Genomic DNA, 126,567 nt, shown 5'->3' on the forward strand with positions numbered 1-126,567 from the left:
GAGTAGGGCCAAGGCTGATTTGCATATAGCTGAGTCCAAACAAAGGTGGCATGTTGGGCAAAATAAGGATGGATTGGGATGCAGCCCAAGTAATTTCCAATGGCTGAGATTAATTCAAGCATTCCATCCATCACTTTTTTGTATATTTTGTGTTTCACCCTAAGTGGGATGGGTATGCCCAGACATGGGTAACATGAACACTGCCACTGGAACAAAGCTATACCCTGCTGTCCAGCCCATATCAATAGCAAAACCAGTCCTGGGTGTCCTGTGTTCTGGTTCAGGGAGCACCTGACTTGGCAGTTTTGGCTAGACTGCTCCCACTGGAGCGGGTTCAAGGTAATTTGCATATAGGTGGGGGCAAACTGAGATGCCATGGTGTACAAAATAACAATAACTTGGGATGCAGTCCCAAGAAATTGCCTGTGACTGAGATTAATTGAAGCATTCCATCCATTACTGTTCGTGTGCTTTAGTGGGAAATAGTAGTGCACCATCCCACGCCATGACCTTTGCATCTACCAGGCCGGTTCACTAGTGTGGTCCACAGGGAACAGAGGCGCCTAGAAGAGCTGGAGGTTCACTGAACAACGAAGATCCAATATTTTCTACCAGTCTAGAGGTAGGCTAGGTCAAAATCATTTAGACATGGAAGCAGGTCTTGGCTCTTTAACTTTTACAGATGAGCATTCTCCCTTCTTCCCAAGTAAAATATGAGTAGGACGGGATTATTGCTTCACAGATGCATGGAGATCACAAACTATATGGTAATAGGGATTCAGGACTGAGTTTGTATTAAACCAAGATGCACCTAGAACCACTGAGATGCAGTCAATTTTTCCAGCATGAGAAAAGTTGAGGTTCGGGATGTTTACAGGTTAGAGGCCAAAGGGACTTAATGGGCTATTCACTAATCTGAAGAACCGGAATAACCCACTTACTGGGTCTCGGCGGCGTGGAAACCGCCCAAATCTTCCATACCCTTCATACGTAGTAAAAGGAGACACAGGAGCCTTCGTCTGTAGGAGGAACCCAGATTTATTCAATAGCCCGGGCTATGGAACAGAGTCCCAAGCTAGTCAGAGACAAGACAGAGGAGGCTGCTGCTTCACTCTGCAGCTTACAAGCTTTTTATACTTTTTCATCCCAGTCTTTTGGCTCGTGGGTTCATTGTTTAATCAGGGCAGGGCTTGCAGTTGATAACCAGATCCAGACGATGTTTGTAGATAGTGACCTGGTCAAGGCTTGGTACACAAGTCATTGTTCACTCGGCTTTGATCAAGGCTCAGTCTTTTAGGTCTTTGTTCAATTGCCTTTATCAAAGCCTGGTCTTTCAAGTCATTGTTTAATCACCCTGATCAAGGGCTAGCAGTCAGACCATTGTCCAGATAACCTGATCACGGTGTCAAGGATATTTACCAGGCTGGGAGCAGGAGATGGAAAAAATCATCTACTCAGGGTGAGTTGAACTGCAAAGAACAGGGGGGGTTGGGTGTGCGACAGTTCCTGGGCAGAAATGCAGGCTGCAAGCTGGTTTTTGTTGTGTCAGTCAGAATTTTACTCAGGTATCAGCAGAAATGACCAGGTGGGTCGTGTGGAAGTGTTTGACACGAGATGGCAATGAAAAAGCAATGGAGTCCCCGGTACAAATTATGCCGATCAGAAGAACACTTTTCCTCAGACCCTCTTTTTGCCATTGAGTGGCAAATACTTTAAGAAATGTCAATGTTCATAAGGCCATCGGTTTCTTGTTGGAGCATCATCATCATATTGGTGTTGTGAATGTTAGAGGATGGAGGCTTGATGGTCTGGACACACATTGTACAGAGCACTGGCAGACACTGAAAGCACAAACAGCAGGAGACCAGGACAGTTACTCCCAAGGCAAGGAAGATGAGGATCTTCCACCCCCACTGGGAAAGGAGGCCCCAGATCCAGCCTGTGAGGGACCAGTTGCCTTCGTCCAGATGAATTTAAGAAGAAAGGTGATGCAGACGTTGGATGGCATCGTACACTGTAGGTGCATTGTCTGGGATGTACACACAGCAGCTGGAGCCGATCAATTTACACACACCACCACGATCAGCAAGGATGATGCCTAGGACCATTCTGTTCTGAAGCGTTATGAGGCGGTCCGCCTGTAGCTCTGCAGTGATGTTGGAGAGGGCACCAGCTGTTACTGTGATGGTGGCTTCAAGGACCCTGGTAAGTCCTGGTACAGCCCGACTGTTGGCCATGGAGCCCCAGAAAGGAAGGAAACCTTTAAAGACGTCCCCGGTTTCCTGGCCTGCTGTATCCTCGGCTGATATGACGCCCCTAGGTGAGCGGCACAGAGCACCCTTCATTGACAGGTGGTAACCTCCATGGGTGGAATACGTTGGTGGAAGGAGGAAGGCCAGATAGCAGGTACCAGACCAGTTACGGGGGAGCCAAGTGTAGGCGGCAGTGCCACAAATGAAATAGGTGTTTGGGGATGCCACCAGCTTCGGAGGAGATGTGATATTACACATACTGATACCAACTTTCTTAGTCCCTAGGCCATGAATGCAGACTCGGCCTTGCACATTTATGACATTCACAGTGTCTCGTTCATCAGGCTGTATCCTTCTTGTGCGGAATCTGAAAAATGTTTGTCGATTAGTTGAGTTGAATACTACCATCTCACCAAGTTCATCCGGGGATAGTTGCTGGTGGGGCAAAAAGGGGCATTGGCATGGCCGGATCTGTTCCGCCAGAAGTCATCTCGGAATGTTCCAAGGGCAGAATTGGCAGTACCATTGACAGTGTAGGCCTCCTGCATCAACATCCACCATGCAAGACAAGACCCAGAGAAGGAAAATGGGTAGGGAAAGAATGGGACAGGGTGTATCATGGAATGCGGCATCAGACCACACACCCAGCAGTTGGAAGTGTTCATGATCAGCTGGTGATGATGCTACATTTGGATGAAGGTGTTGTTGAAGAATTATGCACGGCGGGGTAACTCGTGGGCTGGTAACATGTAATACTGGTGTTCTGTAGGAGTTGGGGTAGGAGTTGGTGAGGTAACAGGATGGTAGATTAGTAACAGCCAGCCAAGGATAGACATGATGAGGGAGACAAACAGCATCACCACGGTGACCATGAAGCATTTACTATGTCGGAGGCTGACATCTTGTTTCTGGATTCGGGTGTTTTGGACAGCGGCCATTGTGCTAAGCCAGGGACCTCTAGTGGCTGTCTGTGATTGGTGGTTGCTTCACTGGGCGCAGGTGCCATGGGCCCTTATGGCTTACCCTAGTCTGACACACCAGCACTACTCTCCGCCGGGGAAGATCACAGCCTTACAGCCTATAGGTACTTGGCAAAGTCAAGGGCAAGCCTTCCCTCGGGGGCGCAAGTTGTATCGGTCGGAAGTAGGGACAGTATGGTCGGAAAACAATTGTTCTTGGTGCTGAGCAGAGTTAAGGGAGGGTTCCACCCTTCCTTTCAGTATGCTGTCACTCTCTGCTTCCGTAGACGTAGAATGCAGTCTGGCATTGCTGAATGGGACAAACGTCGGGACTGTTTTTGTTTCTGAGTCTCCTAATCCTTCCCTCACCCACTGATCATAGGGGGAGGGGCAGAGGCACATGGCTGTAGTGTGATGAATGCACCCAATTCTTCCGACCTTCTACTTTCACGGCTTTGCAGATGGCTAGTAACACCTGACGGGGTTGTGTCCAGCAGAGCTAGAGGCTCTTAGTCCGGATCACATCCTAGTCACCAGGTTGGATAACGTGTCCTGGGCCCTCGCTTTTGTCAGGTATGGCCTCATGCACCTGGTGATAAAGAGTACGAAAGGTATTAGTCAGACTGTACAGATAATCAGTTAAAGGTTATTCAACGTCAGACAGTTTCTTAGGCCGCGGGACAACCCATACATTGGCAGGCCTCCCGAACACAATTTCATGGGGAGACAGGCCGATTCTGGTGTGGGTCGTTGTTCTTGTGGACAGTAGGGCTAAGGGCAGAGCATCAACCCAAGTGACACCTGTCTCGGCTACTATTTTGGCCATTTTAATTTTTAGGATGCCATTGTACACCTCCACTAGACCTGCTGACTGAGGATGGTTAGCTGCATGAAATCTTTGCTTTATATCCAATGCTGTACAGACATATTCCATAATTTGGGCCGTAAAGTGTGTCCCATTGTCACTCCAGACCAAGCGGGGCAAACCGAATCGTGATTTTATTAGTAGTTTGGCGGTATTGATAGCGGTGCAGTCTTTGACAGGGTAGGCCTCCACCCATCGGCTGAAGGTACAGACCACCACTAGGACATACTTTAAATTGTTACATCGGTCCATCTGGATGTAATCCATTTGGAGGACTTCAAAAGGGAAGGTAGGAGGAGAGAATCCTCCCTTAGGAGTAACTGTGCCTTTTCCTGGGTTATACGTTAGGCAAATCATGCATGTTTTAACCAGTTTGTCAGCATATGCTGGTATCTTAGAGTTGTACCAGGGAGGTTCCAACAGTTTATATATCCCTTTTGCACTGATGTGAGCAGGACCATGGGCCATCGTAACTACTGGTGGCACGTGACTGTCAGTTAACATCCATTGTCTTTCCATAGTCGTACGGACCCAACAACCATCAATTCCCTCCTTTGCTAATTGCTCCTTCCACACCCTTAGTTCCTCAGGAGTAGTATGGGACTGAATATCAATCACACTCTGTACTGTGTTTTCAACCATGCCCTCGTCTCCCACCTACCTAGCGGGACCTCCTACATACATTCCTTCCCTCTTTCTAAGAGATGTTTGTCTGGCCGTCGGTCAGCCAGGGCATTGCCTTTCTCAACATCATCTGTAACTTTCTTATGGGCCTTACATTTTATAATGGCCACCTTTCTGGGGAGTGTCAGGGAGTCTAACAGTCGGTGAATTAGGGGGCCATGTTGAATTTTGGTCCCATGGGAAGTAAGGAAATTCCTTTCTTTCCACAACCTCCCGAAGTTGTGGGCCACCCGGAAGGAATATTGGCTGTCAGTATAAATATTTACCGTCATCCCTTTGCTTAACTCACAAGCTCTAGTGAGGGCCACTAATTCTGCTGCTTGAGCAGAGCACTGCAGAATCTGAGCTGTTTCTACTACTCGCCCTAATGTCGTGAGAGCGTAGGCAGCTGAGGTGTTACCATCTGGCCCTCTGAGACATGATCCGTCTACATACAGTGTCCCTTCTGGTTCTGCTTTCGGGGTGTCCTGCAAGTCAACCTGTCCCTTCGTCTCCTCCTCTGTCCTTAATATGCAGTCATTTGGGTCTAAGCGGGCATCCTGAGTATCCAGTGGGAGTAATGTGGCGGGGTTTAGTACAGTGCATCTTTTGATGTTGATGTGGCTGGCAAAGAGTGTCAGTTCATATCCTGTGAGTCGTGCGCTAGTGAGGTACTGTGTCTTGGTGTTATTAAGGAGGGTATCTACATAATGGGGGACCATCAGAGTCAGGAGGGAGTTCATGACGATCCCCACACTCTGACGGACCACGAGGGCGGCCGCAGCGGTCGCCCGTAGGCATCCTGGGAGAGCCCTTGCAACAGGATCTAAGGTGGCTGAAAAATAGGCACATGGTCGATGGTGACCTCCGAACATCTGGGTCAAGACAGCGCATGCACAGCCATCTGCCTCATGTACAAAAAGAAAAAATAGTTTGTTATAATCAGGAGTACCATGAAATGGAACAGTACACAGAGCCTTTTTTAAATCTTGGAAGGCCTGTGCATGCTCTCTAGTCCATGGAAAGGAACTGTCCGATATGTCTTTGGTGGTGAGGGCAAGGAGAGGTTTGACCATGGCCGAAAAATTGGAAATCCACTGTCTACAGTTTGATGTTAGGCCTATGAAGGCTTGCACCTGCTTCTGTGTTCGTGTGTCCATCATAGCATTGATAATGGCTACACGATCAGCGGTGAGCTGCCTTCCCTCCTTCGAGAGGAGATGACCTAAATAGGCCACCATCTCTTGACAAAACTGAAGCTTTTTCAAAGAGACTTTGTGATTATGGAGGGCAAGGTGGCGTAACAAACAGAGAGTAGCTTCTTTACATGCTGGGGCAGAATTTGCAGCAATGAGGAGGTCATCTACATACTGTAATAGTGTGGAATTATCAGGGAGTTCCAGGGAATCTAGTTGACTTTTTAGGGCTTGACTATAGATACTGGGGCTCTCGGTGAAACCTTGAGGGGCGCGGCAGAATCTAAAGCTCTGCCCACCAAGGGAGAAACCCAAAAAATGTCTGCTGTCAGGATGTATAGGAATGCTGAAAAAAGCATTCTTCAGGTCTATGACAGAGAAGTGTGTTGCATCAGAAGGGACCATCGTTAAGAGGGCTGTAATGTCAGGGACAACAGGATATTGGGAGATTGATATTTTGTTAAGGGCTCTAAGGTCAATTACAAATCTGTATATTTTAGGGGAGAGAGCATCTCCATTGGTCTTTTTAAGAACAGGAATAATGGGACTGTTACAGATATTGCCAAGTGTCTCCTCCACTATGCCCTTGTCCATTAATTCAGATATAATTGTTAAAAGGACCATTTCTCCTTCTGCGGGTAGTCGTTAGTGCCGGAGGCGGGGGAGAAGTGCACCTGACTGGATGCGTACCACATGAGGGGATATCTTGAGACACCCTACATCAGTGTCTGATGATGCCCCGTGGGAGGAAGGTAAAGACTGCAATTCTCGTGGGAGGGGACCAGACAGATACATATAAGATACATATAAGAAGCTGCAGTGGTAGGGATACACCTTGAGTACTACATGATATGGTAGCATTCAGAGCTTTCAGTAAATCCATGCCTAACAGGTTTTCACTGCAACCTGTAGTAAGGACCAAGGGAGCGTCAACATGTGCAGGGCCAATATCGAGAGGAAGGGGTTCAGAGACAGGGCTCGTCACAGGTGTTCCTGCAAAACCCACGGAACATTCCTATTGCCAGAAAGGGGTGCCTCTGGGACTGACAGACGTGCAATAGAAGACCTGGTGGCCCCAGTATCCAAAAGAAAATTCTGATTGTTCCGCACAACTGACATTTGAACATACGGGCCCCTTTGATCCACTGGAATTTGCACTCTGGTAATACCCCTTTCCTGGCTGTCATATGCTTGGTAGGACCCTGTCTCATCAACTTCATCATAACCATCATTATAATAAGTTCATGTTGCTTCGTACCCATCAAACCTATTGGCCGGGCGCTGCCGGATGGGGGCGTCATCTCTGGGCCTACGTTCTTTATCCTGTGGATGGGGCGGGCCATGGTCCCTAGTCGGCCTCCCCTCCCTGGGGGCATGAGGCCGAGTCTTCCCTGTTCGGATGTTTTCAGCTAACACAGGACACTCATCTATTAAATGGCCGTACCCCTTACAATAAGCACACTGATCTGTTTGGAGGGCTCCCGTACTTTGAGGGCTGGAGGGGGTAGACTGGCGAGCCCTCGGAGGGGGTTGGGGTTGAGGTCTGAAATTTCTGCAGGCATCGGGACCTCGGGGAAGGTAAGCCTGCTGCAGAAGTGCCATAGTCTTAAGATCCCTAACCTTCTTACTTTCCTTGTCTCTATCCTCATGCTCCCTATTCTCATGATATTGTGCCATAGCCAAGATACCAGTCATAGTTTGGGCAGACCACTTACTTTTAACTTTCTTGAGCCTGGCGGAGATCTAAAGAAGCAAGTTGCTGACAAACTTATCGACAAACACTGGGCCAGAACCTGGGGTCCGGGGATCCAAACCACTATGTCCCTTGAATTCTGTCACAAAACGGGTAAAGAAGTCAGCCACATTCTCATCTTTTCGCTGCCTACAGGCGTTTATTTTATCCCAGTTAATGACAGTTTCCGGCAAAAGTGTTTTCATAAACGTCATTATTTTACCGGGCAAAGTCAGGATGGCAGCTTCTGGTTTAGTCCCTCCTACCCTTGCTTCTTCCATAGCCTCTAGGTCAGCTTCTTCCATAGCCTCCCAATGCCGCTTCATGGTCAGTATGTCGAATTTTGTCCCAAATTTCAGTGGGGACAACTGTACCAACAAGTAAATCTATATCATCAAGAACGAGAGTCCCTGCAGATATAATCTGACCTAATTCTCTGTAAAAGGCAGCCGGATTCTTCCGGGGCTCTGGTAATTGTCCTTTTAACTGCATTACTTCTGACCTTTTCCAAGGAACATAAACCCAAAGCCTGCGCCAGTGTGCCTCAACAGCCCCTCGGCCACTATTTTGCGCATCGGTAAGTGCGTTAACAAAGACAGGGGCCGCCTCTCTCATTGGCATAGCTGTTTCTAGAGGGGTGTTGGGAAAAGCGGTCATATCACGATTAGCCATTAAAGCAGACATAGTGCCAAACATCCCCTCTCCCTGAACATCGCCTCTTTTTATTTGCGACCTAAGGTACATTAATCCGGTGGGTATCTGCATAAGCGCATTCTCAAATCTTTGCATGACCAGGGTACACATGTATTCAGCCCAGGTAGTCTGCTCCATAATCGTCCACTGGGAAAAGGTGGACCATATTTCTTTAAAGGCATAAATATTCCCGTTATTTATCCAACATTCACACTGTTGCCTCTGTAGGTCATTTTCTCGAAGGGACGAAAAGCTGACTGCAGAGCGCAAGGAGGCCAGTCGGGGGGAATTCAACAATTTATATAAATCCAGCTTAACTGTAGACCACGGGGAAGCAGGAAAAGGGCGTGTAGAGGTAAAGCCGCAGGGGTTGAGCGGATGTAGACTTGTTCTCATTCCCGCAGCGAGGACAGGGTTAGCGGGCGTGGTCTGTGTCATAGGAAAAATCGAGAGGGATGGTGTGATAGGGAGAGCAGTAAGAGGGGCAATGGGGGCAAGAATGGGCGGTGGCGGCGGGGTGTGAGGCGTCAGGGCAGGGTACATTGGGGCATATGCAGGAGGGTTTTCTAGCATGGAATCAAGCAAAGAATCACCTTCTTCTCCCCCTTCCATATGACCCTTTCCTTTCTCCTCACGAGCTGGATAACATTTTTGTACCCGAGCCCCATGCTCCCTATCGGCTATTTCTACTGACTTTATCATTTGGTTTTGTAAATTTTCTCTGGCATGGTCGGCCATTGACATACGTTTCTGTTCCTTTCTTGAGCCTTCTGCTTACTAGCTCTCTGCTCTATCTCTTTCCTCCAAAATCGGAGAGATTCAAACATAGATGGACGCGTTTTTCTTTTCATTAATTGTTCCTCTAAGTTTGCGAGAATTTGGAAATTAAAGGAGCCATAAAGTGGCCACTGTAATTCTGCATTACTTTGTTTTGTATATTTCACCCAGAATGAGGAAAACATTATGGAAGAAGGGCCATGTTTAACATACATCGTATGGCGAGGGGTCCCTTCTGGAGGAAGCGGACAAGCCGCCTCCAGCTGAGAGTCCTGCGTACACATACAACAAAATAATTTCTTGAACTTACTACTGACTGGCATGCTTAAAAACGGATAGCAGACACCAGCGGGTTTTAAAAACTCACCTCGCTTGCTTGGCTTTTGCAAAAGTCAATAACAGCAGAATTCATACAGAGCAGACACCAGCGGGTTCTTTAAAATTCACCTTGCTTGCTTGGCTTTGGCAAAAGTCAATAACAGCTTGGCTTTTGCGAAAGTCAATAACAGAATCATACAGACTTGGTGTGTGATCAGTCCACCCTTACCTTACTGGGGTAGTTCTCTTCTGCAGACGTAGGGCTGTGTCCTGCTCCAGAAAATATTTGCTAGGGGACTCCAGCGAGAAAGCGGTCAAGTGGCCCAGACCGGGTGTGGAGGAACAGCGGGTGAGTCGTTCGGCTTACTGGATTGCAAGAATCCCTCAGGTAGGGTACCTCCGTCGGAGTCTCTCCGTGTACCCCCTCACATCCATCGGGCCTGACCTTCGTGCTCGTGGAGTCCCTAATCGGGCGCCATTTGAAGAACCGGAATAACCCACTTACTGGGTGTCGGCGGTGGGGGAACCGCCCAAATCTTCCATACCCTTCATACATAGTTAAAGGAGACACATGAGCCTTCGTCTGCAGGAGGAACCCAGATTTATTCAATAGCCCGGGCTATGGAACAGAGTCCCAAGCTAGTCAGAGACAAGACAGAGGAGGCTACTGCTTCACTCTGCAGCTTACAAGCCTTTTATACTTTTTCATCCCAGTCTTTTGGCTGTTAGTTCATTGTTTAATCAGGGCAGTATTTGCAGTTGATAACCAGATCCAGACGAGGTTTGTAGATAGTGACCTGGTCAAGGCTTAGTACACAAATCATTGTTCACTCGGCTTTGATCAAGGCTCAGTCTTTTAGGTCATTGTTCAATTGCCTTGATCAAAGCCTGGTCTTTCAAGTCATTGTTTAATCACCCTGATCAAGGACCAGCAGTCAGACCATTGTCCAGATAACCTGATCACGGTGTCAAGGATGTTTACCAGGCTGGGAGCAGGAGATGGAAAAAATAATTACTCAGGGTGTGAGTGTCTCATGGCTTTCAGTTGAACTGCAAAGAACAGGGGGGTTTGGGTGTGCAACAGTTCCTGGGCAGAAATGCAGGCTGCAAGATGGTTTTTGTCATGTCAGTTAGAATTATCCTCAGGCATCAGCAGAAATGACCAGGAGGGTCGTGTGGAAGTGTTTCACACGAGATGGCAATGAAAAAGCAATGGAGTCCCGGTACAAATGATGCCGATCAGAAGAACACTTTTTACTCAGATCCAATCTGCACACATCTGTGCTCCTAAGCAACATCTGCTTATTGAAAACAAAATAGTAAGGGTTATTTCCTGTGACAATATTTTGGAGGTTCAATGCCTGGCTGGGCTACAGGTATTCAAGATAGAAGGAATTTACCTGCTGGCAGATATAGTGATAGACAACGACTGGATATCCAGTCTGGACATGCCAGATGCGTACCTGACAGTCGCAATTTATAAACCCATTCTTATATTTCTTCAATACCATTGGCAGGGACAGATTTGAGAGTTCAAAGTACACATTTTTTACATTTGGCCATTGTGCTTTACGAAACTACTAACACCGCTGGTGGCTCAGTTGAGAACAAGATAGTCTGAATGATTGTGTATTTCAATTAAATGATTATTATAGCCCAGGGAAGGAAGTACTGTGCTCACAACTACAGAACCTGTGAATCTCTTGGTGGGCCTGGGTGTTATGGATAACTGAATGAAGTACAACTTAACACCCTCAGGAAACATTGAGTACTTGAGATTCATGGTGGATTTAATGTTGGTGACCTTCAGCTACCAGCACACTGAAATGTCTTCCTTAATGAAAGACCTAGAACAATGGGATATCTTGGTGGCAATATTTCGCTAAACCTTCTGGGCAAGATTGTGAGCTTGTGTGGGGCATGGTTGGGCTCCATTCTTGGCTGACATGTCTTTTGAGAGCTCCTCCTGAATAAGCAACCTGACATTTTTCCCTCCAAGGACTGCAAATTCATTTTTATGAGAGGCTGCAACTGCAGTGCTTCCCCTATTGTGAGTAGGACCCAAATAGATTTATGGATGTGAGGCAAGATTGGAATTGGTGTACTAGAGAGGATAAGACTGTAAACAAGAGGGTCACCCAGACGTGCTCTATGGCCCTGTCTTCTGTTGCGGTGTGAGTCAGGTGCCTTGGTTTCCCTCATTTGAATGAAGCCTTGCGGGGGAGGTCAAATTGCAGGCTGGCATGTGGCAAGGATAAACAGAGCATAGGTATGCTGCGAGGCCCTGGGATATTTGTGCAAGGATGTGCGTCCTGTTCTGGGAGAGGGTGTGACCATGCTGATGGCGTCTTTTAGCCTGGTTACTACTCCGGAGGACAGAGAATATGCTGAGCGGTTCTAAAGGTTCGAACAGAGAGGGAAAAGAGAGACAAAGGCATTTTTGCTAGTGATACCATGGGCATAAAAACCATTTTAAAGTAAGAGATTTTCAGAAGGATGAAATAAACCTGACGTGACTAGACATGCGCCTATACATAAGGTATTGCGAGGAAGGTAATCTCTTGATACTGATGTGTAAAACCGAGGTTGGCATTTTAGATCTGGGTAAAAATTCTGCAGTTTTGGGTGGGCACATGAAAGAGTGAAGGGTCCAGTGGTGCAGGTAGAGCCACCAGATATTGAGACTGACAGTGAGCCTGAGAACAACCAGGACATCTGGACAATGGATAAATCAAGAGGTGACATCTTGTTGCAGCACTCTTCTCTCGAGAGCCTTGTGGTGCAGACCAACCCCAACAATTCTCCTACCACTCCCTCTTATAAGGAATCAAAGTGGGTACATTTGGTAAACTCCATCTCCTGGTAGATGAACACACAGGCCTGAAGTTCACTCACATGCAGTGCAGAGGTGAGGGCAATCAAAAACACAGTTTTAATGGTAAAAAAGCTGCAAAGGACAGCTGTGGAGTAGCTTGAATAAGAATAAACATTAAATAAGTAAGAGGTGGTTTAAGGTTCTATTGGGGCATAACAAACTGAGAAGGGGGAAACATGTGTTGTAGCTCTTTCAGATACATTATACCTGGTGATCTAAACAAGGATGGCTGATCATACAACTGTAACAAGGCCGAGAGGACCGAAAGATAACCTTTAATTGTGCCCAGAGCAAGGCCTTGCTGGGCTAAAGACAGAACAAATAATAAAACATCAGACAGACTGGACTAGAGAGGGGTCAATCTGGTGTATGCCACACCAAACCACAAATGTTTCCTAATGACAAGTGTATAGTTTTTTTTTTAATTTTTGTGTCCACATCTCCCCATAGACTCAGCAGTTTTGACAAGCCGCTTTATACTAACTGTGCACCCTCCGACTCGCTGCTTCCGTCTAGCCATCCACGGCCTTCCTCTTTATCCTGAGGACTGGGTGTAATCATTAGACTTATATGCCGCTCTCCAGATCTTAACCGTTAATCATATGTAGGCGTCTTCCCCACGATAACAAGGGGGACCAGATGTTTGTAGGCGATTCTTCATGCTCTAGACTCGCCATGCGCAGAGCGGATTTAATCCAACTTTCTCTGGTTGGGGGGCAGGGTCCCTCCATCTAATGCAGATCTCTCTTCTGGCCAAGACCACCAAGTAGAGAAGTAAACCCATCTGAGGCTGTAAATATGTTGTATTTTCCTGTTTATTCAGGCCAAAAAAAAACAAAGACGGATATACCACTATATGCATTTGTAAGATGTCCGCCAAGGATTCTTCCACCCCTTTCCAGAATCCTCCCAATTCTGCACAATCGAAAAACATATGTATATCGTCCACCTTGTTAATACAGCACCTTGGACATGCTGGTACTGAAGCGGAAGGGGCTACAAATTTGGCGATCTTAGCAGGGGTATAATATACCCTGTTTAGAACCAAAAAATGATTTTTTTTTGGCGTTGCAGGCTTAATGTATTTATACATTAACTTTACCGAGAGGTCAAAAAAGTGTTCTGAATCTTGGTGAAGTTGAGTATTGTTCCAGACGGCTGACTGCGAGGGAACCTCATGGTCTACTGCATCTAAGAGGCTGTTATACCAGAATGATACCTCTTTTTTCCTCGGTGAAACACTCTGAAATAACTGCTCTAGCTCCCAATTGTCTGCTGTCTCTCCTGCCTCAGCCTCAAACCATGATCTTAGCTGAAAATACTTAAATCGTGAGAATGTGGACCCAATCTTGTCTAAAAGTATTTCCCAAGGGAGAACCCCATCCGAATCTACAAGATCTGACCACTTCTCTAACCCTGCTCTTTTTTTCAGGATCGCCAGGGAGTCTCCCAAACAGGACAGGGTATCCGGTGAGTCCCAGATTGGTGCAAATGGTGAAAAATAGCCAACCCCCCCGGATACGCCTTAGTTTATACCATATCTGAAGTGCCGCTTTTAGCACCTTAAGGCGTACCTTCTTAAAAAATCTTGGAGCCCCAAACTTATATAGGAACCCCGCCTGCCCACTGCCGCCCTCCGCTAACACAAGTTCTCCTAGAATTCTGCCTCAAGAGGTTTCTAATGGAGTAGATAGAAGCATCTTTATCCCTTCAAATTGGAAAGCGAATAGGTATAGATTTATATCAGGGAGTGCCAAGCCACCTTTCAACAATTTCCTTGGTAGTTTTTTCCAAGATAACCTGGCACTTTTCTGCCCCCAGATGAAGCTGCCTATCTTTCCTTGAATTTTATTAATATTATCCTGCGGGAAAATAAGAGGGAGCACACTAAAAAGAAAAGTCAATTTAGGTAATACTGACATCTTTACGAGGTTGACCCTCCCATAGATCGATAAAGGGAGGTTTTTCCACCTGGTGAAGAGAAAATCTATATCTTTTTCGATTTTTTTTTAAATTGATCAAAGATATTTTGTTTAAATCCTTTACTATTTTTACCCCTAAATATCTAAACTCTTTACTTTCGGGACCGTAACTATTCATCAAATTCCAACACATAATCTCTGTCTTATCTGAACTGGCCATATATCCTGAGATCTCGCCAAACTCTTTAAAAACATTTTCTAGATAAGGAATATAGATATCGGGATCCATGGTGTAAATTATGGTATCATCTGCGTATAAAGCAATTTTACACACATAGTTTCCTGATTTAAAGGGCCTTACTGTATTGTCCTGCCTAATCGCCTGCGCCAGGGGCTCGATGTAGATGTTGAACAACATGGGAGACAGGGGACACCCCTGTCTAGTCCCTCTCTGGATTTTAAAGCTAGGGGTCAAAGAACCGTTTATTAAGATTTTTGCAGAGGCTCCGTTATAGCAGTTTTTTAAGGTCTGAATAAAAGTTTGATCCATGCCTTTGCCTTCCAACACCCCCCATAGATATTTCCAACAGACCCGTTCAAATGCCTTAGCGGCATCTAATGCCCCTACCACCAAAGGATCCCCTCTATTTTCTGCTAAGTAAATATTGGTAATTAGCAGTTGAATTTGCTCCTGAATGACTCTCCCGGGCATAAAACCCTTCTGAACGCAATTGATCAAGCTAGGTGTCAATTTGCCCAATCTCCCTGCTAATATGCTCATAAAGATCTTATAGTCCACATTCAGCAGGGAGATTGGGTGGTAAGAGTCTGGCAGTAGGGAATCCTTTCCCGGCTTTAGTAGTAACACTATCGTGGCCTCTTTCTAGGAGGTGGGGACCTTCCCTGTCGAGCTATATACCTTATTAAATAACGTATGAAGTACAGGCAAAAGCTCTTCCACCAGTTCCTTATAGATTTCACTAGGCAGGGCGTCCAGACCCACAGCTTTCTTGGTTTTTGCCCTCTTTATTTGTTCCTTAATATCCTTCACAGAGATAGGTGAATCTAAAAAATCCCTAGCTGTATCTGTAAGAGTAGGCAAAGTTTTACCCATCAACCATGATCTTATTGCCTAATTTTGGGGCGGTCAATATCTTCCTTATAAAGGTTCGCAAAACGAGATAGGAGACAATTTTGTATACTTGCGGGCTCACTATATTTAGTTCCTACACTGTCAATTAGCAATTCACTTATATTATTCTTGGCCCTATCAATCCTTGCCTTCCATGCCAATAAGGTACCTGCTCTCTCCCCGTATTCCAAAATTTCCATATTTCGAACCCTCTACTGTGCCTTGCATTTCTGATCTAGATAGGATCGTAGGTCTCTTCTTGCTTCCTCAAGTTTTTCCTCTGTACTCTGCAAGTCCCTTGCGTTATCTTGGCAAGTATTGCTCCTTTTTTCTTCCAAAGAAGAAATTCTTCCCTCCAAGGCCTGCAATTCTAAGAAATTACGCTTGTTCTTTATACTTATCAGGCTGCGTAGAGACCCCCTCAAATTCGCTTTATAGGTATCCCAAACAATCTTCTCCGAGGCAGACCCGAGATTATAAAGAAAAAACTCCAAGGTGGTATCTTTAATTGCCTGGAATAATCCAGTATCCAAAAGCGCTGACCTGTTTAAGGTCCATCTAACCTGTTGCAAGATTATCGTAGTAGAATATAAAAACACTAAGGGTGCATGATCAGACAGATGGCTTGGAGAGACAGATACATTAATTACATTCTCTATATTTTATCTATTTACTAAGACGTAGTCAATTCTGGAAGCATGGTGATTCTTCTTACAATAAAATGTAAATCCATCCGTGTCCCCCATCTTTGCTCTCCATAGGTCAACTAAATTGATGTTCGCTATGAAAATTTTCATATAGTGCAGTTATCCATCTGCCTGTTTGATCAGTCTGAGTTGATCTTATTATACACGTGATTCCCTTTTTTACAAAAATGGCAACTCCACGAGTACTCAATGTTTGTTGAGAATAACAGAAACATTGGAGCCAGGGTATTTTCAAAAAAACGGATTCAGACTCTGCCTTATTCAAATGCGTCTCCTGCAGCAAACATACATGCGCAGTTGACAACTCTAGGTACTTTAATATTAATCTTTGCCTCCTCGGACATCTCAGACCATTCAGATTCCAAGATATGAATTGAATATTTCGGCCCACCTTCATTTTGTTCTTGACTTTATGTATCTTATACGAGGCTTGTCTATAGGTTGAAGTTGTTCTTTAACCAATCTACTTATTCGAAAATCATGGAGTGAGGACGATTTTTTGTCTTTTTTTACTGCCACCCAGTGCCCCCTCCCTAAACCCCCCCTCCATCACCCTCCCCGTGACCCTCCTGTACCCCATCACCCTGAGGAAACCTCCCTTCCAATAGATCAATACCTATTCAGACACCACCTCGCAATTGGCTTTATCTTATAACAAAAGATTAAACCTCTACGATAGATCAATTAAAAATTTCATAATGGTTAATATCCCTTACATCCCCCTGTTTTTCATCCTGAATCTGACCTATGAGTGTATCTGCCTCCTTAGTTGTTCGAATCATGTGCATATGGTTATTCCACATGACTCGCAGTGTGGCTGGGAACCCTAATTGGGCTTTGCCCCTAGACTGTTTAGTTCTGTTAGTCTCTTCCCCAACTCCCACTGCCTTTCTGCTGTTATGTGTGAAATGTCGGACCTGATAGAAAAGGAAAATGCAGGTAAATCAGAAAAGGGAGATGGTATGGTGCCTACTTTTAACGCTGCTGATAGGATCTGCTCTTTGACTGAATAAGAATGAAAGTTCACCAAGATTTTCCGTGGCTTCTGAATTCCCAGGTTCCTTTTAAAGGGATCTCTATGTATCCTCTGGATTTCAATTTTTAAATCCACATTACGGAAGGCCTTGGAGACAGTCCTTTCCAGAAGTGAAATTAAAAACCCCTTTATATCTTCTCTCTCTATCGCTTCTGGTACATTAAAAAATGTTAAGTTATTCTTACACAAATGATTCTCAAGGCTTTCCAAATCGTCTTTAAGCTCTTTATTCTGTATAGCTAGTTTCTCCAGCTGGAAAGAGGTGGACTCTATTGAGCTCTTCATCCTCGGAATCTCCCCTCAATTATCTCCGTTCTCGCTGTAACCTCTGCAAGTTTCTCGGCTAAGATCTCACATGAAGACTTGATAGCGGCCTGGTTTGCCTCAGAGACTAAAAATCTGTTTGCCAATTTGGCCTGGTTTGCCTCTGAAACTGTAAATCTGTTCGCAATATCACCTTTCAAGGCAAGAAGAATGTCCACCAGAGAATGAGACAGTTGATCTTCACTACTTTCAATTTCACAGATCTGGGCCGTTCCCAACTTGTCCCCATTTCCATTAATTTCAGGGACGAAATCTAAAGCCTGAATAAGGGCTTGAACAGTGACAGGACCTGCTGTATCCATATCTGCCAACTTTTCTAGTTCTAATACCGAATATCTATTGGATAAAACAACAGTCGGATGGACCTCAGATTTATTATCCAGTATCTCGCTGAGGTCTGTGGATTCTGACTGTTCTGTCTGTTCTGCCGAGTTCGACATGATGACTCCCGGGAGACTCGGTTGTATATCCTGCCTGGTCTTAGACTCTTGACTCCTGCAGTTTTTGGAGTGGGCTTAGATTTTAAAGAGGCTCCCTGTGCCATCATGGGTGAAAAATTAGACAGACTTATTTTCCGGGATTCCTTCCACCACCAGAGACAGGGGAGGTGGGGATGATACTTTAGCAATAGACAAAGACATGACCTGGTAGAAGGTTTTCAGTGATGGAGTAATTTTAGGTTTAGAAAAGATGGGTTTTTTTACACACTCTTTCTCCTTTCCTCTCCGAGTCTTACATTTCGGTGGAGTAGCTTCTGACCCGCCCCCTCCCTGTTTACGCTGTTTCACAGTCAGTTTTATTTCCTCAACTGGTGGTGATATACCTTGTGGTAGGGAGGATTGAATAATCAATTTATTAGCTGAAAAATGTCCTACCCTTGCTCGCAGCGAATACCTATTTAATTGGGGTGAGACTTTCCCTCTTACACTTCAGTATCCTCCTCCATACAGTCTTCACGAGTCTAAATAATTGTCCCCAGCCGCCTCCCACTCAGATGCAGCCTCCGAGAGAACTCCTTGAATTGTACATGTATCTACAATTCTGTATGCTCGACGGTCCTCTCTAAACGCCCCACTCCAATTCCTAACTTCCCCTCCTACCTGCTCCTGAAACAATGCTCTCTCGCTTAGACCCAAGTGTATAGTTTTCATTGAGGAACACCTAGCTACAAAGATGACATCAAATACATCCGGGGTAAGGCAAAGGTGTTCAGCTGTCACCGCTCAATCTTGTTTCCGGTCCAGGGAAGACATGGCTTAGCAGTTCGGGCTGGACTGTTCCTATGAGGCACAGGGTCAGACTGATTTGCATATAGCCATGTCTGAACAGGGGTGGGCGAGTGAGCTAAAGAATGGTGATGGATTAAACCCAGATCAGTTGACTGGGGGTGAGTGTTTAATTTGCTCAAACGCTCCGTCCATCATACCCTTTTGTATCGCTTTGTTCGCCCTAAGTGTGGCAGGGTATGCACAGACGTGAGTCCCTTGCTCGCTTGGCCACTGGATTCAAGATAGCCTGGCTGATGTGGATTATGAATCCGAAACCGGTCCCAGGATGCTTGTTTCCGGTCCAGGGAAGACATGGCTTAGCAGTTCGGGCTGGACTGTTCCTATGAGGCACAGGGTCAGACTGATTTGCATATAGCCATGTCTGAACTGGGGTGGCCGAGTGAGCTAAAGAATGGTGATGGATTAAACCCAGATCAGTTGACTGGGGGTGAGTGTTTGATTTGCTCAAACGCTCCGTCCATCATCCCCTTTGCATCGCTTTGTTCGCCCTAAGTGTGGCAGGGTATGCTCAGACGTGAGTCCCTTGCTCACTTGGCCACTGGATTCAAGATAGCCTGGCTGATGAGGATTATGAATCCGAAACCGGTCCCAGGAAGCTTGTTTCCGGTCCAGGGAAGACATGGCTTAGCAGTTCGGGCTGGACTGTTCCTATGAGGCACAGGGTCAGACTGATTTGCATATAGCTATGCCTGAACTGGGGTGGCCGAGTGAGCTAAAGAATGGTGATGGATTAAACCCAGATCAGTTGACTAGGGGTGAGTGTTTGATTTGCTCAAACGCTCCGTCCATCATCCCCTTTTGTATCGCTTTGTTCGCCCTAGGTGTGGCAGGGTATGCTCAGACGTGAGTCCCTTGCTCACTTGGCCACTGGATTCAAGATAGCCTGGCTGATGAGGATTATGAATCCGAAACCGGTCCCAGGATGCTTGTTTCCGGTCCATGGAAGACATGGCTTAGCAGTTCGGGCTGGACTGTTCCTATGAGGCACAGGGTCAGACTGATTTGCATATAGCCATGTCTGAACTGGGGTGGCCGAGTGAGCTAAAGAATGGTGATGGATTAAACCCAGATCAGTTGACTGGGGGTGAGTGTTTGATTTGCTCAAACGCTCCGTCCATCATCCCCTTTTGTATCGCTTTGTTCGCCCTAAGTGTGGCAGGGTATGCTCAGACGTGAGTCCCTTGCTCACTTGGCCACTGGATTCAAGATAGCCTGGCTGATGAGGATTATGAATCCGAAACCGGTCCCAGGATGCTTGTTTCCGGTCCAGGGAAGACATGGCTTAGCAGTTCGGGCTGGACTGTTCCTATGAGGCACAGGGTCAGACTGATTTGCCTATAGCCATGTCTGAACTGGGGTGGCCGAGTGAGCTAAAGAATGGTGATGGATTAAACCCAGATCAGTTGACTGGGGGTGAGTGTTTGATTTGCTCAAACGCTCCGTCCATCATCCCCTTTTGTATCGCTTTGTTCGCCCTAAGTGTGGCAGGGTATGCTCAGACGTGAGTCCCTTGCTCACTTGGCCACTGGATTCAAGAGAGCCTGGCTGATGAGGATTATGAATCCGAAACCGGTCCCAGGATGCTTGTTTCCGGTCCAGGGAAGACATGGCTTAGCAGTTCAGGCTGGACTGTTCCTTTGAGGCACAGGGTCAGACTGATTTGCATATAGCCATGTCTGAACTGGGGTGGCCGAGTGAGCTAAAGAATGGTGATGGATTAAACCCAGATCAGTTGACTGGGGGTGAGTGTTTGATTTGCTCAAACGCTCCGTCCATCATCCCCTTTTGTATCGCTTTGTTCGCCCTAAGTGTGGCAGGGTATGCTCAGACGTGAGTCCCTTGCTCACTTGGCCACTGGATTCAAGATAGCCTGGCTGATGAGGATTATGAATCCGAAACCGGTCCCAGGATGCTTGTTTCCGGTCCAGGGAAGACATGGCTTAGCAGTTCGGGCTGGACTGTTCCTATGAGGCACAGGGTCAGACTGATTTGCATATAGCCATGTCTGAACTGGGGTGGCCGAGTGAGCTAAAGAATGGTGATGGATTAAACCCAGATCAGTTGACTGGGGGTGAGTGTTTGATTTGCTCAAACGCTCCGTCCATCATCCCCTTTTGTATCAGTTGTTTTTATCAGCAGGTTCTTTTAGAGGGGTAGCCTGATTGGAGGACATATACTCAAGCTCAGGAGTTCTGCTAACCAAACCCTCTGTGCCCAATCCGGAGCCACTAGGATGACTTTGGCCCGGACCTTCCTGATCTTCTTGATATCTGGGAAGGAGTGGTATCGGGGGAAAGGCATACAAGAGATCTAAGTTCCAATCGATACACAACTCGTCTCTAAATAAGAGATGCCTTGGAAACTCCAATGAGCAGAAGTGCTGATATTGCATGTTTTTGGTGGTGGCGAACAGACTGAGCCAAAGTTCTCCCTATTTGCAGAAGAGACCTCTGGGTGTAATTGCCACTCGTGATCCGCTAGAAGCTGACGGATTACGTTGCCCACCCTGGCATTCAATGATACTGCTAGGTATTTTTAATTTTTATTTAATGCGATTTTATATAGCGCAAACTTTACCCGAAGGTGTCAGAGCGCTTTACATAAGAACCAGTTGCAAAATATAAGGACTAAGGATTACATGCATTACATCAAAGATACAAACAGGAAAAATTGCAAATGTACAAGATGTAAAGTCACACAAAGAATAGGCTGGTGATTAGAGTTATCTCTATATACATAGGGAAGGGATACAAATGGATATACTCTAAGAGTCACATAGGAATGGTAGAGAGTACACCACCAGGACGATTCTTTGGTGGTTCAGCCATTCCCAGATGCGCTAGACCTACTGGCACAGGGTCTTTTGACCCGGTATCCTTGGTGCGGTTTGTCCCCTAACATTTTGCCTTAATTTCTCCTGTGTTGCTGACTTAATTTATGCTGGCCTTAGGACTCAGCACGCTTTACTACTGCTAACCAGTGCTAAACTGAATGTGCCATCTCCTTACACCCAATTGGCAAATTTAATTTACTTGTAAGTCCTTAGTAAGGTGGCACCACCTGTACCCAAGTTATGTAGATTAAATGATACTAGTTGGCCTGCAGCACTGGTTGCACCACCCACTTAAGTAGCACTTCAAACATGTCTCAGGTCTGCCATTGCAACCTGTGTGTGCAGTTGTAAACTGCCATGTTGACCTGGCAAAATAAACCTCCTTAATACACATATAGTACCCCTAGTGTAGGCCCTGGACATCCCAGAGTGCAGGGTTCAAGGTATTAAAAAAATTGCACATGTACTTTTAGGTTTACACGTCCTAGTAGTGAAAAACTCCTAAAGTCCTTTTCCCTAGTGCAAGACTTACTCCTCCCATAGGATAACATTGGAGTTACCTTGTTATATTTTCTAAGTGTAATTTCCAAATGGGACTAGGTACCTAGGTAATGTATGATATGTTTGGAATTGTAATGAAAAATCCTAACTTATGGTGAAGTCGGATTTTAAATTATAATTTTGAAGGATGGCAATGTCCTGTCTTTTGCCATTTGGTGTCTGCAGCCTGTCTCTGGGTCATATGACTGGGTGTATTATATGGGGCAGAAATATGGGGGCCCATGTGTAAGAATGCTTTTGCAATAAGTGAAAATACGTTTTTTAGGGCTTTATTGAGATTGCCAACAAATACCCCATTAATACCTGTATTGCTTGACTTAAATATGAAGCGCACCGATCACTATGCTATCCGCCGCCCGTTATCATTCTGGGTAAGACTTTGGTGTACACCCGAGTTAGATGACTATAAAAGTGGTCTCCAGGAAGTAATGAGAATAGACTGCAATTCCTCAAATGTTTGGTTAAAGCATGTACGTACATGGCTAAAGAGAATTGGTCTGACTCGGTTCTGGGAAGAACCATTAACATTGACCAAAGACTCGAAAAAACAATTAAAAACTGTATTTTGGTCATATATTTATAGTAGTATTGTCAATGATCAAACTGGTGGAACGTTGACAAATAGCTTCCTTGTATTTAAAGACACTCCTTGCTTTGAACAGTTTCTAGACGAGGTTCAACCACCTTTGGCTAAAACTTTATTCATGAAGTTAAGATATGGGAATTTGAAAATAAACCAGACTGTTGCCAGATGGACTAGTTCCTGTAAGGAAAAGACATCTGATGAATGCACCTTATGTCTGAGCAATACAAAAGAAGACGTTGCACATATCCTGTTCTTTTGTCATTTTTATGAGGCAGCACGGAAAAAGTGGATTATACCAGTATGTTGAACTTTGGGTGTACGCTCTTACAAGGATGCTGAAAGGATTCTCATGACTGATACTAGGCAGGTGATAGTGTTTGGTGTCAGCAGGTTTTTATTGACAATAAGCTTTTCACGAAGAAAAAAATGGGCTTCACCCTATAATGAAATCATTGCTGCAAGGACTCAACTAACTTAGAAATCAATGATGGAGTGCTCCGCTGAATCCCCTCAACACCCCAAGCAGGCAGGGGGGAAGGGGAAAGGGGGGCACTGTGCCAGCCTCACCTGAACGGCCCGATCCAGCCACCAAGACAGGTCTCTCAGCCACGTCCAGGCCAGGCCAAAGGACCCAGGGGCAGATCTCCGCACCCCCAAGCCGTCCAGGCCCTCCGCAATTACCAGGGCCCACCCTGGCCTGTTTCTTCCCCGGCCGGCAGGCCCGACACGTTGCACGCCCTCAGCCTCCTCCTGACGTCCCAGGCGCAAGTCCCGGCTCCACCACGAGGCACAGGCCTCACCTCCGACGCCCAGAGCCGACCATGGCCTCCCAATTGCCCCCCCCCCCGCAGGCCGATCGCTCCACCGAGTCCCCACTGCACTCCGAGCTAGCAGGGGGGGGGCACCTTCCCAGCACAGCGGCCCCTCTCAACCGCAAAGCACAGCACCAGCCACCAGTGGGGTTGCCCGTCTCACCTGATCGGCCCGAACCGGCCGCCGAGACAGGTCTCACAGCCACGTACCAGGCCATGCCAAAGGACAGGGGGCCACACCCCCATCCACAGTCCAGGTCCTCTGCAATCACCAGGGCCCCCCGGGGCTCGTTTCTTCCCTGGCCGGCCGGCCCGACACACTGCACGCCCTCAGTCACCTCCAGACATCCCGGGCGCGAGTCCCCGGCTCCACCACGAGGCGCAGGCCTCACTTCTGGCACGAATGGATCGTGTCTCTCAGTGCCCTGTAAAAAACTCTAAGGCCCCCTCAGGAGACAACAAACGTCCCCGGGTGCACAGAGCCGCCGCTCCCAAGTTAAAAGCAGCGGGGGAGTCAGGATAAATTCAGGATGATCGGTGGGCTGGACAGAGCTCACTCAGCACACGTCCGCCATGCTCGCTAGCCAAGCCACGCCCCCCAAGAGACATCTTTTTTTAACTAATTAACTGTAGACTTGTGAGATAGTGCTCTCTGAAAGATTGCATTGGACTTGCGCAGGACTCCTGTTCTTTTCTGGGTGCCATGGTTTTAGGTTACTTGTATTTTTTTTAGTCAAACATAGTTACCTGCCTTGTGTCCATAGCAGCTGAGAAACTAGGACAGATTTATCATAATTATCTTGATATATTGTTGTAATTTGCCTTGCACTTCTGCCCATTAAAGGTTATATGATGGAACCCTGCATGCATTTACCCTGCATGCCTTCATAACGCAGTCACTACCCCGACTGCGAGATTATCTCACATTGCTTTACCATGCAAATTATTACAACGACTTGCCCTAGGGGGTGTGGAGTTTGGAATAGTATAAATTACAATCCAACACCAGTCCACCAACGGGCCCGCTAAAGCAAGTTGTTGTAACGACTTGCGGGGTAAAGGAACGCGTGGTAACATTGCAGTCGGGTAGTGACTTCATTGTAAAGGCAGGTCACTGTTCGGACTGCGGGGTAAAAGATGTTTCCACCCATTAATTTGTTTTTTAACAATTTATTTGTTTCTAAACATAGACTAGAGCAATGGTTCCTAACATGTGGTCCGCAGACCCCTGGAGATTTGCGATGCTTATTAAGGGGTCCACAACTGTTTAGAAAATTAAATAATATTAGCAGATTAATATAATAAAAATACTGGGAAAAAAGTCAAATAGAAAACTGAAAGTTTTAAAATGCTCTATAAATGTGAAGAAATTCGAAATTGAAAACCAAAAAATTATGTTGGTGTCCTTATCTTGATTAGCTTGAGCGGCAAATGGTAGCCTCAATTGAAACAGCACTGGTATGCAATGACAAAAAGAAAGCATACACTAGGAACAGAAAAGACAAAGCGCTATACTAGAGACTAGCATATTGCATTGTCTTTCAGAAATAAAACAACATTTTGAAAAGCTCAAACCTTACCCTTAAAATTAAATTTTAATTTTTGTAAATGTGTTGCTTTAAGCCCTTACTGCAGGGTAACCCTCAAATTTCCCCTCAAACTTTGCACCTTATTCCTCCCCTTTTTGCTGAATTTGTTTTTGTTTGCTTCACTACTCTGGGAACGTTACCACTGCTAACCATTGCTAAAGTGCATGTGCTTTCTACTTAAAATATGGTGACAATGGCTTTTCCACAATTGGAATATTTAATTTACTTATAAGTCCATAGTAAAGTGCACTACACAGGGCCGGTAAATTTTATCAGTGTAATTTCTAATTACAGATCGAAACTTGGAGTTTGGTGTCTCTCGCCTCACAATTGAAAATCCCAACTTATGGTGACGTTGGATTTTGAATTGTAAGTCTGAAAATACCACTTTTATAAAGTTTTATTTCAAAGACAAGGAAAATCCAAGGATGTCAGTAGTATAGGTTGTACACTACTCGTCACCATGTATTTTTGACAGGTGGCCACGCCCCCTTGGCCACGCCCCTTTATAAAAACTTAGGGTAAGAAAAAAAAGTATATTAAATAAAAAAGTATATAAAAAAATGTATAAAACGATAAGTTAGGATTTGGGAATTAAGGCATATAAAATGATACGTCGATGAAAAAAAATTTATACAACGATAAGTTAGGATTTGTGCATCATGGCATATAAAATGATACGTCGATGAAATCAAAAGCGCATATAATGACCAAGCATGCTGAGGGGTTGCTAAGAAGTGGTTGTAGTGTGAAATACGAGTCTACAAACATACAGGGGGCGTGTCTAGCATGTTCACAGAGGATATAAGCCAGCATTCCGAGGACAGTGTGTTAAGAAACCCCAGCTTTTTTCCGACGAAGAAAACTTGAGCTTTAAGACAACTTTGAGAATGTCTTGCAGTAGCGTGGAAGCTGGACCCCTTGGAGAAACTATAACAGCGATGCTGAAGGAAGCCACAAACGCGGCAGATGACGCAGCAGAACTCGCCGATAGTGATAAGGAAAATTGCGCTCCAACAACGCCTGAGGATACTACGGCTGAGATGGCGTCTACGCTGCTGAATAAAAAGCCAGAGACAGGTATCGCGGAGACTTCTTAGCAACCCCCCAGCATGCTAGGCCATTTTATGCGCTTTTTATTTCATCGACGTATCATTTTATATGCCATGATGCACAAAACCTAACTTATCGTTTTATACATTTTTTTCATCGACGTATCATTTTATATGCCTTAATTCACAAATTTTAACTTATTGTTTTATACGTTTTTTTTTTAATATACGTTTTTTTTATATATTCTCCCCCCTAAGTTTTTTTAAGGGGGCATGGCCACCTGTCAAAAATACATGGTGACGAGTAGTGTATAACCTATACTACTGATGTCTAGGGAGCCAGGGTAGTTTAGGTTATAAGGAACACGGGTCTCAAAACATTAGACAAGGAAAACAATACTCTGGAAACACTAGGAATGTCGGGGAAATATCCAAACAATTGTTAAAAAAAAACAAAAAAACAGTAACACTGGCATTCTTGGCATATATAATGACCCGCTTATTTTGATTGGCCGGTGTGTTTGGGATTACTCTGTGCCATCAGACACGTCCCACCTCCCTGGTGTCCCTTATTGACTGTTCACCGTAGGATTTTGTTAAGATTGAGCCAGCCGGACTTGCATTCTGATTTCTGGTCCTTGGGCCACGTCCTGCTCCTGTGGTGTAATTCATTGAGAATTTCCCCACGCTCAACGACAGATACATTTATGGTTGTGTCCTCATAAATTCCCCTTCTGTGATGGCATTAGTGGATGGGATGACACTCAGATGTAGTGTCCCGGCGAGTTCTTGGTGCAGCCATTGGATCCATTCGTTCTTTAGCAATTTCTATGGTTCTTACGTTGATTAACTTGTTTTCATATTGGTTTATGTATTCAGGCAAATATTGCATTATCCTGATGATGATCCCTTATTTCTAGTGGATCGAAACCTCGTCAACATTATCACTCTGACCTGTGTGATTATGCAAAATAGACTATGGGGTGCAGTAGGGTTGTGTTTTACAAAGGTGTGACTTTGACCCTTTGTTTACTTTTTTGTCGCAAACTTTTTTGCCTGTATATTCCTTTAATACCTGTTCAGGGGTGCCCCGTAGGGGTACTTACTCCCACAAACCGATTTTACTTTCCTGTAATAATAAACAATTTGTTTAACAATTGATTGTCTATTGCCAGGGCATTATTTGTGTTCCCAGATTATTATTTTCCTTATCTAATGTTTAGGGACCCGTGTTCCTTATAACTTTTAGAAAGTTGCCATTGTCTTACTTTAACTATTCTGTGCCTCTCTCGGAATACATGTCTGAGGTAAGTGACGGCTGGGCTTTGTGCATTTCCCTCTAGCCAATCACATACAATTGGAGCTGGGGTGTGACACTCACATTTTGATGGCCCATCACCAGCCTGATGGGGCTTCCTGAGCTAGATTAAGAGGTAAGAGGTGACACTTGCACCTCAATAGGGCTGTACCTGTTCCCACACAAAGAGCTGCATACCCCTCTGTGGTGAGTCTGGAGCAAGGGCAGGAAATACAAGGACCTTGTGTACTTCAAAGGCCTCTTTAAAGTCTCGCCCACTTCAGAGGTACAACTGGGTATAAGTACTGGACCCCTGAAACCACCAATTCAGCACACTTCTGGATCTGAGGCCATTCTGCCAGGAAGGACTGCCACACTGCTGAACTGCACTGCTGTATTGGCCTGCTGCCTCATGCCTGGGAGTGAGAAGGAGTGGACCTCATTTCTATAATCCTGCAAGAACTTAAGTGACTCCAAGGGCTCGCTGGCTTGCCTCCTGTTTTGAAGTCTCAGGGCCATCAAAGACTTCCATCAACCCTGCTTCAGCAGCTGGACTCTGCCAACTGTGAGTCCTGCCCTGCCAAGAAGTGCCATTCCAGACGGGCCTTGAAGTGGATTCTGCAGTTGCTTTTCTGCAAGAATCGACAGTGACGTCTTTGCGCTGATCGGAACTGATGCAGTGCCCTTTGAGGCTAAAGCAGCGCGGTTTCAATGACATCACTGGGTGGCTCAACAGCGACGCAGAACCGGACAGTGAGGCTCGCCGTTGACATAGCGCCTACATCATAAGGGGTTTGACGACGACACAGGACCCAACTGCGAGGCTCGGCGATGATGCAGAGCCTGCATCGTAAGGAGTTCGATGAAGGCGCGGGACCTGACTGTGTGGTTCAACGAAGGCGCATCTACCCGGCTGTGTGGATTGGAACCTACAATTTGAGTCTTCGATGCTGATGCTTGCTCCAGCCAAGGTACTTTTTCAGCGGAACCTGATGGGTCCTGTAGCTGACCTGCCCTCCATTGCGGTAGGCCTGAACTTTAGATTTACCTTGATTAAGCGCGACCTCAAGTAACGCCTAGGCGCTATTTGCTTTTGAACACTTTTCCCAGGAGGAACAGGGTCAAGTCTGATTTTGATTTGGCTGGGTCCAAACTGGGGTGGCTTGGTGAGCAAAAGAACGATGGATTAAACCCAGATCTTTGTGACTGGGGGTGAATGTTTGCATTATTCAGCATTCCGTCCATCATTTGTTACGTTTGCTTTTCTCGCCTTAAGTGTGAAGGGTATGACCAGACATTGGTCCCGTGCTCACTGCGCCACTAGATTTAAGCTAGCCTGGCTGACGAAGGCTGATGCCCCGAAACCTGCCCTAGGATGATTGTTTCCGGTCTAGGAATGACTTGGCTTGGCAGTTCAGGCTGGACTGTTCCCATGAGGAACAGGGTCAAGACTGATTTGCATATGGCTGGGTCCCAAAACTGGGGTGGTGTGGTGAGCAAAAGAACAATTGATTAAACCCAGATCTTTGTGACTAGAGGTGAACGTTTGCATTGCTCAGCATTCCGTCCATCATTTGTTCCTTTTGCTTTTCACTGTTATTAGGGCTCATCAGTTGGGTATAGCTTGCTTCCAGTGGCACAGTGTGCATGGGACCCACGCTTAGACTTGGAGGGTTGGACTGCTTGAATTAAACTCAGCCACTGGTCGTTACTCTTCTAGTCCATCATTATTTCGCACACCATGCCAACTCAGTTTGGACCCAGCCATATGCACATCAGTCTAGACCGTGCTCCAACAGGAACAGTCCTGCCTGAACTGCCAAGCCAGGTACTCCATGAACCAGAACACAAGCAACCTAAGACTGGTTTTGTCTGTTGGGTATAGCTTGGCTCCAGTGGGACAGTGTGCATGAGACCCACGTCTAGGCATACCGGTCTAACTTATTGCATCTCATTGAAGTATGGAAAAAAGTGATGGCTAGAATACCTTAATTAATCTCAGCCACTTTCTAGTACATCATTATTTTGCACACTGTGCCCCCTCAATTAGGACCCAGCTATATAAAAATAATTATTGATCCTGTTCCAACAGGAACAAACCAACCTGAACTGCCAGGCCAGGTCCTCCCTGAACCGGAACAGAAGAAACCCAAGACCGGTTTTGCCCCAATGAGGATTCATCAGTTGAGTAAAGCTTGGTTCCACTTGCACAGTGTGCACAGGACGCACATCTGGGTGTAACTGTCCCACCCAGAGTGCTGCATAGAAATATACCAAAAAAATGATGGATGGAATCCTTGAATTAATCTCAGCCACTGGTAACTACTCTGGGTCACATCCTAGTCGACTGTTATTTTGAACACCATGCCACCTCAGTTTTCACCCAGCCATATGCAAATTAAGTCTTGGCCCTGTTCTAAAAGGAGCAGTTCAGCAAGAATTGGCAGGCCAGGTCCTCTCTGAACCTAAACACGAGCCTGGCTTTGCCCTTATTAGGGCTAATCAGTCCGAGATAGCTTTGTTCCAGTGGCAAAAACTCACGTCTGCGGTACAAAAGGGGGTGGTGATGGACGGAGCATCTGAACCAATCAAACACTCACACCCAGTCAAAAGATCTGGGTTTGATCCATCACCGTTCTTTAGCCCACTTTCCGAGGACCGGTTTCTGGCATTCCAGCCGTCTTCAGCCCGGCTTGCTTGAATCCAGTGGCACAGTGAGCAAGGGACTCACGTCTGAGCATACCCTGCCACACTTATGGCGGCCAAAGCGGTACAAAAGGGGGTGGTGATGGACGGAGCATCTGAACCAATCAAACACTCACACCCAGTCAAAAGATCTGGGTTTGATCCATCACCGTCCTTTAGCCCACTCTGCCACCCCAGTTCAGACATGGCTATATGCAAATCAGTCTGACCCTGTGCCTTATGGGAACAGTCCAGCCCGAACTGCCAAGCCATGTCTTCCCTGGACCGGAAACAAGCTTCTGAGGACCGGTTTCTGGCATTCCAGCCGTCTTCAGCCCGGCTTGCTTGAATCCAGTGGCAAAGTGAGCAAGGGACTCACGTCTGAGCATACCCTGCCACACTTATGGCGGCCAAAGCGGTACAAAAGGGGGTGGTGATGGACGGAGCATCTGAACCAATCAAACACTAACACCCAGTCAAAAGATCTGGGTTTGATCCATCACCGTTCTTTAGCCCACTCTGCCACCCCAGTTCAGACATGGCTATATGCAAATCAGTCTGACCCTGTGCCTTATGGGAACAGTCCAGCCCGAACTGCCAAGCCATGTCTTCCCTGGACCGGAAACAAGCTTCCGAGGACCGGTTTCTGGCATTCCAGCCGTCTTCAGCCCGGCTTGCTTGAATCCAGTGGCAAAGTGAGCAAGGGACTCACGTCTGAGCATACCCTGCTACACTTATGGCGGCCAAAGCGGTACAAAAGGGGGTGGTGATGGACGGAGCATCTGAACCAATCAAACACTCACACCCAGTCAAAAGATCTGGGTTTGATCCATCACCGTTCTTTAGCCCACTCTGCCACCCCAGTTCAGACATGGATATATGCAAATCAGTCTGACCCTGTGCCTTATGGGAACAGTCCAGCGCGAACTGCCAAGCCATGTCTTCCCTGGACCGGAAACAAGCTTCCGAGGACCGGTTTCTGGCATTCCAACCGTCTTCAGCCCGGCTTGCTTGAATCCAGTGGCAAAGTGAGCAAGGGACTCACGTCTGAGCATACCCTGCCACACTTATGGCGGCCAAAGCGGTACAAAAGGGGGTGGTGATGGACGGAGCATCCGATCCAATCAAACACTCACACCCAGTCAAAAGATCTGGGTTTGATCCATCACCGTTCTTTAGCCCACTCTGCCACCCCAGTTCAGACATATTTTTCTGCCCGGCTTGCTTGAATCCAGTGGCAAAGTGAGCAAGGGACTCATACCTGTCCCATTGAGGTGGCATGGTGTGGAAAATAACCTCAGAATGAGATGCGGCCCGAGTAATTACTAGTGACTAACATTAATTCAAGTATTTCATGTATCACGTTATATATACTTCCAAAACAATCATCAGCATTGCCATTACCAGTACGAACAATTCCTCTGATTACAGGGTCCAGTCATGTCATGAATGCTCTTTCTGAAGCTTCAACTGTTATGGAAAGGATACCTTCACCTTCATACATACATAAACAGAAAGGATCTGGGGTTGTCCTGCAGACAAACATTATTTGGATTTATCTCAAGAAATGTAATTAACTACATCAAGAGCAATGCCTGTCTAGTTTTTACCCTCAGAATTTAAGTTTGACCTTGTCTGATCAGGTCAAAAGAAACATCTGCACAAATGAGACGTTTAATACACTAAGGTCTCAATACAGCTTGATAACTCTGTAGGAAAGTCTAGTTGACAATGTGCAAATAATTTCTACTCAGTGCACACGTGTTTTGTTATTTTACAAATTGACTGTGTCGAGGAGAAATAACGAGAGCAACTGAAGTACAAAAGCATTATTAATGATTTCCGCATAAACACAGTAATAATTGTCATTATACTTTATTACAGGTTAAAAAATAAATCTCCTCCTTACTAGAAGAAATCATGTACAACTGCTAAACTGGAATTTACACCAGAGTTAGCATTGTTAGTCTATTTGAAACAGAGTAGACAACAATATTTTGAATAAAATCATGTTTGGTGATTATTACTGTGCGGCATTTCAACATTAATGTGCAGCATTTCAACAGTGACTCAACTAGTCGGACTCAGGGGACAATGGCTATTCTCTGGTGCTTCGAGTGGCATCGGGACATTGGGTTTGTGACTGGTTCAAGGGCAGTATTAACCCAGTTTTAGAAAAGCGGGGCACCTTGGCAGTCGTGTGCCTGCTCATCGGAAAAAAAACTTCGATTCACACACTCAGTTTACATGGAAAGCATAACTACAGAATGTTAGACGGCGGGGGAGATACATGTCATGTGTTATTCATCTGATGTGGTGCAGTGCTCGCCCTGGCAGTCTCGGCATCGCCGCGAGCAAGGCAAAAAAGAAACATGGAAGAAAATACTGCAATAAACCTTAATGGCCGTGACCACCACCCAGTCAGAGGAAAAAACATAGCCGTAAGATCCTGAGAGTGTCTTGAAAACGTCTGTGGCGAGGCTGAGCGTCTCGCGGTTGAGAAGCACAGACTGGAGGGGGGGGGGGGGCTGGTGAAGAGGGGAGGGGGCCGGGGGGCCTCCCGCGGAAGGGAAGGCAGCAGTGTGTGCAGAGCTCTGAGAGAGGGAAAGAAAAGAAAGAAATGCGGTTGTCATATTCACTTTCTAACCCTGGGGGCATACTGAAATCTCTCCTATTAAATCCAGAGGGAAATGTAAAACAGGATTTACTGGTTTCACACGCTGGCTGCTCGGCTAAAACCCATCATTACCATAACCGTCGGGAGAAGCGGAGGAGCGGCAGCGCACTCCGTGCCCTGGATTCGCCCCATGCATGCCCCGCGGGGAGCCAGCCGACCCCCGCCGACCGCCAGCCCGCAGAGACCCCGACCCTCACCCCGGCGCTGCTCGACACATCACCGGTAAGGCTGGGGGGCGGGGGTGACGCCGAGGGGTGCGTGCATGCTTGCGTGGCACACACCCGCCGCAGCTGCGGGGAATACGGACAGGTGGCAGGAGGCTGACCTCCTGCCTTGCCCGGTGCCCTCGGGAGGGGTGGCAGGAGGTCCGGCGGGGCCAGCCTCTCCTCAGGGGCGCTGGTGGTCTAAGGGGAGGAGGGGCGAAGATGAGGCTTCAAGTAGATCATCTCCCGTCCTCGGAGTAGACACCTTTCAACAAAACGGCTGCATTGCTGGGACCCCAGGGGAAAAGAAAACAAAACTGACCACAACAACTGGGGGAAGGGGGCGTCTGGATTCGATTTTACGCCCCTGCACTAACAGTTCAGACACATCACATATCTGTCGGGCGACACCTGGGTGGTGGGTCCGATGATTCTCATTTAATGTTTTTCTAAAATATAAATCCAGACCAATGCATGTTCCTGCCGGAGTGGACCGGCGGCTCCATCTCTCCATGTCAGAGGGAGCCCGTTCACAGCGTTCGCAGTTCGAGAGCTGCGTGGACGTGTGTGAACTCGAGATTCATTTTTGGGAGGCGGCACGTCCTCCACGCCCATCCATCCGTGCGCGGTGCCTGTCTGCTGGCCTGGCAGCCAGACTGCCGCTGCGTCTGCAGCCGCGCTCCTCCAGTCTGCCCTCTCCCCGGAGCAGCCGGCTGCGCACGGAGCGCTGCACAGGCTGCCTGCCTCTGTCTGGCACCGCACTCCCTCCCTGCAGCAGACACTTGTTGCAAGCTGCCTGCGCGCCTCCCTTTATTGGGAGCTAGAAATCACCAAAGCAGCGCGACTGATGACTGAAAAGGAGATTCCGAATTATCAAGTATTATCGGAGGTATGAAGAATTCCTTGTATGTTTGAGACTTTATTTGTAGCTTTCGTCCAGGAGGGATGCTTTTGGGCACCTAGCTTCTGCAAAAAATGGGTCTGGAAGTTTTGACGTATGCTGCCCGCGTGAGTCATGTCCGAGGAATCCCACATTTACAGATGATTCCCCTTAGAAGGAAACTTGGAAATGAGGTATTTTAGCTTCTCCATTAACTAAAGACAGCTGACTGACAGGGGTGTGAGCTCCTCGTGATACTGCGCAGTCTCGTTAGTAGACAGCGGCTTAAGGAAACTCAGTGTCTTCCTACCCGGCGTGAAGACATTGACAGGAGACATTAATTTATTAATGATGGACAGAAAGCGTCACAAACCTAACCTGCCACAAAAAATGCACATCTCGTGCACAAGGACACAGTCTTATTCCAGGGCAGTCTCAGAGGTCTGTAGTGATTTCTGTGACTTTGAGATACAGATCTTCCTTTTCAAACATTAGCTGTTGGTCCACAATCCACAAATATCACACATGTGGTTCTCGGGCCTCGAGATCTTCGGGACAGTGAATTGTAGGTTATGCTCTAAGTGGGTCAGGACCTGGCTACTATGTGCAGTGGAAAAGAAAAAGAGGGCATTGAACTAGGGCCCTATGGCACCCTCCAATACAGCCCTTGGGTGCCTGAAGTAAAAAGAATCTGTATCTTGCCCGACTCACACTACAGCATTGCAACATAGTGCTGCTACCTGAATTCACCTTTGTGACACTGGACACCAAATGTCACTTGGTGACACTGAACAGAGTGGATACTGTAGTTTACCACTTGTGTTTCAGGCCCTTAGGAAATATTTCAGTTCAATCCAATACCATATTATTGTCACATTTTTATATTTGACCAGTCAAGCGTTTTATTGTTTGTGGCCTATCATAACGGTGTAAGTTAAACTGATAAGTGAACCAGCAGAATTTTATTATGGCTTGTCCGGTAAAGCTCTATTTATGAATTTGCCAAGCATTGGGCCCTATTTCACATATATTAGTTTGCGTCCTGAATTAAAAAATCCATACAATTTGTTAATCCCAGTACTGATGTTAGCCATGTGTTTATGAACATCTACGGGTTTGGTGGGAAACAAAAATGGTAAAATATCCACAGTGCAGCTGGAATTACATATCACCTGTGGTTGTCCCCCACTTTGAAACCTTAAACCAAGTCTCTTCGCTGAAGACACTTCAAGGCCCGTTGCCATGGATTAGGACATGTTTATAAATACCTGGTCTACCCTATTTGAGCAAAACAACACTAGATTTCTACTCCATTACACAGCCTTTGCTAATTGTTGGGCACTGTTCCTGACTGACTGAAGGTAAGCTAATATTCCCAGCTTCAGTTCCTGATGTGATATAAGATAGTATATACAGGTAAACCAGGGCTATCGGGTGGCTGTGGGTGAGTGAACACAAATGCCTATCACACATTTGGTGGCTTACAGCTTCTAGGTGATTGCATGTCCAACTTCACGTAGAGAAAATACACGGTGATCCCTCAGAGGACTTTTGTGTATCGATAGTATCGACTTCTATGTCTTGCTATCTATCCTGCTCCCCACATCTTTTTTTTTAACCAAGCAATGAGAATGTCCTTGTAACACTTGTGATATAACCCATGAACGCAAGTCCTGTTTGAGACACTACCAACAAATGTTTTTGCAAACCCTGTGGCCCAGGAGCTGTTCGGCAACCTTCCAGCTCTGCCCTAACCACATTAATCTGCTCTTGAGCTATCCCCAGCAGGCTCGCCGGAGGAAGTGAAGCAGCTCTTTACTGCTCTGCAGGGCGAAGGAGGCGCCAGCAGTGCATTGTTACACATGCCAGGACTAGCTTGCTACTTGGCATTCTTCCTCGGTAGTGAACAATATCTGATTGTATTTCAGCATGCACAACCCGGGCCTGGTTTCACAGTGCTTCTTAAATGTCTGCCATGCAGCAAGCATGTGCTGAGTTATGACTGCCAGAATTCCATGCAGACAACACTCTATAAGCATGGCAGTGCAAGCATCCCTAAACGATAAACAGGGCATTATCACATCTGATTCGTTATGATGCTTCTGCAAAACCTTTAGTGTTATTCATGTTCCACGCAATCCTCTTGTGAACCACAGGGACACAGTTGAAAGATTTAGCACTCATATTAAAGCACAAAGAAACTACCAGAACTTTTAAACCCCATTTCTAATTTCTGCAACACATGTATTTAACCTGCCCACTATTTAAATAGATTACAGCTCAATACTTTAAATAATTTAATTTTTTCCATATTAACTGTTCTCTGAACCGTAATTCCGTGTGTCTTGTCATTTCCTACACTAAAATAAAGAGACAGTGAAAATTATACAGTTTGAAGGAAATGATGCTTGTTCAGATCTGAGCGGTCAAAACTTGGTGGACGGGATTTTATGCACATTGTATAAAAGCAACGACACCTTCAATGGATGCGTTGCAAAGCTAAACTGAAGTCAGTGGTGGGAGTAGCACTCTTGCAAGCAGAGCCCAAGGCCTTGTCTGATGCATTGGAGCACATGCGGGGTGGAGGGAAGTTGGAAGGTATTTTGGGTCGTATGGTAAACGTAGGCCTACAGCTTTAGAATGTCCTATCATGGATTGCTTTGATAGAGCGTGTCTCACTTCACTCTTTACCACTTCCTCCATGTGAAGAAGCAATACACTTCCTACACATGTCAGGCTGTATGAATAGCATTACAAACGTACAACAGCAGAGTATATATTTACAAGAAGAAAGCCCATGGATATTACATACTTAACAAAAGTCATAAACTCACAAGGAATAATAGTTGTGTACTGAGCACCTTTGAAATGTATTCATCATGGCCATTGAAGAGTTGGATGGCCCGCCCCTGGAATCCTTAGAGTTATCCTAATGTTCAATTTCATCTGTGATTTTCTGTCTCCTGGGTAGCCTATGTCTTTGCATCGTTCCAGCCAGTGAAACCTATAGTTACATTAATAGAGGCACATCCTAAGCTTAGAGATTAAACAAAAATAATAACATGTAAAAGTAAACGTCCGTGCAAGAGCTGTTGATTTCTAACAACAGTACTTTTTATGAAAAGTATTTATTTTGTCAGACAGGTAGAAGTATTTCTTGAATGCATGCACACGTAATAGAACAGGGGTGCTTTCCTTCTCTGTACGTTTGTCCACAGAAAAAATTAGATTCTCCTGACAAAGCAAGTTGATTATTTGTATGTATGTGTCTTTTGTATAATGCATAAAGTTTGGGATATCCAAGTACGTGCTACGTACAGACTGGAAAGCTGATATCAACTGTGTGCAGTGTGCTGTTGCTACTTCGATACCAGATTCCTAAATTATAGTAAATTTGTATCTATAAGTGATTGTAGTTGTTGGTGAGCTCCTGGTGGTATATGCTTGTTGAAGTAGGCACTGGTAAATCGAGGAAGGGGTGTCTGTCGTTTTTGTTTTTGAAATATGCATTTTTGTTTTTTCTAAACTTTGGATGGATTTTACTCCAAGTAAAGATGGAAGGGAATTTCAGAAACTGAGTTCAGCTACAGCAAATTTATATCCTCCTATCCTTGCTTTCTTGTTGGCTTTATTTCAATTTGATCTTGGGTTGCAGATGTTAGGTTGCATGTGGGGGCATGCACCTATATTTCAGCCAGTGGCTGTGTAGTATCTTGTGGATCATTAACTCAGTTTTGAACTTAATCCTTTTTTGGATTTTGAGCTCGTGCATTCTCCAAGGTGGGGTGAATCTGGAGAATATGAAGTTAATTTGGAAGGTCTAACTGCAGCATTTAGGCCTATTTTGTGCACAGGTGTTTATGGAGGCTGCAGTGGAGTACATTGTCACAACCAATTTTGCCATCGAACGGTTGTTTGTATGTCTGTGGTTCTCCCTTTGTCTTCGAGGAACCATGTATTTTCTTGAGGACCTTGAGATGAGCGTGGCTGCTTTGGGTGACCTGTTGTATTTGCTTTTCAGCTAGGAGCCGAATATGAATCAGAGACGTTTGTGCAGGTGGGGTTACTGAGAGAGCTGCCTACAGACATAGGGGAGTTAGCTGGTGACAGGTTGGAAATAGAGGAATTGGAGTCTGATGTACTACCCCTGTTCAAAACCCAGTGATGTGCAGTGCGCATACCGACTGGTTTGCAAATGTGAATGCAATTTGCTATGTGATCTATGCACTAATAGCTCGCATCGCAAATTGCCCATTCACAGGGGATCGCAAATCAACTTGCCCAATGACTAGTAATTAGGGAGATCACAATTTGCAACCATCAATTATTGGCTGTGAATGTTGGGTGAAGGGCTGCAAGGGACAGCTAACCTACATCCCTGCATTTCCATTCTCAAACATGAATCTTATTTTTAAAAGCAAACAAGGTCCTTTAAAAGGGCTGCTTTTTAAAGAAAAATGTGTTTCCTGGTGGGAACACATGAGGAGGATCAGGCAGTGGTCTTCTGGACCACTATCTTCACATCCGGAAAAGTGTGCCACGTGGACAGTTTCCCATTTGTGAATCAATCACCACCACAGCTGTTGGGGGTGGGGGATGTCGGTAATTGATCAATGGTTTGCGGATGCAATTGTGTTCCTAAACGATTGATGTATTCCATTACAAATCCCAGATGAAAGGGGGACTCCCAATTCAGACCCACTTCTATTTTCTATTTGTAACAGGTTTCAAAATACCTTTTACAACTTAGAAAGACTCTTCTGACTCACAAGAGGGCCTTTTGTACATTCTATAAAGGTGCTTTGCATCTCAAATGTTCTGTTTTTGTGAATCATAGGCTGTGTGACCACAAACCATCTTATTATATGGGGTCCTTAGAATCTCATGATAGGTTTCGGTTTTGTTAGTTGTTAGACCTGGTATCTTTGGCCAGTTTTTCCCGTCTTTTTGCATTTGACCTCTTGTTTTTGACTGTGTGCTGCCTTTTGTTTTTGCTGGTTTTAGAGCTCTGGGCACTTTACCACTGCTGATCGGGGCTAAGGTACAAGTGCTCCTTGTGTAAATTGTGATCATGATTGGTTAGCAATGGTAGGCATATTTGATTTAATAGTAAGTCTCTAGTAAAGTGCACTGTGTGTGCACAGGGCCTGTAAATCAAATGCTAGTAGTGGGCCTGCAGCACTGATTGTGCCACCCACATGAGTAGCCCTGTAAGTTTCAGGCCTGCCACTAAAGTATCTGCAAATGCAGTTTAAACTGCCATGTCGACCTGACAAGTGCACCCAATTGCCAGGCCCAAACCTTCCCTTTTACTACATGTAAGGCACCCCTAAGGTAATGCCACGGTAGCCCCATGGACAGGGTCTAGTGTATGTGAAAGGTAGAACATGTACTGGTGTGTTTTGCATGTCCTGATAGTGAAATACTGCCAATTTAGTTTTCCACTATGGCAAGGACTGTCTCAACCATAGGTTATCACTGAAGCTGCCTTGTAATAACTTACAAGTGTAACTTTTAATTGGAAAGAGGTAGATTTGGAGTTTGGGCGCCATGAGCTCAGAATTTAAAAACACATCTTTTAGTGAAGGTATTTTTTAATTGTATGTTTGAAAACACCACTTTTAGAAAGTAAAAGACACACAAATTATGGACAGAATGCAGACTAAATCAAACATTTACCTCCAGTCAAGAGATATGGGTTCAATCCATTGTTCTTTTGCTCACCATGCCACCCCAGTTTAGACCCAGCTATATGCAAATCAATCTTGATCCTGCTCCTCATGGGAACAGTCCAACCCGAACTACCAAGCCAGGTCCTCCCTGGACCACAAATAAGCATCCTCAGACTGGTTTAGGGGTATTACCCCATATCAGCCAGGCTAGCTTGAATATAGTGGCACAGTGAGCCAGAGACCCACGTCTGGGCATACATGGCACACTTAGGGCGAGAAAGCAAAAGAAACTCATGATGGACGGAATGCAGACCAAATCAAACATTCATGCTAAGTCAACAGATCTGGGTTCAATCCATTGTTCTTTTGCTCACCATGCCACCCCAGTTTAGACCCAGCTATATGCAAATCAATCTTGATCCTGCTCCTCATGGGAACAGTCCAACCCGAACTACCAAGCCAGGTCCTCCCTGGACTACAAATAAGCATCCTCGGACTGGTTTAGGGGCATTACCCCATATCAGCCAGGCTAGCTTGAATACAGTGGCGCAGTGAGCCAGAGACCCACGTCTGGGCATACACGGCACACTTAGGGCGAGAAAGCAAAAGAAACTCATGATGGACGGAATGCAGACCAAATCAAACATTCATCCTAAGTCAGCAGATCTGGGTTCAATCCATTGTTCTTTTGCTCACCATGCCAGCCTAGTTAAGACCCAGACATATGCAAATCTGTCTTGACCCTGCTCCTCATGGGAACAGAGCGATACAAAAGGGGATGATGGACGGAGCGTTTGAGCAAATCAAACACTCACCCCCAGTCAACTGATCTGGGTTTAATCCATCACCATTCTTTAGCCCACTCAGCCACCCCAGTTCAGACATGGCTATATACAAATCAGTCTGACCCTGTGCCTCATGGAAACAGTCCAGCCCGAACTGCCAAGCCATGTCTTCCCTGGACCGGAATCAAAGCTTCCCAGGACCGGTGTCTGGCGTTACAGCCGTCTTCAGCCGGGCTTGCTTGGCTCCAGTGGCAAAGTGAGCAAGGGACTCACGTCTGAGCCTACCCTGCCAACTTAGGGCGAACAAAGAAAAACCAAAGGTGGTGATGGACGGAGCGTTGACAATACAAACACTCACCCCCAGTCAACTGATCTGGGTTTAATCCATAACCGTTCTCATGGGAACAGTCCAGCCCGAACTGTCAAGCCATGTCTTCCCTGGACCGGAAACAAGCATCCTGGGACCGGTTTCGGACTCATAATCCTCATCAGCCAGGAACCGGTCCTGGGAAGCTTGATTCCGGTCCAGGGAAGACATGGCTTGGCAGTTCGGGCTGGACTGTTCCCATGAGGCACAGGGTCAGACTGATTTGCATATGGCCATGTCTGAACTGGGGTGGCGGAGTGAGCTAAAGAACGGTTATGGATTTAACCCAGATCAGTTGACTGGGGGTGAGTGTTTGTATTGTCAACGCTCCGTCCATCACCACCTTTAGTTTTTCCTCATGGGAACAGGTCATCCCGAACTGCCAAGCCAGGTCCTGCCTGGACCACAAACAAGCTTCCTGGGACCAGTTTCAGGGAATCACCCCTCATCAGCCAGGCTAGTTTGAATCCAGTAGCACAGTGAGCCTGGGGCCTATGTCTGGGCATACAGGGCGCACTTAGGGCGATAAAGCAAAAGACACACAAAAAGTGGGTATTTTCTTGCTTTAGCATTCTGTGCCTCTGCCTGCCTGTAAAATCCACGTCTAGTTTTGACTGACAGTTGGAACTGTTTTTGCATTCACTCTAGACAGTCACACAAAGAGAGCTGAGGTGTGTCCTGCATATCCTTATTGCCCATCACCAGGCTGATGGGCCTTCCTGAGCTAGAGTGGTGGGAGGAGTTGTCACTGACACCTGAATAGCGCTGTGCCTGGCCTCTCACCATGCTGTCTCCAACCCTGTATTGTGTCTGAAGCCAGGACAGGGCAGAGCAGACCTGTGTGTACTACAAAGACTATTCTTTGAAGTATGCCTACTTCAAAGGCCACATGGACCTATAACTCCAGACTCTAGAACACTTCTGGACTAAGAGGCGATTTTGCCAAGAAAAAGAGCGAGAGAAGCTGAAGGAGGGGAACTGTCACTCTGCTTGTTACTGTGTTGTACTGGCCAGCTTCTTTTGTCTTGGACAGTGAAAGGACTGGACTTTGCTTTCTTCTTCCTGCTTCCCAAGGTTCAACAATGGCTTTTGTGTGTTTGCCTCCTGTTGTAAGTCCCAGGGAGATCAAAGACTTCATCCACATCTTGTTGCCAGCACTGGGACTCTTTTGCTGTGATTCCTGCATTGCCAAGTGGTGTCAAAACAAGTCCTGGGCTTTTGAAACTGAGTAGTTGTGCTGTAACTTCAAGAAAAGCAACCCCAATGCCATCATCAGAGCTGCTGCCCGCACCGAAGCCGTGGTCACCCCTCGTGAAAAGCACAACATATCGACCGCAATTAAATTGTAGCCCCGACCTCAATGATGACGCCACTTCATGCTGTAATCATCACCGCTGCCTGCACCGTGGCCAAGAGCACGGCACATCGCCTCTGACATTGCATCCCTGGTGCACTGACAACAGCATAATCAACTCTATCTTCATCTCCGACTCCGCTACATGGACCGTGGCTGAGGGCACCGCTCGTGAAGAGCACGACACATCACCCCGTCTACCGTCGCAGCCCTGGTCTGCCGAAGACATCGCATCAGGACAGAAGCCTCACTGCTGCGTGCGCCAAAGACGTGGGTACTGCTCATGAACAACGCAACACATCAACCAAGACGACATCGCAGCCCTGGCCTGTCCGACGACAGCGCTCCTGAACTCAACATTGTGGAGATTGACCTGCAACACGTGTCATGGCAAGGCCTCAACGACTCCGGCCCGACCTTCGGAACCGATCACCGCCGATGCCAGTGCCGCCACATCTTCGGATTTCATTGCAAGGTCCCCAAGACCCCTTCATTTCAAAAGGTACTGTTTTGCAGGTCTTGCCGACACCACACCACTGAACTGTTGGATTTGTGTTGCTCACAAAGCCGCGATAGCCCCGGTTGGCGCTATCAACTTCAAGGAACTGTGTTTTTAATTTATTTTTGCAAAATAATATCTTTACTTTTGTATGTTGGATTTTTGTCGCTTTGGTCGTTTTATTCAGATAAAGATTAGTTTTTTTTTTTAACTGGTGTGGTGTCCATTTGTAGTGTTTTCACTGTGTTACTGTGTGTGTTTTATACAAATGCTCTACACATTGCCTCTGAGATAGGCCTGACTGCTCGTGTCAAGCTACCAAGGGGATGAGCAGGGGTTATCTTAGCTGTGTAATCCCCTTAATAGAAGGAAGGGTCCCTATTTTGACAGGGTGCAAGCCGCCAACTAGAGACCCCCATTTCTAACATCAGTGTTGAGTTCATAGTAGTTGGAATCCATTATTTATGTAATGATTGTGATATGTCTGTTTTGCTTATTTGAAGAAAATTGTTGTCTATAAGTGTTGACTCTGATCACAAGTCTGGCAAGGACAGCACAAAGCAGGATTTTGTTGATGTGATGACTTCAGGAGTTAATGCTGAGTCCAAGGGCACCAAACATGTTGGTGGCTTGTTGGAGGTAGCTTAGTCCTTCAATGATAAATGTAATAAGTTTGTTAAGCAGGTGCTCCAGTTTAGGTGTTTGTTGTCCCCTAGTGTTATTTATTTGATCTAGTCAACAGGATTTGATGGTCTTTTATGTTGAAGTAAGTTCATGCACAAACAGAGACTAGTAAAGCTGTTTGTCCTTCACGTCCATAAGGGCCTATTCGGCTAGTCAATTTGGTGGCGACAGTTGTTTCCAGGATTACCTACCTATTTTTCAGTGGTGACACGAACCATGTCTTGTTTTAGTGATATAGAGCGAGTGCAGGTGTCCAGGGATGGCACTGTTACAGTAGATGCCAACTGCCATTTACACTGGGTATTTGGTGCACAGGTATGGAGTGATGCTCAGGCGCCTGACGATGCATGTGATTTCTTCTGTGTTGTAATCACTGGAGGACAATGCATTGGTAGATATAGTTGGTGAATTAATCAAAATAGTGTTATCCGCTTGTGTGGTTAATCATCAAGTATTGCTGATAGATTCGTTTGTTATATAGATCTAATATTCTGTACTTTGTTAATAAGGTAGTTCTGAATTTTGCAGCACTGATCAGCTCTTGGGGCGGGAGTGTTTTACGGAGAATGTGAGGCATCTAATCCTTTGATGATCTTAAATAGTTGTTTGGGTAAGGTGTTAACTGCTAGACCATTGTTGTTGTTGGATTGCCATTTAATATTTTTGGCAAAGAATTAGTTGAATCGGTGTGATCAGTACATTTTTAGGACCAACGGAATTGTGGTTTACCGACAGTTTTGCTTACATTTTCTGTCTTGCTTGTACGATTTGAGAAATACTCGAGGGAACCTATTTAACAAAACAAAATGCCATAATCCACAAAATCTTCATGATGATGCTTGTAGGCATTGCAGGATTCATTTTGTAAACTGGGGCTGGAGAACTGACATCTCATGTGGGAACTGATATGGAGCCACGTGGGCAGTGAGGCATGACATTCAGGTTTGAGTGGTTCCGGATCATTTCTGGAAGGTGAGTATCTCTGTTACTTTTCAAACAGCGAGACTGTCATAGCTGTGTTTTCTCTGAAACATTTGAATCTCTGTGTTGACTGTTTTTCATACGCCTGACTTGCAGCGTAGCCACCGGTCATTGTCCTTGTTTGTGGCAGTTGACTTCAGAATGCTAGTGGTGATAATGCATGCAGTTAACCTAAGAGTGATGGTAGAAGCCGAGTCGAGGGTAGTTAGGTGGAAACACTTAGGAATTGTGGAGATTTCATTTGATTTAAGTTTACTTTTGTCCTCAATTGTGCAGTTTTGTGAAGTATCAATCATACACTCAGGGTGTCAGTGCCATGTGCAGAGTGCACTCAAGATACTCATCTATACTTAAAACCATAAAGCGTAAACAGCCTTTTCCAGTAATTTTACTGTTTCAGCACTGGCCAATTTACAAATAGAATGTTTTTGCAATGGTGCAAAATGGATGGGAGAAAGACAAGAGATATCCAGGGGAAGCAAGTGAGAGATCAGGTAGCCATCAATATTTGTGAGATGTATGCAGAAGTGGGAAAATGGATGCTCGAGCTAAGCTAACACTACATGGGGTGATGTGGGGAGAGCTCAGGAGCATTCAAAGAGGCATGCAGGGGAAATGCACATAAGGAGCTGGTAGCTAATTTGTCAGTGTGGGTTGGAAGGCACTAAGGGTACGGTGAGGAGTGAAGGAGTATCTTGAATGCTTATAGCATTTAAGCCATAAGCATGCAGAAAAGTGATGGAGAAAATGACCAATGTCATTTCAGGGGCCTGAAGGTGAGAGTCAGCTAGAAAGCTCACAAGCCTAACGAGGGACGTGTAACATTAGAATTTAGGGGAAGTCGAGCCAGTTTTAGGAGTGTAATCATTCACCATGTGGCAAGGAGAGAGGACAGTTGCAGTCCTGAGGATGGGAACCCTATGTTGGCATCACTACTGTCTTGTTTTCTTTAGGGACCAATTCACGGCGTGAACATTTATTCCCAGATAATTCTATACCCTTGCCCTTGATATACCTGGAAAAAAAGTATAAGCGCTTATGCCTCAACCAGAAATCTTCAGTCCTTCAGTACACACACTTGCTAACTACATCAAGATTAAGGTGTCCAACCTATGGTGGCACAGCCTTTTCGACACTGAAATGTCTCGCTTGTACTCACACACTTCTCTGTCTCCAGGCCCCCTTGTGAAAGCCATTTCCATAGCTCTTCTGTGTGTTTTTGTTGGTTTGTGCACTTGACTGTGTATAGGCAAACATCACTGCAAAACAATAAAGAATAAAATACCACTGTAAAAGACATGAACCTGAACTGGTATGTATACACAATTGTACAGAACAGTAAACCTAAACAAATGAACACATAAATACCAGCATGCAGATTACACACGACACAGCCAAGAAACCATATAGCAATATACATTAGCAGGCCTTATACAGCTAAATGTACATTGAAACCCTAGTGATGATTTTGATCTGAGGGTGGATTGTTGGACTTGCTTGTCTGACATTGATTCAGGTCTTTGCAGTTCGCAGGCCTGCACAGAAAGCTAGAATAGCTGCCGACTACATAGAGGCTAGAGCGGAAGGCTTTACCCCTTTTAGAAGCTACTTGGGTATTTACAAATGTGGAGACCGCTGAGTCTCTAGAAGGTGTCTTTTGTGACTTTTTTTAGACTAATACTTTGCTGCCTGTGTAAGTATCGGTTGTGCTGTATGCAAGCGGCCAGCCATTTTATGAGGAAGTAGTGCTTATACATTTTTGGCACATAGACACCAAACAATATTAAGAGTTTTACACATTCAAATTACTATGTCATTATAAACTTTATAAAGTTTCTCGTATGTTCAACAGTGCACAAAGTTTGTGAAGGTAGCGCTCGTGACATGCACTTGGCCATAATGTGTATTGATTGTCTTCTGGGAGCAAAGTGTAGTTCTTGGACATTTGCTCAACCCTTAGATGCCCTTTCAGTGTGCCTGCCTTTGCCAGTTTAAATCTGAAAGTTAAAGTGCTGAGCACGTTTTTTGAACACTTGAAGTCCTTGCTTCATTCCTTCGTGACAGAATTTCAAGCAACTTTAGAGAGAGCAGGAGAGAGAGGGTAGGAAAGGAGGAGGGAGAACTGCTGTCTTGGAGATGGTCATAGATTAAATCCAGGAGGACATGTACAGCTTGTGAGGGAGGAAAGGCATTCGAAGGGAAGAGAGAGGAGGGAAGAAGAGAAACAGAGAGGGTGAGTGCAGCAGAGAGAGAGCAGACTGAAGGAGTGAGAGGGCCGGAAGGATACAGGGGGCAGGAAGAGCATGAGGGAAAGCTAGACACGTGAATGCCCCTGAAGCGGCAGCTCCTGTTTAATATTCTGCTTGCTCTCCGTGTTGTGCTTGGCTCCTGCGGGACTGGAACTCACAGCTCGAAACTGGAGCCAATTTTCTGTCTTGATCTCACAATGTTTTGACTGGAGGCAGATCCATTTTAGTCCGACTTGGGGCCAGTGGAAACAACTCACACAGCCTCAGACTTGCAGAGGAGCCCTTCGCCGAAGTGGCTGTTCCGTTGATGAGGAGATGTTACGGAATGGAAAGCAGGACAGCGGTAAATGCGAGCTTTTGGGTATGGCGGCCAATTTACCTCAAAACTGTCTCTTAGGCAAGCTAGCCTCTGGCTTTTCTGAAAATAGATTTCTCTCTACTTGGCAGTGGGTATTTGTGATTGTGTGCGTGCCAATGTGTCCCTTGCTCTTGAGCAAGAACGAGCTGAAAATGTAAATGAAGTAAACCCGATTGCAGCACCCTCAGCGGAGTTTGACAATACGAGTAACCAGCGAATCCCAGGAGTTGTACGGTTAATGTATGTTTGGCCTGAATTGATAACAGCATTGCAAGTCAAATGTGCAGTCCTTCCTAAGAGACCTCTGACCCCTCTTTCCCCTTTTTTCGCAGGTTCGAGGCTGTAAGACATGACTCTGGTTCTGTCCATGAATAGGTTCTGTGACCCCATCGCCTCTGAAGGAGCCGTTGACGTCCCTGAGTACCAGAGCCTGTGGGAGTCCGAGTCTTACGGCAGAACAGGCGCCCCCGACGCGCTGCACGCGCAGCACGCTGACAGCAGAACATGCCACCCGTGCGCAGGTACGTGCCCTCTGCGCGCCCCCACGCCACGTACTTACGTGCCTGCGTCAAGCGCAAACCGCCGTCGCTGACTGTAGTAAATGCATTGACTTGCAAGAGTATTGATGATTCCGTGGAGAGAGAGAGGGAAATGTTGTTGTGGTAGCAGGGCTGGGCGAGGACTCGGCCTCTGGAATAACATATCTGGAGTACGTCTCGCAGCACGCTTGGCGTAAGCAGCTGCCATTCTGCGCACACACATGGATGGAGCTATTTAACATGACAAAAGAGCCGCACGGTGCCGCCTCCGCGCGGAGGGGCTGCGCTCCTGCTCCGGCATGGATTGTAATTCTGCACAGTTACAACCGAGAGGAAGCTTTTAAGCTACCGCAGACTCCGCGCCAAAGCCAGGCCCTGCTTTAGCGAGGCATTGTGCTGCCATAATAGGCGAGCAGGAAGCATTGGCTGCGCTCCACAGGGGCGAAAGCACGCTTACAACCGCCACATGCCGAGATAAACAGGGGTAGGCTTTCAGGAGCTGATGGCTCCATTTGTTTCCTATAGTCCAAAGTAAGTATGCATGCAATAGATTTCTTTGCTGTAAAAATAGTCTGGACCAATCAGTATGCGTACAGTTGGATTACGGAAGTAGTTAAAGCAATCAGCCGGATTAAGCCTATGTACAGGGCCAGTCCGCACCCCCTGATTTACCTGCGACCAGTCCTCCGACTGGTAAGGCCCTTGCGGACCCGGCTCCAGCGCTTCGAGACACCCGCCTCGCTTCTTCTCTCTTCCCCCCTTACGCCTTCATCTTTCACCTCTGTTTTACGGCTCTCATTCACCCTGTGTAACTCTGCTTTTGGTTCTTCTTCATACGCTTTGTGCCTCTGTGCTATCTGCATTTGCCTGGTTTTCATTCGCTTTTGTGACTCTGTTTTGTCTTCTTCTGTCCGTTTTTGTGCATCTGTTTTGTCTGCTTTAGCCCGTTCCTGTGCTTCAGTTTTTTTTCTGCTTTTGCAAATTTTTATTTTTTTGTGCCTGTTTTGTCTGCTTGATATTCATTCACTTTTGTGCCTCTATTTTGTCTGCTTTTGCCAGTTTTTTCTAGTATTTTGCCGGTTTTGTCTGCCTTTGCCCGTTCATGTGCCTTTGTTTTCTCTGCTCTTGCCCCTTTTACCGCTGTTTCTGTCCTGTCTCGTTCTTCCGTTCCTGCTTCCCTGCCTGTCGTGTTCTTCCTCGGCCCTGTCCACTGTTCTTCCTCCTCCTGGGCCTACTAAATGGCAGACGCAGCACGCACATGCCACTGGCATGTCGAAGGCGCACTGGAGGCAAGCCCATCTGCACCTATCCACACACTCTCGTAATGAAACTTGAGGCGGCCCCCCTGCAAGGTACTTGGAGGGGCCCTCTGGACTCAGTCAGGAACTCACCAGCCAGGTTACTGTGCTGATGAGGGTCCCCTGGAGCTAGGGCCCCCCCGCCCTGCAGGGGCAGCGGGGGTCTGTGTTACACCACGGCATCAACACCTTTCCGGCACCATTGTCAGAAAACCTGGGCCTCCTCTAATGCACCACTACCACGCTACAACGCTACATGCCCTCAACCAGGGCTGCTGCTCCTCACTCTGCTGCTGTGATGCACCGCACAACACAGAGGAAGTATTTATCTGCACCTCCTGTCGCTTGTTCTGTACCACACTACCCACTGTCCAACACATACTAAGAACACCAGCAACACCCAAATCCTCACCCTCTCAAACACCCTCTAACAAACACTCACACGCTTCCCGCACAGCAGTATTATAAATGTTCCTTAACACACGCCTGCTCAGAAAACATGCCAAAGAGATCTGGGGCCTGCTGGATGGCACCGCCTTAGACATCCTGTTCTTCACTAAAACATGGATAACCGTAACATCAACAACCAAATGTCACTGTGGCCGTCCTGCCAGATACAAGATCGTCAGCAAGACTCCCCAATGCAGACCTTCACAGAATTCGTAACCAACTACATGTAATATTTCAACTTTAAACTGCAAATCCCGGCCAACTCCTGCCTGGGCGGAGCCAAGGTCTACCGAGCCCCAACATCATAAGCATAAGCCTCACTGACTTTGTCGCCCCATTAGTCATCATCTGTATCACATACATCCTCCTAGAAGACCTCAATTTCCATTTAGAAGACAAGAGCGACCCCAACTCAGCCGCATTCCTTGTTAGCCTTGAGAACCTCAGGCTAACACATGCATCTAAGATCCCACCAACTATGTGGGACACATCCTGGACTCCGTCTTCACATCCTTCAACAACATCACGATTGAAACACCCATGCCCCTCACCTGGACACGCCAATGTCAGTTTCACAATCAGCATCCATCGCCTTAGAACAGTGGTTTCCAAACTTTTTTGATCTGTGGCTCCCTTCGACTAATTGGCAGCTGGCCGTGACTCCCCGCCATTTTTTTTACCGGTGGGCGGGTGGAGGGGGCGGGGGGTGTAAGCCTGACCTTCTTGAGTACTTCCTGTTGTCTTCCGAAAGTCAAGTAGGAGTAAAGTGAGTTGGGATGTTTTAGAATCTTTAAAGATGTCAGCTAGGTTGTTATTGTTTTCACTGTAGTAACAGAAATGAAAATTACATTTCAGCAATAAAAGAAGCGATTTAGAATAGCATGCACCTCTTTAATAAAGGCTTGGTCTTCAAAGGTACATCCACAGACTTAGAAAAGGACGGCTCTTCTGGAAAGGAGTACATTGGGAGGATAAAAAGAGGCTACACAAGAGGTAATAGTGGGGAGTGAGGATACCCAGAGAGGGTCGGGATCATGATGTGCCTATAATTTTCTTAATTAACAAAGCCCTAAAAAGAACCACTGGAAAACCTAAATGAAAAACATTAAGCTATATATTTGTCCGGCTCCACTGACACTGTCCTTACACAAGGGAAGGTTTCATACCAACACCATAAGCTGGTCCATGTTTACATTTTATTACTTGCACTTTTGAGGTTTAAAATACTATTTTTAAAGTTATACTAATGGACAGGGAAACTTGTATTAGTTTTATATTTAGTGAAGGAAGTTTATATGTATGCAATGCATATATGTTATTATACATACGTATCAATTAACAGGTTAAAAAAACAAAGGCATGATCTTCTATCCACAGAGCTGTAGAAAATTTCCCTTTACCTGCCAAAGGAGTTTACTTCATATTTTACTCCCCAAAAGAAGTGGGATTGATTAATTTTTAGTTTTCACACCATGTTGAAACAGAACACTGCTCATTATACCCCATCTGATTTCATGACATCACCTCAAGCGTCTGCCCAAACTTAGCAAGTTGGAATGCGAGGTTCAAATCAGCACACTCTGCCCGATAGGTGACGGGTCTGCAGCATCTTAACGTACATTGTGCAAGTTCGTTTTTCAGAAACCTTCCATTAACATGCACATTAGATTTCTTACCGTTAACAGCGTCATAACTTCAAAATTTAGGCGCACACACGCTGAAACTACGCAGTTAGGCACCAAGTAATCCCAATCAAATGCCATGCCGATCTTCTGCCCAACCTCCATTTTTTACCTGAACTAAATTTTACACCCGTACTGTTTACACGATCTTGTCAGTATTTAAAATCTATTTCAAGTAAAAAACGGTATGGCATTTGATTCATAGTAGTATCACCAGCATTATTTTTACAATTTATTTTACACTAAAAAGTCGAGCACGACGGAGCTTGTTAAAGAAATTGTGATAATAAGGCTCATGATTCCTTTAACGTGCTCCGTGGAGAGCGCTTTTTTACTGTAAAAATAATGCTGGTGATTCTACTATTAATCAAACGCCATGCAGATCTTCTGCCCAACCTCCCAGATTACGCAGCTGGCACGTATTGTGCACTGCGGCTGCAATGAGCTTCAGTTTCCCACATTGTGTCTGCGGCGCCCCTGGCTTCTCATGACGGCGCACAGTTTGGGAACCACTGCCTTAGAAGAGCCTCCATGACGAGTCTAGCATGCCGACACTGGAGTAGATTAGCTGAGGTGAATTGGACCTCCAACCTGCACAAGAACCAACCTGAGCACACAGCCACCTAGCATTCAACATTGACAACCTCAGCAAATGGATCACCGCCTGTGCCAACACCCTTGCCCCTTGCTAACACAGCCACATAGCAAAAACAAGAATCCAGACCAGCTAGCACACAGTGGATCTCAGAATGGGCAAAACATCTAAAACAGAAGTGAAGAACAAGCCAGGGGAAGATGGAAAAAGATGTACTCAGATCTGCCCTGAGCCGGTACCACCAACAAATCTTAGAAACCAGGAGGAAGGTTGTAGCCGAACACATCAACACCAGCTCCAACAGCATCTAAGAAATGTTTGCTATAGCCATGGATTTCACCACACCCATTGTAGTCGCCAGCAACATCAACTCAACTGCTGTGTGATGACCTCTTGGAAATCTTCTGCAGCAAGATCATAACCACATACACCAACTTCGTCCCACAACCAGGCCCCTTGAACCTTGCCAGATACATCCTTGTGCTGGACGAAGTCAACAAAAGAACCTCATGGGACACTATCAGCACAGAGGAAATCACAGAAAGCATGATGGACATATACTCCAGGGCATCACCAGACTCTTGCCCCCATCTTGCTGTCAACAACGGATCAAACCCATTGTTAAGGCACTCCAATCCTGACCACCTCTGTCAACACAGCCACACTTCCGTAATCCTGGAAACATGCATCCATCAACACTCTTGAAGAAGCCCTCAGTCGGTCTAGCCAAACCCGCCAACTACTAACCAATATCTTTAATTCTGTACCCAGCCAATGTCCTGGAGAAAGTCATTAACGGCCGCCTCTCTGACCAGTTCACCAACAACCAGCTTCTTGGTGCCACACAATCAGGCTTCAGACCTAACCACAGCACTGAGATCACCCTCATCACAGCAACAGATGACATGGGGAAACCCCTTGACACAGGATAAATTGCAGCACTCAACCTTCTAGACCTCTGTTCAGTCTTCAGCACCACCTCCCATCCTATTCTGCTCAGTTAACTCCACGACACAGTGATTCAAGGATGCGTCTTCCAGTGGATCCCCAGGTTTCCCACTGGAACTACCCAAACTGTCAGCATGCCACCATACTCCTCAGAAGCACAGAAACTCATTTGCATAGTCCTGCCGGTATCCTCTCTGTCTGACCTTCTTCATCATATTCCGGACCGCTCAAGCAGACCCCATCTGGGGTCACAACATCAACATCCTTACCTACGCAGACTACATTTAACTGATACTGTCCCTCTTGGCTAAAACACCCAGCACTAGAAGAAAGTTCACTGCGTGCATGACCGAAGTACCCACCTAGAAGAAGTCCAACTGCCCAATGGACAAGACTGTAGTGGTAATTTTTGGGAAGATCATATTGCCATGAGTTTTCACCTGTTGTCGGACAGATCTCGGACCTGCTTCCAGGCCCTGCACGTAAGCTAGAAACTTCTGAATCATTATAAATAACAAACTGGATGCGTCTGTTTAAGTTAATGCAGTTGCATCGTCGTATTTTTTAACCCTGAAGATGCTCAAGAAGATCTTCAAGTGGCTACCAAACAACACCAGGAGAACGGTCACCCAAGCTCTCATTACCAGTAGATTGGACTACAGGAACACCCTATACTCAAGAATAACCAACTTTCAAAAAAGACTCCAGACCAGTCAGAACACAGCAACCAGACTAGTTCTCAATCTCCCAAACCAGGACCACATCACACCTTACTTAAGGGAACTCCACTGTCTCTTGATACACAAGCAATCACCCTTCAAACTTCTCACCCACACGTACAAAGCACTTCATACCATAGCAGGACTTGGAAAAATCATAAAAATATTGTACTAGTCCTGCTAAACCTAATTATAATGATCTTGACCCATAAACTGGTTTAAAATTATGTGATCCTGGGCAAATATTTTAATTCGCTGTGCCGCCATAAACTTCTTTATCACATATGAGAGCACCTTCAAATGCATGCGTTCAGCATGTCTGCTGTAAAAAGAACACTTTTGTTTGATTTAATAGACTGAACTTTGGCTCCATATATAATGCAAATCTAGCCACATATAGGATCGGATACACCAGACCTCCGACTTGCCTCTCAGTTCATGAACCACATTATCTTCAGGGTGGGAGCAAGAATGTTTCTCAGATCATGTTTAAACACTATCACAGTTAATAAATGTATACCTGAAGGTAGCACACTTTTTTGCAATCAACAGATCTGTCATCAAAGTGGCCACAACATTTCCCACTGACGTGGATTTAGGGATAAAACTACATTGTGTATAGTGTTTGGAAATGGAGTTTCTGCGAATCTTTATTTGCACATCACCAAGTACAGTGTTCTGATTTGTTTTGTTCCTAATTAAATCTTTGTTTGCATCACAGATCTGAATTACAAAAAAAGTTATTTCGTAATTCCTGATATATTTAGAAATATGTGTACTATTCATTTACAAGCTGTTTAAATTGTTTGTGTTAGCTAAGAAGCAATTAGTAAAAAGACAAACTGACATTTCCGATGACTTGCAAGACAATTTTTAAAAAGTACATAAGAATGACACATTTGCAAAATGTCGGCCTGATATAGTATAAAACCTGAAAGTCATTGACAAACAATATACAAACCTCACTATAATTAGTACATATTTCAGTATGTTTATTATTACAGTTTTATATGTTGACAAGCTAAAGACCTATATTATTCTTGTTAAACAGGCATTATAAAACGTGATCACACTTATGGCTGTACTAAATGCCTGGGGTGGACAAGAATGTAATGGATTTATATTTTGATATTTACAGGCAATGGCTTATGATTTCTGCACAGTCTCTAGTGTGATGGCCTGTAGGTATTTGGTAAAAGGTGTCGCCCACTTGGCTGTGTACCCTTTTCCCTTTGGTTACTTTGAGCAGCTGCTTCGTATTGTGTTCCAACTTGAAGATGCATTATGTTTTTAACAGGAGCCATTTTTGTGAGTGTCCTAATGTGCCATTATTGATTGCCATTTTGGGTTAATCAGCAGTCTAGTTTTCCATATTTCATATGTGTGTGCCTGCTGCCGGCTGTTTAAGCACTCTTCCATCCCAGCTGTGCATCTTAATTGTAGATCAGCTTGTGTTTAATCAATTAAACATGAATGGGTTAGTGGCCTTTGTTTGATCATTGATTTCCTTACATTACCATACATTTGTACTATCTGTCCAGCAAGATTTTTGCATTCCGCCTAGTGTGACACCCCATATATGTTTGGTAAGAAGTGCTGCCAACTGGTGTATGTTTTTGTTTAGGGATTACATTTGACAGCTGCTTCGTGTTGTGTCCCAATTTAAAGTTGCATTGTGCTTTTCACTGAAGTAGTTGCAAGGGCACCCTAATGTGCCAATATAGACTGCCGTCTTGTGTCAGTCAGTGGTTTAGTTGTCCACAATTTGCAATGGAAGCCTGCCATTGGTTACTTAGGTGCTCCTGCATTGCAGCCATGCACCTGAATTTCAGACAACCCTGTGTTTTCATCAGTTTAAAGGCATTGGGATAGTGATGTTTGCTTGTTAATTGATTTCTTTGCATTTCCCTTCATTTGTTCAGTCTAGTAAATAGATAATTTGCATCCTATCTCTAGTGTGATGGCCCATAGTTTTTTCTTAAACGACGCCCAAGACTTTATCATCTGATTAGGGATCACTTTAAAGACACAAAATGTGTTGGGAAGAATGCTTGCAATTTGTCTAACTACTGGTAATCAGTCTGAGTAGCAATTCAACACATCATTAGTTTGCCCACATGCCACCTGATTTTGGTCCCAGCCACATGCACATCAGTCTCGACCCTGCTCCAACAGGAACAGTCCTGCCCGAACTGCCAGGCCAAGTCCTTCTTGCACCAGAACACGAGCAACCAGAGACCAGTTTTGCCCTAATTGGGGCTCGTCAATCAGATGTAGCTTGGTTTCAAAGGCACAGCGAGCACGGGACTCATGTCTGGGCATACCCTTGCCAGTTAGGGTGGTACATCAAGCACACAAAAGTTGATGGTAAGAATGCTTTCAATTTGTCTAACCACAGGCAATTATTCGGGTTACTTTAGACATCTGCTTCAAATTGTATATCCCAATTTAAAGTTGTGCTGTGTGTTTAATTGAAGCCATTTTTGGAGTGCCCAGATGTGCCATTATTGACTTGCACCATTGGTCTAGTTGTCCAAAATTCACAATTTATAGGCATGTGGTCAACTATTTAAGCACTCTTCCATTTCAGGCGCGCCTCTGATATGCCATAGGCAAGCCCTTCCTCACCAGTCCATGCTTAGGTGCCACCATCTGCTGACCAGGCTGCTCAAACATGCCAAGAATATTAGAACAAGCATAGAACGTACTCCCCAGAGTTCTTACTGTCTTTTAAATGTTTTTTTATTTTACGTAGTTTTATATAGCGCAAACTTGACCCGAATCTGGTATCAGAGCGCTTTGCATGGCACCAGTTGCGTTACATGAGGACACATTCATTTTTTGTAAGGGACGGGGAGATTAAGTGATTAGCCCAGAATCACAGGATGTTCAGCGTTGTTGCCGAGACTCAAACTCAGTTCCCCAGATTCTAGGACGACCGCCCTAGCCGTTAGATCAATTCCTCTCCCCAACTCCTCTTTGTTTCCCACCTCAGTATTACAGGCTCCAGCCACCATTAAAACCCATAAAGAGTCAGTACCCTTAACCACTCAAAGTGTGCCTCTGATAAAACATCTTTCAAACCCTCACATCAAAGCCATTTTATGTAATGAATGTTCAGCAATTAAACATAGACACAAAATTGCTGACCTTATTGACCTTCATCAACTTGACCTGCTGTTATTTATATAAACTAAACTCACTGAGAATAGTGCTGCTTTCTTGAATCCGGCAGATCCTAATTTTAAAAGCTTTAGAAAGGACAGCTCAAACAAAATCAGAGTCAGCGTAGCAATCCACTCAAATGACACATTGAAGATCAAAACACTTTCTCAACCTATGGTCGAATCTTCCTTAAAACCCCCCACAAATTTCAGCCACCCCAAATCTTAAGCTATTAAACCAGGAGTGCATTACGAAGACCAATTACGTTGTCGTTACTTTTACCTCAGCTGATCTAATTTATTTCCACAGAACCGCATTACAGGGGCGTTTCAAACCCAATAACAACATCCAAGATTGTATACTTTAAAAGGAAGTATATAGAAGACGAGGATTTCCATCCCCAGCTCAGCAACTCCGCTCAAAAAGTAGGTGTTCTATCTTTGATTTTTCTTGCTGCCTTTTTTTGTGAATTGTCATTGTGTGATATACGAAAGATGAGCCATTCATTACAAGAAAACCTTTCAATGAGTTAGTGAAGAGGGAAGTAGTTATTTAACACATTTAAAGTGTAACTGAATCCTTTCCCAAATTGCAGGCTTTTTTTTCAAAACTAGATGATCCTAAATTGATCTAAAGTTTATGCTACATACTAAGCCTCAATGGTGGTTTTTTATTGTCTCCTCTTTTAAGTCAAGCCCCAAAAATCAGAAGATTCACACCTCTCTGTTCAGACGAAAAACAAGGCTGTGCCTAATCTGGAATTCCCAGTGGTAAAGCTGCAGTTGAGAAACTTTAAAATCCGTTGCTGGGTGGGCCACTTTTTTTATTGAAGGTTAAGCTAGCGTTTTCTTTTTTTGCCATAAGTCTGACAGCTTGTGATCATTTGATGGAGTTAATTTTGCTCAATATAGAGAAATCAATAGCAATTTAGAATATTATTTTGGAATATTAGAATGGCAACTGTTCATTTCAGGATGGCAATTGTACGAAACTTGTATACCCCAATATCTTTAATAGAGTCATATCAGGAAAATCCAGGATCTCAGAGTGATTTATTGCAAGTAAAGTAAAGGGTGAACGCTGTGGAATTTTTTGTGCTCGTATTACCAAAGCTTTACACCCATGTACTCTTATCAGAAAACACCAGTTCTACTTTTAATAGGCAAGAATTTCGGCCAAAATGTGTTATAGGGTGGAAAAAGTAGAACATGATTTTGAGCTTTGGGAATTCAGACGTGTTTTGTTATGAAGTGGTTTGCTGTTTAAGCTCAGTGAAGTCATGTAATAACTCTCATCAACCTGGCCACACTTTTTTTCATTTCAGCATTATTATTTTTTTTAATTTCAAAGGATTTTATTAGAATTTTTTTTACATACACAGTACAGAGATAGTGAAGGCAATACTGGTTCTGTTATAGCGTCGTCCGTTGCAGTTAGTATACACTAGATATGATGGGACGTTTATATGTTGAGTATGCATAATCGGCCTATGACATTTGCAGCATTTAATGTTCTTATGCGTTGCCTTCGTGAGCAGGAAAAGAAAAGTGGGAGATGAGAGAAAAGTGGGAGAAAAGGGAAGAGGAAAGGGCGGACGTGGAGATTGGTATTTAATGTCAGCTTTAGCACTGGTTGAGGCATGATGTAGCATTAATGACCACAGAAACAGTCAGTAATGTTAGTTATTGTCCCTCTCCAGACGTGACGCTTCTTGCATTCCACTAGCGTTTTTTAATAGCTCGAATGTCAGTAATGCTATTAGCAAATGAATATGCTAGAATCTTGAACTCTTCTCTTTCCTGACTCTCCTAAAGGGCAATAGTTAGAGTTGTAGCTAAGGGTCTGTACCAGTGGTTGCTGCACCAAAGGAATCTGATTGACTTCCTAGGCTTAAATTCCACCCACTGTACAAAACGTTTCTTAAAGCAGTCCCAGGCTAAGCACTAATGGTGCATAGAAACCCCATTTTAATGCCAGATAGTTCTTACTGCCTCTTTGCACAATTTTCCAGAGATAAAGGTGTCTAAAAAACAGGTAAGAATACTTCTCCATGGCTTGAAATTCGAATAAAAAAGAAAATAAGTTATCTTGGGGAATTGAGGTTCTCGAGTAAGAGGAACTTGCAATCTGATGGCCCACCCTGTCCAACAACATGGTACAGGTTCAGTAAACCAGGTATTTATCTTGCATCCATTGGGATCTATGCAGTGCTTCATCTAGCACATGATCAAAGCTCTCACATTGCTTTTAATCTTCCTCAAAGGTCACAGACCATCCAGCCAGACCATCCTGTTTCATGGTGTAAAAAGTCAACATGAGTTCCACAGAGGTTACCTTTTACTTCACTGTAATAAAATGACTCACGGGTGCTTTCTAAGTGCCACCTCCTAATCTGTTGTCCTTTGCCAAGTGTAAAAGCAGCAATGTAAATGTCTTTTTTGTAGGATGCTTATCTGTCACCCACCCAAAGGTGGTATTCTTTGTCAATGGTTCTGTTCCTCACATCTTTCCGTGGTTTTAGGCATGCAAGGCTGAAACTCAGAAGAATATTCTATTACACTGGACCATTGGTTTTTGTATAATGTTCTCTTTATCACTTACACATCGCATTTTCACTGGCTGTCAATAGGGACAACATCTAAAGTCCTTGCTGGCAGATCTTTGATAATGCTGAAAGCCTCAGACCCTTTTGGCCATGATCAGGGGGGCTGAAACGTGTTGTCCTGATACACAAACAATTTAGTTTTACCCTCTATTATATGTTTAATCTTATCAGCTTGTGACGTAAATAAAGTTTGTGGTAAACCTCTAAGTAATTTTAACTGTTTTATCCTGCACACTCCTCACAGTTATAGGCTGAACCAATGGAATTATATGTCGGGGAGGACCAAATAGTTTGGCAGTGTTGACTAAATAATGCAGCAGGAAAAGGCCAATTATATTGCCTACTGCAGAACATTTTGAAGTACTGTTTACACTGTATGGACCGAGGTTTCGCCTCATTAATATCAATTTAACATCCACATACTTTAATCAGCAACTGAAACATGACCTGCCTCTGTATGACAAAACGCTTGCCACTGCAAGGCAACTTGGGTGACAGCGTGTTTGGTAACTTTCGATTTTTTGATTTAGAATTAAAATATATTTTTATTAAAGCCTGCAAATTATGCAGATGGATTATGTGGCAAGTGCATAAACCCATAAATAGGATAACTGCAGACTTGCATAGTTCTAGTTGCCCTTGTCATAGGATGAGTATAATCGTAGTGTGCCCACATTTACACCATCACTAATAGTAAGTACTATTAGTAGTTAGTGTATTCGGATTTGAGCCTGGCTCTTTATGAGGGTGCACACAGATCCCAGGGCCTTGAGGAAAGCTACAGCGCAGGGTCCCAAAGATTTTCTCAGGAGTCTTCCACTGCAACTGTCAGTGTCGACCTTGTCCTCTGTCTGTCCCTTTCTCTTTGACAGATCCTATGTCAGAGCCATTGCTTTTTAAAGGCATACCACTGAGCATCAGGTAAATTTCCGGAGCATTATAGAAATGCCGTGCATAAACTAGATATGACCATTTACTTCAGACGAGCAGTGCATGCCATCAGTGCAAAGATGCAGTGATCTTGAATTGCTCAGCCTTTGGTGTTAGTATAGTCCTCTTACTTGCGAGGTCTTGTTTTTTTGGATAGAGTTATAAATTTAAACTAGGCCACATCAATGCCAGACTAGCTAACTGATCCCACAATGCTTAAGGTTTCAGCAGGATGTGCTCTAGAGGTAAAGTACCGACTGGCACACCTTGGCTGAAATCATCAAGTGGTAGGAAAGCCAGCAGGGCTGGACTGGGAAGCCATACTAGCCCTTGCAATTTTCTCCAAACATTCCCTGGTGCAGCACTGCCTGGCGCCGGGAGGCTGGAAATGCTTGCTTGCTGGTTTTGTTACGGGGGGGCCGATATTGCAGCTCTACTGCAAAACCGCCCCCCAGTAACAAACCCGGCCCCCACCATTGCAAAACCAGCCCATGCCTCCTGGGGAAATGCCCAATGCCTGGTCCGGCCAGTCTGGCCCTGGAAGCCAATGGCACTACCTGCGTAGGAGTCTGGCTGTGCCTAAATGAAGCATTTGTGCCACTTGCCACCACTGCACATTCGCCTTGGTAGCAGTGCCATTTTGAAATAAACATATGTAGGTGTTTATTCCAGTACATATGTAGGTGTTTATTCCAGTTAGTAATGCTGTGAACAACAGGCAGACCTGCTTTTATCCACAATGGGCAATACCCGTACCTTATTAAAGCTCAGGTGGACTAAAATGAGGAAACAATGTTTAATTTCAGCCATGGATTTTTTCTGTTCGCCTATGCTCATAATGATCAGTTACTGACCTGGTGACACACCATCAAATACAATTGACACATCTGCAATATGTATTGTGGTCAGAGCAGTGAGCGAGACACTGATTTGCCTTGCCAGTTATTCCTAAAAAAAGAATCTTATTCCCTTAACGTGCAAAGAGAGGTTAAAGACCGTGCTAGAAATATCCACTCTCTAGGCTGTGTTCCAGATTGTTGAACTAACAGAAAATACAATGCTCAGATGGTACTATACATAGGCTTTCAAAAGCACACACGGCTAAATAAACAAAGGCGGACGTAGATGTGCAAATAACAGCCATTATGAATGCAAATAAACTTTGTTGCCTTTTGGGCATTCCAAGGTGTGGTCACCTGTAAGACGTGGCCAATGCTCTCACAACGTTTCAGTGTGTGAGTATTCACATAGTTTTTATAGGTAGTTTCCACCTAAAATACTCATGTTAAGGACATGAGTAAATACTTTTACATGGCGGGAAAGGTGCTAGAACACCTCTAAAATACCTAGGGTGAAAAGTGAAAAAAGGGTTTCTCGACTGGATTTTTTTGTTTTCCGCTTGCAGCAAAGGAAAAAAAACACTGTTTGGAAATATACACCAATTACATTTCCATATGAATAAGTATTTAAACATTTGAAAACTCCTAGAAAGCTGCAGTAGTTGCAATTTCCCTGGATTACTTTTAGAATTGTTTGTGATTCCATGAAAAATTGAAATTTTCTCAAATCACAGAATACCACACTGGAGCAAATCCTGACTTTAATTGCAAATCGGGCCAACAGACTCCTTCACAAGTGCCACCCGAAGTAGGGATCTGCGTTCTTCTGGGCTTATGCAGTGCACTCATTCTTAGGATTCAGTTAAAGGTCTCACAGTGTGGAGAATTTAAACCTTCTCTTTCTGCATTTTTTTATAGCAGTTCTACAAGTAGTGGCACCACAGAGTCTGAGAAGATCAAAATCACTCATATCGTTACTCTTCATGAAACCTGAGGTACCGTGCAATCATATGGTTTGGCTGTGGATGTGAAGTGGGGGAGAAAATCCCTTTTTTGGCTGGCCCTCCAGATAGGACTTAAGCCCGGCCTAGGCTGGACCTTGTACACTCACGTCCCATAAAGTGTCCAAGAGAATGGACTGGGAGACCATATTGAAGGCTACGGACAAGTCAAGAACAACCATGACTACCTAACCCGGATCGAGATTGACCTTGATGAATTAGCGACCTCCAGGAGAGCGGATTCCGTGCTGTAGGCCACATGAAAGTCCAACTGAGTGTCATGGAGCAGGTTATTGTTTTCCAAGAAACTGGAGAGTTTTCTGTTGACCCACTTCTCCAACATTTTGACGGCATCCGGCAGCAGGGAAATAGGCCTTAAGTTGCTATGCACATTAAGGTCTGTATTAGCTTTCTTCAGTAGAGGTAGAAGCATAGCCTGCTTCCAGCTCGGTGACACTTGTACTGCCTCCAATGAAGCTTTCATCAGCTTAGTAAAGATGGGGGTTGATCATTGGTGCAGCCATTTTCAAGATATCCGGGTAGACCCAGTTTTGCAGCTGGTAAATTGGGTGGCAGAGTCTTCATGCATGAGGGGATCTAAGTTGGATAGCAGTGGTCCATGATAGGTATTTCTGTCGGCGAAGGGGATTAGAGCCTTTTGAGGAGGAAATGTGACGTAGATCATTTGGATTTTATTATAGAAAAAGTTTCTTCGCACATTATGGCTGATGGAATCAGGTAGTTTGGGAAGCACTAGGGGACACAAAGAGTTCACCACTTTAAAGATTTTGAGGGGGTTATTGGTGTCGGCGCTGATAGAATATGAAATAAACTTTACGCGCCTTGCGTACTGGACTATGCAAATTATTTAGCACTTTTTTTTAGGTTGCTTTCGCTTCTGGGTTGTACAACTTCTTCCACTTGCTTCTAAGGAGTTGATCTCCTTTGGGATACTTCTTTTAAAGGAGCGATACAATCAAGGGCTGAAGACAGGCAGTTACAATGGCCAGATCAGGGTCCACTGCCCCTGAGAGTTTGAGCGGGGTTGTCTGTTGTGCCTCCAAGAACAATGATTCCGAGACTTGCCTCTAAGGCCTGGAGACTTTCTGCACAGGGAGCTGCTGTTTCTTAGGGCAGACCTTGACAATCTTAAAAGGCACTAGTAAGTGATCTGACCATGTTAATTGAAGGATTGGATCCATCTGAAAATTCAAGGAATGCAAGAATATAAGGTCGAGTGTGTGACTGGCTTTATGAGTTACCCTATCACATGTTAAGTAATGTTGAATCCCTCTGAAGCAGAGAGGAAGTGTTTAGCCAGAGAGCAGTTAAGATCATCAATGTGAAGGTTGAAGTCACCAAGTAACAGGATTTTGAGCGGAGAATGGAAAGTTGAAATATCAAGTCTGTTAGCAGATAAGTGATTCGGACATACAGTTGGGGGGGGGTCTATAAACTAGCAAAGGAGAAGTTAAGGTTATTACAAAAGAGAAGCCCTCAGTGGTCCCCATATTTTGGGGTTTAGATATAGTACTGATGGGAGTCTCTACACTATCACCACCCACGCCATGTGTATCCATTCTGTCTATGTGCTTGTTCGGAAGCCAACCAGAATGGAAAGAGCTATCTGGGGCAGAGAAGTCTTAGAGCCAAGTTTCTGTCAGGAAAAAAAATCACATGTATTTCCTGAAAGTAGTTTGCTAATTTTGAAGGAATGTTTGGGGAGCGACCGGCAATTGACTAGGGCAACTGAGAGCAAAGTTCCTTCCGGAATATTACTGAGATAGGAAGTCTCGGTTTGGGGTGCATTAAAATCAGGCACAAGAGGCTCAGTTAAAAAGCCACAGGAGGGACAGACCATTTTGGTAGCAGATCTTAGTAGAGCTTCTAAGTCAAATTTGTTGCTGCAACAGATCGGAGAAGGGGCTTAGTCATTGCGTGTAACTCATCTTTAGAGTAAGCAAACGAAGAAGACGGTTTGCTAGACTCCCCAACGGCGTGGCTGATGCTGGACACAATCTGAACGTGGACAGGCGCAGACAGGCTTGCCTTTTGCATACCTTCGGTGAGCCAGCACTGTGCCAGAAGCATGCCCGCTGCACACGTTCACTGTGTGTCCACGGCATATCCCACTTTTTAACTGATTAAGGAGCCTGAGATTCCAACCACTAGAGCGCGACCTGTAAAAAATGGTGCATCTGTGGTGGGATCGAGTAGAAGTACAATACACGCCCCCAAAACTGCACAAGCCCAACATTTAAGAAGAATAAAAGTTTATATAAATATAAACATGTAGACAAGACTAAACTGCAGATGTAATCTGCCAAAGCGGTGAGTTACATGGTCCAATTTGAATGTTTAAGCCCATGAACCGCTAAGCAGAAGTGCCAGCCAATTCAAAGTCCAAGCAGTTGGCCTTTAATGAACACTCAGGTTTGTGCACGTACCCCACATGCTCACCCCTGCCGATAATGAAAGTGGAACCACTTGATAGGGGCATCCTTCCTACCAGTCATCAACATTCATTGCTACCAGGGTGCCTATCTAGGGATAACACAGGTACATCCCTGCACTTTCATGAACTGCTGTACATCCTGCTGAATCAACACCAACAGGTAGTGATTTAAATAAAAAAAAGTTACATGCGCCAAACGAAAAGTGCGGGTGAGTGGTGAGCTGTCTTGATGCCTTACCTCTGGTGAGACAGAAAGACACTTTAAGAAATTGGGTTATTGGTTGACGGGGGTTGGGGCAGCCCCACTCGGGCAACAGCCACAATCTATGCCAGGGTAAACCACAAAAGTTAATAAAATTCACCTGTGCTTAACCCTCTGGTAGCTTGGCACAAAGCAATTAGGCTTAACTTAGAGGCAAAGTGTAAAGTATTTATGAAGCACACTAACAGTAATAAAGTGAATACACAACACAAGAAAAATCCCACACCAATTTAGACAAGCATTAGAAATGCAATCGGGCTCGGATTTATTTGAGTTTGAGCTAATGGCATTGTAAATGCCAATGTATTGTTGCTATGTGTTATGGAGTGTGTTCATGTGGTGTGTACTGCCAGTGATCTCCTTGTGAGTGTGCGAATATTGCACCACTTGCCTGTGATGTCCTTCTTGTGAGTGTGAGAAGCTTGCACCTCTGCTGCCTGTGGTCTCCTTGTGAGTGTAAGAAGCTTGCACTGCTGCTGTCTGTGATGTCGTTCTTGTGAGTGGGAGAAGATTGCACCTCAGCTGGCTGTGGTCTCCTTGTGAGTGTATGCACTGTCATCGCTAGCCTGTAGATATGCACTGTCATCGCTAGCCTGTAGATATGCATTGGCTTCACTAGCCTGTAGATATGCACCGTCATCGCTAGCCTGTAGATATGCACTGTCATCGCTAGCCTGTAGATATGCACTGTCATCGCTAGCCTGTAGATATGCGCTGTCATTGCTATCCTGTAGATATGCGCTGTCGTCGCTAGCCTGTAGATATGCATTATCATCGCTAGCCTGTAGATATGCACTGTCATCGCTAGCCTGTAGATATGCTCTGTCATCGCTAGCCTGTAGATATGCACTGTCATCGCTAGCCTGTAGATATGCATTGGCTTCACTAGCCTGTAGATATGCACTGTCATCGCTAGCCTGTATATATGCATTGGCTTCACTAGCCTGTAGATATGCGCTGTCATTGCTATCCTGTAGATATGCGCTGTCATTGCTAGCCTGTAGATATGCATTATCATCGCTAGCCTGTAGATATGCACTGTCATCGCTAGCCTGTAGATATGCACTGTCATCGCTAGCCTGTAGATATGCTCTGTCATCGCTAGCCTGTAGATATGCACTGTCATCGCTAGCCTGTAGATATGCATTGGCTTCACTAGCCTGTAGATATGCACTGTCATCGCTGTCATCGCTAGCCTGTAGATATGCATTGGCTTCACTAGCCTGTAGATATGCACCTTCATCGCTAGCCTGTAGATATGCACTGTCATCGCTAGCCTGTAGATATGCACTGTCATTGCAAGCCTGTAGATATGCATTGGCTTCACTAGCCTGTAGATATGCACTGTCATCGCTAGCCTGTAGATATGCATTGGCTTCACTAGCCTGTAGATATGCGCTGTCATTGCTATCCTGTAGATATGCGCTGTCATCGCTAGCCTGTAGATATGCATCATCGCTAGCCTGTAGATATGCACTGTCATCGCTAGCCTGTGGATATGCACTGTCATCGCTAGCCTGTAGATATGCGCTGTCATCGCTAGCCTGTAGATATGCTCTGTCATCGCTAGCCTGTAGATATGCATTGGCTTCACAAGCCTGTAGATATGCACTGTCATCGCTAGCCTGTAGATATGCTCTGTCATCGCTAGCCTGTAGATATGCACTGTCATCGCAAGCCTGTAGATATGCATTGGCTTCACTAGCCTGTAGATATGCACTGTCATCGCTAGCCTGTAGATATGCATTGGCTTCACTAGCCTGTAGATATGCGCTGTCATTGCTATCCTTTAGATATGCGCTGTCATCGCTAGCCTGTAGATATGCATTATCATCGCTAGCCTGTAGATATGCACTGTCATCGCTAGCCTGTAGATATGCACTGTCATCGCTAGCCTGTAGATATGCTCTGTCATCGCTAGCCTGTAGATATGCACTGTCATCGCTAGCCTGTAGATATGCATTGGCTTCACTAGCCTGTAGATATGCACTGTCATCGCTAGCCTGTAGATATGCATTGGCTTCACTAGCCTGTAGATATGCGCTGTCATTGCTATCCTGTAGATATGCGCTGTCATCGCTAGCCTGTAGATATGCATTATCATCGCTAGCCTGTAGATATGCACTGTCATCGCTAGCCTGTAGATATGCACTGTCATCGCTAGCCTGTAGATATGCTCTGTCATCGCTATCCTGTAGATATGCACTGTCATCGCTAGCCTGTAGATATGCATTGGCTTCACTAGCCTGTAGATATGCGCTGTCATTGCTATCCTGTAGATATGCGCTGTCATCGCTAGCCTGTAGATATGCATTATCATCGCTAGCCTGTAGATATGCACTGTCATCGCTAGCCTGTAGATATGCACTGTCATCGCTAGCCTGTAGATATGCATTGGCTTCACTAGCCTGTAGATATGCACTGTCATCGCTGTCATCGCTAGCCTGTAGATATGCATTGGCTTCACTAGCCTGTAGATATGCACCGTCATCGCTAGCCTGTAGATATGTACTGTCATCGCTAGCCTGTAGATATGCAGTCATCGCAAGCCTGTAGATATGCATTGGCTTCACTAGCCTGTAGATATGCACTGTCATCGCTAGCCTGTAGATATGCATTGGCTTCACAAGCCTGTAGATATGCACTGTCACCGCTAGCCTGTAGATATGCTCTGTCATCGCTAGCCTGTAGATATGCACTGTCATCGCTAGCCTGTAGATATGCTCTGTCATCGCTAGCCTGTAGATATGCACTGTCATCGCTAGCCTGTAGATATGCATTGCCTTCACTAGCCTGTAGATATGCACTGTCATCGCTAGCCTGTAGATATGCTCTGTCATCGCTAGCCTGTAGATATGCGCTGTCATTGCTATCCTGTAGATATGCGCTGTCGTCGCTAGCCTGTGCACGCGTAAATTACTTACAGCCTATCACGTCAACGCTACTAAATACACAGCACAGCGAAGACGAATCACTAGGCAGATGCCATAAAAAACTAAGGAATGTGCCAGCCGGACCCCTTTCTGCATTTTTTTTTTTGAACACATAAGAGCTCGGAAGCTCCGCCTCCACTTCGTGGTGGCTTAGGCCCGAGCCCTAACAAGCAGAGGCGAAGCCTATAGGGCTGGCGTTTGTTGCCAGACTTTTAGCTCTGTGAGTGCTTGTTTTGTTTTGTTGTGGATTTTGCAAAACTCCATTGTCATGGAAATGGCCAGGCACCCATTCATATACAAAAATTGGCTAATATATAAAAATAATTGTTCTCAGAAAGCACGTAGTGCGTTTATTACTGGCAGTGAACGGAACTACTTCATGGATGTGCAAGGGCAGTTACTGGGAAGTTAGCAATGGCTTTAGTGGGTCAATTTCTGCAAAGTCATATGTAGTGGGCGGGAAGAAACGTGAATGACACAATAACGGGGTAATGCATGAAGAGGGCTCTTTAAAAACTCCTGTTAGTAAGTGTATTAAACATAAAATGTTTGTTCAAATCAGTAGGTCTTGGGTAATGGCAGTCCTAAAAAGTTAGTTACTGGCTATACAATTTCTAGAATATTTTGTGTGTGTTATCGAGGTGGGAGGCTGATGCGTTGATGGTGATTGTTTCCTGCTATGAATTTGTGTGTGTTTTTTCTTTGCAGATTGTCCTAATTGCTTCCGCTTCTCCTCTGCCCTCCAAACAAGCGTGCTCAGCCAAGTAATGCCGACCCCTGAGATTGCTGGGAACGGCTCTTTCTGAGCACTGCGCCTAATGGGCCGGTAGCAGAGTGGGACAGGATGGAAGTTTTTCCTGTTTAGCAGGAACACGTTCCTCTGGACAGAGACCGACTAAGCCATTCAGAATCGGGGCACATTTTCGGAAAAACAGGGAGGGGTTTTGCAGACTAGCCCTTGACAGTGCTGATTCTGAAACTATTATCTCCCTTAAGACTGACTCTGACCCAGCCCTAATACCATTTCAAGTGCTCTGACGCATATTGTGCTCTCGAAATCGCCTAATATGCGGTCGACTGTTCCCCACACTTATAAATTCCCTGTAGTAGGCCGAATGACATGCGGCTGACGAGGCTCCGGTCCTACTCGGGCAATCACAGGTACAGCATCTGCAGAACTAACACATTGCCCTAGGCCAGGCCTCCGCCGCGCCGGCCCTCCGTGGTTGGCTGGTCGAGCACATTCCGCAGGGGCATAGATAAGCATCCCCGCGCCAGACATCGAGTCCAGAAATCTCCGAGCCTTAGGCACACGCTCTGCCCGGCTGCCCCCTCCACTTCACACGGCAGTGAATCACACAGCGAGAGATAAGAACTCAGAAGGAGTCAACGCTCGTGATGTGTGAAAAGTTCAAGCAGGACACCTCTCTTAACCATCTGGATTGCATTACACGGGCACTCTGACAGCTCCTAATTAAGATTAATCACTCTGCCGTGCTCGTTCTCGCACAGAATATGCCACATCGGGCACGCGTAAATTACTTACAGCCTATCACGTCAACGCTACTAAATACACAGCACAGCGAAGACTAATCACTAGTCAGATGCCATAAAAAACTAAGGAATGTGCCAGCCGGACCCCTTTCTGCATTTTTTTTTTAACACATAAGAGCTCGGAAGCTCCGCCTCCACTTCATGGTGGCTTAGGCCCGAGCCCTAAAAAATAAAGTCATTTCTGTAAATAAAATTAGATCAAATCAACAAATCCAATCAGTAGAACGGAGATATTGAATTTCTAAGTTTTAGGTAAGAATATCGCCTAAAAGCATAAAGCGCCACTGGCAGTCAACTGGTTTTGGTAGTCCGGGGGAAAGTCACAAGTTTAGGCAGTCCACAATAGAGTTCAGGCCAGATATAGGGACCAGGTTAGTCCTGCTAAAAAAGATACTTTCTCAAAGTCCGGTGCAAAAAGGTCAGTTTGTGGTGCAGGAGGCTGTGAGTAGCAGGGCCAGTGTCGTGGATGGTCATCCCTGTAGCACGAATCCCCTTAGTCTGAAGAGCAGGCATGGCATTGAGTATGGTCTTTGCTTTAGCAGGAAAATCCGCTGAGGTGCTGCAAACCGTCCTAGCTGGAGATTCGCATTGGCAGTCACCCCAGGCTGTAGCGTGAAGTGCAGATCTCACATTGGCAGTCTTGGCTCGAATAGGCCGTGTGTGGTTACAAAGAGCCCAAAACTTCAGGATGTCTCCTTTTAAGAGAGAAGTATACTCTGGTGGCAGTCCAGGGTCCAGACCTTAGTAAGCACCTCTGGGTATCAGGGACTCACTGTAGCAGAGGACGACTGGGATCAGGCAGGTCTAAGCTGATCCTGCTGCAGTTGGTCAGCTGGGCAATTGCAGGGAGGCCTCTGTCTCTTGTTGTGTCCCTGTAGCTCAGAGCCGGAGGTCAGCCACCTGACCCTTGGAGCTACTCAGGTTAGTCTGGGATAAAGGAAGCAGGTCCAGTCTTCCTTCTCAGAGAGCAGGGCAGTTCTCAAGCAGTAGAGCTGTCCTCTGGGGAACAAGGGAGCAGCGCAGCCTTCTGTTAGCTCAAGGACAGTCCTCTGGGGAGCAAGGAAGGTCTCAAGCAGCAGGGAAGTCCTCTGGGGGACAAGGCTGTACTTCTTCTGTAGTCTACAGGTCATGGGGTGTGCAAATGAGTGGCACAGGAGGTCCAATATTTAAACATGTGCCAGCCTTTTTGTGCAGGGGAACACCCTGTCATACCTCCACTTCTGGTAAGTTCTTTCCTTACCCTGTCAAGGCTCCAAGGAGTCCAGGGTGACAAAATACTGGTGTCAGGTCCTTTGAGAGTCCTGGAGACAAGCCTTTTGAAGTCTAAGTGGGGCAGGGCACAGCTCCACCCTCAGCCATTTGGACCTAAACCGCTTTTGTATCACTCTCTAGCAGGAATATACAAGCCCCAGAGCCCTTCATAGTCATGTGCCCCAGCATCCTACCAGTAGGCACAAATGGTTAGGACTAGAAAATGCCAACTTACTATAAGTGACATTTTCAGAATTTTGACCTAAAATTCCAACTTTATCATTAGAGACGATTTTAAATTACAATTCATTTTTAGTCCCTATCAGCTCCCAATCTAAAATAAGGACTTATTAAATGTACCAAGGTAGCCCAGTGTTAGTCAATATGAGAGAACCAGTAATGAAAAGGACTGTAGGAGTTTTTCACTACCAAGACAGGCAAAACTTAAACCCCCATGTCCTACTTTTTAAACACAATACACTTATGGCCTACTTTAGGGGTGACTTGTATGCATTACAAGGAAGTTTTGGCCAGGCAAAAGGTTTACTTTCCCAAGTCAAGAATGGCAGTTTAAAACTGCACTACAGACTGCAGTGGCAGGCCTGAGACATGTTTTAAAAGGCTACGTGTGTGGGTGGCGCAATGAGTGCTTCTGTCCTGTAGCATTTAGCGTACAGGCCCTGGGTATAGGGAACACCACTTTATCAGGAATTACAATTCAGTAAAATGTGTCAAGTCAATGTCACCATGTTTAAAGAACAGAGCACAATCAATCACTGAAGCACAGGTTAGCTTTGGTAAAGAATCATAATGCCAACAAACTCAAATTCATCCACAGAAGGCAAAGTATCTGGGGGGTGTCCCTGCAGAAAGGGTCAGGTCAAACATTTCTCATCTGTGTGCCAAGACGAGACTCTTAAGCCCTTTACTAATGGGAAGCCAGGAGGCTACACCCTGGCCCACAAGTGCTTCTATATTGAGAAAGCAAAAGACACACAATTGATGGGCGGAAAGAGATCTGGGTTAAATCCATCATTCTTTTGCTCACCATGCCACCCCAGTGTAGACCTGGCCATATGCAAATCAGCCTTGACCCTGTGCCTCATGGGAACAGTCCAGCCAGAACTGCCAAGCCAGGTCCTCCCTGGACCGGAACCAATCCTAGGACTGGTTTCGGGCTTTCAACCCTCATCAGCCAGGATAGCTTGATTCCAGTGGCACAGTGAGCCCGGGACCCACGTCTGGGCATACGCGGCGCACTTAGGGCGAGAAAGCAAAAGACACACAATCGATGGACTTAGGCCCAGATCTCTGTACTGGGGTGAATGTATGACATTGTTCTGCATTCTGTCCATCAATTGTTGTTTTTGCATTTGTCACCCCGAGTGTGACAGGTATGGTCAGACGTGAGTCCCGTGCTCTCCATGCCACTGGAATCAAGCTATCACGGCTGAAGAGGGCTGAAAGCCCGAAACCGGTCCTAGGATGCTTGTTTCCAGTCCAGGGAAGACCTGGCTTGGCAGTTCGGGCTGGACTGTTCCCATGGGTCACAGGGTTAAGACTGATTTGCATATGGCTGAGTTCAAACTGGAATGGCATGGTGAGCATAACAACAATGGATTTAGGCCCATGACCTTTGGACTGGGGTGAATGTATGACATTGTTCTGCATTCTGTCGATCAATTGTTGTTTTTGCATTTGTCACCCCGAGTGGGACGGGTATGCTCAGACGTGAGTCCCGTGCTCTCCATGCCATTGGAATCAAGCTATCCTGGCTGAAGAGGGCTGAAAGTCCGAAACCGGTCCTAGGATGCTTGCTTATTTATTTATTTTTTTATTTTTTTTATTTTTTTAAGTTTTATTGTTTTATTGCAAGGAAATACAGCAGTACATAGTTACCAAAATAACACAATGTCCTCATAAAGTACATAACACTTTATAACATAAATATACTGCAATCAGCATATTAAATTAAATCCATTCGGCAATTGGTGCCCAAATTTTCTCCCCCAAGACTCTCTTTTTAACCCCCTTTAACTTATATATAGCGGATTCAATATTATACATAAGCAATAATTTTTCACGTCACATAAAGAATGAAGGCGGGTCCGAACTAATCCATTCCTTAGTAATGCAAGATCTAACTGCAGCCATACATAAAAATCAAAAGTAAGTAATTGGTCTTGACCTAATAACAGTATGATCAATACCCAACAACAACAATTCCGCAGTCATCTTAATCTCACTCTTAAGAATAATAGAAAGAAAATTTTCGACATGTTGAAACAACGTAGAAAGTTTAGGGCAAAAAAAAAACATATGCAATTCATCAGCTGCGAATAGCCCACAGCGACTGCAGTTCGTACCTGTCGTCGTACTCCACTTAGCAACTTTACTTGGGGTATAATAAAGATTATGAATACACATAAAATGTTGGGATTTCATCATCCCTGTTATTAAACAATCTGAAGCCATTTTAATCGATAACAAAATATCGACATCAGATATACCTAGGCTGTTAGCCCATTTCCGCTGACATTGTCCTAAATCATTCCCATATTCCTGAATTAAGCTTGAATAAATAGCACCTATAGGGGTTAAACTAGGATGGTTGTTTCCAGTCCAGGGAGGACCTGGCTTAGCGGTTCAGGCTGGTCTGTTCCCATGGGGCACAGGGTCAAGACTGATTTGCATATGACTGAGTTCAAACTGGAATGGCATGGTGAGCATAACAACGATGGATTTAGGCCCAGATCTCTGTACTGGGGTGAATGTATGACCTTGTTCTGCATTCTGTCCATCAATTGTTGTTTTTGCATTTGTCACACCGAGTGGGACGGGTATGCTCAGACGTGAGTCCAGTGCTCTCCATGCCACTGTAATTAAGCTATGCTGGCTGAAGAGGGCTGAAAGCCCGAAACCGGTCCTAGGATGCTTGTTTCCAGTCCAGGGAGGACCTGGCTTGGCAGTTCGGGCTGGACTGTTCCCATGGGGCACAGGGTCAAGACTGATTTGCATATGGTTGAGTTCAAACTGGAATGGTATGGTGAGCAAAAAAACGATGAATTTAGGCCCAGATCTCTGTACTGAGGTGAATGCATGACATTGTTCTGCATTCTGTCCATCAATTGTTGTTTTTGCATCTATATTGAGAAAACACCTTGGTGCAGCTTATCAATTATGTTGACAAAAGAGATTATTCTAGTTTTGGAATGCGGGCCGTCGGAGATTAGCGATGTGATCAGACGTTATTTTTTAATGTTTGTCACTTCCAGGGACAGAAAAAAAAGAAATAATAAACCCCATGGTGTAAGGGTCATTGGTTTTTCATATTTCAAAAATAAACTGCCGCTTTGGGAGTCTGTTTCTGAAAAATGAAAAACGGTGTATAATTTGATCGGCATCCTCTTTGATGGAGCCATCCGTCAAACTTTTACAACATTGAGAGGAACCACAGTCAAAACTTGTTAAGAGTTGTCCACAGGCAGGCAGAGGTCTTTCTGGATGGCGGGGGCAGTATCATCGACTATCTTTTTTTTAAATGTTTACTTTTATTTGATCGTAAATGGCACAGTCATCTTGCCACATGCATGTACATTGTTACAGATATTAGTGTCAATTGCATTACTTTATTCCAATTCTCGGGTCACTATTGGCAATTAAAAGATATCCCCGCTATAGGTGTTCCAGCCTCCCCATTTTCGTATCCGTTTTTAAGGACACACCCCTGTGTACGTATACTGTCTTTTCCGCCACCATGGCCATGTCCATATCCCTGCTCCACTCTGTGAGTGTGGGGGCGGTGGCCACACCCCAGCGTTTAGCAGTATTCCTCTTGGCCAACATCATACCCTGGGTCGCCCAGGCCTGCAATGTCGAGTTGAGGTCCGTCGCTTCCCAGATATTGAATAAGCAGCAATTGGTCTCTGCAGGGACTAGATTCCCACTCACCCTCGTGATAATAGACATGACTGATTTCCAATTTGACATTATTACAGGACAGGCCCACAGCATGTGAAAGAATGTACCAACCACTCCACATTGCCGCAGGCAGGGCTGTGTGTCAACTTTCCCAATCTTATAAAGAGTAGTTCTAGTGTAGTAGATTCTATGGAAGATCTTGAGCTGCACGGGGCATAATTTGGATGCAATCGCTACTTCTCTAGGTGACGCTAGTGCCTCCTGCCAATCAGTATCATCTAACTCTCCCAGGTCCACCTGCCACTTGTCTCTGAGCTTCTGCACGGGGCCTGGCATGTTGTTAATAATCTTCCGATAGGTCATAGAGATTGCTTTCTTATCCATGTGATCCATCAGTAGCCTGTCCTCTAGCGGAGAGGCCTCATGTAGAGTGGTGTTAGAGGAATTACCATCTCTAGGGCGTTTCTGATCTGGCGGCAACTGAATTTCTCCGTTGGTGCCATCTCATACTGGTCCTGGAGCTGTGTAAATGGGATCACCTTCCCCCGCACCCAAAGATCACCAACTTTGCTTTTACCCAATCTTCCCAGCCTGTCTGTGACCCAGAGGGTGTTGCGTGTGTGATCTTGTCGTGCCACCCTAGCTTTTTTTGCGCAATGTTCCATACCTGGAGTGTGTGGTTCGTGGGGCCCATTAGGGTCCGGGTCTCGTTATAGAGCACCCGGTATAGCCCCTTCTCTCCCAACTCTAATCGGTCGACGATGTAAGCTGGGCCGTGTGTGGGACATGCATCCAGTGGTTAGTCACTACCAATTGGGAGGCCCAATAATATTTTTGTATGTTCGGGAGTGCGATGCCCCATCATACCGGGTGCGATACAGTTTTGTCATAGGTATGAGAGCTGGTTTATTATTCCAAAGGAGTTTAGTGACTTCTGTGGCACAGAAATAGGACTGGGGGATGTATTTTGAAGGGCATAGAGGAACCTTGGGAGCGCCATCATTTTGAAAAGTGCCGCCTTCCCCAGAAGCAACTGTGGCATCGACTGTCAGTGCTTGGTATCTCTTTGCAGCCGTTTCATGGGGGCTTGGAGATTCAGAGTCATAAATACCTCTGGGTCATGGGTGACATGATTTCCTAGATATTTGAAAGTGTCCTCGACAATTGTTACGTCGCAGCCAGCCGGGAATGCTGGTGGGGGACCTTTCAGGACATAGAGCACTGATTTTGTCCAATTAATCGTGTACCCTGAGTATCATCCATATGAACCACAGATGTCTGACTTGCAAGACAGGGAGTTCCTGGGAGAGGCCATATATAGGAGGACATTGTCCACATATAAGGATATTCGATTCTCACATCCCTCAGTCCATGGAAACCCACGGATTGCACCCAGGCCGCCAGAGGCTCCAGTACGAGGGTGAAGAGAAACGGTGACAGCGGGCAGCCCTCTCTTGTGCCTCGGTGCAGTGGGAACTCTCTGGATCTATGCCCATTGGCAACTACATGGGCCAGTGCCAGTGGAGTAGTGTATAGCAACCGTACCCAGGAACAACATTTTGGTCCAAACCCCAATTTCATGAGAACAGCGGAGAGAAAGGGCCACTCGACCGTGTCAAAGGCCATTTGTGCGTCTAAGTACAGCACAATGGCTTCTTCTTGGATGGTATGCTTTAGGCCCAACACGTTTTGGAGACGTCTCAAATTTAAGGCTGTATTCCTCCCAGGCATAAATCCATATTGATCCGATGTATTAAGGTTGCTAGGTGTGGCGTGAGTCTATTGACCAGGGACTTGGCCAATATTGTGGCCTCAGTGTTAATCAGCGATATGGGCCTGTAGGAGGCACACTCCTGCCCGGGTTTGCCGGGTTTGTGGATGGCCACTATTGTTGCCGTTCTTTGATCTCGGGGAAGTTTCCCCTGTCCAAGCTGGCCTCATACATAGCTACGAGATACGGTGTGAGTGTCGTTGTATTACAATTTGTACCACTCTATGGTAATACCGTTTGGGCCCAATGCCTTTCCTGACTGAAGTTTACGGATCGCTTTTGCAATTTCTTCTGTGGAGAGCTCTGCCTCTAATAATTGAGACTCCGTCTCCGTGATCTTTGGAAGTTTGATATCACGGAGGAACTCCTCCGCATCCTCTTGTGTTATTTTGAGCGTGGAAGTGTAAACCAGTTCGTAGTGGTGTGCTAGGAGGTCTACTATGCCTTGGGGATTCTGTGTGGTTTCACCTGTGGGGAGCTGAAGTTCTGCGATCCACCTATCTGCCTTTTCCCGCTTGTCAAACCAGGCCAAATGCCTGCCGGCCTTCTCACCGATTTCATATTTAGTGTGTTGGGTAGTAGAGAGTCGCGACTTCGCTTCTTCCCGTAGATGGTCTTTATACTCCTGCTTTTTAAGGTGTAATAAATGAGTGTTCGCATCAGAGGGATCCTGGCCCTGGGCCCTCTTTAGGTCATCTCTAGGACACGACAGCGCCGCAAAACGGCCCTGGTCGTCTGTGTTTGTGTTCTTGGTGACAATCGGGTATTGTTTTTTTAGAAGGATTCCTACCCCCCGTGAACCAGATATAAACTCTGAGTGTATCGCTAGTTTGAAACCCCATCTGTCAATAAGTCAGAACTTCCCCAAGAAACCCTCTTACCCTCCCCCTCCCTACCTCCCTGCAAGACGGTTTTAGAACTACTGGCCACCACAACTTTGCAGAGTGCCTATTTCCTATTACCTAGAACCTTCGTAGGGGGAGAGAGAGCTTCTGGGCTATCCCCTCAGGGCCTTCTCATAGACAGAATTACCCACTCAGCTTTATTTAGGTGAGCATAATGAGATGCCGGAAACCCCTTGTCCATACAAAGTCTTGCGGGGGACTACTAGTGACCGACCCTGGGTAAGTCACTGCCTTAGCGGGTCATTGTAGGAGCCTACAGCCCCCTCCCCACACATGTCAGGATCGCAGCGTCTTGATTCTTCACTCAGTGCTTTATCCGGACTATGGAACGGGTCCCAGTGCATTAATACGTCACTTAGAGGGTGCTGAGTACGTCTATTCAGTTCTCTTTGGGCCGGATCTCTGATTCCGGCAAGCCACCCATTGGGTCCAGGGATTGTGATCTTGTTGTGTCACGAATAGCGTTGCATCCAGGCTTACCGCGGTCTGGGACCTGTTGCCATACCTCCAACCAATCCTGTGCTTCCTTCGGGGTGGTGAAGAACCACGTCTTCCCGTCCGCCTCCACTCTTAGTTTCGCAGAGAACAACATAGAGTATTTAAGTTCGCGATTCCTGAGTTCCTGCTTCACGGCTATGAAGTTCCGTCGCTGTTTAGCCACAGCCGCTGTGTAGTCTAGAAAGAAAGAGATCGTGCTTAGCTGATAGCGGATCGGGGGGCCACTCTTGCCGTCTGGAGGATAAGGTCTCAATCACGAAAGTTGAAAATACGTGCTAGTATGGGCCGAGGGGGCTCTCCCTGCGTGGGTCTGCCCCTGGGGACACGCTCGACCTAAAAATAATTGGAGAATCCATTGGGTTTCAGGTGGTTCTTGAACAGGTCCTCCACAAAGAGGTACACTGCAGGGCCCACCGTTCCCTCGGGTACTCCCTTGATTCGAACATTATTGCGTCAGGAGCGACCTTCATAATCATCGAACTTCGCTGCCATGATTCTGTTGTCTATTTCTAGCTGTTTAATTAGTTTCTTCAGGGTGGCTGTTTCTGTACCTATAGCGGTTGTTGTCTTCTCCACCTCCGTCACCCGGGAGCTGAGGTTTCTGAAGTCTGCACGGATAAGTGAGAGTTCAGTGGTAACGGTATCTATGCGGGACTCCAGAGAGGTGTGTACATTGTTGAGAGGAGTCATAATATCCTGTAGCGTGATTGCTTTCCCTGTTGCGGGCTCTTTGGTTGCAGCAGCATCAGCATCGCACGGTCGTGTGGATCTTTGTCCGATTTGGAGAAAGCATATTTCTCAAGTTTGTTTTGGTGGTTCACTCACTGGCCACGGCCCCGCATTGCGACCTGCTCTACAGCTATAACCAGTGGTCGCCGGCCGTCTGGTGGTAGTGCTCACCGCCGCCTGCCTGTGCTACCTTGTGGCGCACGTGGCCTGTCGGGTTTCCTACCAACCGGTGGATGTCACCCTGTTTCTGTTATGGGGCAACAACGTGGGCTGCTTACTGGTCTTGCCGTGGAGTTTGTAGATTGGCACCCCAATGGGTGAATTGCAGCTTTTGCACACAGGAGTCCCTGAAGCAGACCGGTTTGCAGGCCGTGGGAGTAGAGGATGGGGCCTCCTTGGCTCCACAGTAATTGGATGCACGGGGCCCCTGCAGACGTGTGGTTTCAGTGTCTGCTTGTGTTCCTTTTAGTGGGCTGGTTGTGTTATGTGGCCCCACAACGACCTGTTGTGATGTAGGCCCCTGTTGGATCCTGGCGCTCTGGAGTCCACGCCGATGCGTAGTGGTTAATTGTGCCACCGGTCCCCACTTGGTGCAATGCGCCCCCCGGTGGGTTGCTCCATTCAGGCCACAAGTTCGCCGGGCGTCTGCCGCGCCCAGGTGCTGCGGGAAGCCGCTCCTCCAATACGCCACTGTCCTAGCGTGCTCACCTACCCCAGTGTGGGCTTTGATGTAAGCTTGTTTCCCCGGCTTTTGGTGTACGCAGCTGGTGGGTCCCCCCGCGTCTCACTCCTTGCGGGTCCCGTCACACAGCCAGAGGAGAAAGCAGTGTCTTTGGAGCCCCAGAGGGGGGGCCTCTATATCGGGGGACAGCTTGGGGTGTGCTTTGCTCAAGCTCTTGATGCCGAGAGTGTCTGCCGGTAAAGCACCTACTTTAAGACCCGGTCGCGGCGTAGCTCCAGGCCGCGTCCTGCACACCACTGCAGAATCTTGTCGAATCAGCAAATTTGAACGCGGTGGTCAGCCCGGTAGGTGCAGGAGGGGCTCAGACGTTCCCGCTGCTGGTTGTAGCTTGGTTAGGGTGCGGATAAAGTGATCGGATTTGAATTACGGCCTCTGGTTGTCCGGAGCTCTCCTAGGTAGCAGCCATTTTCATTGGCTGCCGGCCATGCCCCCCTATCATCAACCATCTCGATGGAGTCATCTCCTTCCTCAAAAGTCTAAATCAGATCCTAACTTCTTAAGTGTTAGCCTAATAATTACCTCTACATTATACAATACAAATGCAGTTCCTATCCTACTCAGAAAGTGGCTAGGGAAACTCAGTGAATTTAATTCACTGTGTATTGTAGACCAGCCTAGGCCCTGTTATTCTTCACTGGTGTGAAAGTAGAGCACTGTTACCTAATGCATCCGCCCTTGAAGTACGCCAACTTTCTAGGTTTTCCATCACAATGATCTCTCTTTAGTATCATGCTACCGCAATATTGTGGGCAAAATATTAAGGACCAAAATATTAACATGGGAGGTATATACAGGTGAGTAAAGGCTTACTTTACTCAATTACACATATGTGTACCTTGACTATATATGTATTCACTGGAAAAAACAAAGGTTACAGGGACGTTATAGTGTCGAAAATGAATTTAGAAAAACTTTGAAATTCACTGAAAACCAAAGGTTACAGGGACCTTATACTTATGAACAGATTTTACATACATAAAACCATTGAAATTCAGCAGTTCTAGCGATCTCAAGAAACTGTAACTCCAGCCCTAAGGTAACTATACTCACGCCCTCGCTATGCAAAGTTTTCCCGTCAATAATTTTATTGCAAATGTTGCAGTGATATTATCAATGATGTCATAGAAGATGTCATGACTGAGTAATTAGCAGGGCATGGCGAGGGTGTGATTTAGGCCCCGGAGACCTCATCTCGGGGGCCCTCTGCTACATTTACAAGGGAGGAAGGCATGCAGTCCTCTCCCCTGGACCGATTTTGGCCCTGGAGACCCCATCCCCCGGAGCCCAGCCATACTGCAAAAAGGTGTAGGGGGCACATAGTCCCCTTTCCCAGGACAATTTTGACCCCCGGGCCTGACCAACAAAAGGTGGGTGCCCTTTTGCCCTCCCAGGGCACCCACCACACTATGGTTGGGGGTTGCAGGGGGAGCCCCAAGTCCCCCGCTGCCCCAGCCGGCTCACCACCTCTAGTGGTAGCCGACATTGCTCCAGCTCACAGAGAGCAACTAAAAATGCTGCTCACTGCGAACAGGAGCAATCTTTTCATCTATTTCCCAGCCCGCATTAGTGAGGGCAGGGAAACAGAAGAAAAGTCTGCTCCCAGTGGGTAGGCACTTTTTTCATGCTCCTGCCCGCTGAGAGCAGACTTGGTGTTTGGTCCTGCATAGCAGAAGTTTTAAAATTGCTCCCGCCAAGCGGGAGAAAACACAGGTTTGTCTGCCTGCCCCAGTGCGGGCAGGGAATTGCTATGTCCTGAGAGTAGGCACCCTGGGACATAGCATATAAGCCGGCTCTGGGGAATGGGGTTCCAGGGCAATTAACGGCTCAGGGAAGGGGGCTGCGTGCCCCCACCCCCCCATTATTATTGCGTCCGAGCCCCGCAGGATGGAGTCCCCGAGGTGAAATCTGCCCGGGGAGGGGGCTGCGTGCCCCCTTCCCCTTATTGAATCTGTCCCGGCCCTGGGGGATGGAGTCCCCGGGCCCAATTCGGTCCCAGAGGGGGGGCCAGGCTCCCCCTAGTACTTTTTCAAAAAGGTTGGCCCCAGAGGATGGGGTTCGCAGGGCCAAAATCGGTCTGGGAAGGGGCCATGTGTGCCCCCGTCCACCAAATATATATGTAATGTATTATTTTATATGTAATGTATTGTCCCCCAGGGACCTAACCACCCGGAGGCATATAAAAAAAACTAGCGCTTTAAAAAATACAAATTAAAATTGCCACGAATCTGAGGATCATGCGCGAGTTTGCAGCAACATTAAAAAAAAACATTTTTTGGCCGCAGACGGTGTCCCTGTGGGGCCTCACCACCAGGCCTAGGAGGTCAGGGTAATCATACCCTGCCGCTTTGTGCGTTTATTTACCTTTTTTTCTTGGGACTCAGCCGAATCCGAGTCTTAAGATGGCTGCCACCACATTCTGGTTGAAGTGATGGCAGACAATCATGGCATTGCTGTTAGCTCGCGGATCCTCTTTGGATTCACGTCTCTAGATATACATAAATCTTTTTTCTTTAATATCTCCAAAAGTACCCAACAAATTTACACTAAATTACAAAAAGCACGATTTCTGGACAATGATCAAGCTTTTTGCCAAATATGATGCAGTTCCGTTAAGTGGTTCAGCTGTAGTCCTGACCAAAATCCCTATGGGAAATTGCACAGGGAAAATGCGTTTTGTGACCACCCTCTTTTTCTCGGCCCCCGCTTGATGAAACTTCCCCAAATTTTCTAGACAGCAGGAGAAGTTACTGGTTTACTAGTTGTGAAATTTTTGTGAAGGATTGTCTAATGGCGCCAAAGTTATTAGCACAACATAAAACGCTTTTCCTATGGAAAATGGGTCCTAACTATACCTTCCTACTGGTGACCTCCAGAAGGTAATATGTTTGAGTGTGTGTGTGGTGTGTGTGTAAATATACATCACCGTAGAAATTCACTGAAAAAAACAAAGGTTTGAGGTATGTTATAGTTAGACCCACATTTCACTCGTACAAAGCCATAGAAATTCAGCAGTTATTGTCACCTAAACTAACTATAACTCACACACCCACAGTGCACTGCTTATGACCTCACATATTACATCACTCATGACATGGTCAGTGACATCACTAATGACAAATAACATTCCTGATGTAATCCACCACGCACCCATACAGTCTCTCATACACACACACCTACAGAACAATTCACATACCTATTCACATTCTCCTAGAAAGAAAATCCTATGAGTATCTTGGCCTCAAACAACATAGATCCTGAACGTAGGGCCATTTTGGTGAATTGACTGCATTAGAAGACAGAAGCTGCACATGCAAAGAAGAGATGTATGACAAAGAGTTAGAAGATGAAGTTTGCTTTGTAAGTGGGGACCACGAAAAGCATTCGAAGCAATATAATGCATAGTAGTTACCACTGACAAATGGCCAGTATTTTGGTAACATCTGTTAGAAGGTCTAGTAGTGCACACATCATTACTTTGGGAGCAAATTAAGCTTTAAATTTAACATCAAGGCAGCAAAGTAAAACAAATGAACAGACAAGGGATATTGTTGACTAGCACTGTGCATTTTTGACATGCTAAGGCATGTGACCAGTGCACATTTTAGAAGTAGGAAAAAAATCAAAGAAACGGCTATTATATAAAATATTATTTGGTCAGCAATTAAATTCATTAAATAATGCATATTGGCTACACTTCATATCACACCTGCAGCTTACTTAATGCCCCATGACCAACACCTAATGGAAACATAAACTGGAATAGGGGCAGCCCATCAAAGCAGTGCTAAACCATGACAAACACTCTAAAGCCAATGGCTGAATGGATTGATCCCAAAAACACTGTCTTTATTAAGCTCCTCTTGTGCTTATTTTGAAGAATTGGTTAGATGAGATCGTCAGGCAGCTAAAGCTGTCTTTAGCCAGACTTAGAAAAGAACTCTGGATTGAGAACCTGTTCTACCACAATCTTTCCATAAACAATGCACCAACATCAGCTCAGTTATGTCAACACAGATTGTAGCTGCTGCACTTGGAAGCGATAGTAGGTGAAAGATAAATATTTGTTTAAGGATTTAAGCTCTCCACGATTCAGCTCGAAGTTGGCTTCATTTGACATGGTACTAACTTAGATACCTTAATTTTTCGCTTATTTGTCATGTATTTTGGAATTCACTTTTTTTCTTGGTGCATGTGATAGATGTTGCCTGCTATACATATGCACTTTATTCTTGTCAGCAGACTCTACACAGAGAATGCTGTTGCTCCACTTGCTTCTTTTTAGGGGTAAGTTTGAAGAAAGATAGGGGACGATACAAGTTATGGCAGAGCTCTGAAGGGCCAGACACTCGGAATCAGAATTTAGCTTTATTCGATCTTCAATTTAGCTCACAGAAAAACCATAAAAGCACAGTTTTACAATTATATATCACATTATTATACACTATTTATAAAAAAGTTAATTTAAAAGTTGGCACAACATTTAAAAGTCTAAAAATGGTTAAAAACTAAGGCCTAGCCGCATACTTTGAAATGGGGCAAAGTTCATAGATGTTTCCTACGTCTGATCGTACGCTTAAAGAATAGAGCGATGTGTCTCACAAAACAGTCATTATCTAAGAGCTGCAATGCAAGATAAGCCGGGCGACATTGCCTCATACCCCATATTTTCAGTATAGGTTTGGTCCACCTACTCCTCTTTTCGAAATAACATTTACAGAACAGGACTTCATGGATTGATGTTTGCGGGGAGACTCCGTCACAAGGGCAATTTGGCAAGGTTTTAGACCAATCATTTATGGGCGGAAAGATTACCAAACGATGGAATACATCGAGTCTAAGACGTGTAAAAACAAATCTATCATACCCACTTAATGTATGTGTTAATTATGGTTGCATGGCGATGGTGGACCGCATCATTTGGTTAAATTGAACCGAGGTCAGTGATGCCTCGATGACAAATCTATTTGCCTTAATATGGGTCATACATTGCCTTTTGAAAGCCTTTCTAGAGATGGAGCCCATCAAAGGCGGATTATGGTAATATTCTGGCTGGCCCAAGTCAGACATAAAAACTTTTATGTACTTTAACCACCTGATCTCTAAAGCATGATCTAGTTTCAGACAATCACTTAATACATTCCGATTAAATATGGTTCTCATCGAGGACCTGATCCGGTGCCGTAACAGAACTGGTTGCACCTTTATTATGTCTGTGATGTATGGTATCCCCAGCTCGCTATGGCAGATATAGGTTGATGTGCAATGTGGGACCAAGGTACTCATTTAAAGGAATACAAATTTACTGTGTTTGGAATATCCAACTCTTCCTTCAGTTCAGTGCTTTTCTGTAACGTTTATAGCATGATCAGATTTTACTCTGAAACAACAGCATTTTGGTTACTATCACTTGTAAGGCATTATGATTTACTACAGCCCTTAGGTGAGGTTTTTATTTATACACATTTTCATAATATTCAAAAATGTATTCAGCAGAGTACACATTGCACTTGTCTATAGTTATTTTGTTTTTTAAGTTGAGTACTTCAGTTCACGGCTGGAACTGCAGAAACTAAACCCTGCACAACACAGCGCCGTTTGCCTTCAGTTCTGGGCATTACCTTTGCCACCTCTGAGGCCAGGGTTCACAAGGGGTCAGCCAGGGGTGCTAGCTGCGACCCCTAAATAATGTCCATGACAGTAACCTGAGAGATGATCAGTCTGAGAACAGAAGCAATTGCGGCCTAAGACAGTGGGGGGCGAGGATTAAGGAGACATTGTTTCTTCTGTTTGTGAACTTGTTATGTAACAACACCCTTGGCATCTCTTAAAGTCTCATTATTGAAAAGGGAGGCAGTTCACTTTACCCATACTGATTGCCAAAAGCATATGAAGGTAGAGGAATCCAGCCAGAAGATACTTACCTATTTCAAGTCTTTGCAGACCAGGTTTGGTTTGACAGTTTTATAGAATATACATGATTTTGTCCACAAACGATGATATACAAAATTATATGGCATAGAATGTGGTCCTTTTTAGGTCTCGCTTGAGAGGGCGGTTATCTTCCAACTTATTGTTATCAATTTTTTAAACTACATCTAGAACAGGCTTTTGCTCCGCTCAAGGAGTTTTCCCCCTCACTTTATGACACTGGCTGTTTGATGTATCATTCCATTCTCATGTAATGCAATGCACCAGGCACTATTTTACATCTCAAAAGTATCAAAGTATACGGAATCATCACACATTCAATTCTTTACTACATAGATGCATTACATACAGAATAAAATAGTAATTTTTCACTGCAGCTGGCTTCATTTTAATATTTTAGTCACTACTCAAAATGCAAACCAAATTGAAAAGTTGGTTCTCACTGTTAGACCCTTACTGGAAGATCAGTTTAGGTTCTTGTTACCTTGTGTTCTTAACTAGCAAATTCATGTATAGAGACTATGCAGATATGTTGGAAAGGACATTCTGTCTTTACTAACTTTTCATTAAATATGACTAGTATGTCTATTCAGTTAATATTTTTACAAGAAAACAAGTCAAATAACAGTGGCCAATGTTTTTAGGCAGGACACAAATAGTGAAAATGACTGAAACTACCTTTACATGCCAAACGACACAGCAAGAGGGAAGATGCCCAAGAAAGCGGTACAACAAAGACATAAACATTCTGGAGGGGGAATCTGGCAAAGCCAACAGATCCAGCTAGCATTTTCCAGTCAGACCTGTTGCTTTTCGAATGAAAATGTACCACTAATGCAATAAACAGTCACATTGCCACTATCATGCGTAGGGTTCTAGTGTTTTATTAGGCTCTTCGCTTCAGACATTACAGCATTCTATTGCCTACAGAACTGCAACAATAATTCCAAAAATACTATCAGTAAGATAAATCTGATCGGGACACTAGTTGGCTATCTTACAAAAAGAAGGTATACTTTATATAGTTTCAGGAAGAAGAACCATAAAACCCAAAAGCGGAAACACTGAGCATTTGTGGAATCCAAGGGATAATTAATGAATCAATCAAACATCTGTAAAACGCACTATGCACCCATGAGGGTCTCAAGGCGCTGGGGGGGATGCTGCTACTGCTCGTACAACCAGGTCTTGAGCAGCCTCCTGGAGGTTAGTAGGTCCTGGGTCTGCCGCAGGTGGATGGGGAGGGTGTTCCAAGTCTTGGCGGTGAGGTGGGGGAACGATCTGCCACCGGAGATCGCTCTCTGGATGCGGGGGATGGTGGCGAGGTCGTGATCGGCGGAGCGTAGCTGGCAGTTCAGAGCGTAGAAGGTGAGTCTTCTGTTGAGGTATGCTGGTCCGGGCTTGTGCAGTGCCTTGTGTGCGTGGGTGAGGATCTTGAAGGTGATCCTCTTGTTGACGGGGAGCCAGTGCAGGTCTTTCAGGTGGGGTGTGATGTGGCTGTGTCGAGGGATGTCAAGGATGGGGCGTGCAGAGGCATTCTGTATAGGTTGTAGTCGTTTCAGTAGTTTGGCCGATGCTCCAGCGTGAAAGGCATTGACGTAGTCCAACCTGCTGCTGACGAGGGCCTGGGTGACCGTTCTTCTGGTTTCAGTGGGGATCCATCTGTAGATCTTGCGGAGCATGCGGAGGGTGTTGAAGCAGGAGGATGAGATGGCGTTGACGTGCTTGGTCATGGAGAGTGCTGAGTCGAGGATGAATCCCATGTTGCGTGCATAGTCGGTGGGTGTCGGTGCTGCTCCCAGTGTGGACGGCCACCAGGAGTCATTCCAGGCTAAGGGGGTGGAGTCCAGGATGAGGACTTCCGTCTTGTCTGAGTTCAATTTCAATCTGCTGTTCTTCTCACAAGCTCTGCCTCTAAGCACCGATGAATGTCCCCCTCCAGGTCGGAATGTTGAATGGGATCTTTGTCATCTTTTTCTGGTCCTAATAGCTGCCCTTAATCTTGGCACCAGCGAATGCTTGAGGTGTTCAATCGAGAACCCTGTAGCCACGACCCGACAGCAGGGCTGAAAATCAAAAAATGTCAAGTGCTCAAAGTCCCATAATTTAAATAGTATATTAAACAGATCACATCCTATACTCATCACAATGCTGAAGACAACATTCATAGGCCTGCTCAGTCATATATGTGTGTTTCGAGTCTCTATCTAGTGATGTATCTACAATAATTAACAGCTCATCAAAAAGAATACAAAATATTCATCTTGAAAGGGTATATGTACCTTTATAATTAACAGCTCATCAAAAAGAATACAAAATATTCATCTTGAAAGGGTATATGTACCTTTAGGTAAGCTTTACTGAGTGACACTTCATAGCCTGTCTGCCCCCTCAATCATAGTGTGACTAATCGTAAAATTGGCTATTACTGTGAATCTCCATAAGTTTAATAAAGAGTCACACAATGAGACACACAAATTCTATTGTATTATCAATGGAGTTAGCCAGTTGATATTCATACTGCAACTTGATATTACTGAAATATATACATTTTAACTCACTAACTAAAAAATGAATGTAATTACAACTAACCACTCTATATTGTATTTTTTCAAAGAATACATGGAGTAGACCACAGATAATCAAGTACTGGAAAAAAGCACTTGGCAGTCAGTTCAGAATGCGGTCATGTATGATCAGAAGCATATTAACATTGTAGCTGCAAAAATAGTTCTGTAAAATAAAATCAGAAAGAAACATAGAGCAAGGAAAGTATTCAGAACACATCTCACAACTTCCAAATGGGTTATATTTAGTAAAACAAAAGACCAAATTTTAATTTCAATTATGAATACTTAGAAAGTACATTCTCAAACCCTCCCTCTGTATTAAGCATAGGGACCGTCCAAGATGCCATATTGGACATCTGGATCTTAAATCCTACCAGTGGATTGGTTGAAAAGTACTGCAAACCAACCTATCTGTTTTGTAACCTGGAAGGAGAAACTCATCATGTTCACTGATTGTGCTCCTAAACGTCTATTAAGGTACTGGATGTTGTCTTCTTTCAATTTGTGGACTGGAGATTCCTACCTGCCATGGAAATTGAAAGAAACGTCTAGTGGTTACCCACCTATTAGATGGATAGCCTTGATAATCAAATTAGCAACATACAAGCTTCCGCCACAACACCCGAATAATACTTGACTGACTGTAACCTTGGTAAATGTGTAAATGTAAATGTAAATGTAAATTGATACTTGTATAGCGCACTACTCACCCGCAAGGGTCTCAAGGCGCTTGTACGGATACCGCTGTGGAACCCATCCTGGCTTTCCCTGTGAGGCGTCCACCCCTGGGCACCCCCAATGTGGAGGCCAGGCATCCTTAGCGTAGTGGGGGCCGTTGTGGAGATTAAGCAAGCTATTGCCCAGAGTTGCAGAGTGGGACCCATGATTAGAGTAGGCACCGAGGTGAGAATGATCAGGTCCGTGGAATTTTTGAGCCCAAGACACGCCGAGGCGGGGAATTGAACCCTGGTCCCGGGCTAGACCTCTGCATCAGGGTCTGTCGCTCTAACCATTGAGCCACGCTTCTCCTTATATCAGTTTGAGACAACAGATAAGCACCCCAACAAATCTTATTGGTTTATCACTTTTGTGTCAAGTTGGAATTAATTCTAAGCCTGACAGTATTTGGGGAATAGAGCCAATCTTGTATCCTCTATTCTAGTGAGATCGTGTCAGATGCAACTCAGTAATATCATTGTTCGCTCAAAATGTAACTCTTTGGGATACAAATATGTAGGAGATTCTCATTTATACTTATTCCACTTGCTATGTTAATTTCTGATCGATTGTAATTTATTAATCAAGTAGGTCTCCTGATCTCTTAAGTTTTTATTCTATATTACCACTACATCTGTCTCCTAACAAAAGGATTTTATCCATATATTTAATGTCTCTCAGCCGGTGCATAGTCGTAGAGTAGACATTTGTCCTGTTTTTAAAGGTTTGGCGGAAGGGCAAGAAGAGAGAAGGAAACATACCTTCAGGTATGATATGAATGTCTGTTGAAATTGTTGAACAAGATAGAGAAAACAGTTCTGGTAGAAGTTGACATGGTTATGAAGTCAGTTCTGAGTTTAAATTTGACAGAACTAACTAAAACAATTGATGACATTTTGGAAGAATGTAAATATATTTATGAGTGATTGGGCACTTAGATGTTATCTTCTGCAGTGAGATACATTTTTGGTTTGTAATCTGTTTAATATATCATTATACAAGGATTTTTAACGCTTTATATTTTAATTTGCAGCGATGAAGAAGCAGCTGTTTGGGCATGAAACTTGTGTTTGCTGCTCTTTTTGTTTGAAAATGTATGTTGCTTTATACAGAACATAATTAATATTTCAACTTCCTTAACCTAAGGTTCCACCACACCTTAATGTTCATTTATTTAACGTGTTTTATACATGTTTATAAGTGGATACCTAAAAAATAATAGAAATGTTTCATGTGTTTTAAGGAAATTCTTTTAAGTCATGTGGGTTAATCCCCTTCCTCAGTATTAGTTGAAGAAATTGTATGCAGTGTGATACATTGTCTTCCATTGCATCAATGCGGAGGTCGTTAAAAAAGTGATTTCACATTGCTTAACTTTACAAGACCCTCTTAGTTGCCAGTTTTAAGGGGAAATGAGGTCAAATCTGAGTGAACCTCCACAAACCTTTCATCTAAGATGGATGTTGGATCATGAGGATGGGCTGCCATCTTAGATAAGGGGACTACCTATAGATTCAAGTGTGGTTAGTTTGCCATGTCATGATTCAGGTAGTGCTGCACATGGCAAAGAACATCATAATCCCACTAAAGCTACCGGTATACCACTGCTGCCTAGGAGAACTATGGACACCGCATGCAAAGGAGTAAGCCTCACAGACTTGTAGTGAACTTTTAAAATAAACAATGGCTAATACAACAGAGAACTGATCGGGAGAAACTACTTTTCCCTAATGCAAAATGTAAGTATGCTTATATAAATAACTGCATAGTCAACTCACCCAAAGAAACCCATAACTAAAATGGACATTTCAGAAGCCCAACGCATATGTTATGTAGACGTAAGATCTTCAGACAGCTAAAGTTGCCGTAACTAAACTTAAATATTGGACCTTCTTTAAAATACAAAATTAAGATAAACAATCAAAACATAAAAGTTGGGAATTTTCATTGCGTTTTCACATGTAACTTCTATGTAGCCAGCATATTCAGTTAAGACCACTCTGTGTAGTTTGTGTCACGCAAAAACTTACGGCCAGATTCATCAAACCAAAATCCGCTCGCAAAGGGCCAGATTCTGAGAATCTGGCCCTTTGCGAGCGGTATTTTTGCATTTGGGATGCATCATCCCAAATGCAAAAATCGCAATTTTAGAAATCGCTACATTGTGATTATTTGCATTTAAAGAATATCAATTTGAGATTCCTTAAATGCAATGCATGAACCATTTTAAAATTGCGAATTCGCAATCTGGGGCCGATATTTACCGCGAAGTCTAACTACGTGGTAAATAACAAAAACTTAGAAAAATGCACTTAAGTGCATTTTTCTAAGTTGCATGTTACACACACACATGTCCTTGGGACATGTGTGTGCGCAACACCAGTGTAAATTACCATTTCAGGGGTGCAACAGGGTGTCCTTTGGACACCCTGGCACCCTTGAAATTGCTTCCTTATTTGCGATTCGCTAATTGCTAATCGCAAATAAGGTATGACTCCCCATTCATTCCTAAAAGGCCCATAGGAATGAATGGGAAAGCCATTCCTTATTTGCGATTCGCAATTAGCGAATCGCAAATAAGGAATCAGTAGAAATCGCAAAAAATATTGCGATTTCTACATGCATCCCGTTTTGCGAGTCTTTAATAGCGAATCCTTAAAATTCGCTATTAAGGACTCGCAAAACATGACTTTGATGAATCTGGGGGCTAGTCTTTGAGGTTGCGAAACACATATTGTAGGTCTACTAAGAACAAGGAGAGGCTTGCATCCTGCCCATTGCTTACGATTGGGTGTCTTTACTATCACTCTCATTTGTCTGCTTCTTCTTCAGTGGCTTGCCTTGTCCACCTTGTGTCTGTCTCTCTCTTCAGTCATTGCCAATTTACTTTTTTCCTTCCACAGCTCACTTTGAAGTAATTACTTTTTCTGTAAGAGTTCTTGTGTTTTCCAGCTGTCTCCCTAGTGGGCCTCTCTTCACCCCACCACCGCGTTCCAAGTTCCTCTCTCTAGCCCATGAGCTTGTCCTCCTGCCCCACTTCGTGATGTGCTCTCCTTAGTGTGCTTCTCACCCAGCATTACTTTTTCATGTGTCTCAATTCTAGCTCCACATTGCTCTCTCTGTCTCTCTCTCCCATATGCTTTTCTACCCCCGTTCAACGTTGCCCTTATTTGCCCGTTTACTTTTCTCCAACCCCACTCCCTCTGTTACTTACCCCACTTGTACCCCTTCAGGTTGCTACCCCCACAGCACCTCTTTTTTGCAGCCCAGACATCCCTCTGTTGCTTCTGCCCCTCCCCGGCACCCTTTGTTGTCTCCCCTCGTGTTTACTCTTGCTCCATCGCAACCTGATTTAGCTTTCACGTGTTTTTTTTCTATTTATTTACCGATCAAACCCAGATTGGTAACGAAAAAGAAAAAAGGCACCTGTGTCATTTTGAGGATGCTCACGTGTGGGTGACCATGTCATAAGCTTTCTTCTTTTTCTTTTTTAGCCAAGCTGCCCCGCATCGGGATGCTGTACAGCATGGCTGAAAACAATTGGCAATGCCAATAGGTCCCAAAGGATAGACCTGTCTGCTTTTTCAGTGTTTGTTTATGTGTATCAAGGGTAGGATCTAGAAAAGTTTATCATAGGCTACATAATTTTCCATTCAGACATACTCATCAAATGTAAACAAAACAGTGCAGTATGGATAAATTAATGGACATCTCTTCACCCATTGCTGCTTTCTATAATAATTACTGACTGATCAAAACAGTAAAGTTATCGCCCTGTCCTCTGTCAATCTAAATGTGTTTAGTGCAACTACAATTATTTTAGCCTTGCACAGTAACCAAAGCTACCTTTCTCGTTTACTCCATACTATAAACGCCCTGCCCCCAACCCTGTTTAGGCTCTAACACCAAGAACCGAAATTCTCTTAAAACTGGTTAGTTTAGCGCATTGGTACTCGCAAACATTTTCACAAGGGCCAAAGATTTGATCTGTGATATGACTGAGGCCCCCATTGATGCCAACAAGATGATAACCAGAGGTTGAGGGAGAATGGTGGTAAATGGGGTGTAGGAGAAGCAAAGCATATACATCTAGTGGCTGAATTGCACAATGTGAAACTAGAAAACCTGGGATTGATCCTGGCTTCCCCTCTTAATTACATTGTGTGATCTTAGGCAATCATGTTATTTCACTTTCCCTCCATTTTTTCATTATCTAATATAAGAGTGCCTCGAAATACTTGACTTTAGGATGTGGAATGTACAAAACCTGCTCCTGCATTTTATTTAATAAACTGTAATATTGTTCTTGTATAATAGGAATCCAGGACTCTCAAAGAGTGCACATAACAACTGACTTGCCTCTTAGTTCACTAATGGCATTGTTGTCAGGGTGGGAAGTAGAATAAATGTTTCTAAATTTATGTTTGAAAACTATCATTTAAAAAAATACTTCTCAATGCATTGATAACACGATGTACTAAGATAAAACGGTTCTGCAAGTTAACGAAATACACTTTTTGAAATCTGAAAAGTCTTTATCATATTTTCACACTTTTGCTGCTTTCTTTCATTATCTTCAATTAACCGTCAAACAAATGCTTGCCTGTTTATTTAACATATTTTTGCCGTTCGTGCTGAGTTGAGTAAACAGCAACCTAGTGCTGCTGTTGACTAGGGTGGCGTATGTGAAGGTCATGAGGCTGCATGCGGCCCCCGGGCCGTACTTTAAGCATCACTGGTTTAGAGTGAATCACCTACATTGGATATGACCTGAAAGAGGTTTAACGCTTTACGTTGTAGGTAAATGGAGGCTATGAATAGACATGAAAATCCTGAACTGTAGCCTTAAATGATATTTTATAAATAAATCTTGCAGGGGGGTGCGGGGTTGTGGCATGGTATGTTCACGTCAATACTTTTGACAAGAAATAAAGTTTCCACCTTATTTCTTTCCTCCAGTTTCCCCATGCACACTATTTGTTTTCATTTTCAACAATCCTGTTTTCTTTTTTCTTTTTTTAGACGATCTCAGTTTTTGAAGAACGTGCCCACATCCTTTACATGTCCCTGGAAAAATTGAAATATATTGATGACCCTGAAGTGTTCCTGCGACGATCAGTCCTTATAAACAACTTGATGAAGCGGATCCATGGAGAAATTATCATGCAGAATAACTGGTGCTTTTCCGCTTGTGCTCTTGGTGGGGCCACTGCACCGGAGTGGCTGGTGGCTCAGGACTGCCCATACAAGAAGCGCCTTCGGACTGCGAAGGAAGAGTGTAATAGTTTGCATACCTGTTGCTTCTACCAGGACGGTGTCAAGCACCACTTGAATGTGCCATTTGCTCCTAGTTCAAGCGGAGCTAGCATTCCTGCCGCCACCTCGTCCAGCCCGCCATCTTTACCAAGCTGCTCCCACCAAATGGATTATGGCATGAGAGATGTGAGTGCTTACCAAAACAACGACCAGATGCCCCCTGACGAGGTTTTTGTTCCCAGGACCAGGTCTCACCGTGGCCTGGAGAAGACCAAGTCAAGTGATGACAGCGCCATGAGCACCACAGATGGAGATGGAATTCTTATAAACTCTGAGCCCACGATCGGGGATCCGGCCCCTGAATGCAAAAGTAAATTGTACGATTATCTTACCGCTGGAGGTATTGAAAAGCGCAATGCAAATGAATCTTGGAAAAAGTCATTGCGGAAAAGGGATTCACTTCCAGGAAATAAACTGTGCTGCAGCAAAGGAAGTAAAATATGAGGCTGTACTTGGAGATAGTTTTGAAGCATGCCCTGCATGGTCAATTAGCTATCACAGACCCGGGGGACTAAATTACTTATATAATTTTGTTGATTCAATACTATCACACAACCCACATGATTCATCGTTGAAGAACAGACTGCGCTGACGCTCTGCCAAGCCTGTTGTTGCAAACTGCGTGGAAGCAAATGACTACACCCAGAAAAATGGGGTTACCAACAGCCTACCTTCTTAGTCATCTGCTTTGCCTCTCAAAATGCAGATACAGCTTCCAGCAGGATTGAGCAAACTCCTTAAGTAATTTTATGGAGTCTTGTGTAAGGGCCCACATCATGTGATGTGTGTTATGTAATAAGATAAACGAAAACAAACACAGCTTTCTGAGCTGTTTAAAAAAACAGAGTGTACATAGTATGGTTTGCGCTTACAGAAGCTTGCCAGGTTCCAAAACAAAGATGAGTTAATTACAGTTTGTTATCATGCCTCTTGCTTCCTTATTCTCATCTTTAATTGTGAGTGCCCTACAGCTTTGTCATGTAACTGCCCACCTCGAGGTACAGGCACATGGGCATCTGTAACTCTTGCGAGGCACAGTTACCTGATGGGATGTATGGGTTGTGTGAGATCCCCTTAGATATGAGGAACTGCCAAGGGAATCAATAATTCTCGTCTGATTGCCCTGCTTACTTCTGCTTTTAGCCAGTGGAGGAGCTGGGTGAAAGATAACATATATGCCTACTTACCATAGATCTTGTTATTCTAGCAGAGCAGGTATTTTTTATATCTGGCCCCACCGGAATTAAGAGGCTACTTGTAGTGCGATTATAAATGCAAAACATAGTCTTATCAAAAGTGAACATTAGTACAGGCCAAGAAGTATGGATTGTCTCCACAAACTCAACATACACATAGGAAAAGCAAACATTGCAGGAAAAGTGTATCATCCAAAGACTTAAAACTGATCCCAGTGGGTCCTGTTAGAGATCAAAGTGCTCTTTCTGCGCTACGTGCTACATATCACTCCTGATCAATATTCTAATTATTTGATGTACACAGCGTCAAAATACACAAATACAGAGTGTGAGTTATTTAGCTGTTGAGACCTAATTACATGGTAGAGTAAAGTGTGTTCAGGCTGGTGACTAAGGAGAATGTATACAGATGTAAAGCGCTCGCTTTCATAGCACCTTATGATTCATTAAATATTCCCTTATTTTCATCCATTCAAAATCAGTGCTTTTTTATAGATATTGAAAGGATGATTCCACCTTACCAGGATTTGAACTGGGTGCCTGATTTAAGTGTTGGCAGATAGGATACTCCATCATGACAGCAATGAAGTTCCCTTCCGACAACATGATGGTCCGTCAGCCTGATTTAGAACTGGTCGGACCATAGGTGTGAAGGACAGTCAAGACTATCCCATCCCTGCCATGGTCCAACCACTCCAATGGGCCGACAGAATAAGGGCCGACGGAGGTCTGGCTATATTTCTGCCATCTAATGTAGAAGAGTAGAATCAGCTAATTTTCAATGCCTGTCACCGCCAGGAAAAACCTGGAGGTAAGAGGGATTCAAAAGTGCTCAGTGCCACCATGGCAAGGTGGACATTGTTTTTTTTATTTTCAAAAAGGAAATCTTGCTTTGGGATTTTCTTTCTGAAAATGAAAAAAAGTATGTTTGTCGTTCGCCTCTGTCATGTTGAGGGAGCCTTTCGTCAAACTTACAATGCATTGACAGAAGTCGCCGCAATGGGGGTTCCTGTCAGTGCTAGAAATGTCCCCTCAGACAGGGGACATTTCTAAATTTGGCAGGCAGCACCTCATGAGTAATTCAGTCTGTCGCCTTGGCAGAGAATTGGACCACCTGCCCAGGGTGTCACATTCACCTAGATCCTAAAGTATTTGTGTTGGAATTTCCAGATCAGATCAGGTGTGCTCACGTGACCTTGAACCAGTCCCTTTTTATTCTTTTGCTTGAGCTCCATTTGTGGAAGATGAAATCATCAGCCTAATTGAGCCACCCTGTGCTATTCAGCCGCCTCGTTGTTACATTTGATAAGGATTCAAAACCTGTGAAACAGGCTTAAATTAATTGCTGAGTTCTGAAATGGTGTCAAATTGATGTGGTATTCCAGAAAACATTCCCTTTTGGGGTTAAATGTCATTGTTTTTGTTTAAGAACAACTGAGGTAAATCACTTTACTAAAAAACATATTCAGCCGTCACACAGCTTTCGGTAGGGAGGGGGTGTAGTAATGTAGTAATGAAGGGGCGTGGGTCGATAGGAGAAGGTCTGATGTTAAATACTATGGTTCAAACTTGCATCCACTTTAAAAAGGAGAAGGCAGAGCGAGGCCAAGTAGGCTTATCACGCAATGCGCACTGTACATAAACCTCCTTGATGCAAGTGGGTCTTGGTACAGGGTTGATGATTTGGTTCCAAGCACATTTTGCCAGATTTTGATTTTAGGTAAACTATGGTGTGTTGGTCGAGTTTGTGGTATACTATTACATACGTGGGTTGAACTTTTCCTTACATGGCCCACTATACTCCACTAATTATGACAAAATAAAGGTCTTTAGCATGACTAAGGAAGTGATAGAAATGCAGCAGTAACAGTGCAAGGTTTTCCAGATGTTCAGGGAATAGACATTTTGCCATCTTGAATGTTCCCCATGCAGCATACAATGACATTTTGGGCCTTTTACAGAAATGTGGTGCCTCCACTATGTGGTGCTTTAAGTCTACTTTCTTACCTTGCCTATTAGAAACTTCGAACCTAAAAACAGGGAAAGGTGTGAATACATTGATGAATTCTGTTTCAGTTTGTGAGAAGCAACAATGATATTGATTGCTCAAGCTGCACGTCCACCATAGTAAAGTTAGTTAAACAACCCTTATGGTATCTTGTATGCAGCACATCTGTGTTTGTATTTCTAGTGAGTTTTTCAGGTTAGGAGAGCGAACTTCTCATTTGCTTTTCAAGTTTTCTGGCGGAAGATTTTTCAAGATACGCTAATGGCAGGGGTATGCTGTATGCATGTCACATTTTGCCTATCCTGAATATTCACGATACCTTCAGACAAGGCATTGCCAGATATTTGGCTACTATCAGTTATCACCTGGCTTGTAAAGGGGTCCTCGATCAGGATGGCTTTTGTGTGCCTGCTGATACTCTGGATTCTGTATCCATTGTAAGTTATGATCTGCATTGCTTCTGAAAATTTAAATCAATGTATTTTGCAGTGTGGATTGGACTTGTTTCATTAGCCATCACGGCAGGTTGACTTTGTATCAAACAACAACATAATTTACTTTAACTTTCTGAATTACATGGCACATTGAAGTACCTATTCCCTGTGTATCAGCTCATAAATTAAGGGCAAATTCCACTAATAAGCTAGGGTAAAAGTTGCAAAAAGGATAATAAAAAAGCAAACATTGGCAAATCCAATAGGTCTTGGCTTTAAAAATGATTACCTGTGTGTCAATGCTTGTTGACTCCGCCATGCGAACACACAAATATGCATGAATGGCTGGCAGTGTTTGAATGGGTTTTCAATTAAAGGTAACCCAAAAAGGAAAACAAGCATTGGAAATGCAATAGGTCTCGCAATAACGCGAGTCTGAACTATTAGCATTGTAAATGATAATGCCCTTTATTTTTGCGTTCTGGTTTTTGGAACATAAATAAAAGGCTTTGTCATTTACAAGGCCTATAGCTTAAATTTGCGTTAAAACGAGACCTATTGCATTGCAAATGCTTGTTTTAATTTGCAAGAGTTTATCATATTTTATGTGGTTTGTGTTGTACAGTGTGCATGCGGATTGTGCAGGGGCTCTTAGACTTCGGCCAGACCCTCATCATGGCATTTGCTGGTAATCTGTAGTTCACTGGGGTGAAGAAAGCTGAGTTCCATGCACGAGACCTTGTGTAGACCTTTATTAAGTCTGTTGAAGAGCGCAGCAGTACTTACTTCATGCTGCAAACACGAGGGCAGCAACTCAACGTTAGGGCAGATACGTACGCCTTGGCCGGACAGGTTTTTAGCAATGCATCTGAGGTGAAACAGCATGGAGGGGATGTGTGGTTGCGCGAAGAAATCAGGGGCCCAATTTGAAGTGTGTGTTGTAATTATGAAAGCGGGCGCGTGTTAAACATATAGCACAGCGCCCATGTACGTCAAAGCTATGTGCAGCAGCCTAGGAAGCGACTGCTGTGGCTAGTCATTACGAGCTGCTCTCGAAGGCGGCTTTGGAACAGATGGTAATTTAAGTTAAAAAAAAAAAGACTTTGATGCAGCAGGGGGCGGAGAGCAGGGGGTCGGAGCGGGAAGAGCTGCTGGCGTGGGAGGGTGATTGATGGGCGGGGCAGCGCTGGGGAAGCCTGGGATGCCTTTGATGTGGGGAGGGAGGAGAGCCTTGTGCAGGAGAAATGAACAGATGTCCGTGAGGTGTGGTAGGAGTGCCTGATGCGCGTGCTTGTGTTTCACGTGAACTGAAAGAAAACGCCGGCTGAAAGCCCTTTGGTTTGACGAGGATTTTGCCGACTTGAATTCTCGCTCCTCAATGCGCTTGCGCGCATTTAAGGTCACGAGAACTAAAAAAGGAGCAAGCAAGGGGACACTTAAACTCTTGTTTGATGCTCAGTAGCAAATAAATATAGTCCCATCTGGTATGCTGCAGAAGAATAAACCTCATCCAAGAAGAAAACAGAGATTGAAATGATCCTGAACAGGCCGAACATGAGAATAGGGAGGAAAGCCATTGAATTAAGAGCAGACAACTGAGGTGGTCAATAAAGCCACCTGATCATGAGTAAGATACTGACCCAAAGTCCCCATTGAGAAACTTTTATGTATTGAAAACGATAGGCCTGCCTACAGACAGCTAAAGATGTCTGTGCCCTAAGCCGAAAATGGCACGAACAGTGCAATAGCTTCCATCAGATTATTTATGGGTTTAGGAAATCCCCCTGCAATGTATGGCAACCATTGTTATCGCCCAATGTGCCATTAAGCCAAATGAGGCATGGATTTAAGACAAAAGCTAAAAGAGAGAGTGTTTGTTTCAAAATGGGGAGCACTTTATTTAAAAGTGGAAGACATTTTGGGTGCAATAAAAGCGCCTTTTAGGGTGCATACCTGTGCTCTGTCAGCAGAGCTGAGCGTTAAATCTCGGATTAGGAATGCAAGTACATTTCTGTGAAAAGAGACCTTAGCTTTTCAAACTAAGAAAGTATAAGGTTAGATTGTTTGTGTGGCTTAAAAGGTTTTTCCTACATTGGGAAAAGCAAAACTCTCCAATAACTCTGAGCATAAACCTGGGTAGCCACAGAAATATGATATGAAACACTTTTATGGCATTTTGGTAAAATGAAGAAAAGTCTGAAGTCTTGCACTTCCATTAGTGGTTTATTTAGGCTTTACCAACTGAGCCCACTCAACTCGGTCTCATTCTACCCTCAAAATCACTAGATTTTTCAGGGCATTAGCTAGTGATTCAAAGACCTCTCTTCAATCATCAGCCCTTGACTTGCAAATGCAAAGCATGTTTAACAGTGGCATAAGATAAAGCACAAGACGTCTTGCCTACAGAATATATAACAATTGCATGACTTTAGGCAGCATGTCAAACGTTTTTTTCCTCGCCTTTCACATACAATGAGGCTCATAAAATCATTTACTGATTGATCTGTAATTTCTGAAGGGGTTTGTGTCCTGTTAGCTAAAACCGTGCAGTAAACGCTTTAACCATAACTCACTGATAATCACAAACATACCGGGCAGAGGGTACTTCTTTTATGGACTTTTAATTCTATAAAAAGCTAAGCAGCCTGAAGCTTAGTGGGCAAATTAGTGTTCTGCTGTGTAACACAACATCGGAGGTCTAGGCCCTGGGAAAGAATGTCTTCCCATTTTCTTAACTAATGAACAATCATCTTGTGTAGCACTATAGCTATCATTGTTGTTGAAGACCCACACACTCATTACCTGAGCTATTCACTTTGCAAGAGCTTGTAGCCACCAGCGAAGGCCTACATTGAAGGAAGGGGCCTTTAACAACTGGTCTAACCTGAGGCATAAGTGTTATAAAGCTATTAGAACATGTCTCCCTTTGCGGGTACAATGTTTCAAATGTAAACAAAAAGGGAGAAATAGAAAGGCAGCCGTTGGAATGTTGCAGCAGGAGATCTAGACTAGGCATTATTGGCTCTATGCTACCATATGTGTGGCAGTGAAATGCCCTGGTTTTCAGTGTTCTAAACATGGTTTGTGTGAAATGTACTGATGTAATTGGCTTTGCGGCGTAATTGCATTGCTGACCCATAAGGCAGCATTCACCAATTATAACACATCTTTTACAATTCTTGATGCAACATGACACCCAAAATTATCAACCAAAACCTTTGAAGGAAATTTGAAATCTGTATAGACTAACAGTATTTTTTTAAAAAGCGGTTACGAGGCAGCCTCCAAAAAGGCATCTTATAAGTAAAATAATTATTGCAGACCATGCTCACTTGTGCAGTGCTCTCTGTACTCAGCCACACAGTCAAGGATGAACTGAAATCCTTTTGTCACATGTACTGTTGTTTATTAGCCTCAGTGACTAATTATTTTTATAAAGGTGGTATTACAAGATATTTGAAAGCGGAATGTTGTGCACCATAACTAATCTTAATAGAGCCCTTTATTGGCCATATTTCATACTATTGCTTTTCTTTTTACAACCTCCTGTTTACATAAGGAAGTGTGGTTGTATGACTTCGGTATTTGTCGCTGCTAGGCATCAGATAATATCAGGCAATAGGTATGAAAGCCCAAAATACTTCTAACACTTTCATCTCCTGTACCACTTGTCTTGTTGGCTGTTGTAACAATTATCTGTGCATCTTGCCTAGTCCTTAGAGGACCTGGGAAAAACGTTATGCATCATTTCAGAATCCAGTCCCTAGTAGATTAGGTGGAAAATAAAATTGGGGGGAGAGGGGGCTGGGTTGGGTCAAAGGTTCTTCCAAAGGTAAGTTGCCTAAGAATCTTACTTTGTGATCCTTTACAAGAACTGCAGCCTCTGTAACGAAGGAGTGGGACTGACATATATGAGCTAGATTTTTGTGCTTCACCCACTCGTAAAAGTCTTACTGGACAAAGAATCACTGAAATGAGGAGATAACATGATATTTATTGACCATAATCAATAAAGTGCATTGCAAGGTACATGTAAAAGTAATCACCCCTCCTGTTCTGGGAACCTACGACCCCCCTGAAGCCACTACTAATGAGGCTCATGAAATCATTTACTGATTGATATGTAATTTCAAAGGGGTTTGTGCCCTGTCAGCACTCCTCAGAATTAACTCTCCCTTTTAATATTTCGAAAGTGAAAGGAATGTCGATTCAATGAAAGAATATTTGTAAATTAGAAAAGCAATACTTAGGGTGGAAATGCGAAAGGATTGCGTGTAAAGTAGTGGCCATAGAATCAAGTCTACATTCACGACATGCAGATTTTATGCTTTGCCTCTTGGTATGTTAAAAGAAAATAAATTCCCCGTAGGCAATTAACTTTGCTGAGTAGATTTAGAATCTGAGTCTGCCTCATATTCGACTGGGATTAAACTTCAGAATCTTCTTTACGTCACTATATTTGATTTCCCTAATTTTGGCAGTGAAATTTGTGACTGGAAGCACTTTTGAGGGTTCGAAGAAAAAGCACTTTGAAGCTAACCTTTTACGTATTGGTTGCTACTTATGTGATCCCCAAAAACCAGTGACATAAGAGCTCAGAAAATCTTGCCACTACGTTTCTGAGCAAATTACATTGCACTGTGAACCTCACACTTCCCCCTCGGTATTCACGCTGCACATCACAGCCTTGACCCAAACTATATGCGCTTATTCAAGGTATGTCAGTCCCTGTAGTCATTTACAGCATTCAGTATCCGTGCATTCAAAAAGTTATTATTTCTAATAACTAAGTATCAATTCATTCAAGCATTTATTATTTCTAAACACATACTAACAGTTATTGTTTCCATTTTCAGAGTGTTATTACACCCAGACAACAAATATGTCTAAGTGTAGATTGTCAAAGCACAGTGACTAATATTAGCACCATGTATGGAATGCTGAAATTGGCTCATCCAATCAGCATGCTTAAGCGGAGACATCCTGTTAACTGCGGGGTGAGGTTAGAAGAACGGCGTAGAAAGCTGATTCAACCAAATTCTGTAAGGCATTAAGAGATGTTAATGCTACTTCCCCCAATAATTTTAGTAGAGACAATTATTAGTGGTTAACATTTTCTGAGGAAGCTAATCTAGGTTAGGGAGTAATAATGCTTCATTGCCAAATGCTGAGTCGTTTTGATCTGATTTCTAGTTTTTCACATTGTGATTCTTCACCATTCCAATTATTGTTCATAAGTGCGAACAAAAAGGACTGCACAATGGTCATTCTTTACACATTGTCCATGTAACTGCACCCTCGCTGTTAATTATTCTACATTTCATATTTAAGTTCACCACAAGTTGTGCTGTTTTTTTTTATTTCACTCTAACAGCTATCATTTCCGCATCATGAGAGTCCTGAGTATCAGTACATCGTAACATTTATTTACACATTCTACATGCAATTTCACCTTACATTTATTATTTCTCCATTTAGAGTGTTAGCACATCACACCTACTAACATTCCTGATTTCTGAGCACATACGCACTTCTGTTATTTTCCAAGTTCATGTTTTGAATATGAGCACATCTTAACAATTAACCCCTTAAGTGCTGCCGTTGGACGTTGCGAGCACTACCTTCGTAGTGCTGCGCACGTCCAACGGCTCCGCCCGTTTTGCGGAAGTGCCGCACTGCCGTGAAATCGCAGCCGCAGCAAACAGGTTAATGTTACGGAGGTCTGAGTCCCACTGCATCTCACATGTATTATTTTCAGGTACTCGGTGCCGGTCCACGTTAACAAATAACACATATGTAATTTTCTGTGCAGAATAACAGGAAATACTTTGTCACTGGTCCAAGATATCCACCGCATAATCTCTCCCTCAGCACAGTACACAAAGTATACCATCTTGCCCTCTTACTGATGCACACTAGTTGAAAGCATGTGACATATTTCTGGGGAACAGTGTTGTTTGAGCCCTTTTTATAGTGAGAAAAAGCCATGACCACTGAGTAGTATTGCTGAGTCTGAGTTATGCAACCCCACTCGTTCATTGGCAAAATGAAAGCAACAACACTATATTGCAGCATGCATTGTTTACACTAGATCCTTGCCAAGCCTAACAGTCAGTAAGCTTGAGGTATTGAAACTTATTTTCACTGCAACAACTTTGTCACTGCAACTTCATTCAGTGAATATTCCTTTTGTTGTCATTTGGGATTACACAGAACTGATGACGAAGCTTCTAACTACAGTCACACCCACACTGAGATAGTAAAGTTACAATACAATAGCGCAGTGACAGAGAAAGAGCCTAAACCTTCAGAATTGTTCAGACAAAAAGCCTTGGGAACATATGTATCACAGGTTTTGTGTCGCTCGCAGAGGGATGCAAAACCTATAATGAGATTTAGCAAACACTGCTAGGCCATCTTGCGTGGCCCTACGTGGGGTTCCATGATGAAATATCGATTACTAAAACATCGACCTACAAAAATATCGCCACAAATACATCGTCTACAAAAATATCGTAACCATATACTTAAACAAGGATTTACACAAATATCGATATTTTTTTATCGACTACTCTAATATCGTTAACAATTATATCGACTACATAAATATCGACTACTACATTATCGACAATATTTAAAATAACATTACCTTCTACACTAATATCGACAACACTAATATCGACTACCTTTCTACTCATATTAATATAAATAAAATATCGTAATTTTCTTTATAACCTTATATACACATTACCTTTCTGTTATTCACTTTTTCATAGTTATTTAAATTCAAAAAAAGCTTTTCTAACATATATGTATATACAATATGTATTATTTATTTATATATAATAAGAAAAAATAAATTAGTAATATAAACTATGTATGACGTTACAACACATACTTTTACAACGCATACCTTTACAACGAAATTTTTACAACGCAAAAACCATTACAACGCATGTATTTACAACGCATATTTTTACAACACAGGTACCTTTACAACGCATACCATTACAACGTAAGTATTAGTAAATATATAATATTTTTTTAAATATAAATTAATTAAAATGAATAGATTTTAATTAAATTCAATTTAATTTCATTTAATTTATTTAATTAATATATTAAATATTTTTTTTTTACCCTGTACGCCTGTACCCCAAAAACACACAACTGAGCCTGAACAATAAAAATACCCCTTTACCCAAAAACTAAAAACTGACCCTGACCCCTTAAAATACCCCTTTACCCAAAAATTAAAACTGACCCTGAACCCTAAAAATACCCCTTACCCAAAAACTGACCCTGAACCCTAAAAATTCCCCTTTACCCAAAAACTGAAAACGGACCCTGAACCCTAACAATACCCCTTTTCCCAAAAACACAAAACTGACCCTGAACCCTAAAAATACCCCTCTACCCAAAAACTGAAAACTGACCCTGAACCCTAAAAATACCCCTTTACCCAAAAACTGAAAACTGACCCTGAACCCTAAAAATACCCCTTTACCTAAAAACTGAAAACTGACCCTGAACCCTAAAAATACCCCTTTACCCAAAAACTGAAAACTGACCCTGAACCCTAAAAATACCCCTTTACCTGAAAACTGACCCTGAACTCTAAAAATTCCCCTTTACCCAAAAACTGAAAACTGACCCTGAACTCTAAAAATACCCCTTTACCCAAAAACTGAAAACTGATCCTGAACCCTAAAAATACCCCTTTACCCAAAAACGTAAAACTCACCCTGGACCCTAAAAATACCCCTTTACCCAAAAACTGAAAACTGACCCTGAACCCTAAAAATACCCCTTTACCCAAAATAAATAAAAAAATATAAAACATAACTCATAGAAAATACTTAACAGTAAGCAACAATAAATAACTATTCTAACTCCAATCCTACATAAGTCAGGGAAACTGCTGGACAGTAAACCATAATATTTGTGATATTATAACACATAAACATTACTTTATATATATTAATAACAACTCTTATCTATTATACTACAAAATAGACTATTAAATTACAATCACAAAATATGTTTTTTTGAACATAACAATAACACATTTTTTTCACCAAAATTTAAATTTCAAATTTCGAATTTTTTATAAATTTTTACATAATTTTCACAATTTTATAATTTTTAACCCAAACTTTGGTTTTAATTTTTTCGAATCATTCTTAGCATATATTATAAGAAATACACAAACATAAAATATTACACACTTCACTTAATTTAATATAATTTAAAAATTAATTTTCTAATTTCAAATTTAAAATTTCAAAATTACCGTATTTTCCGGCGTATAAGACGACTTTTTAACCCCTTAAAATGTTCTGGAAAGTCGGGGGTCGTCTTATACGCCGGGTACAAAATGTAAAGGTATGTTTTCAGACGTTTTTTACATAGCGCGGACTTTACCCGAAGGTGTCAGAGCACTTTACAGTAGGAACAGTATTGATACAAGAGGAACAATTACAAATGAACAAATTACAAAAGCAAACGTTAAGTTACATGGATCAAAAGTGACAATAGTGAGCAACCAAAATACATGAGGTAGCAATCAGTACATTCCTGGAGAAAAAAGTGATAAGTGTGCAGGTTACAAAAGCGTACAAAGTACGAGCCAACTATGCAGGACTGCGTTGGACTGCGCTGAAGTGGGGGTAGTCTTATATGGCGAGTATAGCACGAAACCTACATTTTATCAAGCAAAGTAGGGGGTCGTCTTATACGCCGGGTCGTCTTATACGCCGGAAAATACGGTAAATATTGAAATTTCAAATTTCGAATTTTTTAAAAATTTTTACATAATTTTCACAATTTTATAATTTTTAACCGAAAGGTTGTTTTTGTGTTTTTCTAATCATTCTTAGCATATATTATAACAAATACACAAACATAAAATATTACACACTTGACTTATTTTAATATAATTTAAAAATCAAATTTCTAAATTCAAATTTCAAATTTAAATATTGAAATTTCAAATTTCGTATTTTTTATAGCAATTGAATTTTTTATTAAACACTATATAAATAAAACCCACACTTAATTACAAAATTATTATATAATACATTCAATTTCAATTAAATATAATATTTTTTCGTATTTCAATTTATAATTTTTTTTAATTAAATTTAAATTTTATGAAACATATTTTAATATACTACCCACCCTTATCCCCTATATCACCAACAACCCGCTACTAAATCTTTTTAAAAACCCATTAAATAAATAATTCTGTTATTTAAATTAAATTTCAAATTTCGCAATTCAAAATAAAAAATAAATTAAAATTTTCGAATTTTTTACCATTCTATACATATTATTTACACTACTTTTTTAAATTACCACCCACCCTTATCCCCTATAATACCAATAACCCGCTCCTAAAATATTTACAAACATTTAATTTTTTTTTACATTTTGATCCCTATAATAATAAAAATAGACATTTAATTAATAATATTTAAACATAAAACACATTTTTCTACACTTATATAACACATTCAATTATTTTGTCGATATTATATTCAACGATATTTCTCTAAATGATATTCTATACAACGATATTTTATTTTGACGATATTTTTGTCATTATACAAAATCGATATTTACAACAACGATATTTACTACAACGATATTTTTTAAATTCGATATTCTTACCTCGATATTTATGCTAGTCGATATTATCCCGTCGATATTCCTGCTTTATACCCTACGTGGCTTGGTAGATCTAGAGTAATGCAAGGCAGCACAAGTCTGCTTTATGTTGCTCTTCGACATGGAGGAGTTCCACGAGTGGAGCGTGGGTTTTCCCACACATTCACCTATGGATTCTGAAGCATTCACAGATTTACCAATAATGGTAGACCTGGGAATGCGCCAGAGTGCTACGGCTTACAAGGTGAGGCACAGCAAGAAGAAATGTCTCTTACTTCGATTTTCCTCTTTCTATGTGTCCTGCTGAATGCAGCACCTGTAGAAAAGGGAAAACGCATCAGGGAATTGATTTTGTGCTGGAAGGTGTTCCTACCTGCACCAAACAATCCTACCTGTACCACAGGCACCCTTGTACCATGGTGCAAGGGTACCTTCGTTGGCTCTAGGCTACCCTGAGTGGGCGAGCATAGTAAGAAATAAGGAATGCCCTCTCTCCTTTTCCTGCAGTGCAGCAAGGTGTCTTGCTGTGTTGTTGTGCATGAAATAATAATACATTTGCCCTTGGTGATTAAGAACAGACCATCTAGCTCATGGTTATTGTTTGTGAAGACCCAAGAGTCTGATAGCATTCCTCTCCTGCCCCACAGACATGACAGCTTGCCTTATGATAACACCACCTATCTCTACAGTGCACTGCATGTTTGTTGCACATATAATACCTGCCTCAACAAACTATCTATTGGCAGACGATTGTGTCTTTGGAGAAATGTCACTATAATTACAGTGTACTCGCACTGACTTCCAAAAAGGGGCGTTATCAGTGGTACCTGCTTTGCAGCTCTCTGTTCACAGCACACGTTAACCATTGTTAAACTCGACAGGGCCCTCACTGTGGGTCCTGTTGTGCTATAGATATAAAAACAGGAGAGACCTAGATTTGACCTGTTTATTTAACTTATGCATGGTCACATTTCAGGTTTGTGGCTTTACAGTGAAAGTAAAGATTGGGTTCACTGTAGTTTTTTTGTTGTTTTTGTTTTGGTGCCTTAACTTTGCAATGTGAATACCAATTGCATGATCAGTGCTGCAGTAGCAGGGATCTAACAGGTTGGGGGCACAGGGTAAATGCCTTTGTGCTTTTTTGTTATATATTTGCAAATCAATGAAATTCTTTCTCCTCTATCTCTCGTCTTAACGTTAATGCTAGACTTACTGTGGATTTGCCATCATTACAAAGTTGAGCGACGAAACAATGGAGAGATGTCTGTTGTAAACAAGCACTTACCACTTGAGCATTTCTATGGCAACTGTCTCTTGCTGGCTGTTTTTTCTTTCTTTTGTATAATGAGGTTCCTGCGCCGGTGGCATGCTTTCTCTCCTCTACCCTGTCTCACATCCTTCTTCCCTCTTCAAGGTGATTACAAAGCGTGTGTTTTATAGTCGACTTTTGTTGATAGCAGGGAAGCACAATGTTAAATAAATGAAGTGGCAGACAGATACGTATCTGTCTCTAATAAATGTAAAGATGTTAAATGGAAAGGTGACTTTAATGGAAAAGCTGAAAATGATGTGATCATAGATATAATGAAAAACCGCTTGTAACCAGCTCGCACATTGTGCAGTCTATGAAGTTGGAATGCTGAACGTTTTAATAAAGTGGACTGTTGATTTCTATTTGAGCACAAATCAACTTTTGACCCTTCACAGAGGCCACCTGTTGGAGCCACAGCATTAACTGAAATTATTACATAAATAACTGCTTTTTTTCCCTGCAATCTCCATTTTGGATGCTTTTTCTTCTACGGGTCATCCTATTGAACTGAAAAATCTACATTTGCTAGCACATAAACGTCTGCACCTTATATTTTCGCAAACACTTGTTATTTTCAGATCTTCTGTCTCTCCCTTCGTCAAGTGAAAACAAAGTGTTGGTGCTTTGTATAAATTACCCTAAATTTCACCTTGGAAGAGGCCAAATACCAATGTGCAGTACATCTGGAATGGTACATGTGGTTGGATCAAAAGTTAAAAAATCTTTTAGATCCTCTCACATTTGAAAATCTTTTGAGAATGTATTTTTTGGCACATGTTGCTTGTATTATAGACTTCTTAGAAGTCATTAAATAGAACTTGCATTGGAAATGCATAGGATACCTATATCTGAACCGAAATCTACGGGACGGAACATTTTCTATTATGTTTGTAATGCTAACGTGGTTATGATCTAGCGGTCTCATTCATACAATGTATGACTTGGATCACCATTTGGGCATCTTGTCCATCCAGGACCAATGTTTTTTAACAAATGTTATTGTTGTATGTCACACTAGTTCGAGTAGCATCTGTTCTTTTTTCAATATTTGATAAGCATTTGATGATTTTCACTTCAGATATTAGTTGCTTGTAAACCAATCTGTTGTAGTAAAGTGAGTTTTTATTGATATATATATTTATTAAAATGCCCAAAACTTGTAACTGTGTGCAATCTTTTATTATATTTCATTCAACCTCCACAGATAGGACACACTCTATAGAGTATGGGAGAAGCGTTGTGTAAATGTTGAAAATGCTGTAACGTTAGAATTTTTTCATAGATCTATGTGTTTTGATTTGTGCTCATCTTTCACCAGATACTAAAGTGTACAGAAAAGTGATGGATGGAATGCTTAAATTAATCTCAGCCACTTGTAATTACTCGGGCCGCAGTCCATTGTCATTTTGCACACCTTGTCCCCTTGGTTGGGACCCAGCTATATGCAAATCAGTCTTGATCATGTTCTAGTTAGAGCAGTCCAGCCTGAATTGCCAAGCCAAGTCCTCCCTGAACCAGAACACAAGCCACCCAGGACTGGTTTCGCCATGGTTATGGGTTCTTCAGCCAGACACAGGTTGGTCCGGTGATACAGTATGCACAGACCCACGTCTTAGCATACCCATCCCACTTAGGGCGACACACTAAAGAATACAATAAAGTGATGGCTGAAATGCTTTAATTAATCTGAGCCACTGGTAATTACTCTGGGACCCATTCCAATCCATCATTATTTTGCACACCATATCACCTTCGTTTGGACCCAGCTATATGCAAATCAGTCCTGACCCTGCTCCAAATGTAACAGTCCTGCCTGAACTGCCAAGTATATGGTACCCTACCCTGGAGGCACCAAGGGTAGACCTTAGCGGTGATTTACATGTAAAATCAAGGTAGTTTAAGACTGCAGGCACTTTTAAATCTAAAGTCGAAATTGAGCATTATTTTAAAAACAGCTTGCAAAGCAGGGCTGACTTTCAAAATGACTGCAGGCTAGCCAGTTGTGAATACTTGAGTGCATTAAATCAGCTGGTCCTGTACACCTCCATGCTCTACCATATAATCGGGTCTCACAGGTAGGTTGTCATACCAATTGCAATTACACCTAAATACCATATACCTTTTACACCGAGCACTGTCCTTGGGTCTGGTTATCGGAGCCCAGGGCACAATCAGAGGCAGCAACCACCAGTATCAGTCAAAAAATGGGTGTGATCAGGGCAAAAAGATGACTTTCTCACAGCAACCTTTAAAGTACAGACATCATATGCTTCATGCTGTGTTAAGTGTTTAATTCTTTTTAATTCACTACGTTTCATCTATCTTCTTACCCTGTCCCTGAAACCTAACCAGAATCACTGACTTAAAAAGGAATTACAATTGTATTTTATTGAGTTCCAAATAATGGTATGTTAATCGAATCTCACAACATTCCGTGTACCAAACTATTAATATAAATTTGTGTTGAAATCAGTTTTTCAGTTGACAAGAAAACATTTAATTTACAGCTTGAACACTTGTATGCAGTTTTTTATGATTGGTAAGTAAACCACACAAGTATGTATATCTTATTAGTTGCACCCGTCAGGCTTGTTCTCCAGGGACGGTAGAACTCAAGGGCAATTAGGTAATCCTTAGTAGTACCCTTGTCCTTTGAACCACGGGCGCCAGATACTACTGCACAGTCACTGAATTGTGAAGTACCTCCAGTTTGGGCTTTGACTTTCAGATGGTACTATAGTGAAGTTAGTCTGAGCCTGAAGCGTGGGTTGCGGTGGAATGGTATGTTCAGCTGAACTCTGTAACTCTCTAAATAAATATATTGTCCAAACATTGGTATTCGTTTTGAAGAAGGTTAAAGACTTTGATATGCTTAGTCAGTCTAATAAGAATTTCTGGATACATATTTAAAATAAGTATATGTAGCAACCTATAAATTCTAAACACGTATGTAAAACAGGAATACAGTTGCACATCTCTCTGAAAAGGCAACAGGAAAGCACACCAGCACTGGCTTTTGTCAGTTACACAGTTTAATATCTTAATCAGTTTGTGGTTCGGGGGAGCAGGTTGCAGGTTGTCCCACGTGACCATGCTTCTTCAAACTTTGTCTTAGTTGGGTGGCCGTCGCTTAGTGTGGTCATGGGGCTGAAATGGAGACACAGGACGCCAATTAAGGTTTAATAGGGCAGGCCCCATTGGTCTGGTGCATGGCCGGACTGGCCTCAGCGGGCACCAGTATCTATCCCGGTGGGCCGGAAGGGTGGTGCCTGGTTTTGCAACAGTGCTGCAATATCGGCCCCTTGTATCAAAAGCGGCAGCGGTGCTTGACACTAGCGCCCCCCCCCCCTTACGAGGGCCAAGCTTCTCAGTAACACCCTTTCCACCTGGGGCCGGTCGAGCAGGATTGCCAGGGCTGGTTTCTGTTCCCAGTCCGGCCATGGTCTGGTGCAGCAGCAGTCACAGGGCACACAGGTTTTCCGGCTTTTGGTTCTTGCTGTTTGGGCAAAGTGACATTGTTGTAGCAGTCAAAGCTACTTGGAGGAAACAGTGCAGCAGCAGCTGCAGAGGCTCAGCGGTCTTCACATTTCTTCTTCAGCGCCGTTCAGGTGAAAGTATAGTTCAGCAGCAGCCATCACAGCTTGAGATGGCAGCAGTTGCAGAGGCACAATTGGCTCTCATGCTCATTCTTCTGTACCTCATGGGGATTCGAAGATTAAGTGGCAGTTGCGAAGGCACACCAACCCTCACGCTTCTTCAGCCCAAGTTGTGGAACAAAGATCTTGCAGCAGTCGGAGAAGCACACAGGCACGTCTTTGGCACTACTTGCACAACATAGATGTAGGGACTGTCATGGAGGCACACAGGCACTGGCGCTTCTCCTTCAGGGTGGCTCATGACTATGGTCCTTCATCTGAACGGGCAGCTTTTCAGGAGTCTGGTCTCATGATTGCAATTGTGCCAAACATTATCACAACAGCACACATGCAATGCTAAATCCCAGGCTTCAAATTGGCACGTTCTACACACACTGGACAGTATACCTCCTCTTGGGACAGATAGAAGCAGCAGGAAGTCTTGTCCTTATGTAATATTCCCCCCCTAACCCTTCTGAGGAGACAGCCAGAGATTCTGCCTCTGGTATCAGTATGAAAATGTTTTCTTGAGTTGTACCACAGCTCCATGGCAACAAGCCTGCATAGGAACTGTCACTATGCTTTTGTACTGTAGATCCAGCCTGATCTTCCAGGTAGGTGCTGTTGCTCAGTTCTTGCATGTCTAACAGATACATTTCAGGGCCCAGATTTACTATTGTTGTGAGCCAGCACTCATGCTTCGCAAAGCAACACAAATAGTAGTATCATTCAACTCTTGCACAGACAAGGAGTTTTGTACTGAAAGTTGATGCATGTCCAGACCTCAACTGAATTTTGTTGTGCAAACACTCCTGGAATTCCAGGTAAAGGTTTATCAACTAAAGTCACAGTCTAGAGTGGTGGACTACTAGTACCAAATGGAAACAGATACAAACACCGTGCAATCAGAAATTGCTAAATAATTTCTTTCCGTAACAACTGTCCTTTTCTTGAAAACTACACATATCACACAATCAACACTTGGGAGGTCTGCATGAAGAGAATTGCACTCAGTGGATTGCCTTGATTACAGTACTCGTGCAAGAGTATGCTTACTCTGCATTTAAAGTATGGCACAATGATAAATCATATTTAGCATCATACATGCAAGGCATTATTTACAAGTCCGATGACATAATTGCAAAGTAAATTTTGTGCAACGCAGCACAGATAATTTCTACAGTACATTTGCTTGTGTGCATTTTGATAAATCTGCCCTTTTATGCAGTGATGGTAAGTAGCCCATCTCTGCATAGGGTATGCAACTTTGCTATGCTCTTGGCCACCGTCATCAAGATTTTCACCTCTCAAGCAACAAGCTCACAGCTGGGAGTGTCTTGATAAGGTTAGGTGAACACAAATATTCCTTCCTGCTCCTTTTAGTGGATGTGAATTCAATTCCAGACACATACACTTGGCTTTACAGTAGCTTTTGTTTTCATACAGGTAGGGGAGAGGGAAGGCAGCAACAGAGACCTCCTCTAAACCCTGTGGAGCATTCTGTGATCCCAGGATCTTTAAATAGTCATGGGGGTCCAAACAATGGCTTCCCTACCTATGATGTACTTAAGCATTCTCATGAATCCCACATACAATCAGGATTCATCAAGGAGACCAACCATGACATTTGCACAGCTTTACACTGGGAAAGCTGATTGGCAGTCTTCATACTAGGGTGCAGGTTAATAGACCTATACCCCAATGGTTGTAATCAACTGTCACCAACTAATATTAAAGTCATGACCTGGTTGGGGAGCTGTAGTCATCCTTATGCAAAAGGGTACCACTTTGGGTAGACCACCCAACAGATTTTAGCACTGTCCTTAAGCAGTAAACATAGTCATATAGAGCACTTGGCTGGAAATTCTTGGTATAGATCTCCTGCACAGGAAAGCAGCATTGGCCAGAATGAAAACATGATCAGGTTGCTAGATCGACACAGCACAAGGCACTTCAACCTTAGGACACAGCCTCAAGTGATTTAATTAAATAATTCTGGTCTATGCCAGTTTCTTCACCCCATTGATACTTGCTCCCATGAAGCTTCACAGTTTCCCTCTCAGCTCACTTGTACCCTGCATCTGCCCCTCACACTTCTGTGGAAAGTGCTGCACCAACCCTTACTCTAACAATGCCAGGTCTCAAATATGTACTGCCCATCCCATTACAGTTATTAGCCCACTACATTGGTAAGCCTTCTTCTTCAATTGTAATCCTCTCCTTTCACAATATTCAACATCCTGCTATCCCTAACTCTTCCTGCTTCTTGCACATTCCCCTTCCACCATCGTGATTTCAATACTATCGTTGTTTTAAACCCTCACCATTAAACTGTACATGATTGATTAGTAGCTAGATTTGTGCTTTATAAAATTCATCTGTACTGGGCATATTCACAAAAGCTAGAATCCTGCTTTGTTCCTCAGATTTGATCTGTGAACAATTTAGGAATTAAATCAAATTTTGGTGACCTTGAGGATGTGTTAGAAATAGGGGTCTCTAGTTGGCAGTGGTATGTACCCTGTACAAGTAGGGACCCTTCCATCTAGTCAGGGTAAGGAAGTTACACAACTAAGATAATCCCTGCTCACCCCCTTGGTAGCTTGGCACAAGCAGCCAGGTTTATCTTAGAGGGAATGTGTGAAGCATTTGTGCATAAAACACTAAGTAACACAGTGAAAAAAACTACAAATGGACACCACACCAGTTTAGAATAATAAACACTTTATCTAAACCCAACAAGACCAAAACGGCAAAAATCCAACATACAGTACTCAAGATATTACTTTTTAAAGGTTTAAGCAATTCTTTCCATAGAACTCTATCAATGCAATGATTTTAGCACAAAGTATCTTTGATGCATCAAAATCCTAGACGAAAAACATCTGCAAAGGAGAGAAGCTTCGGAAAACACTGCAATGTGTTGATTCTTGAGCCCCAGGGGAATGGAGGCATTAGTTTTGCTACATTCAGGAGAAGTGTTGCGTTGATTTCTTACTGCGAGGAAAAGCAATGCGTTGAAATCCGAAAGTGGGTCCTTTTTGTGGGGCGTTGCCCGGGAAACTTGGCACACAGGTGCGATACGTGGAAAATCTATTTGTGCTGGGGTCGATGCTCCCAGGCGCGAACAGGCGCTGCATCAATCCTTTGGCCGCAGCAATGCAATGGTTTTTCAGCTGCACAGCCAGGCCTGTGTCGGAGCCGGAGCGGGCGTCTTGGATGTCGAAGACACGGTGCTCGGAACTCAGGCTGCGGCGAACTTAGAGCCATGCGAACCAGCTTGGTGTTGATTCTCCCAGCCGCAAACAGGTCCTGCGGCGATCTTTCAGCCGCGGTACGATGGTTTTTCAACCGCACAGCAAACTTGCAGTGGGAAAAACAATTGCGGACGGTCGCCGCATGGATTTTGTTCTTCTTTCAGTTGCAAAGCCACCTCTAGGGGCCCAGAACTGGAATTGGTACCACTTGGCAGGTCAGAACTCCTAGCAGAGGAGTCCAGGGACTGCAGGTGAAGTGTTTGGTGACCCTGAGACTTCTTAACAGGAGGCAAGTACACACAAGCCCTTGGAAAATCTTCTCAAGCTGGATACAAAGCATAGTCTAGTCAGAGTCTCCTCTTGATCCAGAAGTGTTCTAATAATGTGGGGTTATAGGTCCAATACTTATACCCCTTTTGGCCTGTGAAGTAGACATACTTCAAAGGATAGTCTTTGTAGTGCACAGGTCCTGCCTTGCCATGTCCTGGCTCCCGACACACTGCAGGGGGGTGGAGACAGCGTTGTGATTGTGAGAGGTCAGACACAGCCCTATTCAGGTGTCAGGGACACTCCTCCCACCACTCTGGCTCAGGAAGGCCTGGTGATGGGTAATCAGGATATGCAGGGCACACCTCGGCTCTCTTAGTGTGACTGTCTAGAGTGAATGCACAAACAGCGCAACTGTCAGTGTAAACCAGTTGTGGGTTCCACAGCCAGGCAGAGGCACAGGATGGTAAATCAAGAAAATTGCCACTTTCTAATAGTGGCATTTTCAAATACACAATTTAAAAACCACCTTCACAGAAATATCCGTCTTTAAACCCTGAGTTCAGGGAACCCAAACTCCACGTATCTAGCTCTTCCCAATTGATGAGTTCTCCCTACCCTGCCCCTAAATCTGGGCTCCTGCACCCTCTGCTTGAGAGTGGTACCCTCAGAAAACAGAATTGTCAGTGCATCCTAGGCTGCCTTGCATCACAGTTCTCCTGCCACTGGGGGCAACCAATCCCCAGAATGAAGTCTGTGGGTATCTGGGGACTAACCTTGGCCCTCCTCTGGGTCACTTCCCCCCTCCAGGGATACCAGGGCTAAACCAGGGAGAAGTCCTGCCCCTGGGCCTAACTCACCCTACAAACCTGTCCGGTGTCTTGCTCTGGGGAAGCTAGCATTTCCACTACCATGGTCTGGCTATCTCCGGTGTCCCTGAGAGCAGTGATAGGGATTCACATTCACTTTCATGTGGTGGAAGTGATGACTTCTACCCTCAGAGATCACCAGCTCACCCTCTGAGACTATCTCCCAGCTAAGGGAGAGGATGTTGCATAACAACCAGAGTTGCTGACTTTAGAACTGGGGAACCGGGTTCTGTCTCGGCGTCGGCTCAGCATCCTGAGATTCAGGGCAAATCACTTAATCTCCTGTGCCTACAAAAAATGAATGTGTCCTTGTGTAATGTAACTGGTGCTCATGTAAAGCACTCCAATACATTTGGGTCAAGTTTGCGCTATATAAAACTGCAAAAAAATACCATGGTCTATGACTTACCCCTGAGGACTACTTACGCCTAAAGCAATACTGGCCACCCATGTAGAGGCCCCACCAGTGAGTGGCTTCTTGTGTCCTAAGTGGAGGCACTCAAAGCACTGGCATTGGAAATAGGATGCCCTGGGCCACTGCCTACCAGCACCACCCCCTGTTTCTCAGATGGGGTATAGAACCCCTTTGCTCTCCCTGGACTCTGGGACTTGTCTGGATCATCTTTAACCTGTCCCTCTCTCTGCTGGTGGAAACCTGAACTACCCATCCTGGGTGTCACTCCCAGGTACCTTCTTGCACACTTTGGTACTGACTCAGACGTCCGCCTCCTAAGCAAGCTTCCTGGGGGTCAATCTGCATGCTGTCAACCAGGTGCTGGCACAGTTCAGGAAAACATGTTTTGAGCATGGGGTCTCAAGATTAAGTTGTACAACCCAACATAATCATTAACCTTGCTGCCACTCACTCAGCCTTTCAATGCCTTGCTGGCATAATCCAAGAAGTCTACCCAAGACTGATTCTGCATCTTCTGGCTGTTCCTGAACCGGATGCTGTATTTTTCTGGGTGAGTCCAAACTTGCTGACAAGGATGGCTTTCATGGGGGCATATCTGGTTTGGTCTTCCATGCCTAGTGTAAACAGTGGGTTGCTCCCCACTGGAGGCATGTGTTTCCACAAGCCACCTCCCAGTACTCCTCTGGAATCCTGTGTACCCTTAGAACTACCTCCTATTGAGAAAGCCACTTATCTATGTCATCCCTTACCACATAATTGGGCACCAGCTCTTTGGTTATGCAGACCTTCTTGTCCCCTTCAGACACTGTGGGTAAGCTGCCACCATTATTGCTGGACTCCACTGGCTTAGCTCTGATGTCCAGCTCTCTGAGACTTATCTCCTGGCCATTCTCCTTTCCTCCATGGCAATTCTCCTGTCCTTCAAGGCTCTTTCTCAGCCTCAGCCTTCTCCTTTGCTGTCTCCATGGGCAGTTAATTTTCCTCCATCCTGAGTCGCCATCTTCAGCCTGAATTCCCTCTCCCCCTTCCTCTCCGCCAGCTTCCCTGGGGCACAGGACAGGTGTGAGAAGACACACTGCTCCTTTCCCTGGCAGGGTGGTCAACTTAAGGAGCCAAGTTATCCCCCTCAGCTGAAGGCTGTATCTCAGGAAGGCCCTCTTCTTGTCATTCCATGACCTCATCCTCATTTGTGGCTTCCAAAACTGACTGGTGAGATTCCGCCAGGCCCTCAGAGCCTTTTGTAGTTCTACCTTCCTGGCGGTGGTTTTGGCTGGAAGTACCCTCTCCTTCCAGAACTCCTTAAGCTGGGTCCCAGTGTAGGACTCCATGTTTGCCAGCTTGCATTCCATCCTTGCAGGTGTGGTTTCAGACACAACAGCCTGGGGAAGAATTTGGAAAAAGCAAAAAGAAGGCAATCAAAGAGAATTTAAACACAAATTGGTCTTAGATATGGGAAGGTAGTTTACACCAAATCACTGTATGGCACTGCACAAACACAAGTCCTGATCCCCACCGCTGATCACCAGTGTTAGAAATTGGGTTGCTGGTTGACTGATAGGGGCCCAGGTCAAGGAGCAGCCACAATCCTTGTCAGCGTAAGGCACAAGCAAACCACAAATCAACCTGCGATCAACCCAATGGTAGCTTCGCAAAGAAGTCAGGCTTAACTTAGAGGCAATGTGTAAAGTATTTGGGCAACACTTCAATTAGTAAAACTGTGAAAACACCACACAAAAAGATCACACACTAGGTTATAAATATAGCACTGTGTTTAATAAATAAAATAAGAACAAAATAACAAAAATCCAATTAGTAGAACCAGAGTTATGCAGTTTTTTTAAAGAATGAAGTGTACAATAGCGCCTAAAAGCACAAAGCGCTAACCATGGCTATCTGGTCGCGCTGGACCAGGTCAAATTCAAAAGTTCAGGCTGACAGCAATGGAGTGCAGGTCAGATAAAGTCCCAGGTTAGTCCTGCTGAAGGTTTACCTTCTCATGTTCGTGCAAAGAGTCGTGTTCATGTTGCTGAGAGCCGTGAGGAGCAGGTAGAGTATCATGGGATGCTGTCGGTGAAGCACGATGAGCTGGGCGGTGTCATGGGCTGGAGTTGCTGCAGTGCAAAGGCAGTCGCTACGAGAGGTCGATGCTGCAGTGTGAAAAGGCGGACTGGCGCAGCTTCGTGCTGATTTGAAGTGCACGCCACGAGGTCTCAGTGCAAAATGGTCTGTTCGGGGTCTCCAAGGGCCCAAAAGCTTCATTTCAGCACCTTTGAGTTGCGCCTAGGACCTAAGAGGTACTAGGGTTGGGGTTTAGAAACTTACTGCAGCTGGGTCCAGTAGTTGGTTCTGGATGTTGGGGATCCTTTTATGTCCCTGAGCACAGAACAGGAGACCAGAAGACTAGCCCTTGAATTCATTCTGGTCCCCTGGGTTCAAGATGAAGTTGCATAGTCCATTTCTTATTCCCCAGGCAAAAGGGCAGCAAGTACCAGTTCAGCCCAGCAGGGCATCTGTTCCTTTAGAGCAGCAGCCCAACTGCGGTAGTACTGATAGCAGCACAGCAGTCCTTCTTCCTGGCATAGTATCCACAGGTCAAGAAGTGTACTGAAGAGTTGATGTCTGAGGTCCAGCATTTATACCCAGTTGTTACTTTGAAGAAGTGTGGAAGAAACTTCTAGAGGTTTCCCTTTGAAGTCCACAGGCATCCTGCTTTCCCTGTTCTGGCTCCAGACTTACTACAGTGGGGCTGTGTCCGGCTCCTCCCTCCCATCCTCCTAGTGATGGCCCATCCAAACATACCTAAGTTCCCTATTGTGTGTGGCTGTCTGGGAGGAATACACTAAGCTCAACTGTCAGCTACACTGTGTCATGTGACGCAGGTACAGTCTAAAGGCACTAAATTGCTAAGGAAAAAATGCCTACCTCCTAAAAGTAGGAAAAGAAACAAGGGAACCCTACTCACTCGGAGCCCGGGTGTAACTTATTAAAAAGGAAACTATGGCTCCTCTGGATAGATAAGAACTTTTTCAAATCAGGGGTACATCAATGGGTTCGACTTTTGCTCCTAGCATTGCCTGTATCTATATTGCAGCCTTTGAAAACCAATTCATTTACCCCGAATCCAACCCCTTCAGACAACATCTTACATTGTGGCGTCGTTACATAGACGATATTCTGATACTATGGAAGGGTGACCGCGACAGCTGCACTCTATTCTGCACCTGGATTAACCAACAGAATCCATTCCTTAAATGTACAGGCTCCATGTCTGAGACAGCCCTCCCCTTCCTTGACCTCACGGTCCGGCTGGGCCCAGTTGGTCTGAGCACTACCCTCTTCCGTAAAGGCACTGACAGAAACAGTCTCCTCTTGTTCAATAGCCATCACCCGAGAGCACTACGCGAGAATCTACCCTTCGGCCAATTCTTGAGGGTCTGTAGAAACTGCTCTTCCAAGGATGACTACAGACAAGAAGCTAATATCCTCCTACACAAACTGCAGGATAGAGGGTACCCCACTAAACTGATACGTGACTCAACCAAGAGAGCACTCAACAACCATAGGGAGGCCCTTCTTGAAGTGCACCACAAGGAACGTGATGACCTGATCACTTGCGTCACCAGTTTTACTAGAAACTCCAACTTTATTAAAAAAACTGTGAACAAACATTGGGGCATCCTTAACTCAGGGGGCATTGAGTTACCTAAACCGAGGTTCGCATTGAAACGGATGGCTAACCTTAAAGACTCCCTTATACATACGCGCCCCAAGAAACAACACCGCAGTGGGCAAAAAACACTGTGGCGCCTCCCCCCCGTTGTTGGACACTACCCTTGCGGAGGCTGTGCGGTGTGCCCCCAGTCCAGACAATGTAAAGAAATCAAGCTCACCGATTCCTTTACATGGCAACTTCACATACACACGAATTGCCTGAGTACTAAATGTATCTACCTCCTGATTTGCCCCTGCGACGCATTTTATGTAGGTATGACTATGAGACAGGTTAAGCTCAGAATAACAGAGCACAAAAGCAACATACGGTGCTCCAGGACCCACACGAGACTGTATGAACACTATCAACTACACAATCACCCTGCAGACAGCATCCAGTGGTTAGTGCTCGAGTCTCAACCAGCCATGAACAGGCAGGCCCTGTTTAGGCTTGAACAGAGATGGGTGCACCGCCTCCAGCTCGATACAGTGGGGCTCAATGATGCAGTCCCCTGGGCTACCGTCTCCAGATGACACACCATAGCTGGCACTTGCACCTGCCCATTCTAACCATGATTGACACCCCAGCTTGGCACAGGCCATCCCCTAATACTGGCGTTCCGCACCATCAGAGAGTTTCTACCCTCCCCTCGATGATCTACCCACGAGGCATGCCAACACTTAGGCCACTGTAGTACCTCACTGACCCATGTCTTTCTACAAATGAGCCTAGTAACCCATACACCAGTAGGGAACCCACCCTACACCCCGGGTTGCTGGTTGGTAGTAGCTCATACCCACCAGTATATGGGCAAACCCCTGCCCCTACCAACCTCCCTCCAACCCCCCAAACCCCAACCCCCCACAAACACCCTCCCCAGCAGACTTTGTTTTAGCTTTCCACCCGCGATAGCGACCTTCCATCATGGCCGCCACCGTTGCCACTATCGCCCAGCACTCGCTCTAGTCCTCTTGCTGCCTGGGCGCATGCGCTTGACGCGTGGGAGGCGCCACCAAACCCGCGGCGCCTCGGCGAGGTAGCGGACAGCCTACATAACGATGGACCCAACAGGGACACTCCACCAGCTGCTCCGCACCCTGACCAGGTGCCGCGAGCGTGAGGGGTAGGTGTCGCCGCCGTCCCAGCGTCCGTACACAGGTAAGCCTTGTCCCTAGCCCCCCCCCCCCGACCGGAGGATCCGATCATCTTTTGCCGCCCCACAGCTCCAGGCGGTGACGGGGTTGGCTCTTGGCTCTGCCCGGGCCCCCTCCACCCTCTCGCCACACTGCATCAAGCGGATTAGAGGTGGGGAGCGCCTGCCTCTCCCCTGCCGCGCCAACCTCTGTTAGGCTGAGCTTTGAGGGAAGCGAACTGCGCGGTGTTCCGCCGTAGCCTAGCATTGTCTTTGCCCAGGCACGCGCCTTGCGAGCATTGGGTGATGCATTGGTGCCGGCTTTTTGAGTTGGACACCGTGCTGGGAGCTCCTTTGGGCTCGAGGGCTACACCCGGATAGAGCGGATGGCTCCCTACCCATGACTGCATGTGTGGTTCCGAGTAAAATCAGCCCTCGAGGCCGGCCGGGAACCTGCCTTCGCACCCCCAGTGTGTTTGTGCTGAGGCACGAGCCCGGTTTTTCCTAGTCCTCCCCTTGCTTTGGCCTGCATATCAGGCACTAGTCCTCTAACCTGTGATCTGCTATTCACAAAATCACTCCTTCCATTCCATACCTTTCAGGTACAATTACCAGACAACGCTGGCCTCACGGGAGCATGCTGCAAGGCCCGTATTACTCTCCCTTAGGGTAAGATCCTTCCTCTCTTCTCCCAGGAATGGGTGTGTGTTTGATAGATTCGGCTCTACACTTAAGATTAGTGTTTTTACCTGCACTTTGGTTTCTCCAATGAGAGATATTAGTCGCGTCATATTCGAGACCAACTATGAAGGGAAATTACCAACCACCTTGTGTCCGGTATGATTGTTTTCCCTAAACGCCCCCCTCCCCCTCACAGTGTGGAAAGCATATACCAAACAGTCACTCCATATCATCTTAATGTATTACTGCAATATTGAGGTATGCGTTGACCCGCTCTTTGCTATGTTTTATTTTTTCCTCCTACCCTTAGGTCGCCTAATTAGAGCAGGACCTCCGGCCCTCTTTGAACCCGACCCAGTGAGGTTGTATTCTACATTTGCTTTTTACCTCCTGAATGAGCAGTGTATAAAATTTCTTTCTTGTGTAGTACCCTTTTAAGGTCCTGACGAATCGCCGGTTGGCGAGAAACATGTTGACCACATAAGGGGGTTGAGTTAGTTTTCTGCATACCCGACAGTCTGTAGCTCCCCTCTCACCCCTTTTAATCAGGGAATCAGCCACGTCAATAAAATCCATTGTGGACTGCTTACCCTGTTTTAACATTCACTCACTTTTCACTGACTACACTCCCTATTCTCACTCACACACACCATCGGCAAGGAACAAAAGAACTCCGCCAAAAGAGTGCCTCCTGGCATTCCGTCAGACATTGCAGCGCCGGTCTGACGAGGAGCAGTGAGCCGATGATGAAACTGAACATCCTACAGTCAGGGTGTGTTTCACACCTAGCAATCTGGGTGTGTGAGGTTCTCTAGTTCCGACAAGGGAACTTCCCTAGTTCCTTGACTCTGCCCTTCTTCTGGTTCTCCACACTGCTGCACTCTCTCTCCCCCCGGGGAACTTTGTATCCTTCTGTGTGCAAATCCAACCTGAACCTTAATCTGAGCAGTTGCCTATCTACTACGCTGGTCTTAGGCAGTCTGAATAACATTTATGTTTACGAGCCACAAACTTAAGCTAGCCCACCCCTCCTCCCCCTATTGATACCTTCTGTGTTATACATAGCATTAGGTTATAGCCCATCCGGGACAGAAATGATCCATCTTTATAGGCTAAATGGGTTTCCATCTGAGCACACAAATAAGACGATCGAGTTGATTTTTGATAATGTAGAAGGACGTGCTTTTAGATAAATGGCTTGATGTAACAGAAAATTCCCTATATAAATCAGTATTGGACGTGGTCTAGGGCCTATAGAAGAGATTTTAAACCATGCATGAATTGGATCTGGCATTCGAGATCCCAGTTTGCTAGGTCCAGTAATGTTTGCTCGAACCGCCTGATAATGTCTTTAACACATTGAACGAAAGGGTTTTTACACCGTATAATTGAATACACTCCAGATCCGGTTAATACGGTGAGCAATTGCACGAAAGAGCGCATCTCCGTATTACTTGTTCGCCCTGAGCATTATGTTGAGAGGTTAATGTACATTTATGCGCGATATGCATCCCGCAGATTTGGTTAAATGGTGGCATGCACTTTTTTTCCCAGAGGTAGCAATGGTTGTCTGTCGGTTATGGTGCTACACCTTGCTATATCAGTTATTCATGAAAACACAATAACAACTTTTATACCACCGTGTCCAACAAGCACACAGATAACTTTATTTTACATACATGACAGGTGACATGAATTCTTCAGAATCAGCTATGACTGCACGCATGCAATGTCGTTTCACTTTGGCACCTATACTTGTAACTTTTTCAACGTCATGTTCGATAGGTGGACAGGTATTAAGTTGTACTAATACGTATATGTCTGAATATTTCTGTTGGTTTCAGCATCACAATATTTGTCTGGTGGATACTCCGTTTTTTTAACAATCACCTCCCAATAACTAATTAAGTTTGAGGGTTTTTAAGTGTGTGTATAATTTCATATTATAGATAATCCCATGATGAAGGACACTACGTCCAAAATGCATATGGAACTACTTTGTTAGAGGACTGAATGAATCAAGTGATTATTGGGGTAAAAAGACATTTGTATGAACAATACAGTGACTTTAAATTGAAGAATAAAAGCTTTTAAAGAAAACATCAATTGGTGAGAATTGAATCGCTTATAGGGCGCTTTGAACCCTTCTGTGCGACCTGGGACTATAATGATTGACATTATAGCACCGACATTGCAGTAACAGTGACCTTGGGCAGAGGGCATACCAGTCCAGCACGTTTGAACGTTTTACAGGCACATCTAGTGATTAAAAGTGTTTGGAAACTAACTGAGATTCATAGAACTGGAACCCCTATGATACCTTCACAGGAGGAGCAGTTCCAGCGGAATGGAAGGCTGAGGCTTGCCTTGCCTACAGCACGTGGTTCTCTACGCCTCGTTGTAGGGTAACCGCCTCAATCAATGAATCTTTGGGGATCTAACAGTACCGTCAGGCAATGCTTCCTCGTGTGCTCGAATGAATCAGCACGTGCAACAGCTGGCCCACCTCTTGGGATGTGGCAGCGGCCATCTTGGTGGCAGCGGCCATCTTTTATGCTGGGCGCACGAGGAGAGGCAGCACTCTGACCTCGCCACTTTATTGATCTCCTGACACAGCAGCTGCCAAACCTCCAGTAACTAAAGGGCTGTATTCCGTCTCCCTTTCACAGTGAAGAGGTGTTACGCCGTGGCTAGGGCGACTGACTCCGGAATCTGGGGATCATGATTCGAACCCCGGCACCGGTGGCACCATGTGACTCTGGGCAATGGCTTGCTTAATCTTCCCGACGGCCCCCAGAGCCTAGAGACCATTAAGGGTGATTGATTGTGCGCTTTACAAATGTGGATTATTATCAACAGACCGCAGCAGAATCCTTGCTCCAGGATTCACTCTATTGGTTCCTTATTATAGTCATGCCCCTGAGCTATCATTTTTGAATGAAATATAATTTATGCTGCACCAAAGACCTCGGGTCCTGAGCTATAATAGGCTTAATCATTAAAGTGTCTGGAGGAAGGGTGACAAGGGACTAGGGGCCAGATGTAAGACTGTTTTTAGCCGTTGCAAACAGGGCAATTTGATTTCCCATTTGCGACAGCTAAAAAGGTTAGTAGCATGTACCAAACCTGTTTTGCATGTGGGTAACCTGTTTCAGCCGTGATCAAGGCTACGGCTGAATCGTGTTGATGAAGACCTACTTTTTGATTAAAAGGCATTGTGAAATTCCATGTCTGTCCTCGACATCCTTTACTCATGAGGATTGTACTTTTGTTTAAATTGGGGAGTCTGTGGCCTGCCATAGACCACCGTGCACAGTGCCCCTGGACTCTGGCTTCTTTGGATATATTTATAAATTAAGATTGGAAGAAATGACGTTTGTCCCTTTTCAATGTCTAATAAGTTACGTTTTGAAAGCCAACAAACCCATTGATGCAACAGCGTGGCATATGATTAAGAGTCGTTAGACTCGAAACACGTAATGCCTGTCGGTTTGGAATTAAAGAACTTTATTTTTAAGCATTGTTGGCGTGGCCTGTTCTACGCTGCTGAAGGAGTGTGCATTGCTTTGGATATATATATATATAGATAGAGCAGCCCTGTTACCCACTAAAGATGACATGGCGGGGAAAGAAACAGATGAAGATGGTACACCAAGACTTATTACTACTTTTAGCGCTCAGGAGAGGAAGTTGAAAGCCATTATCAAGCATAATTGGCCAATAATACTGACAGATAGCGTTTTAAGATCCCGCTTATCTGAAGTTCCAACTATTACCTTTCGAAAATGTACTTCAATGGGTAGCAAACTGGTTAAAAGTAGTCCAGAAATATTGCATATTAGTACTTGGTTGAAACCAAGCCCGGGTTTTCGTAAATGTACTACATGCCGGGCATGTAAATTTGGATTAAATATGACTCACTACACAACACCATTCTCAAGGATTGCAATTCCCATCAAAGGCAGCTACACTTGTAGAACTGATTTTGCTATTTATGTTCTGACGTGCACTTGTGGACTAAGCTACATTGGTAGCACCAAGTTGCAAGTGCACGTCAGAATATTACAACATCTGAGAGCCATTATTAACAACGACTCATCATACCCAGTAGCGCGCCACTTCAAAGAAACACATGAGAGAGACATTAATTGTTTGAACTATTATGTTATAGATGCCATACCGGTTCTTCGTAGGGGTGGCAACCGAGAGGGTATGTTGAGACAGAGGGAAGCGCGTTACATTCTCAATATGGATAGTAAAGTCACGAATGGTCTTAACACCTCGGATGAGATACATCATTTATAAAATCATTAAAATCATTATTATTTGCCTTCGATTCCCAGATTTGACTTGACTTTACAAAATATCTCTATGCTCAGGCTTGAGCACAGATAGATCTATGATGTGTTGAAAACAATTTTTTTTTTAAATAAAAATAAAATTGTGATAAGATATTGGTTTTGTCAGCTGCCTCGACTCTATATAGTCAGCTTTTTAAATAGGTTTTATAATTTTGACACCATATTATTTTCACGAGTGTCTATATTGGGGTAATGGATATCTACATTATATATCTATTTATTTACTGTTTCAAAATGTTTGCACTTTGCACAATAGACACTTTAATATATGATGGCCTAATCGGAACCTTCGAGGCGTTATTTATTGTATTTATACTGTTATATCAGATTCATATGATTTCAGCAGTGTGTATTCATACAGAGATTTGTTGAACATAAGACTCATACAGAAGGCCATGGAGTGATAGAAGTTTACATCGTCAGCATTATGCT

At 44.4% G+C, this 126,567-nt stretch overlaps 1 protein-coding gene across 1 annotated transcript; it reads left to right on the forward strand.

Moving 5' to 3' along the window:
• The first annotated feature begins 32,824 nt into the window (after positions 1-32,824).
• Positions 32,825-97,106, forward strand: SERTAD4 (SERTA domain containing 4). The gene is made up of 4 exons (XM_078649723.1): positions 32,825-33,054; positions 47,197-47,385; positions 56,570-56,685; positions 92,894-97,106. The coding sequence occupies exons 2-4, from the start codon at positions 47,214-47,216 to the stop codon at positions 93,629-93,631; spliced, it is 1,026 nt and encodes a 341-aa protein (XP_078505849.1). The 5' UTR covers positions 32,825-33,054; positions 47,197-47,213; the 3' UTR covers positions 93,632-97,106.
• Positions 97,107-126,567: the final 29,461 nt, after the last annotated feature.

The sequence above is a fragment of the Lissotriton helveticus genome, chromosome 6 (genome assembly GCF_964261635.1).
Source record: "Lissotriton helveticus chromosome 6, aLisHel1.1, whole genome shotgun sequence".
Taxonomy (NCBI): domain Eukaryota; kingdom Metazoa; phylum Chordata; class Amphibia; order Caudata; family Salamandridae; genus Lissotriton; species Lissotriton helveticus.

Excerpts from the sequence above, each read along its gene's own strand:
- SERTAD4 (XM_078649723.1), top strand. The coding sequence starts at position 47,214 with ATGACTCTGGTTCTGTCCATGAATAGGTTCTGTGACCCCATCGCCTCT. Across the intron at positions 47,386-56,569 it reads AACATGCCACCCGTGCGCAG|AACCGCATTACAGGGGCGTT; the intron begins GTACGTGCCCTC and ends TTATTTCCACAG. Across the intron at positions 56,686-92,893 it reads TCAGCAACTCCGCTCAAAAA|ACGATCTCAGTTTTTGAAGA; the intron begins GTAGGTGTTCTA and ends TTCTTTTTTTAG.